At 34.1% G+C, this 122,150-nt stretch overlaps 6 protein-coding genes across 6 annotated transcripts; 4 read left to right on the top strand and 2 right to left on the bottom strand.

The window, feature by feature from the left end:
* Positions 1 to 6,180: 6,180 nt before the first annotated feature.
* On the bottom strand, positions 6,181 to 67,578 carry LOC131851333 (sialin). Its single transcript, XM_059201822.1, has 12 exons — positions 67,389 to 67,578; positions 59,726 to 59,794; positions 51,614 to 51,780; positions 51,221 to 51,354; positions 45,414 to 45,616; positions 34,014 to 34,100; positions 33,093 to 33,226; positions 27,306 to 27,455; positions 9,621 to 9,768; positions 7,906 to 8,046; positions 7,374 to 7,459; positions 6,181 to 6,826 (listed from the first exon to the last, which is right to left on the bottom strand). The coding sequence occupies exons 2-12, from the start codon at positions 59,763 to 59,765 to the stop codon at positions 6,653 to 6,655; spliced, it is 1,464 nt and encodes a 487-aa protein (XP_059057805.1). The 5' UTR covers positions 59,766 to 59,794; positions 67,389 to 67,578; the 3' UTR covers positions 6,181 to 6,652.
* A 1,405-nt stretch (positions 67,579 to 68,983) lies between these two features.
* Positions 68,984 to 87,092, top strand: LOC131851414 (protein bicaudal C homolog 1). Its single transcript, XM_059201919.1, has 19 exons — positions 68,984 to 69,094; positions 69,572 to 69,615; positions 69,715 to 69,784; positions 70,398 to 70,477; positions 71,042 to 71,104; positions 74,106 to 74,255; positions 74,620 to 74,733; positions 75,277 to 75,402; positions 76,515 to 76,733; positions 77,533 to 77,701; positions 78,011 to 78,436; positions 79,019 to 79,101; positions 79,535 to 79,637; positions 82,472 to 82,585; positions 82,893 to 83,035; positions 83,917 to 84,036; positions 84,655 to 84,793; positions 85,453 to 85,572; positions 86,022 to 87,092. Exons 1-19 carry the CDS (start codon positions 69,085 to 69,087, stop codon positions 86,120 to 86,122), a joined length of 2,394 nt encoding a protein of 797 aa, XP_059057902.1. The 5' UTR covers positions 68,984 to 69,084; the 3' UTR covers positions 86,123 to 87,092.
* Positions 87,093 to 88,593: 1,501 nt separating this feature from the next.
* On the top strand, positions 88,594 to 89,705 carry LOC131851411 (uncharacterized). Its single transcript, XM_059201915.1, has 2 exons — positions 88,594 to 88,991; positions 89,212 to 89,705. Exons 1-2 carry the CDS (start codon positions 88,647 to 88,649, stop codon positions 89,617 to 89,619), a joined length of 753 nt encoding a protein of 250 aa, XP_059057898.1. The 5' UTR covers positions 88,594 to 88,646; the 3' UTR covers positions 89,620 to 89,705.
* Positions 89,706 to 90,567: 862 nt separating this feature from the next.
* On the top strand, positions 90,568 to 92,958 carry LOC131851410 (uncharacterized). Its single transcript, XM_059201914.1, has 2 exons — positions 90,568 to 91,064; positions 92,276 to 92,958. Exons 1-2 carry the CDS (start codon positions 90,723 to 90,725, stop codon positions 92,693 to 92,695), a joined length of 762 nt encoding a protein of 253 aa, XP_059057897.1. The 5' UTR covers positions 90,568 to 90,722; the 3' UTR covers positions 92,696 to 92,958.
* An 8,148-nt stretch (positions 92,959 to 101,106) lies between these two features.
* LOC131851334 (macoilin) lies at positions 101,107 to 112,076 on the bottom strand. The gene is made up of 12 exons (XM_059201824.1): positions 111,870 to 112,076; positions 108,641 to 108,782; positions 107,969 to 108,095; positions 106,904 to 107,169; positions 105,279 to 106,343; positions 104,988 to 105,081; positions 104,504 to 104,626; positions 104,273 to 104,421; positions 103,713 to 103,885; positions 103,008 to 103,284; positions 102,141 to 102,312; positions 101,107 to 101,279 (listed from the first exon to the last, which is right to left on the bottom strand). Exons 1-12 carry the CDS (start codon positions 111,947 to 111,949, stop codon positions 101,107 to 101,109), a joined length of 2,841 nt encoding a protein of 946 aa, XP_059057807.1. The 5' UTR covers positions 111,950 to 112,076.
* A 656-nt stretch (positions 112,077 to 112,732) lies between these two features.
* Positions 112,733 to 119,167, top strand: LOC131851415 (recQ-mediated genome instability protein 1-like). Its single transcript, XM_059201921.1, has 7 exons — positions 112,733 to 112,953; positions 113,846 to 114,033; positions 114,541 to 114,637; positions 115,246 to 115,358; positions 116,761 to 116,901; positions 117,537 to 118,201; positions 118,852 to 119,167. The coding sequence occupies exons 1-7, from the start codon at positions 112,874 to 112,876 to the stop codon at positions 118,999 to 119,001; spliced, it is 1,434 nt and encodes a 477-aa protein (XP_059057904.1). The 5' UTR covers positions 112,733 to 112,873; the 3' UTR covers positions 119,002 to 119,167.
* The last annotated feature ends 2,983 nt before the right edge of the window (positions 119,168 to 122,150 follow it).

The raw sequence follows: 122,150 nt of genomic DNA on the forward strand, positions 1-122,150 counted from the left end.
AGGACTTGTATACAGAGCCGTAAAACAAATTAATAAAAAAAATCTCCAAATTTGTCTCGCAATCGGCCAATTTCAGGTTTAAAGAAAAAACACATACACACGATATATGATTTTATCATAAAAGTGTCAAAAAACAATATTTTCGCTAAACGTCAACGTCATGTTTCCGGCAAGATCTTTCGTTTTACATTATGTTATCTATGGTTTTGTTCTCTGTGGTGGATACCTTATTGGCGCAAACGCACGCGATGTGTTGATTGGTAACAACCAATCAACACATCGCGAAATGAAAAGATGGCGAATGGCGCAAACGCACGTGTTGTGTTGATTGGTTGTTAGCTAGTGAAATGAAAAGATGACGAATAAGTATTCAACCGCATAAAGATAACCTTGTATTTCCATTTTGAACCCCTTACAACCCTTTTTACGCATTAAAAAGTAGCCTATGTCCTTCCTCGGCGTCTAGACAATTTGCGTACTAAATTTCATTTAAATCGGTTCAGTAGTATTGGCGTGAAAGCGAGACAGACAGACAGACAGACAGACAGACAGACAGAGTTACTTTCGCATTTATAATATTAGTAAGGATTAAAAATATAACGGGATATTAGCGGTTTTATTGATCATATAAATTGATATTTTAAAAATCATGGCAGTTGTAAGTGCCGAAATATCGGGAACTAAATAAAAATAAATCAAACGTGGTGAGAGATCCTGTGATTTTCTTTGTATTCATTATCTAAAAAAATGCAATAAAAAACAAGGAATACTGTAAAAACTTTATTTTCAATAATAATTCACAAACGAAGAGAAATAAATGTCTCTACATTAACAATTTGTTACTTACATATGGATCGATCATTATAATTAACGGTATGCCATAAACAATACTGCCATAAATACACACATCATACACACATTCTGCATAATCGTCATTCGCAAAATTGTTTATGGTTTCTTGATTTATTGCCAATCCCACATGAACATTGTAAGAATTGAAATTAGTGACATTTACACGTACAATACAATTGGGAGATATTACTTTTAGTTAAAAAAGTATCGACAAATTTATATTTAAATTAATGCATAAAATATATAGTGCTGCATCTTATTTTATATTAAGTAGTATACCTAATGTAGTATTTGATACTGATCTCTGATACTCACTGTACTGGTAGGAGAATAAAGACACTATTTTCCATTTGGTTTATAATTTCTACACATTGAGTTAGATATTGGAATAAAAATCTCGCAACTCCCCAAAGTATTTCGTATAAATGAAGGATCTAAAACTTTTAATACAATCGCTACACTAATTTGGCAATTTAATGACAATATTTAATGCTAAGAAATTAAATAATCAAATCAACTAGTATTATAAATTAATGATGCTAAGAATATTTGTTCATAGACAACCGTTTTAGTTAATTATATTTTCTACTTAAAATATCTATATCAAAAGAGATTTTTAATGGTAAATAAAATCTATTTTGATAGCGATTAAAAAGAGAATTGTGTTGACTATACGGGGCACAATCCCTTCTTATTAAATAAAAATACTATCCATTATTTAAGATTCCCACAGACAATCTTGCTTAAACAATGTTATTTATTCATATTCTGAATGTACTCTGTGGACTCTTACCCTGCTGTTCAAACATATTGTCTATGGAAATAAAACATTTTAAAAAAAGAACGTCAATAAATACTGATCGTAATTTAGGAACTACTGTTAGCCGTTGCAAAATGTTATCATTCCGAAAATACAAATTGAGAGTAATTTATGCACTAACCAAGTATAGGTAGGGGGCCATAGACAAACCTCTTTATCACAGCTGTCGAAATGCACATTAAACAATGCATTGTCCCTTGTAATAAAGCTAATTGCAACATGGCATAATCTTAATATCTATTTCTTATGGTAAAAATTACAGAGAATTGCCTATGGTCATGTTTTTCAGTTCCACTGGTAAACAACTAGAATGGCTTTATATTTCCTAAACACGCGACGTTATAGAAAAATAAATATTAGATACTAATAAAATTACTTAATAAATTGTAAATAATCAAGAAATCTATGTAGTTTTATTGTACACACCTATAACTGAGTATTTTTAGGTTATAAATACATGTATATATAAAACGGTCGTGCCGATACATATATAAATATATATGTACACAAGTCTATTCCATCACAATTTTATCATTAATAAGAAATCTTAATACCATTAGATGGGTATAAGGGTCTATCAAAAAGTTCCTGATCATAGAATATTCCGATTACTATGTCATCATTAATTATAAAATATTTTATTAATCAATTCGTCTTCTATTTAATTGGGAAATTAATGAGATTTTCAAGAAAATTACTACAAAATGTTGTCATGCAACTTTAACCAAGTATTTTTTGTGAGTTTTAGAGTACTTACAAAAACAGTTTGAGCCTTAATATATGAATATAATATATTTTAGAAATAAATTCTATATAATTATATCCTGCTTATTTATTTTCATTACATTTTTTGTTTGTAATAGAAATTATAATATAATAGAAATTTATTTCTAATAGAAAAGTATAGTATATATGGTATATACTGATTATTTAATATTGATATTTTTTACAATAGCCACGTTGTAATCATGTTAAAATTGTGACGGAATACTAATATTAATTACTTATAATAAATATTTATTATAATCATGACAAATATGAAAAATATATTTAATAAAAATAAAATAAACTGCGTATAGCATTTTAAAATCTTAAATATAACTTAAATAATATCTACTTAGTATACAACGAATATGTATTAGTTATATGTATGTCCAATAAATTTTGTTGCCCTCAAGTTTGGTCCCCGTTAACTAAATCACAATCAACAATCAGTACGATTCCCAACGTTAACTATTTTTATAATATCAATAATATTAACGTGACCCAATGAAATTACAATCAACTAAGAAACTTATTGAATATTTTCCATTAAATATTACACTACGGCAGATTATTAGAAATTTTAATGTTGCAAGAAGACAAAATAATATACACATATGTATATGTATGTATTGTATGTACATATGTATAGGTATGTATTACATTAATTTATTTTGAGTGATTCTAACATCTTTTCTAGAGTTGTATATGTTTTAATGTATAAGTTTTTCAAAAAACAATATACACCTATTTCAATTAGTACATACACTATTTTGTCGTATTCTTTCGAGATATGTTTTTAATTTGAAAAATACAAATAATTGTAATATTTTAAACAGATATGTGGGAAATTTTATTAATAGTCTTTTTATATAGGTACACACTTTGTAAAAGTGTTAAACAGATTTGTATGAACATTGATTAATGGAGTTTTTTAAATACTTACTCCATGGGAAAATTTTGAGCTAACTTTTAAGTTCGCACATTACATTCAACCCTATGGTAGTGTTGTTGTAGAAAAATAACAAAACATGAGAATATATTCATCATCCACATATGTTTTAACCGACTTTAAAAAAGGAGAACATTTGATAAATTATATATTAATTCGATTTTATGTATATTATTCGATTTAGGAATTATTTTCGATCAATGATCCTTTTTTTCTTTTCTGCATGTCATTTTACAAAAATGTAATGTTGCTAAAACTTATGAACGTATTATATATCACACATTATTCAATAGTTGTAACAACTCGCACATAATTAGATCTTAGATCTTAGATCTACAAGACCTTTTAACTATTCTACATCTTGACCTCTTGAATACAAAGTGTGCTGGTTCAGGAAGAATTTAAAAATATTTAATCGAAAAAGGTGATAATATAATAGTATAATTTTAAATTTCATTGAGCCATGAACCTACGCCTACTGTTACCTACACATTGTATACCATAAGTGCTTTTTAACCAAAAGCATAGTAAGGCCAACAAAACTACTTATAAAGATTTCTTGTGCTTTATTTATACCTACCTAGATATACTCTTAGAGCGAGTCGGGTTTCCATATGAACCACCATTACAGTTCGGGTTGCCAACTGCCAAATTTCATTATCTCCACAGATACCACAAATGTGGGATATGCTTTAATAATATAACAAAAAAAACTCAATCAATCATGTAGGTGACTGTATACAAACCCTTCCCTTTGCTTTTATACCTGTTGTACAATGACGCTGCCAATTTAGGTTGCTGATATACAGTAACCTGATTTGATATATAGTATTTCGTAAACATACGGAAAATTAACTACTAATATTTAAAAATTTAGTTTTTATCAAAGATTGCTTTTATTATTATAATATTATTAACCACTTAAAATATCTGTAAAGATAGTTTATCAGAAAATTTGTATCAAAATACATAACGCAATAAAAAAAACCCACGTTATTTTTTAATCCAATCTAATCCAGTTATAAACAGAGATATATTAGGCAGCGATAACTTTATTTATTAATTTTTAAATTCGAAGTTGAAACAACAAATGCGAATCCTCTAGTTTGACACTAGCCAATAATTTACAGTAAAATAGAACTTTGTTCAAAAAGACACAAACAGGCACATTAATAAATAAGAAAACGAGACAATATGAATATACAAACAAAATTAATAGTAAATTTTAATAACAAGGTAATATTGGTATGACACTAAGAACATTATCGGTGCTAGGTCCTACCTAGCACCCTGGATCGCTTCATGGATCGAAATAGGAAACCATTTCATATCAGTGGGCCCATCGATCTATTTCACCCAACCATATTAAATTCTAGCCTAGATTAGCCGTAAATTTTAGTATCGTATGTTAACTGAGTCTCATTTATGTAATAGTTAGCACCTCAGTCCATTGTTCACTTAAGTATCAAATCACTGACTTTCTGGTACTGCCAAAGGAAAACGTGAGGAAGCGATTGTCAGTTATTAAATTTATTATCATAATTTGTTACTCACCCATGTTTATTTATATCATTGGATATGCTCATATAGATTGTATATAGGTAAGTGAACAGCTACATGATTGATTAAATTAAATATAATATAATCCTGAATCATATTTTCACTGGCAACTTTTTTTAGCAAATATATTTGCAGTAATGTTGGCAACCCTGAGTTCATAAGCCGTGTCCATTGCGCATGCCGGCACGTTGCATTACAAATCACATTCGTTATAAATAACAGCCTTTTTTTGAAAGTTTTTATTTATTTTTACATACAATATTAAAGTAAACAATTATTATTAAATTTCTTGAAACATATAACCTACGGATAAATTGTGAAGTTACCGAGTTACTATCAATTCTGAATTGTAACAATAGAACTTTACATTTCTCTGATTATGTATGAATCATATGACAGTTTCAGTTGCAATATTTACAACTGAGCTACAAATCCAACTGGTAAATATATCATACATCGCTAAACTGTTAAGTTACCCTGTCTGTCAGTTGTTAGCAACTGCATTAGGTAATCTAGGATTTTAAAGTGATTGTAACAATTATTTATTTCATATAAGTTTAGTCGCTGAAATGTTTTGTTTACTTTAATATTCATTATATTTGAATTTAACATAACAAATATCTTTATCAAATGGTGTTGCTATAAACAATCTGTTTTATAAACAAATATATAAAATTCATAAATTATTAACGGTAATTTTCCCGAATTTTGATTATATTATTAGAACCAATATATATTTGTTATGTTAAATTAATTAAAATAACTAAGATCTCGACGCAATGATCAAAATCTATAAGCCTACAAAAATTTAAGTTTTGTAAAATACTTTTTGTAAATTTAAGTAATTAGACAAAACGAAAATTCCATATGTCAGTTGTAAATAAGAATGAACCTAAGGACAATTGGATTAGAAAACAAAATCAAAATACACCAAGTGTCTTTACTTACGACCTATAACATCTAGATATAGATATACGAATACAAAACACCTAATATTATATCAGCCTAATATGACACAGTATCACAGTGGAGTTCGTGGAACGAAATCAGTGACACAAAATTAAAGAATTTAATATTTACAAACAGGAATATCTAAAACACGAATTGGTATATTTTTATATTTCACAGATTATAATATAATTGACCAATGGACAAAGATAATGTAGCTTAAAAAATCCAGTAGGCATATAGAAATGCATATGATATATAATTTATCAATAAATATATAATAATTTATCAATATACTATTTTAAGTTTGACGCGGTCATTATTTATAAGTAAATCACGGGATCTTACCACGTTTTATTTTTATTGAGTTCCAAGATCCCGTGATTTACTAATTATACTTATAAATTTATCAATACACAAAAATATTAGGATACAATCGCATTATATCCTTTGAAGAAGAATATTTTTGATGAATTAAAAAAAAACTATATAAATAAAAAGAATCACGTGAATTCGTGGGGGCATTAAAAAGAATTTGAGCCCATGTTTAGATTGAAAATTTAACCACGTGACCTCATAATTAGATTGAAATGGATCCGATCACGTGACCTCGTGATTAGATTGAAAAGTATCTGAAAGCATCTCATCTAAGGATGTGAATTTAAATTTATTTTTTATAATAATTTAACAGTCTTAACATTTCCCTGTTCAATATTATTTACAACTGACATGCCTGTCTTTAAATCCTCATAAGATCCTCACGCCTTCTCCTCGTTCAGCGGCTCCACCTCATGTTCATCCCTGGCCACTTCCTCCTCTGGCGAATTCCATGGCTGAAGTTCTCCAGATCCGAAGGTGACGAAGGTCACCGCCCCAAAGATGTATGTTCCAGCAAGAATGAAGAACACTATTCTCCATTGTTCCACGGTGTTCTAGAAATTAAATATTTTTTGTAGTAATCGGAATGACAAAGCTGACGTTCCACCTGATGGTAAGTGGTAACCGTCGTCAATATAATAATAATAATAACCCAGAACTAATAGTAGGATGAAACCCATTGGAAAAAGAAGAGAATATAACAAAAATGATAGAAAAATAATTTACCGGCGATCTGAGGTCAGGAAATGGATGGGGTTGAGTTTTAAGAGTAAAAAACGGTTTATCATGATTATCGTAAAACTATGAGTCTTATGGGAAACAGTTAAATGGCAAAGTTTTATCACATGTCCTCAAAATTTATGTGAAAAATTCAAAATTAAATAACTAAGTATTTTTTACTTATCTCGATACACCGTCTATACTTTTTATACTATAATGGTGACAATCAAGCATACGGCCCATCTGATGGTAAACATTTAACATACCCATCTGATAGTAGACAGATATCTGGACTCCAGGGTGTCACACATTGTCGAATCGCTCACCAACAGACTGGACGTATGCTACCTAGATAGTTTATAATATAAAACATTGTCTTACATTTTCCTTGGTAAGTTCCCCGACCATAAATGTCGACAGCCATCCGCCAAATGATGAGAGCGTGTTCGCCAAGCCGAATATTGTTCCTGGTAAATTATAAATTCATGTTATACAAATACATACATATTCTCAAGAACATTATCCTGTATGGGGTAGACAGAGGCGTAATCGACTGTTCAATAACAATAATAATAATATCAGGACAATTCACACAGTGCCTTCTTGGCCCAAGTTAAGCTAGCTTGGGTTATAAATATTACATAACAAATACATAGATATTTTTTTTCGTAAATACATAAATACTATACACAAAAAACACCTAGATCGATACAAACGATCACATTTATGAATACAAATGTTTGTGCCGTGCGAAGAATCGAAACCCCCACCATCGAAAGTAAAGCGGTATGCTAAATCGCTACACCACCGAGGTCGTCAAGGTAGTTACAATTGGTTTTAAAATAAAATAATAAATATCATAATAATATAATTTATCATAAATTAAAAATAATATTACATTAATTAAACTCACCACTAAAGTTGGGCGCGATGTCGAGTCCGTTCCCGAGGTACCCTGCTGTCACCATACCGTTGATGGTCAGCGCCAGAGTGAAGATCGCGATAGACCATACGCGGTCCTCGCCGAAGTACGCTTGAGCCAACATCATTATTCCTGAAAATATAATATGTGAAAGAGTTTTTGAGTTATGAGGGGGTCAAATGTGGCTCCAAATGGTTCGTGTAAAACGGTGCTGCTCGTCAGTTCTCTTACTTGAACTCGGCTTTGACACGCTCCCGCGTGTCGATGTAGACATGTAAGTTGCATGAATTAAAAAAATGTTAGATAGATAGATAAAACATTTGTCTTTATGGTTCTTCGTGTATTTACGAGTACATACTTGCACATGAAATACTACACTATCATTGTCTAAGTCTCATCGCATTAGAGATTTTGTTAAAATTGTTCTAAAAATGGTACGTAAAACCGTGTCATCGGGAGAGCTTAGATGTGATTACATACCGAATGTATTTTTATAATCACTAGAGGCCAGATTATATGCATTTGCATATTCGCATATGCATTTGCATATTTTAGCCATTCTCAGAGGTAATAGCATATTTTACCTAAGATCTAGTTATGATTCATATTATCGGTATATTTACAATATTTTTCACTCACCCTGCGTTCCGAAATGCGACCAAATTTAATATAATAGCAGTCACAAAATATAAGAGCTATTGAGTAATAATTGTGACTTTTTACTGAATGCGGAACGCAGTCAGTAGCCACGCGCTTCTTTTGTTTTGACAGTTACGATTATAAAATGAAAGAGACAGAAGAACGTCGCACTCGCCTACTACAAAGTCGTTCCACCTATTACGCATATAAATTGTTACATATTCAAATTTTAATTATTTTGAATGTCATATAATGTTACTGTACCTATTATAGCCTATCAAAAAATAATTTACTAATTTTATGCTGATTTTGAAATAAAAAAAATACAATTTTTTTGGGTTTCCTAAAATTTATCATTTAATTTTGCATGTTCTGCCAATTTTCGTGCATATTTCAATCATTTTTCATGCATATAACAAGCTTTTTATGTTGCATAACGTCAACTTTCACCTTACACTTGACTAATCCGGGATCATGTACCGCTACCATAAACTTTACCAAATAAGTCGAAGGAATGTGTTATCTTATGAAGGAATATGTTATCTATACTTTCATAGTACCTATAAAACAACTACTCATGCAGCCAGACTCGGATCAATTTCAGATTTATTTACTCGTCCTACATCTGACGGTCCTGATACAGTTCAATTGACGTTTGTTACCTCTATCAAGTAGGTTGCAGTATGTGCAATCCAGTTACATTTTTTGTACTATGATGGTTTTTTTATACACGTTTACCATCAGATGGGCCGTATGCTTTTTCCCATAAGTATCTGATTGTAAACGGTTACTGGAGCCTATGGACGCCTGAGACACCAGAGTGTCACGTGCGCGTTGTCAACCCTTAAGAAACCTTAGAGACTTCATGTACAATGTACCCTAAGGTACATTGTACATAAAGTCGCTAAAAAAAACCTCGACAAGTAGTTCATTCCACAATCTAAGTGTACGCGGGAGAAAGCTCCACTAAAACCGCATTGTTCTATACCACTTAGATTCCAGCATGTAGGGATGAATTTCCTGTCGATAGCGCATCATTCGCTATCTATGGTAAAAAGACATTATACCTGGGAAGCCAACAGCGAAGCCGGTGAACAGCTTCCTAGTGGCGGTGGTGGAGAGTTTCTCAGTGCGGCGCAGCGAGTCCGCCAGCACCGACGACGCTAATGCGCACAAGTACTTGCCCAAGTACGGCAGAGAGGATAGGAGGCCATTCTGTGAAAACAAAATAGTCTTTATTGCACTAGATACAGAAATTAAATTTAAATAAACTGATACAAAAGGCAATCTTATTTCTAAAAACCTTTGGGTAGAAAAAGTAATTCAAAGTAATTCATTTTCTTATCAAGAAAGGTCAGGTTTGTGCACTCACATACATTTACATTTATTCATTACTAAACATAAATATATGTGTTCACATATATACGTAAACACACACTACCCGCTTGAAACTAAAATACCATCCTGATTATTTTAATGAATGGTAATCCTCGACAGTGTCTTTTTCAATAAAATTTTGCCACGCCCAACCACATTCTGGAATCAGCTTCTGAAGTGACGATATTTAAACCTTCAAGTAATGAATTTATATGTGTTTATTTTAATAAAATTGTTAACTAGAATATAGAGTGGAATAAAGTTTCTATAGTCCCCTATTGTAATCGGTATCAGTCCCCTATTGTCTGTGGTTCAGTGGTGTAGCACACTTCTTCAACTATCGATGGTGGGCATATTCAATCCCCGCTCATTACAAATGTTTGTAGTCATTATTGTCTGTTATTGATCGATGATTCAGTCCCAGCACAATACGAACTGATGACAACGATATATTGCACTCCACCTACGCTAAAGGTACACCTGGCGGGGATCGATCCCCCGTCTAATTTAAACGCAGATAGAAATTACTGGCCTGAGCCTAGGTTCGAGCCCCTAGCGGTGCCCTCAAACTAAAAACGTATCCGTAAAGTAGGAATTGTGCTTCAGCCACTCCATTAGTTCTTCCGCTGGTTTGGAGTGCCATTTGCACACGCCTATCGTTCGGCAAAGCTGTAAAGGCCAGGTGCGGCCAACAGCATTAGATGAGTTCGAAAAAAATACACCTATTCATACAATATCATAAAGAGTACTATCGACTATTTTTAATCCCGGAGACTAAATTGACAGGTGTAAATTAATGTTACTATGTGTAGTAGCGGGGTAGTGCTGTACCTGCGATGTCGATTTGTTTAATCGTATTTTTTTAGACGATTAGTTTTAACGCTTCCTACTTACTTTCTACAACATATTGAACTAATATCTGTATCTAAGTACAAAGATAGATATTAGATATTAGTTGAACCATGTCGACCAGCATATAATGACGTATGTTATTTACATACAAATTTATTACAATGTGTCTGTACCTATATACCAAGGTTGCATTAATAATTGCACATATATTAATAGTAATTAACACATTCCTAGCGCACATACAATGGGACTGACATGTCTTTTAAAAACAAAGGCTACCCGCCATATTAAATTTATAAATAGGTCTTTGTTTGTACATAGGAGGCAATCCACGAAAGTTTTCATCTAATTTCGAATATTTCATTGGATTTTTATTTGGAAACTACCTTCAGGGACATAAGTATATTACAGACCCATGCGGGCCGGCTGTGGGGACAACTATTTTATTTATTTAAGCTTTGCATTCTATAATCAAAGTAGATCAATTATGGACCCTGAAAACAGAAAAAAACTAAATAATTCCTGCTATTAAAACAACAGTTTCGACTCAAGACGTGAATCGAACGCGCTATCATGATATAAGGTTTTATACTAAACTGATAGACCACCGGTGTTTAAGGATATATATTTTTTACTTATTTACTACCTGTCTGTTCGTTTAATTACTCACTCCTCGCTACAAAAGATATGTTATTTGTGCCATAAAACATGCGAGTTTACGACCACCCATAATATTATACCAACCTATAAGTATATATACTTATAAACTCAGGTCACAGTATATAAACAGGTTCTTATTTAACTGTGGGCTGCGTATTTCAAATACCCAATACGAACGTATCCTATAGGGTTTTCGCTCGAGATTTCTTGAGTCGAGACCGAGAAATCAAGTCCAGAAAAATAAGTGGAGAATTCGTGGAAATGAGATTTTTATTATTTTAAAATCCATTATTTTAAAATTTATTATTATTTTAATATCTATTATTTAAAAAAAATATATGTGTAAAATTTAATAAAAAGCGCACTCTTTTTATGCCAGTACACATTATAGTAATGTGTGTAGGCGGAGAAGCGAGGCGAGGGATATTTAGTACTCTGTGCCTTGCTATTAAAACCTCAAATTGCGCTGCAACATGCGTACTAAGTAAAGTGAAGAAAAATAAAACACCCTGTATTTAAGCATTTCAACTGTTGAATCAAGAATTTTAAAATTTCGTCGCGGTCGATGTTGCAAGAAGCGCCTACGTTCTCACCTCCAGTCATCCAGACTATGCATTTCGCAGTAACCTTTCACAGAATCCATGTGAAAGGTTCCTGGTTATAAACTGAGAAGAATGAGAGGGCGACACTGTGACTAGATTATCAAGCTCTGAACTTTTTATTGTATTTAAATAAATTTATATGCTAAATTAAAATAGTTTCAAACGAAAGATTACAGTGTTTTAAAATATAAATTTAATCTAAATTTGTGAAAAACTGACATGAAATACAACATAACACACATTGAATATCCACAATGTATGTACGTTAAAATCAGAATAAATCGTCGCAAATATATATGTCTTACATGAACATTACCGCAACAAGATAGTTCTACGTAAGAATCTTAAAGAAATAAATAGGATTTTTTATGGATGATAATGGAATAGTGCACCCGCCTGCGCTAACGGTTTACGCTGGCGGGGCACCAGTGGAGGATGATAAGATGAGCATGAGGTCACGTCATCAGTTCAGTCCCATCGTGACATATTCACCAAAAAAAGTAGGATTAAGAATCGAAAAAAAATATGAATGATATATATTAGGTCATCAATACCACAATATTTATTATTCAACGAATCAAAACATAAGCTTAGTTTTAAAGTCAATATGCCAAGGCAATCTCGTTCTACAGTATAATATAAATAACTATTATAATTTAAAATTAAACTCGTAAAAATCAAAGTAATTACCTTCCAATGCGAATTTTAAATGCAACATTATATAACCAATAAAGATGCTAAAAAATTCGTAGCGTGTATAAACTAGAGATGTGACATAAAAATCGATTATAACAATAATGGATTCACCAAAAAATCGATTTATCGATTTATAATAATCATGAAGAAAAAATATTTTCATCTGGTTTTTTAAAATCTAAAAATAAAAAACAAGAAAATACATACGTATACAAATCCCAATAATTAGGATTGTATAATATAATAGAAAAATACTCAAGGGAATTTAATAAAACTTTACAATAATATATTATTGTAAAGTTTTATTAAATAATAAATAAATATATAAATTTTATGCGGGTCAAATCGTAAGCACAACTAGTACCTATACCTATACAATAAAAAATATATTATTATGCGAACAAAAATATTTCATTAATTTGGCGCTTCCTCCCTCTACATTTACATAGAACGAGGTATTTTCGAGAGACTACAGCATGGAGTTTTTCAAGGGGGGTATATCAGAATTTGTTAAGGTTTGGCAACGCTCACATGACACTCCTTACACAGGCGTCCATAGGTTACGGTAACCGTTTACCATCAGATCGGCCGTAAGCTTTTTTGCCGACGTCGTAATATAAAAAAATCTATATTTTATACAGTATATCACATCCCTAGTGTAAGCTAGTCGCAACTAGGGCGCCGCGTGGGTTTACCGACTTTTGCTGCCTGCCACGGTACTTATAGAATGACTCATGGTACTCAGAATGGCAAATTAAAGGCCACTGACACAAAGGGCTCTTGACGACTACATAACGACAAGAATTACATACAACCAGGGTTGTCATCACACCTTAGATTAGTAGAATAAAACAAATGAGTTCAAAAGTGCTTATATTAATTTAATTCGATGATTGATGAAAAATTCTTTTTATTTATTTCATATTAATTTATGTATCATTTTTATATAATTGAATTTCACTGAAGACAGTGTGACAACTTATAATATAACATACTGGTGTTTTCTTTTCCAGTCCGGAAATAGTGACAATCGACAAAATATAAGAAACTTATTAAAAAATTAAAATACCGTTACAGTTATTTAATTTGATTTATCTATAAATTACAAGTATCGTAAGGGTATAAATTTAAGATGATATTTCAATAAAATAAAGACAGTAATTTTTTTTTCATTCATAATTAATGAATAATTTTTAATTCGGACAACGTTATGTTATTTATATATATTATATATATTGGACCATAATATATATACCTTAAGGACTACCATATATAGAAAATAGTAAAATAGGTCTTTGTGGTCACCACACTCACTATGGCCAGTTATTTTCCTTCATAGAAAGAAAGTATAAATTAGTAGTATTGAAACTAGAAAATTTATAACGACTGTAATTTTCAGGGAGCCCAGCTATGCAATTTCTTATAGTACATTCCTCAGCATCATTAGTCTACAAAAATAATTACCCGTACAACTGCCGCCATTGCAGATTACTGGCTATTGAAAAAGATATTAAAGACGCTCATATTTATAGGCTGCCAGTTACAATTTTGTTTTTATTTAGATTTGTATAGTAAGATTAACTCTTCAATCAACGTTTACTATACTAGGGCAGGTGAGAGACAAAAATCAAGAAATATCACAAGAGAAGATATTTGTATTTATATACTCGGCAAACGCACGATTTTTAAACTGAAAACGGTGTGTAATGTGATCTTGACTTTTCCAGAATAACCTTAGATTAAATTTTATCTCTATTAAAATATAATATTCTAAAAATTATAAGATTCTTAATGTAATTAATTATAAGTATAAAAAAAGTATATATGTATTTATATAAGTTGTCTAGTAACCATATCAAAAGCTCTGCTTAGGTACCTGCTGCCCAGAATACGCAGTATGAGGTACTACTGTTGCTATTTTTATGTGTACGAACAATGTACGAACTCAAATGTATATCTATCTTTTGATCTAATATTCTTATTATATTAAAGTAAAATTCCCTAATATAAAATTTACATGTAATACATATTTTAATTACATATTATAATTAAAAAAGCCTGTTCTTTTGTCGATTACCAGTCGAGGACTTAACAGAAGATCTGGTTACGGCTAATACCTATTGTGGGGGGAAGGGTATTGCTAACAATGTGGACTCATGACCCCATTACTAGCAATGTACCATTTTAGGTTGACCTCCATGTGGTTCCTCCTGGAAACTATAGTGCTAAATTTGGTGAATTTGTCACGATGGCTAACCGACCTGAGTTCATTTTCATGTTATCATCCTCCACTGGTGCCCCGCCAGTGTAAACCGTTAGCGCAGGCGGGTGCACCAATCCATTACCATCCATAAAAGAATACCTATTGTGTGATTTGTCAATGGTAAAAACATGTACTTATGCAACCCTATGAAGAGTACATATTCCATTTGACCCCTTTAATGCTATAAAAAACTTGTCTCATCGAGTATGTACTGTACATCCGGCCGATTGCTATTGGCGCATTCACCTTCAGTGAATCGGCACGTACTCCAGCCGAAGGATTAACCTCTCATTATAATTTTATGGCGGACCTTGCCGTTTGTGATGAATACATTTACATACATTTCCATATAGTGTGCCAAGATTCGCATAGCCCGAACAGCTGAGAGACCGATTTAAAACCGGCGCCAAGCATTGAAGAAGTTAAGTATGTTTGATAAGTTTCGTGTACATGTACGATAGTTTTTATATTGTACTAGGGCCTACACACCGGCTTTGCTCGGATGCATTACAAATGTTTGAATTTCTCAGCCTTTTCTACACTATAACACGCATGTATTATACATACAAACTTTCCTCTTGAATCACTCTATCTATCGTACCTAAACAATTGCATTAAAATCCGTTGCGTAATCCAAAGATATAAGCGATCAGACTACGGAGGCGACTTTGATTTATACTATGTAACGAATTGAAGAACTGAATCTCTAATTGTCTAATGTTAGGTCAGCTATCCTGCGTTACCAGATATTAAAGAATAAACTAAAGAAGAAGAAAAATAAAGAACAAACAACGAGAATAAATATTAAAAAAGTACCAGTTAAGCAGTTAAGTTTTCTGCCAGTTGTTCTCAACTGAAGTAGCTGGACGAACTAGGGTTAGTGATAAGAAAATGTTGATGAGCAAAGCTGACAGTCGGGGAGAAAGGGAATTGTTAGTAATGTGGACTAATAACCATATTGCTACCAATGTACCAGGTTGACCTCCACGTGATTCCCCCTGGAAACCATCGTGATAAATTCATGATGAATTTACCACGATGGGCTAGCTAACCTGATCTCATGCTCATCTTATCATCCTCCACTGGTGCCCGCCAGCGTAAACCGCTCGCGCAAGCGGGTGCACTATTCCATAAACACCCATGAAAAAAACCTTGCCGTCGTTAGACGTTCATTAATCGCGTGATGTTTTTTTTTGGAATATTTACAATAATTCGGCAATTAGAGAGAGATTAAGATGTGATGCGACATCATAACAATCATGACATAATGACAAATATCTTATCCCAGCTATCATTGATGACATAATCATTTTACATGATAATAATGGACTTGTGAATTTCACGTCTCAAGAGGACGGCGATATAGACGCAAAGACTTATGTTCCCATTTCACATAATGTCACCATATTAAATGTACATTCCATTTAAGGCATATATGATGAAATAAAAAAAATACTCGCATTACAAAACCTGTGAGGACCTCGATCAACTCCTTTTTAAATGAAATGACATTATTTAATTATTGTTTCCAAGAAAGCAAATGTAATTCCACTTCTTTATTTTCTCTATTTGGTCCCCAAATTACCTGATTTTTTTCATTTAATTTTTTTCTTCCAAAAGGTTATGGTATCAGTACGCTTCCAATAACAAGTGGGCTTATAATCTTTTGAAAGTAAAGTGTTGATGCAATCATATTAACATGATCAATATAAGGTACTTACATCAAAAAATTACCTAATTTGAACATTTTTGTATGTCTATCTGTCTGTTTGCTCTTGTCAGTTTATGAAAAGGCTGAATAGAACTCGAAGATAGGTAATATTTTAAGGAGTAACTTAGGCTGCTATTATTTTAGAAATTTATTAATTTAATAACAAAAGAAGTCCACAAAAACGAAGTAAAAGAGGTTACAGTTAGTTAAAAATATATTATTTAGTTAGAAACAAGATAACGTCTTCCAAAAAACATCTCTTGTATATCGCATATATGTATTTAATTTCTTTCTATGGCACAATATATCTATTCCTAGATTCCAATTCTACACGCAAAATGCCTATTATATATGTTATTAGCATAAATACGCCTTTTATACCTATTTATATTTATCGTACTTTCCATCTGTACGTTATGTATTTTGCATAAACAATTACCGATATAAATCTATATCTATAAGTAAAATTGGAGTGTCTGTTTGTAACTTTGAAATAACCATTTTTACTACATGCATATTAATATAAATGCGGTACATACACCAAAGTAACATTTTTTACAATTTTTGTCTGTCTGTTTGTTCCGGCTGACCTCTGAAATGGTTGGACCGATTTTGACGGGCCTTATATTGGCAGCTAGTTGATGTAATAAGGCGTAACTTGGGCTACTTTTATTTTAGAAAAATATAGTTAAATTCCACGTGGACGAAGTCGCGAGTACAGCTAGTAAAATAATATAATTACAACTTGACAGTCCATTTACGAGCCCACCCAGGTGAAAACTTGTTTAATAGCAATTTTTGCTACCTACCTATGCATTACTATGCGTTTTGCTCAGGAGGAAGGCAATGGTTAATAAATGGTCCCATTGCAAGGAATGTTAGATTGACCAAAACGCGGTTCGACCGGAAACCGTGATTAATTCTTAGTGAATTCGTCACGATGGGCAACGTTTTAATAAAGTTATAGCATCTTTTATGGGAATGGGCATTCTGCAATATGGTGACAAAAGATTTAATGTTTAACCCTTTTTATAAGATACTAGCTGTCCCGGCAAACGTCGTTTTGCCTTAAAATAAAAAAAAAATAGGGGTGGACTACATTTTCCCTAACATTTTGGGGGATGAAAAATAGATGTTGGCCGATTCTCAGACCTACTCAATACGCTCACAAAATTTCATGAGAATCGGTCAAGCCGTTTCGGAGGAGTATGGGAAAGAAAACTATAACATAAGAATTTTATATATAAGATAAATATAAATGTAATAATAAATATTATCTATAATAAAAAAAAAATCTAAAAATATTACACTGTAAACTAGTATTTAGGAGACGATCATACTCGTATATGGCGTTAGTTTATTCAGACATGGGATTTTCAATATTTTAAATGTTAGATATATAAGTGCTCTGTGAGAAATGATATTAGATATTATAAAAAGAGCAACACCCAAGTTTTTTGCTCATTCTTCTAGTGATGCGTCTGCGTTCCTAATTAATAGTATAATACAAAAATGACTTATTTCAATAAAGAATATATTTATTTCTATTTAAAAATAGAAATACAGTCCTTAAATAAGTTTGTCTTGTTCTAAAAGATTCATAAAACAGGCAATAATCATTAGTTTATATTGTGAACATTTGTGTGGAACATTTACTGTTCAAATATTCATAATTCGCGGAGAATGTAATTGTAGCCATTGCTATGATTCTCAGACAGCAATTTACAATTGAATAATGTTTACCAAGTTTAGTTGTGATTGCTTGTAATAATCCTAATCTAACACGTGGCCTTGCTTACGTTGTAATTTAATTATATGGACAAATATCAGTGTCAGAGGGATTAAAAGATATCAAACATTCTCCGCAGCTAGATTATAATAATAATAATAATATTAATCTCAAAACAAATCACACGGCGCCATCTAGACCCAAGTTAAGCTAACTAAAGCTTGTGTTATGGGTACTAGACAGCTGATATACATAGACATTTTTTTTTGTAAATACATACATATTATACATAGAAAACACCCAGACCGATACAAACAATCATACTCGTGAATACAAATGTTTGTGCCGTGTGAGGAATCGAACCCGCGACCATCGGTCGTAAAGCGGTGTGCTAGAGCGCTAGACCACCGAGGTCGTCGTTGATTAACTTTCTAAGACTCGTTTAGGTGATTTTTCTTCTCTCAATTCTGTCATTATGGGAATACATTTCTTTAAATAACGTGTAAAAACAATAAAATGTAAATTGATCTCGCAAACCGAGGGTTCTGAACAATTTTGAGATTTGATCTACTATAAATTTCAAAATATTCAGTGTATTGAATTAAAATTCTCAGAAACTGTATAATTTTGCTTTAATTGCACCAATATAATTTAAATCTATTTCATATTAACAGCTTTAGTAATTAAACAAAATGTTTGGTACATACATATACTTAATCAGCAGCCAAGCAACTTGCTTTTATTTTTTTATTTGATTCAGGCAACTTAATATTATTTACTAGCTGTGCCTGCGGCTCCGCCCACTTGACATTTTCAACCTATGTGTTATTCTGATATATAAGCTATTTAACTGTAGAGTTTCATCAAAATCCGTACAGTACTTTTTGTGTGAGAGAGTAACAAACATTCAGCCATACTCACAAACTTTCGCGTTTATAATATTAATAAAATATAACAATATTGGCCCATATACATATATACCTCACGGACTAACATATACATATAATAATAAAATAAGATAATCATTTTTATAAGCTGTGTTTCATTTGAAGGTTGATATAAGGCAGTGAAATTACAGGGTAAGAGACAGGACATCTTAGCCCTCCGGAATGACAATGCACGAGTATCACGGGCGTGACATGATAATGTGGTAAGCGCTGTTCATGTACATAAGCGACGGTTACCGCTTACCAACAGGTGGGCGGTACCATTCCAACTACATAAAGAAAGAGGTGAACAAGTTCAAAGCCCCAATTTTAATATTTACGTGTGCACGACGCACCTCTTTATATATTATTTATGTTTTTTACCTATTATTTAAGATACAAAAATATATATGTCATTCTTATTCTGTTTTACTTAACTACTATTTTAATTGTAAGCTAACATTTGTTGTGCTGTCCTTATTTTTTGCATTCTCAGCCAAATGAAGGCGTTTTTTTTATGAACACAGTCAAGAAAACCGCAAACCACACCACTGTGTCACGCTAACCACGACGTTGGCAAAATCACCGGCGTCACTTCGTGGAATTACTAGTATTAATTATTTGTATTAATTTAAATTAAAAGAAGAGGAAGAACTTTTTTACTTTTTTACATAAAATTATATTATTTCTTCCTAAAAACCGTCATTCTATATATCTTCGTTCACAAAATGCATAAGTACTTTATAATTTTTATATCGAGATTTTAATATCGTGTATCCGCTTAGTAATTGAATAGCAACGTTATATTGATAGACAATGGACTTGTACATAACTATGTAGAGTTATGTTAACAACACAGTTTTTGAAATTGAATACAATAAACTACTCTGTCGACAGTGCATTGACCCTAATTGTAGCTCGATTGAAGTATTTTGTCAAATAAAAGAAATTAGAGGTCGCCCAATGGACGAAATTCGATCATAATTAATTTAAGTTATATGCTTGAACATTATTAAGGTTCTATTGTAAAAGACTATATGGTAGTGTGTGTAAGTTTCATTGATTTATGTAATTTTTTGCATAGTTAAAAAAAAATATCTTCTCTATATAAACAACTAGCTGAACCTGGTTTCACTCGAGTGAAATTTATAGCCTATATGAATAAGCTATATTACTGTAAAGTTTCATCAAAATCCCTTTAGTAGTTTTTGCGTTGAAGGGAGAGAAAATACATTCATCCATACTCACAATCCTTTCGCTAAGATAGGGAGCGAAATTTCATACTCCTCCTTGTTTTTTTCGTAAAAACGAGTACTAAATTTTTGCATCACGTATAATATATATATATAGTTCGTGAATATTATTAATATGAAGATGATGACGACCCGTCATCATCTTCATATTAATAATAACTAGAATTTCAATAGTCTCTATTATTAAAACTTCCCTCTTCCTTTTGAATATCCACTACAAACAAAATGTCACAAACAAAACTTTCGTCTGCGTGTATTTCAACTTGGCATAGGTTAATATTATTAAATTACGATAGTATTACATGTAATATTATCTAATCTGTGGTATTACACATACATAATTTTCATAATGTTTTCACATACAAGCATTACCCAATACCATTAAGTATTAATACAAATTGTATGACATACAATACAAATTGTCGCATATTGCCGCATCCTCTGACCCTAATCACTTTACGAGTTACTTCCTCCGCAGAAGAATACACAAGAAAGTCATTATAGACGTTATTGTCAACTTATCATGAAGATAATCTACTGAGCTACGATTTATTTCTACATGGCAATTTTATTTTATTGAATACTAGGTGAGACCACGACATCGTCCGCATGGAATAGACGAGGAATGAGGAATTTCCATTTCATCCCCTATTTTATTTTGTCCCCTTAAGTGTGAAATTTATACAAATTTCTGAATATAATATTTATTTACATTTAGTCAGGAATCTAAAAAATTAATTTCAAGCTTCTAGCTTTAAAAATGAAGATACTTCCATACAACTTTGCATCTCCCCTTTCAACCCCTTACAACCCTTTTTTCGTCTTAAAAAGTAGCCTATGTCTTTTCTCAGGATCTAGACTATCTGTACACTAAATTTCATCTGAATCGGTTCAGTAGTTTTGGCGTGAAAACCAGACAGACAGAGTTACTTTCGCATTTATAATACTAGTAGGGATTGATAAAAAAAAACTAAAAAGAAGGCGATTATTAATAATGTGGATTAATAACTCCATTGCTAGCAATGTACCAAGGTTGACTCTACGTGGTTCCCCCTGTAAATCATCATGATAAATTTATGGTGAATTTACCACGATGGGCTAACGGACCTGACCTCATGCTCATCTTATCCTCCACTGGTGCCCCGCCTGCGTTAACGCTTTACGCTGGCATAGGAGGTATTATCATCCATAAGAAAACCACATAAAGGCTATTTTACAATAACTTTACAAATCCAACTTACTTGACAACGTTCGTGGACTAAATGACATCATCATATGACCTGACGTCATGAGAAATTTATTGTTTACACGTTACACATTAAACGATAATTTTATGTGGAAATCTTAAAATTATCACTAGTACCTATTCTTTGATATGTGTAGAATCTCTTTGTTACTCAAACATCATATTATGTATGAAAAAAATGTATAAGAAGGAAATTATTTAAATATTTTGTTTGTTGTTTTTATTGTTTTTGTTCGGTAGCAGATTTTCTAACTAACTTTAATTTATGAGAATTTAAGATATTTATCTATATATTAAATTAAACATGTATGTATATTATAGTTTTATGGTTTTAAATGTAAGATAAATTACACATCTTGAATGATAAATATTGCTGAATATCTTATTAATTGTTATGTAAGATCTGCTTAAAAAATGCTCTCATCCTAAACATTCATTTCATTCCATTTCAAAAATTATATTGCAATTGAAATTAATGTCAAATTCAGTAATTTTAAATATGGAGATACGGATCTGATGTCCGTTGTTCTGAGATAAGAAGACAATCCCATTTAGGCCTAAAGTTAGATGACAGGTTAGTCTAAGTTTACTTTCTACATGTAAATATTTATAACGCTATTGTAATAAATTTCATTCCACACTCCTGTTTTATTTTTACTCAAATACCTGTCCCCCTAACTCTCTATATGTTCGAATAGTATTTTTAAATTAGTAGTATTATATTGGTTGAGAAATTATTAAAGCATAAATCACGCCAATAAATGTCCTACTGCTCGGGCAATGCATCTCTTCAACTCATTTTTGAGTAGTACTGTAATAAATAAAAATAGAATGTACCTGTCTTCATATATTTAAATAATAATTTTAATATTTGAACTTACATTTTACTATCGTGACATTAAACAAATATATCAATGAGTAATTCAAATATAAAGAACGTACTTTTTAAAATTCAAACATGTATAGATTTCAATAGAATAAACACGGATTATAAAAAAAAATAACACACACAGTCACATTATGAAAGAGAGTAGTGTGACCAACTCGATAAAGTTTTGGAGACATTCCTGATAAATGCCTACGATTCGTATCGTTGTATAAATTATAAAACACACAGATCAATCACAATTACGAGGGCTTTTATTGGTCTCGTGCCGTTCTTAGGAAAATCCTATTCGTAAAAGTTTATTATTTTGCAATTTGGTACAATTACAATTTACACCATCGAACAAATAATATACAGCACCAATTATATAGTGGTTTTCAGTGGTAGTTGGTAGTAATTCAATTGCAGTTCACTAAATGAATGTTCTTTCAAAACGTTAAAACAGTTGCAAGCTTCCTAGTAATCTAGTAGTAGTATTGTAAATTATACCATACATGCAACAATCAACAATTTTAATTGGAGACTATTTTAATGACGTAAAGAATATTTTTGTACGTTTGCGATATCGGTTAATCCTAGTTAAACTTCAAAATAATATAAAAAATCTTTTATATTATACCGACTAATAATCAATACACAACTTTTTAAGTAGCTTCTATAATAACAAAATATAGGTTATATTTTTATTGTTATGTCAAGCGTTTCTTGTGTTCTTTAATAAAAGTATGCAGAAATTCAGCTGGTAAATATAAAAATGGACTCAACTTTTATATAACAGTTATTTAAAATAAATGTTTATAGCAAATCATCAAAACCTATTTAGACAACATTTTTATACGATGTGTGACTAATATAACCGCTGATAAGGGTCACTGGAAGTTCACAAATTGCACCGACAGCATATAAAGGGATAGAGGCAAGGCAATGAAGATGATGTAATTACTTGATAGTGTGACGAATATTTTGATTATACATATACCGTTGATAATAATGAACTAACATACTTTCATCTTTCATCCTGATAGTTTTATTTTTAGCTAAGTATTGAACAAGCTAACAATCTAATCTTTCCTCTTTATAATATTAATCACTTATTATAATACACAATATAATCTTAACAACGCTTAAACTTGAAACATTTAAATAATTACAATGCAATGCAATATACTATGCATACTACACAATGAACATGAACGTTGAAATGACTTTAACGTTACTGATTTTGGGAACTAAAACAAAATTTAACATTGAATCTTAGATTTATATAGTCAGACTAAGATGCAAAACACATCCAATGAATATAATTGCTTAAAATACATTTAGACTAGATTTTTCTGTCCGATATTAAATAATACTCCTCTGTTCATGTTCAACAACTGAAAACTAGTTGTTACTTATAATTTAGAATAGTTAAGGCTTTGCAATCACATCTAACAGGCATAGGAAGAGTAATCGGATTTAACAAAAAATCTTATCATTTCATAAGATTTTTGTTCCTCAATTAACTTCTAAAGCAAAAAATCTAAGTTTCTCACTAAATTTACTGTATAAATAACCCTATTTTTCATTTTTTTAAATATATTTGTGAGAAAAGAGTAAATGAAAATTTACCTTACGAAATTTTATGTAGATAAAGTTTTTCTAGTCTTTTCATTAACATTCACTACACATCACATCACATTCAAAAATGGCATTTTTTATATTTTTAAATGACTGCCAATTACCGTAAAACTATATTTAGTTTTCGTTTGTACATACATTATATTATTTTTTATACAATCCAGTTCATTTTTTTATTAAGGAATTTATTAGCGATAGTTTTGTTACGTTTGCGAGATTGTTTGAGGTGTGGCAACCTGCTATTGCCATAAAACCTGAGGCTGTCCACTTCTCGGCTGATGCAATAGGGTGAGTGGCTTGCGTGAGTCTTGTTTATCCTTAGTGACTTTGTAAGTTACAAAACGAGATAAAATCGAAAGCACTGGGACAAAAAATCATAACGAAATCAAAATCTGGGTTAACTGTTCCGTCGTTTTTTTCTTTGCATATTTGAAGCAATAAAACGCTTTTCATCTAACAAGAAACAAATTATAAGTTTTGTCGTAGTAGCAATGTCCATTTTTGTTCCTTTTTGACTTGAATCTACTCCATTTAATGTTATTCTAAGTGCCTATAATTAAATACTTTTTACAATAACAATAACATTATTGGATAAATAAAAATATTTAAATGTTTGTGCACAATTGCCTTCATAATGTAAATGTGTGTGTACGTTTCAATTTTGGATATTATTATCGAAAATTACTCTATGCCTACGCTACTTTATCCACTTGTATAAATACATATACTAGCAGTTATAAATCCTAGTTCAAATTAATAAAAAAGTTGATACAGTACTCTTTAGTATTTAAACTTCACTGAACGACTAAAATTGTACAGATCATTAGTTGTTTCAAATCGAATCAAAGCAAAATATATTTATTCATCTAGGTCTGTTAAAGACTCTTATGATATGTCGAATCTACCGCCAGTTCGGAGTGCTTTCGAGATGAGAAGAACTAAAAAGAAATACAGTTCGTATTTTTTTCAAATATGGTTGTACATATTTACAGTAATACGGATTTATTTTTTGTTTTAAGCTAAACTGTTTTTAATCCAGCAGACTAACATTGAAACTTGACCAAAACCGTTCCGTAATACAGACATGATCATATATAAAACCAGAACTGTTTAATATTTCCAAAATAGCTAATAATTCAAAATATTACGCTTTTAATATAAAATATTTCAATAGTTATTTTTTTCTATTAATTTATTATAAAACGTTGGTCACTCTGATCAAATCTTGCAATCTAAATTATTCATATTATAATGTCATACACAAATAATGTACAAGGTTATCCAGATTTAACTGGTTTCCCGTTATTTTATATTAATATATGAATCTGGTTTTAGCACCACAACGATATTCATAAATACATTTAAATATATATACTTGATATAAAAAACGCGATTTAAAATTAGTCTCCTAGACAATAATACTGCAATTAAATGTTAAACAATAAAATCTCACGGGAAACAAAGAAATCATTAAATTGAATCTGTTTATTCTCTTGGTAATATTTCGCTAAATAATACATTTGCAGCATTACTCAAGTACACGTGTAGCGCTTTAGTAAATGTGCAATAGTTGCAACGCTGTTGAAATATGATATACCTATTGTATGGGCATCGAAGTGTAAACATTGTCAACAGCATTACACATCGTAAATGTATAGGTCGTAATGAGTAATCCTACATTTGACGCTTCAACGTCATACGAGATACTACTAAACTATGAAATATTTAAATGATATAACCATACAACTTGAATAAATATACTATACCGTGCAAGGTATATGAAATAGAAAGGGTACAGTTTATAAAGTTCCATTAAATGTTATAGTAACTATATTCATATGTACTGGACTCTGCCTATGCGGTATTTATAACCCAATTCAATTATTTTCACAAAAGTACTCGCAAAGAATAATAAATTTAATTACAAAAAGAATTAAACATTGTGCGCTGGTGGTGCCCTCTATAACTCACACGTAATTCCTACAACTCGATCTACTTTCACTAAAGTAACTAATCGTTACGATAATGTTACGTTACACTCTAATATATATACAGTTATATATAATTTAAATCAAATATAAATAAAATACGCAACTTGAATTTGGTCACTTTAATTCTGTTATAATTGTATTTAAATCAATGCATTCATTTATATGAGAGATAACCTGTTTTTATGCAATAAACACGGTACAACATAAATATACCGGTTGGTACATTCCACCTTTCGCTCCACATTGGATGGTCACCCTACAAAATGGCTCAAGTCAACAAGGAGTGGCAGGTACAACTTAACAGATAAAATAAACCTTATCTATAGCAACTTTAAGGTTCACGTTCACGGTTTATACAATATATATACATCTCGTTGAGCATGCCAAGGACAAGTTTAGCATTTCCGGTCTGGCTGATAGATTTTTTTGACGAACCTAGTTTTTTTTCGTCTGACTAGGAGTACAGACGCTATATTATGTTCGAAAGGGTTAACGGTAACAATTTTTTGTTTGAAAATCTATTATGGTTATAGGACATTTTTTGACGCAACACGAATGAGCAACTATATATGCTGCTAGCTGTTCCAGCGACATCGACCGCGTGGAATTTAACTTTATTTTTCTAAAATAAAAGTAGCCTAAGTTACTCCTCCTCGACGGGACATTTTTTGGCAGATAGCTGATGTACAGCTATCTGCCAAAAAATGTCCCGGCGATATCGGTCGAGCCATTTCAGAGATTAGCCGGAACAAACAGACAGACAGACAAACATATAAAAATTGTAAAAAATGTAATTTTGGTGTATTGTATTTATATTCATATACGTGTAGTAAAAACGGTTATTTCAATATTACAAACAGATACTCCAATTTTATTAATATTTATAGATGTACTGGTTTTTAGCTATTACTACTACTTACTGGTACAATTAAATACTTACATGTTTAATGTTATAATGGAGGATGCTCTCGATGTAGGTAGGCAGCTGGTTGACTACAGTGAAGTATCCGAAGACCGAGGCTCCGTGCGTGAAGATGATGGCCCACACCGGCGGCGAGGTCAGCATGCTCCGCCATGGAACTGGTAAATGCTGTAAATTATATTAATATTATTTATATTATAGACGTGAAAGCTTGTGAGTATGGATAGATAGATGCATGGATGGGTGTTTGTTAGTCTTTCAAGCAAAAACTACTGAACGATATAACGATAAATTCCGTGGCTATAAATTTCATGCGGGTGAAGTCGCGGCAACAGCTATATATATTATAATTAGAATTTACAAATTTAAACCAAATTATTATAAACTGATTAAAAAAAAATAACATAATCCTGGGACAATTGACACAGCGTCATCTAGTCACAAGCTAAGCTTGTGTTATAGGTACTAGACTGTGATACATATAGTTAGACACATTGTTTTTGTAAATACATACAAACAATCCTTTTCATACAGTTTTCCCTCGATTTAGAACAAAAAAAAATCGTCGTTTTGAGGTCTAAATTTAAGAATATTATATAAGTACACAGCACACTAAACATGAAGTAGCCTACATCTACATTTAGATCTATTTACCCGACTACGAAGCAAAAAGTAGGATTATATTTGTACGTATGGTCAACCGTTCCCACATAGACTACGAAATAAAAAATATGGTCATCATTTTGACCGGTACATGGTCACCTGTTACCACAAACTTCTAAACTATGGATCTATATTCTTACTATCTTAACGGGTATCGTACAGGCTATGTACATCACATTAAATGGCGTCCTTCTAAGAACATTAGTAAGTTTATTATTAGCTAGTAATGCTACATGGCTTATTAGTAACGCGGAGTCGGGACGTAGACCGACATTACACTCTACTTAAATCTATGTTATCTTGAGAGGTAAACAATAAATTACCGAGAACAGTATTTCCTTTTTTAAAGTCGGTTAATAAAATTCCATTTACTGTGCGTAAAAAGACTATTGAAGTAATGGGTGCGGCCGTATCTACTACCCACTTGATCATTGCTATCGCCAATAATCACTTTACACGAGTGTCGTCTCGAGAGCAATATTATCAGCATTCGCATTGTTCATTGTTTCCTTCTAATATTATACATAGTATATAACTATGGTATATGCTATCTAAAAGACAGAACTATGTAATTATTTACAGAAGCATAACTAATATAAAATTTTGCATGTCTTCATCATATAAGGCAAACCGTATGTACAACATCTGCACACCACATTCCTAGCAAAATTAAAATCATTTTATTTCATTTCATAACTGTCATTTATATTAATACTTAGATTTACTACTTAATTCTTTATTTGTATTGTTTTTTTTTTATATTATGGCTTTGAACTCAATTTATTATTTTTATGACATTTAATATAATAGTATAAAATTTGAACTTAATATTGACGACCTCGGTGGTTTAGCACACCGCTTTGCGACCGATGGTCGCGGGTTCGATTCCTCGCATGGCACAAACATTTGTATTCATGAGTATGGTTGTTTGTATCGGTCTGGTTGTTTTCTATGTACATATAATATGTATGTATTTACGACAAAAAAAATATCTATGTATATATGTATCAGTTATCTAGTATTCATAACACAAGCTTTAGCTAGATTAACTTGGGTCTAGATGGCGATGTGTTAATTGTCCTGAGATTATTATTATTATTATTATAAATGCCTCTGATCTCTTTTACCGTTTAGAGACAAAACGACTGAACGGTTCTTAATAAAATATGACTTTTCTTTTAAACTATTGTAATGTATTCTAATTTAAGCTATTCTAATTTAGTTTCATTACAGTAATTTATCTATTTAAACTATTCTAATTTACAGCTTCACCGAAAGCAGGTTGAATCGCGATTTATAAGTACCATCTGCAGTCACCCCTGACGAGTGTATATGTTACTACAAACGCGTGGAAGGACTTATTGGGCGGCTGAAATCCAACTCCTGTCTGAAGGATACGATTTTAGTCTGAGGGCACCGCTAGGGGATCACACGGCTGAGGCCGTCGTAATTTAGATCCCTGTTTAAATTGGACAGAATGGGGGATCTATCGGACGTGAAGAGAGGTTGTATCACGAAGCTAACTACTATTAATAAAAAAGAAAACAGATTAAGTCGATCTGTCGATAAATTCACCAGGAATTTAAGACGATAGCTTCCAGGGGAAACCCTGTGGAGGTCAACCTGACATGGGTATTAGCAATGGTATCCCCATCCCCCCCCCCCCCCCCCGACTTGAGAGTGTTAGTAGTGAATGTTGTAAATGTCATGACAGGACAAACATATAAACGTTATTCTAAAATCTGCCATAGCAATGCTCACTTCCTGCTTAGATATTAATATCTCATATTGTTGATACAATCAACGCATATCCATCATTCGCAGGCCACTCGGTCGCCGTATGTAGCTCATTCAGCTGTGACGTCATAGTTACGTAAATTTCTATAGCCCACGCAACGGAAAATATGTTGAATATAATCTTTTGGCGAAACCGTAAACAAGATGCGTTTGCTTTTAGTCAATGTTTGGAAAATTTTGCAATAAAGTGGCAGATTTAGACATCCTTACTATAATATTATAAATGCGAAAGTAACTCTGTCTGTCTGTCTGTCTGTCTCGATTTCACGCAAAAACTACGGAACCGATTTAATTGAAATTTGGTACGCAGATAGTCTAGACGGCGAGGAAGGACATAGGCTAGGACATAGACATAGGCTACTTTTTAATGCAAAAAAAGGGGTTGGAAGGGGTTGAAAATGTAAATGCAAGGTTATCTTTATGCGGTTGAATACACATTTATTATAACTATATACATGTATGTATACTGGCTTAACTCAAAAATTTTAAATTTTAGAAAGTCTACTTTATAACTGTGGTATTAAGTCTAACTTCAAAAAATTCTGAATTACACCATGTACTGTACTAGATATGCGACATATAAACGCTCATATGTCATAAATAAACATATATGTCATTTGTATAAGCATTGCGCATGCGAAGTTGCGCGCGCAACTGATTATTGGCAATCCGTATAATCCTTATAAACTATATTTAAATATATAAGGCCATACCACAACAGAAAAAAAAAATTATAAGGAGACACCTTATAAATTTAAATATCGTTTATAAGTGTTTAAAATTAGAATGCATGAACATTATTTACTGTGCCATAGCACCCACTGGGCCCAGCTTCTTGTTGCTTGCTGCAACACCGATCATAGATCAATCTACGTAACCCGCCAACACTATGTCACGATCACAGCAATGTCCGCCTACACTACGCCACCAAGGAGCAGGACATTGTCAACTATATACGGACCAGTGATCTGATATTGAGGGTGACGCAGTTGGAGTTGAGTTTCAAGGCGTTTGTAGCCCGGCCCACCAATATGCTGCCCACCTTCATGAAGGAGGCCTACTGGCCGAAGGGGATGGTGTATCGACGCTACTGTGGCAGATTGCCGTTGTCAGTGCCGTGACCACAGAGACGATTTTTTTATTTATTTTGTTACTAGCTGCTCCCGCGAATTCGTCCGCGTGGAATTAACTTTATTTTTCTAAAATATGAGAATTTTTCTAAAACAAATGTAGCCTAAGTTACTCCTTATTACATCAGCTACCTGCCAAACAAAGTCGCGTCAAAATCGGTCCAGCCTTTTCAGATTAGCCGGATCGAACAGACAGACAGACAAAAATTGTAAAAATGTTATCTTGGTGTAGGTACTGTATTCATATGCATGTAGTAAAAAACGTTTATTTTAGTGTTACAAACAGACACTCCAATTTTATTTATATGTATAGATGTATAGTTGTATAGATTATTATTTCATATGTATGTTAGTCTATAAGGTAGGTATTTATAATATAAGCAATTAGTAGCCTGAAATTAATAAATAAAAAGCATATTTTTTTCTTATTATAACGAAGAATATGCGGAAAAATCTTAACTATACTGTAATAAATCTTAGAGTATTCCATTCTGTAATTACAGAGACACTCTAGTAAGGATATGTCGTGCTTATGAATAATATTATAATCGTTGCTTCCTTCCTTCTCGGTATTATTATAATTGTATAGTTATAGCACGATAGATGCCAGTCTCCCTGCTCTATAGTCGAGTCGTGACCTGTTCAAATAGTCTAGCTAGTTCGAACACAAGTCTAATGACGGAACCACAAATGAACAAAGCTTTGGTTGTGTAATCCTGCTTGGATATAAATGACAGTCTCGAATAACTTTATGTTTTTTGGAAAACATGGAAAGGAAAATATTAGTCAGTGTTTATAAAGAATTTGGCAACCTCGGTGGTCTAGCGGTTTAACACACCGCCTTATCTCCGATGGTTGCGAGTTCAATTCCTCGTACGGTACAATTGTATTAATGAGCGTGATTGTTTGTATCGGTCTGGGTGTTTTCTATGTATATTAAATACGTATTTACAAAAAAACATCTATGTTATATTGATATCGGTTGTCTAGTACCCATAACACTAGCTTTGCTTAGCTCGGGACTAGATAACGTTGTGTGAATTGGCCTGGAATATTATTATTATAATTAAAAAAAAAGGATAATAATAAAAAAATTATGCAATTCGCCAAAAAAAATTTTTATATGGCCCATATGTTCGAGGCTAGTTTTCATTTTTACTTATATTGGAAACCATACTAACATGTAAAGTCTGTTTTAGCGCAAGATTGGAATTTCGTTGTTGAAACTCGATGTTTTACGTTTATTTAATATTCTACAGGGCATCAAAGTACTGATGAAAACGGCCGAATCACATGTGTTGATATATTATTCTGCCACTCGCATTTAACTGTTATATTTCCGTAGGCACAATTAAGAGCACAATTAGGAATTAGGAGTTAAATAAAAATACTATTTTTGAGGCTCTTACCATTAATATAAATATTACCAATGTATTGAGTAAAATATTATACTTAATGCTTGTATTATTACAGATGGCGTCTAGTTATTATATAAACAGATAGGATCCTAAACAATGTTGTTGAGTTTTATAGTCGCATACATATTAATAGAATAACGACAAGACAGTTCACGACACTGACTCATGGTATCTCCACTGGCACGTGTACAGTTTACGAGCGGGATTTTTAAGGTGGGCTTCCCAACTCCTCCTCTAGGGTTGCCAACTTTTCACATCTGCTATCGACATAATAGGAGCCTATATGGGGGAGAGGCGCATCCCTTATTCCGATGCGTGCTCATGATGGGCAAAAGCTGGGGAACTGGGAAGAGTTCCCCCCACGCGTTGAGACCTCCTCAACGCGTGAACTTTTCGGCTGCGGCTCGTAGGTACCCCATGAGGTTTTTAGTGAGTAAGAATAGTTAGAATAAAAAAATATTAAATAAAATTTCGAAATATTCTAAAGTTGTTAAGTTTAAAGCCTTTACAGCTTCACCAGACGAGAATACTTTAATCTGAGGGCGCTGTTAGACGTTTGAACCTGTAGTCAGACTGTAGTAATTTTGACTCAAGGTTTACAGCAGATATTCTATACAAACAATCTACATACAAATCAGAAACCAAAATCTAATTTAAACCATCAACCCTTTTAATAATAACAACTCTAAAGGTGGTGAAGATGTAATACGTTCTCGCAAAACTACAGAGAATTAATAATATCATTATTTATTTAATTGATACAGAAAGGTAGTAATAAAACAGGTATAGACACTCACTCCCTTCTTTGTGTTGTCTTTAGGCAGAACTTCCATGAGGTAGTTTTTTTCTTCTTCGGTGATCCGAGGGTGATCTGCTGGTGTATCGTACACCACTGCGAACCAGGCCAGCGACCATATAGCGCCAATGAGACCTGCATCAGTCATTATCAAGTGTATCATTTAGCCATACTCACACATTTTACAATTCAGATAGATTGGAAAAACCTTTATTACCAATATTAACAGATTACCAAGCAATACAAAATAAGAAAAAACATACAAAGTTGGCAATAGGAGCTGTCTCAACTGTTGCTATAAGCACAACCTCAATGAAGCGCACCTATACAGTGCTGGTTTTCAGGCAACCCTCTTTACTCTTTAAAACTATTGGCAATAGGAGCTGCCTCAGCTGTTGCTAACATAAGCACAACCTCAAGGAGGTGTATCTATAATACAGCGGTGGTTTTCAGGCAGACCCCATTACTGATTATAATTCTACAGACACTTTTACAAATCCATCAGTTAACAATACATATAAATAGTAAAATGTATATCAAAATTATAGCAAGAAAAAAAATATGAATATCCAAAAATTCTATTCTGTTACTAACAGAAAACTAAAGTCATCTGCATAAGTTCATTTCATGAAACCTTACCTAGTATTTCCACTGCCATATCTTACCCACTTAACTAAGTCAAGCAAGCTTAGCAGCTGGAGTTATTAAAACAAAAGCAAATAAAGTAATATAAAAAGAGATTTTAACAACTGTATAAAAGTTAGTAAAACTTAGTAAAAACTTAGTAATAGAACTTAGTAAAAAACCTAAGTAAAGAATTTTGAAGTTTGATTTTTTTTCCTATGTCAATAGTATCGTGGCAGACAACTTTATATTCAAAACATGGGTAATAATGAATATTTGCGTAAACTATTATAATTACCAGTGAAGTAGAAAGCCGACTCCCATCCAAAGTGTGCAATGAGGAAACCGCAGATCGGCATCGTGATGGCAGCACCCAGTGACGACGCTGCAACAGAATTCCACTGAGTGACAGCTTCCGGACAGTTTGTAGCGAAAGTTGTACCACAATAAATAAAAACGTTATAATATTAGTAATATTATTATTTTAGTGTAGATTACTGTTTAAACTTATTTCGGTGTATATCTGTACACCTAATTTTAATTTATTTACATAAGTGTATATATTTATTTTTTAATGTTTTTTATTTTAATTTTGTTATCGTATTTTCACTCATGTGCCGCCTACTTTATTTTTAGTAACTGTAAATATGAACAGCCTTGTTCCGTTTTTATGAGTGCGTAATACAAATACGCAAATTCCATCAATCTTGTCCGTACACCAATGATGGATGAGAAAGCTATTATTACATCCATTAACCGACCCTAAATGTCTCTGAACGATTAATTTAATGTGGTATTCACAAATCGGATAAGGGTCTTAAATTGACAGCCGTAGTATAGCAGGGTCGAACAGTAGAGGATTACATCCATTGAGCGCTAAAACCCGGTCGTAAACTTGTTGACATTTACTTTAAATCCCTGTATAATGTTATGGAGGGAATAGGGATGAAATGGAAGAGAAAACATTACTCTGACCCAAAATTAATGGGATAAAGAAGAAGCAGATGATGATAATGTAGCAGGAGGGGTTATACAAATTCAAAAATGTGGACAACCGTTTTTTAAGTTATCGGATTGGCAAATTGATTGACCACTTGATGGTAAATGGTAACCATCGCCTTCAATATAAGTTTATTTAGATAAATGATTTTCTATTCTATTCTATTCTTTATCTTTGCGACACATAAAGCCACCTCCATTTCTTAATTTGTATATTTTATTTTTTCTTTATCTCATGTAATGTTATATTTATAATTGATGAATAACGAATTTCTATATCTATTTATTTGTTATTGTACTAAAACAGTACAATACTAAAAACGTCATCTGGTGTTTGTTTTGATCGTGAACTTGGCACCAGATATATCACAGAAGGCAATACGTTGCCAATACTTCTTGTAAATAACTATTATGTTGCCCGCCATAATACGGAAATGAGAGCATACTGTTACATCAATAATCTTATTTTTAATGTATTTCAATAGCTGTTTAATAGTAAATATGATGTACTTTTTGCGGTTTGTGTACTAACATTGTGACACAAGAATTTTATATCTTAATCTTAATACAATATTATAAACGCGAAAGTTTGTAAGTATGGATATTTGTTACTCTTTCACACAAAAACTACTGAACGGATTTTGATGAAACTTTACAGTAATATAGCTTATACATCAGAATAACATATAGGCTATATTTTTTATTGAAATTCAACGCGGGTGAAACCGCGGGCACAGCTAGTATAAAATAAAACTGAATGTTTTTATGGATTATTTAAGATAATTATTTAAGATGCAATTTACGAATGGTCCTCTTCCATCAGGTGAGCTGTCAGTTTGTATAAAATTTATTCCAAATATAATGAATAAACGGCCGTTGTACGAGAGAAGAGCATGTGTTAATATTAATTAACACTGGCGGGCGATGTTGCAAAGCCGGCTTCTTGGGAAAATTACTACCACGTTCCAGGTCAACGCATTGGACACAATTGTTGTGGTTGTGACGCAAATTGTAGTGTAGGGTTGCCCACCCCAATCATATATGTTTAAATATGTTATTTTTTGTACGTGTACATACGTACAGACATTTGCTTTTATTATAAATATAAATACACAGATATTGATGTTGTATTTATAAATAACAATATAAATATCTAAATTAACTAGTTACATGTTTAAATTTAATGCGTATGTATGTACATACGCATTAAATTTAAACATGTAACTATTAGTTATATTTAATTATAAAATCCAATAAATAATTGAACACAATGTAAATTGTTATGAATATATCAAATTAAATAAAATGTACTCCATGTAATAAATAGTATAAAAATATTGCCTAAGGCAATAAACAAGCAGTATTCATTTGCCTGTAGAGTTCTACCCTTATAGAATATTGCAATAAGAGCTTTCCGTAAAACTGGATAAATCACTTCCTCTGTCCATAAGTCAAGAGAATGAAGGAAAGTTGGAGAAGAATCTACGATTTGAAGAAGGTCTAGATAACGTATTTATAATAAATTCCTTTTTTTTTAACAGACACCAAAGAAGTGTATTAATTAGTAATGTTTTTAACGGATGTTAATAAGACAGAAACAGAAATAAGACAAGAAAGGTGCACCCGCCTTCGCTAACGGTATACGCTTGCAGGATATTAGCGGAAGATGCCAGATCACTTAGATTTGACAATTTTAATAGAAATTTATAACATAGTAATACTATAGAACAATAACATAATGGAAAAATATGTGCAAAAACAGAGTAAAGTAGTAAAGACTATGAAAAATAATTACAGATTATAATATATTATCAACAGACGAATGTCCGATAAGATAAAAATGGAAGGGAACCTGCGACCCCTTGACAAATAGAGTCACGTCATATTACGAATAACATTTTTACGACCTCAATTAATGCATCAAATGTAGTAAAACGTTTTAATACCAACAAACGTCAAGGAAGCTATCCGGTCAATAAAAACCTAAATTTCCTTGAAAATGCCTAGACCCAATTGCAAATTTTAATTTGTCCTTTATTGGACGATACGTGAAGGGCGTTTAAATTGCATGACTTGATAACTAAACATACGAAATCGTTACAGAATTGCGTCGTTAGACAATCCCGAGAGGTTCAAATAGCTATTTCACATGTCATGTTTTCATTTAATTTTTGGCAAACAAGCTGCCGGCCCACCTAATGGTATTTCCGTGAACATCACCACGTTACGATATGACGGCTGTAATGCCACTCATGTATTGCCATTCCGAGCTAAGATGCCATGTCTCTTATTGAGATGAATTTCTGTAATTTCACTGCCTCACCCGACAATCCACTATACTAGTTGGTTTGTATTCACACATTTCAACTTAAAATATAAAGTTACAACAATTTATCTGAAAGAACAACACACATGTTTCTTGGTCATTCTTCTTGTGATGAGACAGCTTTCCGAATGAGAGGTAGATTAAAAAAAAGTATGACTATTTGAAGGGACTTAAGGATAAATTTATTTGAATAGAGAATTTTCAATTCTATTCTAAAAATACGAAATACAGATTACAAAGCAAGCTGTTTGGCGAAATAGGTGAGACTGAGGTAGCCATGATATAAAAAAATTACGATTTATCGGTAATATGTTATGACTATTATTGTTTAAGCGAGTTGAGAATTCACTGCACTACATTAACACAAGTTCGCAGATATCGTTTCATCGGCGTCATCGACCGGATTTAGCTAAATTACCGACAAATACTCTAATAATTGAACTATCTGTGAAGAAATAATTTATGTAAATAATTAGTTTAATGCAATCGAAATCTCTTCATTGGTTGTTGCAAACATTGAGTGGTAGTCAAGCATACGATCTGCCTGATGGTAACTGGTTACCGTAATCTATGCATATCAGTATCATTAGTAAAGAAGCTCATCCAAATATACTTATAAAAAATAGAACTGAACGCTGTCTGTACATGAAAGATATATGACAAAACATATTTTTGGGGGGACTTTACAAACGTAATGGAATCCAAAACATTATCAGAATTTTATAAGTTTGTCTGATGCTCTTGCTCGCGTTAATCTCAAATACGGCTCAACTGATTTCGGTGCGATTGTCACTAATGTCTGTGATAAGCTGTATAATATGTGTATGTTTTATTATGTTAATAGATTTACAAAGAAAAATGTTATACGGGTACGAAATCGCTACATTAGCTGAATGTACTATCTAAATATTTGGACATTAGCACAATAATAAATCACACTCGTTGTCGCGATGCCACCGACAGTACGATAGTAGATTAGGTATATACTACATTAGGTAGATAAGATACGCGGCTGAACTTTCGAACTCTCAATGAATAATCTAAATTTCAAGAAACACCATTCAAATAAAACTGGACTCTCTATAGTAACACATAGAAGTCAATAAACTTCCAATATATAGATAAGATACTACCTTATATATACAAAAAAAATAATCAGATCGCGATAAAGTATGTGAACTGTTACACAACAAAGAACTACTATAGTAGTTATTGAAATGAAACAGGTACAACCAGTTGATCTTTCGAACTCTTCGAGTGATTAAAATGTTACCTTAATTTTGAATGAAAACATTTAAATTCAAATAGCCGTGAATATAAATTTCTTAATACACATAATAAGTGAATCTTATTACGTTCGCGAGAAAGTTCAAAATAAATATACATGCTGATAGGATACGATAGTAGTAAATTGAACTTTCGAACTGTCATTATAATGCATATGGTGCATGTTGGCCCGATTGCATTCCATTCATCATTAATCAGTCGTTAAGTAACGCAACAGGGGTGACACAACGACATTTTTTTATATACACTTTATATCGAAATAAAAAATATATAATCGAATTGTTATTATTCCGCTGCTACAGATTATTGCATCTGGCTTTTTAAAAATAATATATTCCAACCCCTTTTTATAAATAGACACTATGGGCTCCTGCCCATTGCTACACAATTGATGAGACCCTATAGTCCCTACATCTTTTGAATATTGCAGACACAAATTGAGACATTTAGTAATGAGAATAATTTAGTCTACTTTAATCTTGTACTGAGAGAATAAAACATTTTAAAAATGTTAATTTAAAAAAATATATATAATATATATTAAAACATTATAGATAAATGAACATGGTCAACAAGCCAATGTTCTAACATTATCACTGAGCCAAAACGGGAAATACTTTATGATAAAACACCCAGTGCCTCTAATAGATAAAATTCCTTTACCCATCAAGAGGCCCTGGCTCTATTCCATTTATAGCGCTCCAATATTGATGATTTTTTTAAATTGGCTAGACTTCATCTTTTTTAGTTCTTCATCCCCCCTCTTATTTAGATCAGGAGCTGGTAACTTTGAGGCCGGGTAAGCCCTATCCAAGTAAAAGGAAACAGATACCGTAAAAACCGATACAGTTAAAACATAAACATGTTTATATGCATATCATTGACATCTTTAATTATAAGAAAACAAAGTTCATTTTTATTTTAAGTTGACTATATTTGTCAGCGTCGTGTTTCTAAGCATCTACCGAAATAATCCATTTCATTTCATGTAACAATCGTAACGAGGCAAAAATTGACGATTTGCGTATTAAGGTTTCACATAATAAAATCAGGAGGAATAGAGGTCGAAATTTTAAGAGAATATTTATTATTTAACTAAATATTCTATCTATGGATCAATACAGACTAAATAATGCTGAGAAAAAACCGCCCGAAGGAATGAAATAACGCCTAAAATGACGTCTGCAAATAAAACATACGATGTCGCGTGCACTACTAGTACCTAAATATCAAAGACGCGTGGAGATCGTAACATGATATACGGACAGTACAAGCAATAAAGGAGAACATTGCGCCCCTGTACTCTACACGCGGCTGGCCTCTGACCCGTATCTTTCCAATGCAACTGCAAATTGCGCACGATGATGCACATTTTCAATTACAGATTGGAATGAGAACAATTAACATTCATAATTCATATTCACAGTTACAAAGGACGCTTGTCATACATACTATTAAGATAAACAAGACTGAACATTAGCTTATACCCGCTGGTTCGCTCGTTAATGTTCAGTTTGTAAACAATAATTCTGCAAACTTTGAAACAAATCATAGTCCGTTTTGCTTTAAACTCTGCAGAATTATTGTACAGAAAATTTAAAGTAAAAATTACTCCTTTCCTCACAGTTTTATATCTTTTTCCGGAGAAGCTAAACCTACAATCTCGTCATCTGCTTCTTCCTTATTTTTTCCCTGTTCGCAGTCATCTCATCGCTCGTTAATGTTGAGTTTGTAAACAATAAGTCTGCAAACTTTGAAACAAACGTGCGTAGTCCGATTTGCTTTAAACTTTGCAGAATTACATAAAGTTACGAGCAAAAATTACTCCTTTCCTCACAGTTTTATATCTTTTTCCGGAGAAGCTAAAGCTACAATCTCATCATCTGCTTCTTCCTTATTTTTCCCCTGTTCGCATCCCGTTCTCCATCTCGTTTCCATCTCGTCATTCACTCCATTTCTTGACATATCTTTCATACAGTCCATCCTTCTGTTTTTCGGCCTTCCTCTGCCCTTATAAACATCTATATTCATATATAAGACTTTCTTTAAAATATTCTCTCATTCCTATACATTACATGCCTATACCATGACAGACGCTCTTTAACTTCTCCAATACAGGAGCTACTTTCATACCTTCTCTAATGTATTCAAAAAAGCCTATAACCATCTGTCAATTAAATATATTCCTAAAGAACATTAACTATAATCGATTCAGCAGTTTATGAGTAAAATCCGTAACGAACAAACAATTTTCACAGTTATAAAACTAGCTATTGTCCGTTATTTCGCGCGTTTCTAGAATACCATAAAAGACAGTCTATGTCCGTCCTCCATATATATACAGAGATACATATTGATGTCAAATAACATTAAGATCCGTTCATTGGTTTAATCGTAAAAATGTAACAATTATACAAACATACTTTCGCATAGATAATATTAGTATGGATGGACTAGTACTAGAATTAATACACCAATGTTTAGTCGATTTGAATAAGCAAAGTCCACTGGCTGTATACGGTCGGTTGTTGGGAAAGTTACTGGGATATTATTTATCAGAATGTCGGGAATCACGGACGAAATAAATAATACCGCTTTATCTTTGGAAATGTACTTAGGTCAACCACCTATTTCTTGTACATTTCCTAATACTAGTCACCCAGTAGTTGAAACCATATATTAATACTAGCTGACCCAGCAAACGTTATTTTGTTGATGCCATGTAAATTGAAGTGCTAATGTCGCTATAAAAAAACAGGGGTTGATCGTAAAAGATTAAAAATTTGAAGTTGTCTGTATATCATAATATTTTTGTTTGTCAAAATAAAAGAAAATATTTAAGGATTATTTTTCTTAGCCCTAAGTGATAAACTTAGGTGCATAAAAAATAAATAGTAGCCGATTTTCAGACTTACTAAACAGTCATATACAATTTCATAAAAATCATTTCTGTATAAACTATAAGTGTGCTAAAATTTCATACCCTTCCGTCCGCGTAATTTTCGTAAAAACGGGTACAAAGTGTTAGCTTCGTGTATTACTATAATGATTACAGCTCCTTAATATTCTATAATAGTTTCTCCTCGCGAATTTATAATCAACTAGGTCTGCGTTTCAAAAACTTGCTCCCCTTATTAATGTCGTATATGTAGGTTCTTATTGGGAAAATATAACACTATAATATTATTATTAATTTATGTAGCAAAAAATTTTCAGTGACAACGAGGTCACTGAAAATTTTGTAAAAATAAATTAAAACCCTATAATGCAGCGCGCGCATCACACAGATAAGCACTAATAATATTACACATGTCGCTGATTAAATTCCAAAGGGCCACAACGCAAAAAAAAAAACAGAAACTATTTTTTTTTCGAAACATGTTTTGTCAACAAATCGTTGGTAGATACCATTTTCGGAAACAAAATAGTTTCAGTTTTTTTGCGTTGTTTCCCTTTGGCATTTAATCAGTGATGTGTCCCCTTTTACAGATGGTTCAGCTGCTAATTTTAGTTAATTAGTTTTTTAATTTTTGTGGCTAAACAACAGCAGATAATGAAAAGATGAAGAGGGTAAAAAAATACATTACTTTATCTTAGACGATGTTAAGCAGTAAAATAGTTATTTTTTCCTAACAACTCTCAATATTCCTTTTATAGCCTACGAGCAGTCAATCAATAGAAGGTAAGTAAGTAATTAAACGGTATAAATAAATGTACATAACACTTTTCCTAATGAATTAATAGGTTTCGTTCAGCAGGAAACCATTATTACAACATTTGCACGAGTTAGTACTTATTTATAAATAAGGAAATGACGGTACATATGTGCACGTATGCCAAGTTCTAGCGCCTTGAATCAATTCCCACATTTATTATATTACAGTTTTTTAATGACATTTTTTTTAATGTTACTGCTATTGTCATTACTATGTTGGTACACTGCCACCACATGGTAATTTGAAGTAGCTATGACGTGGTCGAGTGTCTTGTAAAGTCATGCTCAGTAAAATGTCCAGACATGTGGCGGCGTGGTGGGCCGGGAAATTGGGCTCCCTAAGGTAAGGTACAGCGAAGTAAGAGCTGGCACATTCGTCATACTCGTGAAAGAGTGCTGCTTGTGAGGACGGGTCTAGTCTAATCATTACGACTGATTTAATCTGATTGTGTATTTAATATTTTGAATGAACTCTAGTAAAGTGGTGCTAGTTTGTAGTTTGTATTCAGACATTTCAACTTCAAAATGTAAAGTTACAACAATTATTTAAAAGAGCAACACGCAAATTTCTTGCACACCACAACACAAGAAGAACCAGATGAGACAGCTTTCCGAATAAGCGGTAGATTACAAAAATATACTATGATTGTTCAAAACTGCTTTATTTGAATAAAGGACTTTCTACTCTGTTCTCAAATGACAAATAAGCGTATGGTCCACCTGATCGTAAGAGGTAACCTAAATACCTACAAGAACAGCTCTACGGTCATGAAGACATCGTGTGATACCTTTTTTTATAATACAGGGGACAAACGAGCATGCGGTTCACCTGATGGTAAGTGTGGTAATCACTTACCATCAGGTGAACCGCCACTGAGTACCCGCAGAAGAGGAATTGCAAGTACGTTATCGGCCTTTTAAAAAGGAATAAGCTCTTTTATTGAAGGTTTCAATATAGTATCGGTTCGGAAATACCATTGCTGTATTGCTGTACCTATAGTACTATTCATGCTATTCTAGAGGACTAAAGTACCATGTCTCCTTAATTCTAAATAAATGTAACAAACCAAGTTACTTGGGGACTGAATTAATTATAATGCCACTCAGATGTCTTTGTAGAGAGTCTATCTCGGTAAAATGAATATTGAATTACTGAGGGGAAGGTATTGTTAGCAAAGCAAACTTTTTGTGTAACTTGGCAACCGGCAATAGGGGGGGAAGGGGATTGTCAGTAATTTAAACTGATGACTCCATTGCTAGCAATATACCGTGTCTGGTCTCCACGCTCGTGACAAATTCATGGTTAATTTGTTACGATGGCCTAACTAAGCGGATGTTATGCTCATCTTAGCGTCCACTGGGCACCAGTGCCAGCGTAAACCGTTAGCGCAGAGCTGCTCAGGCAGGTACGAGTACATCATTACATTATCATCCATTAAAAATTCAAATTACTGAATGTATGATATATTAGTGACCATATGTTTTATACTTTCATTTATTCACGCGTTTTAACTTCTAAAATAAAGATAAATATTGGGTTACACCACCTACACAGTTCCATTCAAAAGACACGACGACATTTTAGCACGGTAACCTTGTGCGACCGTATACTATTCACCATCACATTACCACGTGTCGGGTCCGGCATGAAAATAACACTATACCTAACATGACCATATATTCTTTGACTCAAAACGGGACATTAGTTTATTTATGTCAATTAATAGACAGGCAATGAAAATTTTTCTTAAAGCTAAGTATTACTTGAAGAATGTTGTTTAATATTAAAAGTTAAGTATTATCGGTTGAACAAATTTGCTTGCAAAATTAGCTAAATTAATAGCTAGTGAAGCTTTTAAGTAATACCACAGATAAGATAATATTACACAGTTAGACTGAAACTCTTGGCACGTTTTTTATACCTATTCACTTTAATTATCAACAATAATCAACATCTCAACCAGGCCGCTCGACTACGGAAATTTTTGCAGAGTTCCCAAAACCGGGACAATTTTGCATTCCAGAGTTGATTTTGGGGACACAGGGACTCGTAATTATAAAAAGGGACAGTCCTGTTAAAAACGGGACGTCTGGTCACGTTAATTATACCACATTTCTCAGAACTGGTTGAGCACAGTCCGCGGTGCATAGCAACTGTTGCGCAAGGTTAAAACGCGCGAACGATTATAACCTCCAATCGGAGAGCGCGAATCGCGTGACGTCAGCGACCACGCCTGCACGCGCCTCCATCGTTATTACACATCGAACTCCCGACTGGCACGACTACGAAACGCATTCGATAACAAATAACAATCGTATCATGTTTTTTGTTTCGCAGAATTTTTTATATATGCATATATTTATATCATCCGCCATACTCGTGAACGGGTGCTGCTTGTGGGCACTATTCGAGTTACGAATATTTAGATTAGACTATTTGCTTTTGACAAAATTACAATAGCATGTACTGGTAGTCACTCTGTCATTCCAAATTTGAATTTAAAAATTAATCTGTATTATAGTAAACATGTGCAATACTTATTTGAAAAGAATACGAACAACACAAATCGCCGGAATCATAAGAAAAAAAAAAGAATACGAGCTGAGTTTCTTGTTAGTTCTTCTCATCTCGAAATCATTCCGAACTGACGGTAGATTTGATATATTATAAGAATTTATAATAATAGACCTACGTGAATAAACAGTATTTCTTTATTCACGTAGGTCTATTATTATAAATTCTTATAATATTTTTTTATATTTGGATTTATAACTTCTTAGACTCCCACTGTGATTCGATACAGCGTAAGTTTTTAACAGAAGTTTTCACTCTATGATATATAAATATACATATATATATATATATATATTATATTATACATATTTTCATAAATACATATATATTATATATTATAAACAAAATAATATATTAATGTTTATAATAGACAAATATTTAAGAGTTTACGCATGTATGCAGTGTACACTCATGTATTATTGATATATCATGTATTAAGATACGACATATCTTATAAACAATATCGTATCATGTTTGCTAGCGACCAAATGATGACAAATGATTCGATTAATCAAACGATTGCACTCCAAAACGATGTAAGACAATAATGGGTCAAGGAGGCAACATTATTGTTAATTATTGCGTTCTACTTGTGAGAGTTGAATTGATCAAATTGCAAGCTAACGTCATAGCCTATTACTTATGTTTTATGCTGGTATACGCCGCGGGGGGTCTATTGTTCTGTACTTCCGATGGTCGCTGGTTCGATTCCACGCACGGTACAAATACATGAGTATAATTGTTTATATAGTAACAATGTCAATATCTGTGTAGACTAGAAATAAAAATTACTCACCCATCATGTTGGACATGAATTTAGATCTGTCATTTGGAGGGATCCATTTCGAGGCCATCGGCAGGATCGCTGGCCATGTGACACCGAGGAAGAAGCCGAGGAGAACTCTAACCGCTACGGCCCAACCGAAGCCTATCGCAGCAGCACCAGGAGTCACGAGTGTTAGGGCGCTGGCAAAGAGCGTGCTGTAGCCAAACACCCTCCTGGTAAAAAAAAAATATTTCAAGGTATTATATTATATACGTAATCATAATCTTAATAATATTATAAACACGATAGTTTGTGAAGTTAGAAGTTTAATTCAATACTAAATTCAGAAGGATCATTACAATATTATTTATACAATAGGTACACTTTCTAGACAATATCAAGTGAGTATGGAAGTTTGTTACTCTTTCACGCAAAAACTACTGTACGGATTTTGATGAAACTTTACAGTAATATACCTTATACATCATAATAACATATAGGCTATAAATTTCACGCGGGTGAATCCTAGCTAGTAACTCATAATTGCCGGTAAACCAGTTGACCATGACCGTTTCATACACCGCCATGATTGGTTAATAGTCCGCAGGTCACGGTTTGGTCATCTACGGAATCGTGGAGTCACTTTTACGTGCAAACAATTTACATCAGTTAGCACAATCAAAAATGAATTAACATTAACGAAATCTGATATCGGGAATGATGATCGGGAAGATAGTCGATAATTTGATCGAAGAATAAATATATAAAATTCTCGTGTCACAATGTTACATACTCTCCTCATCGTCCGAAACGGCTTGACCGATTTTTATGGAATTATATACGCATAAAGAATATATATAATATTCTCATTTAATAATGTTAGTTACCATACTCCTCCAAAACTTATTAATCGATATTTTTGATATTTCATATGCACATTCAATAGGTCTGAGAATCGTCTACTATCATATCATACCCCCAAGTGATAATGGTTGTCCGCTCATAACATTTTTTTTATTTTTTTATAATATGACATTAAAAAATACATACAACCCTAATTTTCACCCTTCTATCATCTATTTTTAGTAGCGATTTTAATGTATGTAGCAAAAATACGTTTGTCGGGACAGCTAGCATTATATAGCTAGAATTAGTGCTAGTTGGTAGTTTGTATTCACACGTTTCGACTTAGAAAATGTGAACTTACAAGGATTGTTGAAAAGAGAAACACACAAGTTTCTTGCTTATTCTTCTTGTGATGAGACAGCTTTCCGAATAAGCGGTAGATTTAAAAAAAAAATGTTGACTATCAAAAGTGCTCAAATTAAGTTTATTTGAATAAATGATTTTCTATTTCTATATGTATAAAACAAATCACGGGAAAGGACATGGGCTTTCTTTGTCACGACATATCTTTACATATACATACATTTAGTATAAAATGAAGTCGCTTCCGGTGTCTGTTCGCTTAGATCTTTTAAACTACGCAAAGGATTTCAATGCAGTTTTTAGCAATAAAGAGTGAATCAAGAGGAAGGCTTATGTCTATCTATATATATAAAAATGAATTGCTGTTCGTTAGTCTTGCTAAAACGGCTGAATCGATTTAGCTAATTTTAGTCTTGAAATATTCTTGGAAGTCCAGGGAAGGTTTAAACGGTGAAAAAATATGAAAAAATTGCAAGGAGTAATAAAATCAAGAATTTTATTTTCCCATACAAACTGTCAAACAGTTCAGAATTTTATTCTCAGGCACAACAGAGTTCGCGAGATCGGTTAGTGTATAATACATATAAACCTACATATACCCGTGTGAAGCAGGGCATAGCAAGCTATTGTATAACATAATCTAATTTCCAAGAAATAGATTGTAATACTCAGTTTTTTGAGATAAGAAGTAATTAATAATACTAATAATAAACGGGCCAATGATTCTGCGCTCGCGCATGCAACCGTAACCAAATCCCGATAATGTTCCGCATGAATCATCAGCCTACACACTACGCTGCACTGCACACAGCGTTACATTAATATATAATTACTAGCTGTGCCCGCGGTTTCACTCGTGTGAAATTTATAGACTACTAGCTATTACCTGCGGCTTCGCTCGCATAACTTCGTTACTCACTGCTAAATAGCGTTGAAGTAAGGAGCAAAATATTGATATTATATTTTTTGTTTTTTATTACTTTTTTTTAATAAAAAGACTTATGTAAATTCTAGTACCTCCAAGAACATGTGTACAAAATTTCGTTCAGTAGTATTTGCGTGAAAGAGTAACAAACATCCATCCACACTCACAAACTTTCGCGTCTATAATATTAATAAGATATTCAATAATGTAATATATAGCCACTAAATATTACGTTACATTTTCACTTTATATACTTTTCTAGCAGAGCCGGCCACGCGTTGCTGTGGCTAAGGTTCTTGAATGAAATAATATTGTGACTATAAATTAAGATGTAAACTATCCTATCTTTCAAGTTGGATCAAATTGTACATAATGTGCAAGTCAAATTTGCAATCGGTTAAGTTTAGAAGTCTATCGCGGACAAACAACTTGACACGTATTTTTATATATACAGATGTTTAATATCCTTTTCTTTTTGTTAGTTATACAAATAAAACCAAATCAAAAATTTAGTCATGTAAAACATATTAGCCGCTTATGAACAATATTTATTAATGTATCGCTAAGTGAATTCGATACCTATGTCCTCATTCCATTGGGAGGCGTTAACTTAGTCATCTATCTGCGCAACCTCACAAAACAAGATACACTATGACTAATTTTAATCATTAACTAGCTGTACCCGCGACTTCGCCCGCGTGGAATTGAACTTTATTTTCTAAAATAAAAGTAGCTTCATTTACTCCTTATATCAGCTACCTGCCAAAAATAGGTCAAAATAGGTCCAGCCATTTCAGAGATTAGTCGGAACAAACAGACAGACAAAAATTGAAAAAATTGTTATTTTTGTGTATGTACCGTATTAATATTCATATGCATGTAGTAAAAGTCGGTTATTTCAATATTATAAACAGATACTCCAATTATTTATATGTATAGATTACATATAATAGGTAAAGTTGGCTAGTTTGGGAGGTTGTAGGAAGTAATAACTAAAATCTACTGAACAGATTTTGAAAATCTTTGACCAATAGTAAGCCACGTCATTTCTGAGTATAATAGGCTTATAGGGTTCTTCAGGCCGAGTGAAAACAAGCCCGTATCACAAACCAACAAACCCGTCAATATATTTGAAATTAATAAAATTACTTATACCTAATTACTATTTACAAAGTTTTGTATAGAGAGCCGGTATCTTATCGGCTTGTTATAGAGTAACAAAACTTCGGCACAGATTAACTACTAAAACAGAAAACAATTAATCATCGGACAGAGTACAAATGACAACAATACCGAGCACGTACGTGGAAAACGTGAAGTCTTGGGTTGCCAGATGCTATAGGTGATACAAACCCGAAAACTAACGTGTGGTAATATAAAATGATATAAAAATTTCAACCTCTCAACGAAACTAATATTATACAGGGGAAAAATAAAAGCCCTTCCTCATTCTTGGATAAACTCAAACAATATCTACTACATTTTAAACATTATTGGATCTATAGCAAAGTATACAGTAACATAGACTGTATTGGGGGAAGGGACAGGATTGTTAGTAATGTGGACTGATGACACCATTGCTAGCAATGTACGATGTCAGTTTGACCTACACGCGGTTCCCCTGGAAACCATCGAGATAAATTCCTGGGGAACTAGTCACAACTCACAATGGGCTAACTGACCTGACCTCGTGCTTTTTTTATCACTCTCCACTTGTACCACGCCAGCGTAAACCGTTAAAACATGCAGGTGCACCATTATCAACCATTAAAATAAAATACTACTAGTAACAATTCATTAATAAATGAACAAAATAAATACCTTCCACTGATCCCTATCATCCGTCATGTCTGAGTTTACTCTCCTTTTATACATATATTAGGACCCCGCTTAACGCTGTTTTGGTTTAGCGCTCCTCTATTTCAACCCGGGGATTCAGAAGATAACGGAAAGACGTCGAGGAAATAGTTCAAGAAACAGCAGCTAGTCTTTCTAATAATGAGGTCAAGAAATTGAGCAAGAAGAAATCAAAAATAGTAGTGATTCCGAAGAAAAGAAAGAAAGATAGCGTTTAACAAAATTTCGTATAGCGCTGAAACTTATTGGAACGTATCCCCAGCGTTAAGGGATAGGGTCTTGCTTACCTTTCACACAATCCATTCATCTTTTTTATCGTCCACTCCCTTTCCATCCATTCACGTTCATTTTAAATACTTTCTTTAAGACATGGTACTTGCTCGTCCGCATAACATGCCCATAACAAGTCAATACAGAACTTATTAATAAAAAACATGTTACTGTGTTTGCTGATTAAAACGATTTAAATATAATGTACTGGCTGTGCTCGCGGTTTCATCCGCGAGAAATAAATAGCCTATGTGTTATTCAACTATATTACATTAAAATTCATTCAATAGTTTTTGCGTGAAAGAGTTCTTGCTTGATCATCCATTCATCCACAGTTCCACACTCACAATCTTCCGCATTTATAATATTAATAAAATTTAATTAAGTAATTTACATTCTACGCACTGTTTGTTGATGCAAATCTAAATTTAAATACATATAATAAAAATTAATAAATTAAAAAAAAACAATAGATTAATCTTCATAAATTAACACTAATAACATGACACCAATTCAAATATTCAGTATTGAAGGTCTTTTCAATTATAATTTGTGACATGTGTAAATCTACTACAATTATTAAGACTAATTATTTCAATTTCAAGACGGTGACAAAGTCTGAAATAAGCAATGTGTCTTGTTAACTCATTCTGACCTCTGTATTAGCGTCTAGAAAGTTCGACGCAAAATTACAACTCGCAGAATACTTGTCCTAAATATGTATACTCTAGAATTACTTGCGATTTACGATTTTTTATGTATTCCTATTTTCCCACTATATGTAAAAGACAACAGTCAGTTATATACATGGACATTATATTTGTAGGTTACTCTATAAGGTATTTATAATATAGGTTGTTACTGGCAGCTTGTCTACCATTCTTTTTATAAACTTTATATTTTTATATCTATTTTTTATACGTCACTTTTGACTAACCATATATTGTTTTGTTACTTCTCGCTGAATACACATTTTTACTAGTATTTGGTTTTTATCAAAATAGTAGTCGTGTTCCCGCTCCAGTAACATAGGCCATTGTTACCTCATCGTGTGGTATTGGTGTGTATGGATAGATGGAGGGATATTTGTTTAGTTTAATAGTTTGCAGATACTACTAAACGGTTATTGATGAAACCACAATAACATAGCATCTACATCGGAATAACACATAGGCTATAAATTGCATGGGGATGAATCCGCGGGCACAGCTAGTACATATATAATTAAGGTATCGTTATTTTTACTATCACTTGTGGTGTGGTGGCTTTGATAGTATACTATATATTATCGTAGCCGTGTTTAAATCAGTAGTCATACCCTCATAAGCCCCCTATATTTGGTTGTCTTGTCTACAACCATTGATGTAATGTGTACAAATAAAAAAATAAAATCCTTAATAAACAGAGTTACATTGGAATTTCTACGTCCACCATTCTCTTGCTATCGAATGTTAATATGTTATAAAAAATTGACACTTTCTATACATATATAGCACAACCTGAACAAGAAAAAACCTGTTTTGGTAAATATTGAACTTAAAAAAAATATACTGTAAGGAGAAAAGAATCATCTTACCTGCCACCAATGAGCTCCGCCAATCTACCACCTGGTAGTTCTGTGAGTACATAACCCCAGAAGAAACAGCCCAACAGAAGATTCTTCTGTTTTGTATCCCAATGATACCGCGTCTGTTCGATGTGCTCTGGATGCTGAAAGAAATATAGTCGTCAGAAAATAGTTTTCCAAACATAATGAAGCTTATTCCCTTTTATCAAATAAAAAAAATTGCTCAATACGTTGTAGCGACGCACTCATGTAATTGCTTAATGCAAAATTTTGTCCAAAGCCCTAATCATGAACACCGTGAGATATCTGTAGTATAATGAAGTAGTCTCTTATTCTAATGGGGGAGATAACTTCGTTGATAAGAAGAATAACTAAAACACTAAAGAAACCAGTAATACATACCTCTGTGACATTAAGTGAATCTGTAACATTCAAAATAGCTGTACGGTTGTCGTTGTCGTCGTATACCATCTCGACGATGGCGATTGTGAGGTTCACGCGGAGTGCGTAGTTCAGCATGAAGCCCAACAGCACCATGATGTTTAGTACTTGCACACATGTTAGCCAACCTGCCAACAAAATACAACATTGTAACATAAATATATTCTAGAATATAACATAAATACTTTGTAGAATAATTGCATTATTCATATAAACGATCAACGTCATAAAATTCTGTTTTAGTCCTTTTCTTACAATGTATTTCATTAGTTTAAAAGATTGTGACAAAACAATCAATATTTAAAATTTATTTGATTAAACGAATAATATTAATGTAATAAACCCAGGACAATTCTCGCGGCCTCATCTAGTCCCAAATAAGAACTTGTGTTATGGGTACTAGACTCCGATATATATATTTAAATACCTTTTTTTGTAAATACAGGCATAATAAAAAAAAAACCAGACCGATGAGGTGATAAAAGTTAGCAAGCTGACCACACAGAAATTGTCAAACACGCGACAATTAAATATTCGAAAATTTTCTACTCAATCTTCATAAACCTATGGTTCCGGAATAATTTTGTACACAGTATTAAAAAAGAAAAAAAAAACAATAATATCGACTTAGTCATTCTCACGTTTTATTTGGATATTGTATTATATATTTGATTAGATTTGTTTTTCTGATTGCTGCAAAAGATTCCATGATAGAGGACTTGATTATCTCGCTGCAGGTACTGATTATTTGTCCAGTGCTCTGTTCAATACCTAAGTTATCAATTTGATATCATATAGAACAGATGACACTGACCCAATTAGATCGTATCTCCTCTTCGATGGTATTATTGAAGGTTCATGTGTTTGTATACCATTACACCACAGACGGATTAGTCTAAAGAAACGTAGAAACTTGCATTCTGCAATATGCTCATGTGGTGGACTATATATTATTCAAAAACAACTATAATTAAAATTATGTTACTGTGTGCTAAAAAGCAGGACAGCAGGATACAGGGCCGTATATAATACATATAACAAATAATATAATAAAATTTTCTAAAATATTTAAACCTACCAGCAGGGTACAGAGCCGTATATAATACATATAACAAATAATATAATAAAATTTTCTAAAATATTTTAACCAACAAATATATTTATGATTATCCGACAATTAACAAATTTAACAATTGTGAGTAATTGAGTAGGTATGTGTCGAGCTCAATTAAGGCGAAGTATTAAATAATTGAGGGTAGGAAATAGTACCCGTTATGTACGCCAGAATTCACAGCGCCGCTATTTATTGTATATAGGATGATCTTCTTCTAAATGCATTTAGAAGTAGGTCGTAATGCTAGGCTCTACATGCCATGTCAGTATTTGGGCGCCTTAGTAAGTCCTTGTTCTTTCGAGTTGAGGTCCAAGTCACTACTCGTGTCTCATAGTGATCTTGTTACTGAGATGAAATTAGGTCGATTAGCCAAATCGGAAATTAGTCAGGAGGATTCCAGGTGGAGTTTGCTTTGAGATAGTATACTCGTAGTGATTATGTGGCGACATTTGGGAGCATTTGTGTGGAGAAGAAAATTGAGGTTATGGAGTAGTGGTGCATCTTTGGTGCATTAATGTAAAACGCAAACAAGGACACAAAGTCGAACGCTGCGATAAAATAAAAACAACTATAATATATTGTTACATGGCGATAATTATATTGTATGCTAGTAGCAATAATAAACATTTCTTTACTGGTTAAGTTTTTCCAAAACCCAAATTTTGGAGGATGTTGGGCAAAGTAAATCTTGTGGTAAAACTGTTTCTATTACGACAATGGCGGAGCGAGTGGCTCTTTAGAAATGTATACATACTGCCCTATTATTATCTGTATAGATGTTATTCATGTTTTTGACACAGATTTTAAAATTGAGACTGAATACGGCAGGGTGAAAATTATTATGAATACCTCAATGAATCTCACGCAATCTTATTATTTGCTTCATTATAGCACGACTGCTATTGTAACGTGATCGCTAAACCAGTTTTTTATCAACAAACCACCTAGTTTCTTTTTAAATACAAATACGATAGCTCTGGGAATATCCTGTTTGATATTTTCAACCGACTTTAAAAAAGGAAGTGTCCTGTCATTTTTTTTTATATACGTGACGCATTTATCGATTCTGAAACTTTTAATAGTCTTATATCCAAAGAGACTCATAACTCTCAGGACTGTAAAGGGTTGTTATAAGGATGAGTATGAAATATCGTCGAAGACTTAGAAATGAATACTTAATATTAAAAAAAAATATTGAAATAAGTGTCTATATGATATTTGTCATTATACATAAAACATAAAATACAATTTATGAACTGTTCGCATCTGGATCATGGCCGAGGATAAATGACGATAAACACTATGTTATTTCTTAATATACAATTATATTCTTTATTCGAAACGGCGTTTGTTTATTAGCTTTTCACGGGATGTACAGATCTAAATGAAATTTGGCTTGAAGAAAAATTATATCACGAAGACGGGCATAGCCTAATGCTCATCTTATCCCGCTGCCTCGCCAGCGTATACCATCAGCATAAGTGCATTATTCCATTACAAACTAGTTAAAAAAAGTATAGATTATGAACAACCAATATTTCATGATAGAATGTGTACAATTCTATTTACGTGAACAGAAAGTTGAAGCTGCATAATTATTCTTGTATTAACAAAACAGATCTCCACACGCCTGCCAGTCCATTCTGGTTTAAAAAAGTTGGCACCAACTATAAAAACTATGTGCGCAGTAAACTAAAATAAGACAAAGTATGCGCCTCGGCGAGTTATAAATTTTTTGCTGAGCAATAATTGACGTCAAGCGAGGGCATAGACTTCTCGACACTACAAGTACTAAAGAAAAATCCGGAGGATCACATTGTTATCCAATTATAGACAAGTTGTGAAGTAACAGATTGGTATGGGAAATGATATAGGGAGGACTTTCATGTTAAATACGTTTTTTAAGACATGGACCATGTCTTAAAAAAAGTATTTAACATGAAAGTGGATTGATGGAAAGGGAAAAGACGACCGAAAAAAAAATGAAATGATTGTGTCAAAGATGATATGCATAGAAGATAGCCTCGAGACACATCTCAGATTTGACGGCCGCAAGGGTTCAGTGGAAGGAGGCAAGGCAATGAGATGAGATGAATAAGATCAAATTGTTATCTGCGAGATTTTTTTCGAAATTTTGTAATGCTGTTGGCTGCAGATGGTATTTACAGGTTCACCGGACGAAAACAGGGAGTAATTGTAGAGGGTGCTTCAAACCCACGGAAGGCATAAGCCTTCCGTGAATGCAATCCTTTGGATCGGATTGTAAAAGTATATGACTTTAGTAATATGACTCGTAATAATCCAAAATCCGATCTTAGTTGGATCCTCTAGTATCTTGTTAGAGTATTTTTAGGACTTCACAAAGCCAAATCTACAAACCGTTTTTTGTCAAACAGTATGCATTCACGGATTATGCTATTAAAAAAGAGTAATTAAAATCGGATCATCATAATCAGTTTACGTAAATTACAATTAAGATTTATTTAAAAAAATGTCATTGGGAACCTCATCCTTGAAGTCGGCTAACTACTAATCCTCATCGCCAGACCAGACAACATTTATGACCATCGCAAAAGTTAAGACTGAAGAGAATTGTGTCATGGTCAGTATTAGAATTCAAATTATCTGACATTTTCTTAAATAGCATACACCCACGTGGGTGTGAAACGATTGGAATAGTAGGTCACAAACCACATGGTTATAAAATATATTTTTAAATAAAAAAAACCTCAGAATCAAACCTTTAATATATTTACTATACGATGAACTTAAGTATGTCAGCTTAATAGGTATGGATAATGAGATTCTATTAAATTTGCATGATGCCTATCACACCTCGGATAATTAAAATGAAACAATAATACAGTAATTCTATATATGGTTGCCTTGAAAAATTTGTTACTGCAATAAGACCGCCTTTTTACATTTATACACATACATATCTCTCTAATCTCAGCACTGCAGTGACACGCTGCGGCACCAGCTGAGTGGAGACCCTTTCAGCTCATAGATTACTAGCTACTCGCCTCGGCTTCGCACGGGTTGTACATGTATTATATACATAAACCTTTCTCTAGAATCAGTCTATCTATTAAAAGAAGCCGATTTAAAATCCGTTGCGTAGTTTTAAAGATTTAAGCACACATAGGGACGGAAAGACAGCGATAGCGACTTTGTTTTATACTATGTAATGAAGATATACCAATTACACCCCTGCGAAACCACATTATCATCGGGACACAAATGGAGCTACGGTATGGTCATATCTATATTTTTTTATGTGTATATTTATTATTTTTAGTTTTTATTGTATCTTTTTAAGGAATAACTTTTATTGGAGAACTTTATATACATATCAGGAATTAATATAATGAATGTTAGATTTTTTGTCAGTTTGTCTGATTGTTCGCGATGATCATATAGACAAGGCTTATCCTCTATGATTATTTAAAATTACGTCCTTGTTTTATTGCAATCGGTTTACAAAATATTATGATCTATTGGTGTTCCGATATAAAGAGTCGCGGTTTTATCTAATAAATAAAAAAATCGTTTACCCATAAAAAATAAAATTCTGGATACACGCTCATATAACATCCCGTTATTCATTATCCGTTTCTCACGGGGCACAATCCAACTGCCATTAGCATGCACTTTACCTAACCGTTCTGCATACATTTGTTCATCCACAGACCGGATCAAGGATGCCAACCGTACGAGGGTTCCGTACAAATACTATGGTCCCTTCGATACGAGGACATTTCAAAAGTGCTACAAAAATATGCTCATTAAAAAAAACACATACAAGTATGTACGATTTTGACCTTAATCCTGTCAAAATTGACGACCTGGGTCTAGCGGTTTAGTCAAGCGCCTTACTCCCGCTGATTGTGAGTTCTATTCCTAGCACGACACCAACATTTCTATCGGTCGGTGTATGTATGTACAATAAAATGTATCTATGTAGGTATTTATATACATTATTTAGTACCCATAATGAAGTTCTATAATCAACATAGAAACCGCTACGGACTTATGCAATCAGATAATATTGTCAGCGCTATGAATTTTCAATTTTTCTACAAAAACAATGTATTATATTATATTTGACTTCTACGAAACTAAATGTTTTAATGTTGGCAACCATGGACTGTATTGACGGTAGTTTCATATGTTTACTCATTCATACACATGCCGTTTAGACAAGTTAATGTTTGATGAACGGCGTTGCAGTATTAATGTACATTTATACAAGTCGGCAAGTTGAATACATATTATGACCTAATATAATAAAGTTGCAACTTTATGGAAACTGGGTACATTCAATGGAAATTGCAATTATGTAATACGTATTTTTATATTTGTTATCTGTATCAAAAGGAACATTAAAATAACGTAACAAGTATAAAAGTAACTGTAGTACAAAGCAATTGATGATTTCTTATTATTTTTTAATTTAGAACTATGAAATTCACCGTTACCGTCACTTGGATTAAGTTTATTTATTATTTTGATTACAGCTAGTAATATCAAATAAACCCGCGCAAGTTTGCCTGCGACACACTACTATACTACTATATATTTCACTCAATTTACATATATGTATTTTTAAATTATAGCCTATGTGTTATTCTGATGTATAAGCTACATTACTGTAAAGTTTCATCAAAATCCGATCCGTTCGTTCAAGAGACCAACATCCATCCATCCATCCATCAATCCACACAAACTTTCGCGTTTATAAAATTAGTAATAATGCCCATTACCAGCCATAAATACTGGAAGTTCAACTCCTTTTTGAAATATGATGGTAATTCTATATATTCTTCTCATCCGGCTTTACACGTTCATTGTCGCTGTCTTATCCTAATTGAGCACGCTAACAAATCACACATTTGACGCCTCACACCATTAACCTACTGTTACAATTACATAGATGGCATTGACCATGTGTGACCATGACTGTAATTAAGGTTGTAATCTAGCTGCCAGCGACTTATCCCATAACAGCATCGGTAGTCTAGTGGTTTAGCACACCACTTTACTATCTGATGATCGCGGGTTCGATTCCTCGCACGGTACAATTTATATTTGTAATCAGACTGATTGTTTGTATCGGTCTGGGTGTTTTCTATGTATAATATGTATTTATTTCCAAAAAAAATGTATCCACATATTTATAGCACTTTTCTAGTACCCATAACACAAGCTCTGCTTAGCTTGGGACTAGATTAGGATATTGCCTACATTGTCCTGATATATTACTATAACATTTCTCTATTGAATTTAATTCAATAGAAAAACAAAGAAAAGAAAAATAAACAGGTTTAATATGAAACTAAAATAGATCCACTGGACCTGGGTTGCGATTTCCCCAAGATGTCGGCTTTGATATTCATTACTTGCAATTTGTATAGGTAGTCCGCAAGTATTGAAATTCTATATTTTATTGTTTCCTTTGTCTCCTATCGTACACGTGTTCCAATATACAATACGTGATGTACTATATGTTGCAAAGAACACTTACGTAAATAGAAATCATAGCAATATTATTTACAATATGTTTTTATTATTATTTATCGTTTAGGTAAACAACTATTATACTGTTCATTACACAGTACCCGAAGCAGCTGCGCGAAAGCGGGGACCGTCCAGAAAGCACCGACAAGCCCCGAACGCTGCCGACCAGCACTTGTCTATAGTACGCCGGCAAAATCAGCCACAATTTTGTTTTTGTAAAGAATCAGCCAATAAAATAACTATTAATATCAAGATTTGTATTATTGGAGCTCCGATAATACAAATCTAGTTCCAAAACTTCCAGTTTCAATCCTTATCCTATAAATTAATATTAATATTAATTAACAAAGTAATATTATAAATGCAAAAGTAAGTCTGACTGCCTGTCTGTCTTTCAACAGACAAAGCGAATAACAGAAAAATAACAGACAAATTTCATTTAAATCGGTTCGAGTTTAAATGAAATTTGGAACACAGATAGTCTAGACCCTGAGAAAGGACACAGGCTACTGTTTAATGCTATAAAAGGGTTGTAAGGGGCTGAATGGGGAGATGAAAGGTTGTACGATTGTAAGTCTTGTCATTTTTAAAGCTAGGCGCTTGAATTTTAATAAATATGACATTCAAAATTAGGGGGTAAAATAAAATAGGGGATGTCTATTCCATGCAGACGAAATCGCGGGCACAGCTAGTTGTAAATAAAACTCAGCACCGCGACATCGAATTGTTTCCAGATCAAATTGCTAATGACAAATAGAAAAGCCTTGGTATAAATTCACAATAAAATGTATTTAAAGACGTTATCTGTCAGAAAAGCGGAAGAGCGATTGCGCTGAATTTCAACGCGTTTATTTTCACAATGGCTGCATGCCAATGAACGCACCAATAAGGCAACGAAGCGATGTGACGGTCTCTGTTTTCCAGTTATAATGCTTTAGTCCCTTCGATTGATCCTCTATCCCATTCTGAAATTACTACTATCTGAGGCTAAGTTGAATCCTCGAGTGGTGCCCTCAGACTAAACTGTATATTTAATATTTTCTCTATTTGAGTATTTAATTAAATTAATACCAGTTGCTAGTTTGTTATATTTTGTATTACGCAACTTTCTGCCATTGATTACCTAGCTTACTAACTTCCAACTATTATGTACTCTCCTTTTCAATTTTGAGGTTTTTTCAGTGCTCAGTTTCAGTTTCATTATTTTGCTCAGTGCAGAGTGTACTAGAATGTGTCATAAATTTGTGTACTTCTGATTTCATTATTTTTATTACAAATACATACATATACCATGGTACAAAAAAGCCTTTTTTATTAGGGAGTATTGGACTATTGTCTCACCACCTGCTAAAACCTGTGACACTATGAACTATCACCAAAAAAAGGCTTGCAAATCGCAATATTTAAATCAATTATAAATTATACAAAAGTAATCTTACCTAAGAAATTTCTCGGAAACGATTTCTCTGACTTATCCATGGTGCACGCCTTTGGAATGACTTTAGAAACTGCAAAAAAAGAAAGAGAAATTTATATTTTTTTTACCACGCAATGCAATTTTTTTCTCGAGACTTGCTTACAAAAAATATCACGGTAACCTCGAAGCCAGTAATAAAACTCATTTGGCCTACTCGTTACTTGGTGGCCCCTATGCTAACTTGCCAATAATTACATTTCGGGTTTTTTTTGTCTACAGTCCACAACAAGATGGCGGCAAATCTGTGAAATGTCATTCACAAATCCACATTACTTTCACACAGCTGAAACTGACAGCCACGTGAGAAAGTCACATATCTATACTAATATATAAAACTACGTTGTTTGTTTGTTTATACCCGCTATTCTGTGGAACTACTGGTTGGATTTGAATAACTTTTTTGCATGTAATAGTTAAGTATATTCTTGAAGAACGTTATGGGCTACCAAACTAGTGATCTTGAGAAATAATTTACGTAATATAACAACCCTTTACATGCAAATCACTATATCTCTACTAATACTATAAATGCAAAAGTATGTCTGTCTATCTGTATGTAAGTTACCTTTTCACGACTAAACGGCTGAACTGCTTAATAAAATCAGACGAGTAAATAGATTCTACGAGGAGGACGAGGATGTGTATAGACATATACTTTAATCTAAAAAAACAGCAGACGTTCTCGAGAGCAAAGCTAGTCACGTATAAATATAAAATACTGATGTATTATTATTTAGAAATACATATTTAGATTGTAACCATATTGTTGCTGATTTTATATATCTTTTTTAATTGAACGTTATAATTAAAAATACATTTCATTATGGAATATCGCATAAAGAAAATTGTAATGATTAATTTTGTACATTGAATAGGTATATGTAAGTACAAAAAGAAAAAAGAAGGCAAAAATACGGACAAATAAAAAGATAATTCATTACATATACTTATTATTAAGGACATCTAATTTATTGTGAAATTGAATGTATTTGTTGTAGACACCGTTAACAGGCGTCGAGACGTAGCGCCGTACGCCGGTCAGCTGGCGCCACACTGCTATTAGGGTTGCCACCTAATTCCAATGAGTAAATCATTAAATTATTTATAATAATCTATTGAAATGTTGTTATTTTTTGGTGTTATATAATATATTAACAGTATATTATTTTCTTTATTTTTATAAATGGTTGCTTTTATAAGACTTAATAGTTTTTATATCCTTCATACAAACTGCGCGATCACATGGTCAATTTAGTATAAAAATTATTTTCAGATTTTCAATTCAACTTACCTAAACAATTATAGATTTATAAGAATTACAATGTTTTTATAAATGAATTTTTATCTTTCAAAACAAATGATCATTTATTTCCATACATACATTCCATATATTAGTGTACTTTTCAATATACTTAAGGCAACTTCATCCAAAGAATAGAATAGAATAGAATAGAAATCATTTATTCAAATAAACTTACATTGAAGCACTTTTGAATAGTCATTACATTTTTTAATCTACCGCCAAACGATCACTTCGTTCATGATCACGTGATCAATTTGGTCTAAAATGTATTTGTGATTTTCACTTCAATATAAACAATCATATTTATAATAATTTACATTTTTATAAACAAAATTAAATCTTACGAATCAGATGTTCATTTATTTCTATACATTATACTATATACAATATACTACAATTTACTTAAAACATTACAGCGTAATATCCTTATTTTCTCATATGAAAGGTGGTTACCCTAAAGGTAACGGATTGTGAATGATGCCTTGTACGGTACGCAGAAAAAATACGGGTTCATAAAAAAAACAGGACCCACTGCATTTTAGTACATTTAGACCTCATATTGCAGGGTAATTGAGACGTATCAGTTATTCTTAACAATGATGGGACACTAATAACCGTTACTCGGTTATTGTAAAACCATAACTGTTAATGGAATAAACAATGATATAGCAGCAAGACCGGATAATTCAGCATGATCAATCAATTATATTGATCATGCTGAACTCTCAGATTAAGTTGGTTTAACTGAATGACCGTTTCGGTGGTTTAGTGGTTTAACATGCCCGCTTTACTACCCGATGGTCGCGGGTTCGATTCCTCGCACGGTACAAACATTTATATTCATGAGTATGATTGTTTGTATCAGTCTGGGTGTTTTCTATGTATAATATATTTTTATATACAAAAAAACGCATCCATTTATTTATATCAGTTGTCTAGTACCCCTAACACAAGCTCTGCTTAGCTTGGGACTAGATGGCGTTGTGTGAATTGTCCTTAGAAAAAAAAACTCTAGTCTCCGATATTTGAGGTTATATAAGACTGAGCAAATCTGTTCTGTGGTGCTATCACGTAGAGTGGCTTCCCGTTGGAAACTCGTCTGCATCCTAGAGCTATTGCCGTATTTCTAGCTCCGGGATATGATGGTGACACACTGTTCCATTTTGAGTTGTCGAGCAAGTTCGTTAGGGTGATGAATCAACCGTTCCTTGTATTTCGCTGCCAAATTCCAAATTTCTTCTTTCAAGGTGCTGCTCCTATTTTAAGGTGCTCGTGGACTTCATTGTTAGTTATATACCATGGTACTTATACTATAGTTTGTAAATACTTCATTAATATACATATTGTAAATAGCCATCACTGGACTCATCACTTCACCTCCTCCTTTCCTGCTGCTGCTACAATACAAGGAAGCCGCTAAAGGTTCTTAAAATCTGTTTTGTTGGCGCTGGAGTATATTTATGTTGGCATCACTTGCCGACCATAGGTGCAGACCATACGTCCAAATAAGTTCCAGGATAACTTTATAAATGAGAAATTTGTTTTCCGTAGAGAGTCTAGAGTTCTTCCTAGCATCCTAAAGGCTATTGTATTTTAACTGTAGCTTTTGCTAAACTGGTTTAACTAAAGTTAGTAATTTTAGCATTATGGTAATTGCGTAAGGTTCTATAACAAACTGCCAGTCTATTCTAAATCTGACTGAAAAAGATTCAGGTGTGTGTAAAACACTTTCTTTGTCTAAAAGGTTATTATAAAAATGAAGAGTTTGTAAACTATAATAATATTTTTGTAGAAAAAGTAAAAGTGCTGAAAATGTTATCTGATTGCACAAGGAATGAGTGCCTTCCGAAGGTCGCGGGTTCAATTCCTCTGTTTGATGTATGAGTATTGCTATAGATGGTTTCTATGTATATTATGCATGTATGTTATAGTTGTTGTTATAGTAGTTAGAACTAGATGGCGCTGATATTTGTCCTAGTTATATTATTATATTGTTTAGTAATTTTATCACCCATAGGATCTGAGAGCACTTTCGATAGAAACATGTTAAAAACACATGTTCATGTAATCTATTTCATATATACCAAGGTCACAACACACGTCACACTGTCCATGTGAACTCTGATATGTGTACAGTTACAAGAGCAAGGTTATTTGTACAAATCTATTCACACAGCGTCATTGTATTAGACACGAAACTCATTTCTTTATGTTCTTCTACAGTTGAGATGAATCTATTTTGTAATATGTGAAACAAATACTTTGTACACCCTTTTACGAGAATTAAAACGAGCAGTATGAAATATCGCGTGTTTTTTTTTTATTAACATTAAAAAAAATGTGAATATGCTATTTTTTAATATTCATAAAAAAGTACAATAAATCTATAAAAAACATTACATGTTACGCACAACCATGTAATTGACACACACGCATATATACTCTTTTGTTGTTAGTTCAAAGATATTTTTGTACTTTTTATTATGGTCGAATTTCGACCACTAGTTATTATAAAAATTTACAATGAATGTGGGCACTGGGCATGTCAAGTGTTTTTATGGATGATAATGGTATGGTGCACCCGCCTGCTCTAACGGTTTACGCTGGCGGGGCACCAGTGGATGATGATAACATGAACATGAGATCAGGTCAGTTAGCCCATAGTGTTAAATTCACCATGCAATTAGGTATGTTTTTAGGGGTTCAACCTGATATGGTATATTGCATTGTTCACCATAATTGACAACAACTTTTTTGAAATGATATTATTACTTATATTATATAAATATTATTTCTGAGTGTTCAATAAATCACAACCTACCATACGTATACATATGCCAGAAGTTACTGAATAGTAACTTCTGGCATGGATATACAAACAAAACGATCTGAAGTTCCGGATAGTCTCAACTTTTTTGCCCATTCCATTGTTATATAGAGCAGGACAAAAAAAACAATGAGATGGTGCATTTTACATCCAACTTCCTCTTAGATATCTTCCGCTAAACATTCAATGCAACATCTGTCTCTTTCATTCCAGCATTTAGTTATTCGGATCGATAATAATCGATATTTAGTATGGAATAGATTGTTGTATTTTTCGGGTCACATCAGATTGTTTTTTTTTAATACAAGATGAATAATATTTAGTATGGAAGAATAAATTTTTGTACTATTTTCGGGTCACAGTCAAATTATTAACACAGCGCCATCTAGTTCTACGGTAAGCAGAGCTTGTGTTATAAGTACTAGACAACTGATATAAATACTTAGATTTTATTGTAATTACATACATATTATACATAGAAAACACCAGACCGATACAAACAATCATATTCATGAATACAAATGTTTGCACCGTGCGAGGAATCAAACCCGCGACTATCGGAAGTAAAGCGGCGTGCTAAACCGCTGGACCACCGAGGTCGTCATATGAATGAAATCATTGAAATGATGTCATGAAATGATTGTATTGTCGAACAGGTTAGTAAATGATATGTAAATAAGGAAAAAACTGTTTATACATGATATAGGTAAATGCTCGATATAACTTTTTAATATACTCTTATCTATGATATAAGTAACATGTACTACCTACCTACTTTTAATTTCGATAGTTATATATTATAACCTAGAGTCGGTATATGATAAAATGAATGAATGTCAGAAAAACCCTTTGGTGTTCCTCTCATAGAAGTAAAATAAAATAAATATACAAAAAAACAACAACATAATTTTTATTCTATTCTGAATAGAATAGAATAAAAATTATGTTGTTTTTTTTTCTATTCTTATATTTCGTTATTCGTATATGAGAGGGACTGACTGAAAATCAGCGCTGTGCAGCGTACGTGTAAACGTTACGCTCACAGCATCAGCTGAGTCAGCCCCTTTTGCCCAGTATACAGTATGAGGTACTACTGTTGCCATTTTATACGTAGTTTGAGAGGTTCTTTTTTTTATATAGTTTTTGTTCAACAAACAGTGTACGAATTCAAATGTATATCTATCTTTTGTTCTGGCAATAAATAAATATTATTATTACATATCAATGAAATATCAATCACGTCTGCACTAATGGTTATTGCGTGTTTGTGTTTTATATTCTTTATTACCTACAATAAAATTGATAAGTTAAGTAAGATAAGTAAATTAAGAAGTTATTTAAAAGAGCAACACGTAAGCTTCTTGCTCGTCCTTGTTAGGCTTTCCGAATGAGCGGTAGATTAATATAACTATGACTATTTAAAAATGCCTATATTAAGTTTATTTTAATAAAGTATGTTCTAATGTATGCTACAAATAGAATAATAGTAACAATAATAAATTTATTAAACCAAAATCATATATGTATGTATGTATATACATATATACAGGCCTTCCATTATTTTCGTAATCAATTTGTGATTGTATGAGCCTGGGAACTAAACTAGATTTAATTGCTATAGATATTAAACGTATAACAATAAGAGATAAGTTTATGGTATCTTTTTTATTTTCTATGTTTTTAGCAATAATTTTTTCACACACACACACCATCGTGCGACTACAGTTATCTATTTAAAATGTAAAAATATCCTCATTAATTAATTCACTCATAAGTACACCACAGTATGGAAGGACACCGACTTCTAAAACACAGGTATTTTCAATATTTCAGAATTCAGGGACTTCATATATTATTTTTACAAAATATGTGATATAAATAATTTATAATTTTTTTTTTTATATGGACGTCATAAAGAAAGTATGTAAATTTCAGGAGTCCGGGACTTCGTATATTATTTGTACAAAATATGTGATATAAATAAATTATAAAAATAATATTTTTTTTATATGGACATTATAAGGAAAATCAGTAAAACAGGTGTTTTATTTTGCTCTCGTGTCATTATATTCGCCTCTATTCTCTCTACCGTACAATTATTCTTTTAAAAAAGACCCCATTACTACCATTCGATTACTTAATTTATTAATGAAACACGAAACTTTACGATTGTTTATCAATTCCAAGGGACAGAGATGAAAAAATAATAAAAATAACAATAGACTGTCCCCACAGTTCCATCCAGTCCAAAGCTACATAATGTACCTACCTACATAGCAACACACCCAGACTATACAAACTCATATTTATTAATTCAAAATTTTGTATAGTGCGATTATTCGAACACGCGACCCTCGGAAGCAAGGCGATTTACTAAACCACTAGACCACCCGGAACTCCTCACCACTTGTCGAGTTCCGGGAATTACAAGGGGTGCCGTTAATTTGGGCACAAATGCACAGAATATTCGATAGTCTGTAGTACCTACCAAAATAATAATACTAAGAACAGGTAAATTAAAAAATAACAAATTCTTTTGAACGGATATACATACCTACCTAGTAAAATTTTACGAGCGCAACGAGTTATGTATACTAATATTATAAAGAGTTAAGTTTGTGAGGTTGTAGGGTTGTAGGTAATCTCTGGATCTACTGAATCGATTTTGAATTTCTTTTTATTAGATAGCCCATTTATCGAGAAAGGCTATATAATATCACGCTACGACCAATAGGAACGGAGCTACACTGAAAAATGTAAAAAAACTTGAGAAATGTGACGCAGACGAAGTTACGAGAGTCAGATATTAATCATTTATATCTCGGGATATACCTATTTTGGGTAGCTAGATGGCCAACTTTAAACTATATTATGCAGTCACAAATTAACTATTGGTACCTACTATTAATAAATCCGTAGAACGTAGGTATTATGTAAATTTATTACTTATGCTACCTACGTAGTACCCTATAAGTCAGTCATTTATTCATATTGAACATATTTCCTATTTATGCAGTTCAATTAGGTAGTTGAATACAATTGAGAAAAATTTGGAAGAAACTAAACTAAACTGATATATTTTTAAATGTACCAGTTGATAGGAATTACCGACCTACGTAATTCACATTTAAGTAATTTATTATTAAAACGAAAATAAATGTTATTTATTAACAACCTGGAAGACATCATTCATAATCCTTTGTAGAATATATAGCCAAAATAGTCTATTTTCTATACGTTAAACACTCGATATGCGAAAACGTGTTTTTTTTGTTCTCATTTTGTAATACTGTCGCGTCGTCCGGTGAGGCATTCGCCTAGGAAACAGACCAGCTGTTACTAATAAAAGGAATATTTGACGTTAATTTCTATTTTACAGAGAAATAATAAACATAAGGGTAGTAAAATTTATACTTAAAATAAAGGATTTGAAAGAGCAGTTAAAGAAAGCAGAATATATAATTTTTAACTAGAAATTAACTATTTATTACTCACCGTCTTATTATTAAACACTACAATATTTAACAGATACTTCACACTAAACTTATACAAACTAAAACACAAAGAAATTTTACACTAATATTTAGTAACTATCACCTTTAAAAATCGTTATTTTCGTTAATTAACTAACTAGTGATACGAAAGTTCTGCCTGCAATCGAACAGTGTACACCCGTCACGGGCAAGCGCAGAAACCCGACTAATACGACCTCATGCGGTGAATCTCAAAATAAATTTCGAATCGTTCGAAATCGGACGTTCGCCGTTCCGTTTCTGCTATTTAATATCTCATTTTAAAATTTTACTATAGAACTGACATGTAAAAAAATCTTGATTCCAAAAAATATGTCAAGTAAAAACATATATAAACTATGTTTCATATAAATATTTAAGTCGAATTAACTTCATGATCTCTCAACTTTCAATTTTTGGTATTTATTTAATTATTTGGTACCATTCTAATTTATATAATTATACATATATATACGCTTTTATCTTTTCTTAGTACCTAAATATTGAAGAAAAGGAGTGATGTAAGTTCATCACTCGGTGTGATATTTTTTTTAATTTAGTTAACTATGTGAGTTACGTGTCATTGAAACATTGTCAGATTGGCTGCAAAATGAAATACTCGTACTTACACTAAAAAGTCCTTAGCATTTAAAGGGTTGGCGCCGCCGCCGCCGTCTCGACGGGAACGTCCTATGGCGGGCTGAATTCTCATTGGCTAAGAAATAACAGAGCTCCATAATGTGCGTTTCGTTCTTGCTTTCAACGATATAATTTTGATCATAGAATACAATCATACAATAATATTTCATATACGGAACGTCAACTGGAATTCGGCTAATTATGAAAACAGTGTCGAAGTCGCTGCTTTTTATTGTATAAAAAATAATAAAATGGGTTGTAGTAAATGTAAAACCAATTCACCAAAATATTTTTTCTTTGGGTATTTATATATATTTCTTAGTCAATTTAATAAAGATGCACAATACCTACCCTCATTTTTTTTACTTTACGTGACCGTTTTACACTCTTGTTCAATTTATTCGGATTCGGTAAATCTCTAGGTGAAGTTGTTCCGGTACCACCACCACTTATTAGATTTAGTTTTATTGTAAAATTATGTACAATATATTTTTATTTATTAATTTATTATAAATGTTATTGACTATAATATTAAATTAAATTGTTATATATTATAATGTCTTCTACAAACTTTCTAACAGTGAAGACTCATTTATCGGAGTTCAAAAATAATTCGGATAAAGATACACTTAGTGAGGTAATATTTTAAAATTATTTCTTTAACAAATGGGCTAGATATTTCTAAATATAATTAATAAAATAATGTTATTTATATTGTGAACAATTGGAAAACTATCCGCCATTTTGAAACAAATCAATATAACTAGGCAGCGTGGTGATGATAATTTTAGATGAATAAAATATTCATTTTACTTTTTCACTTTACCCTAATATGTAATAGCTATAATTTCTGCCTGACTTGACTACTATTATTCCAAATGTAGTCTATTGTTTTATTGTTACAGGCATCCGAAAGTGGAACTAGCAACTCTGTGACGTCAGCAGAAGATCTCCAAAAATTAGCGGTTATTCTTGGTCTAAATAGCGCCGAAGATGTATATCAGGAGAGATTTCGAGTTGATCGTCGCCGTTTGGAGACTATGCTCGCAGGTATTATCATCAATATATTGTAGGTCACATCCAAAAATAATACCATATTATCACCATTTCCTTATTTATTTTATTTTATTTAGCCCAGTTACTAGCAGTGTTAAAAACATTATAATTATCTGTTTCATAATAATACTATGAAAATTGCAAACTATTCATCTTTTTATGTTAAACACAAATTAAGTTAATATTGAGAGATTTTTTATATAATAAATCGTAATTATGTCCCACGAATAAAGATTATTGATTTAACTGAATTCAATTCTAAACTGCCTACCTAGTATGATCTTAAACAAAATATTTTTCTTTGAAAAATTAGAACATGTCCATCGTATTTCTTATACTTTGAAACATTATTGTGAATTTCATATCCTTTACCGATTTTTATATTCTATACTACAAATATATTTATAATTAATATTCTTAAACAAAGGCAACCTTTACAAATTCTGAAAATAAAAGTAAATATTTTTTTAGAAAACTTGGAAGAGTCACAAACGGCTCAGGCGTTCTTTCACAGAGTAAGTATAAAAAACATATATCCATTTGTACATTAATCTATTAAATTAAATTAATTGATTTTAACTTACAAGTACCTATGCATTTTATTTTTATTTTAGGTCATGACTGAGACTAATACACTTGTGAATTGGCCTGCTCGCTTGAAAATTGGCGCCCGTTCGAAAAAAGGTATACCTACAAATCTACCATAACATTATAAAATTGAAGCATATGTATGTCATCTACGTATCAGTATATAACCAATTTTTACCCAGCGTGCCTACGCGCTGAATCGAGCCTACAGTTTATTTGAATCTCAAATAAATAAAAGTATTCAAATTTCTATGAATATAATTTCTAATAATGTGGGGAAAGAATTGTAAGAATCAATTTGATTTTTTAATATCTCAATTTACTACTAAAATTAAAATTTAGATAGATAATAATATAGATTATAGGCACGTGCATGTAGCATATTCAGGGTTAAGTTTTGGCGGGTTGGCGCCAACGAGACTGCGTTCGTCGGCGCCAGTTTGGCGCTCTTTCCAAATTTCATATTTTGTAGTGGCATGTCCGTTACAAAAATTACACGTTTGCTCTATATTTTTATACTTCATGTTTATATTATCGATTTACAATGGTTTTTACAGAGATTAATGATGATCTAGTGTACGACTTAATAAAAAAAATCAGATCTAATAAACTAGTTCAAATCACTAATCCATTAGGTGAGTTTGTGAATGATTTTTGTGTAAATCTTATAAAAAATGTTAGAGTTTAATTAATTGCGTAATTGTGCTAGATCCCCACGTGAGAATTGCTGGACGGCCTGACGATGTTAAGCTGGCACGAGAGAAGATTATGCAGTTACTGGATACCAGGGTAGGTAACCATTTTTTTTTTAATAAAAATAAAAGTCATTTTTTGAATGCTTACTTGAAAAATTAATAAATGACAATCAGTAGTAGTTACAAAGTTACTTTGTTTTTGTTGTCGTTTAGTTAGATTTTTTTTTTAAATACAGATTGTATTTGTTTGTGTAATAGATGATTTGTTTTTGTTTTTTAATTGTTGGTTAATAGGCGACATCTTGATATATCCATTTTTGGAACTTTAGCAATGGGTTGCGAACTCAATAGGTAAAATAGACAGGGCTTTTAGCATCATGTTTAGATATATATTAAGTATTATTTATATACACAAATTAAGTATGATATATAAATAAAAGCCTTAATTATACATCATACACCTAAATTATTTACTCAGAACTATTTATATGCATTATTAGTGTTTGTAGATACTTTATTATGAATGTGTATGCTTTTTAGGAATGGTTTTACGGGCGTCATTTGATGTCCGTAGTGCTGTTCATGTATATAGGCGACAGTTACCACTTACCGTCAGCTTGACCATTCCAATTACGTAAAAAAATGTGTATATTTTCAGAGTAACCGCGTTACGATGAAGATCGATGTCAGTTACACTGATCACTCCCACATCATTGGAAAGGTAAGTTTCATTTTTTTATAATTTTATTGTATTTATATAGGTATTGGACAATTTTAGGCTTTGATTATTAAAATAGCATAGAATAGAAAGTCCTTTATTCTAATAAACTTAACTTAATCTACCCCTCATTCGGAAAGCTGACTCATCACAAGAAGGACCGATACCAATATGACCATAGATGTACCTAGAATTCTCAATTGTCGTTACTAGATCCGAAATAACAAATTATTTGAAATTCTAATGCAAATATAGAAAATAAAGATAATTATTATAATTCTAATCATATAACGCCCCTATATAATTATAATTTATGGAATCTTATATGCGATACGATATGCGGGTAAGGGCAAAGTTATAAAATCCATGTATCACAGTTGATACGTATAAGGTTATTTATTTTATTTATATATTATTAATAGTATGTAATATTATTTAATCTGTAATAATAGCTATTACCCGTGACTTCGTTCGCTTGGAATAAAACTTAAATTTTATTAGTCTAATAAAATTTATAAAATTTAAGTAGCTTAAGTTACTCCTTATAACATTAGCTATCTGCGAGTGAAAGTCACGTCAAAATCTTTCCGGCCGTTTCAGAGATTAGTAAAAACAGACAGACAAAATACATTTTTGCATATATGCCATATATATTTGAATATGCAATTTGTGAAATGCTGTTAATTTTAAATTACAAATAGCCACTTCAATTTTATTTATTTCTATAGATGATAATGTCATTGTTATAATAATTTTATTATTTAAATTACTTTTAAATTTGTTAAGTATTCACCTGAAGTAAACTCAAAATGTGGTTTTGTTTTTGTACGAAATACGAAACGAAACACGAAATAGCTCTCCGTTTTGAAGTCCAAAAATCAAATCAAATAAGTTGTCTGGTTGAAAACCGAGTATGTCATTTATAGGCACGTTTACGTTTACGTTTCATGTTTTACGGTTTAGCACACTACTTTACTGCCTATGATTGCAGGTTCGATTCCTTACACAGCAGAAACATTTCTATTCATGAGTATGTTTGTATTGGTCTGGATGTTTCTATGTATATAATATACATAGTATATATAATACATTGTATGTATTTACAAAAAAAATGTCTAAGATTTTCTGTCAGTTGTCTAGTATCCTAGAACAAGCTCTGCTTAGCCTAAGACTAGATGGCGCTATGTGAATTGTCCAGAGATATTATATTATTATTAGGTACTCTATTTTTTATTATTTATATTACTAGTACGTATGTACAGCTACACCTCATTGGTAATGTAAATTGAGTTCTGCGTGCCTAATAATTGCTAACTACTCGTATGTAGGCGTTATGTTTAGACTTTTTAAATATTAGTCTTGTTGTCTATATTTTATCAGTTTAACAGAGGAAATCTTAAAAAATATAGAAATGCCTACAACGGGTGAATTACCGTTTTAAACCGGATCGGGTCGTTAATGTTCTAATACTTATTATTATAGCTTTATCCCTCCACTTAGGAGGATATTGCATTGCTTACAGTCTATATCACCCTAGTACATATACCATGTTAGGTCGACCTCCACGCGGAGGATTCGTAATAATTTCTGGTAAATTCTCCACGATGGACAAACTGACTTCGTCATTTTTTCATCCTCCATTTGTGCCCTGCCAGCGTATACCGTTAGCATACGTATGCACCGATCCATTATCATCAATTAAAAAAGAAAGCCCAGAACAATTCACACAACGCCGTAGGACTGATATACTTACATAAATATAACTGTACGTATATACATAATATACATAGAAAACACTCAGATCAATACAAACAATCATGAATGTAAATGATTGTACCGTGCAAGGAATCCAACCCACGACCATCGGAAGTAAAGCGATATGCTATACCGCTAGACCACCGAGGCCCTCAAAATTTATATATTTTTTCCTCTTATGTAGCCGTCATAGGTAAAAGCTCCTCATCCTTCACCATTCCTCTGTATCCATGGCAGTCTGCATCCAATCCTTTCCTGCAATATTCTTTACTAGCGACCATCCATTATCCATCCACGGATGCATTACAAATTTGCGAATTTCTCGGTTTATTCTATATTTATTTTTTATTTTTATTTAAATAACTTTAATGCACGTCATACACAGGTAAAAAGTACATATGGCGGACTTAACACCTAGTGGCATTTTCTACCAATCAACCATGAGTTGTGCGGAGATAAGTTGTTGGCGGTGCAAACAATATTATAATATTTTATAGAATATACATGAATAAATATATATGTATATATATATATATACAAAAATATAGCATACACATAAATATATGACCAATAATCTGACAATGAAATAGTGATTACAGCCGACAGTGTAAGCATATTACAATAGGTACAAAAATATATATACGATTCGCCTTGTAGTAAAAATGAAGAAACTTAATGCTAAAGAGAAAAATATATAAAAGATAGTATATGATAGTATACAAAATTATATGTTAAGATAATGGTTCCGCAATCTTCGCTTGAAAGAAATTTTACTCGTAGCAGTCCTGATGTCAAGGGGTATCTATACTATGTATAATACATGCGTATTATGCATGTATTATACATATAAACCTTCCTCTTGAATCACTATTTATTCCTGAAAATCGCATTAAAATCCGTTGCTTAGTTTATAAGATATAAGCGAACAGCGCAGCGATTTCATTTTATACTATGTAAAAATCACCAACCCATCTTTTCTTTATCCATATGTACTATATTTATCTCATCTATCTAGTGTTATTTATACTTGTATAAAAATTACGTGTCACGTTGTTTGTCCGCGATGGACACCTAAACTACTGAACCGATTGCAAATTTGATTTGCACATTGTGTGCAATTTGATCCAACTTGAAAGATAGGATAGCTTACATCTCTATTTATAGTCGCAATATTATTTTATTAAGAACCTTAGCCACAGCAACGCGTGGCCGGGTCTGCTAGTTACTTAATAAAAAAACATGTCTGCAGGGTGGTCTTACAATCAAGCGCGTGATGGAGGAGACGGGCTGCCACATCCACTTCCCAGACTCGAACAGGACCAGCACTGTGGAGAAGAGCAACCAGGTGTCGATAGCTGGTGATATGGAGCGCGTGGAACGAGCCAGGGCGCGCGTTCGGGTATGAATCTTACTAATATAAACACGAAAGTTTGTGAATATGGATGGATGGATCTTTCACGCAAAAACTATTAAACGAATTTTGATGAAACTTTACAGTAATATAGCTTATACATCAGAATAACAGGCTATACTTCAAAAATATTACGTAAATTAGGAGATATATAATGATAAATGTCAAGTAAGATGATGAAGTTGTGTGGGTGAATGTGTCGTACTAGCTGGCTAGTTATAACTTTGTTTGTAAAATATTAATGAATAAAATAAAAATAATAAATATCTAATGATATTGTCAAAGAATGTCCCGTAAAAATAAAAATATAGATAGGTATGTGTTATAGAAGTAATTTGTTAATTATGTTCAGGCGCTGACTCCCCTGGTGTTCTGCTTCGAGCTGCCTATAGTGGCACCTTCCCAGTCGCAGCCAGATATCAGCTCGCCATATGTGCAGCAGATTCAGGAACAGTATAATGTACAGGTGATTATCAATAAATCATATAATAATTTTTATGGTCGGCAACGCGATGTTTCAGACATCTATATGCTAAGGTAATCGTTTACCATCAGATGGGCCGTATGCTTGATTTCCACCAAAATAATGTTAAAAAAAAACTCCATTTTATCCTATCAAAAAAAAATATAAACAGACAGACGTGCGAACTTATACATCTACAATATTATGCATGAATTAAATTTAAAAGTTTTATAAATATTAAAAAAAACTTTATTAAATTCTTATATCTTTATAAAACTACATTATCAGTAGTAGGTTATCAACGCGAGCAGCGCCGCAGGATATAGCTAATCAATACTAATGTTATAAAGACAAACTTTTAGATTTTTTGTGTATTTCTTTAATGGATTAAACTGAAGTATAATGGAATAAAAACATAATAAATTTTGATATTGCTAGAGTTGACAACTTGTGCAAATCACGTGAAATCAAAATAAAATTTATGTAATTGTGTTTGTTTTTTAAATCAAATATAAAAGGGATGCCTAACTATGTAATTTAACGCAGGTGATGCTGCGTAACCGTCCGAAGCTGCACGCGAACCTGATGGTGGTGAAGGGTGTCCAGTGGGAGGTCCAGGCCACCATGGAAGCGACCACTCTCCTCATAAACTACATGTGCGGTCCGGTTGCTGTAAGACAACACCACTAATATTTATTACACTGTCTGCCTATTTTTGTCACCCAGTATCATTATATTAACACTGTTCGGGTTGTACCGCAACTACATATAAAGATTCTGATAGGTAAATCTGATAAGTGATGATTATGGATACTTGATTAAAACCGTATTCATTCATTCATAATTTAAGAGCTGTGCTCTTGTCGGAGCTCCGCCACCTCCACGATCTTCTATCAGTCCTTTTAGCTGTTGATACGACACGACTCCAATTTTTTCTTTAAATTGTTTGATATAGCTGTGTCTTGGTCTTCCCCTTTTAATTAATTAGTTCGTCGTGTCGTATCAAGTGCCCAACATTCCCCCCCCCCTCCCCCCCCCTCTCCCCCGGCTATTCTCAATAATATCTATGATTTGTCTCTTTTCTTTAACCCCCCTTACAAGCACTTCTTTAATGTATATTAAGCTCAAAATGTAACTGATTAATGATAAAATGTGTACGCGCGACGCTCTTGAAGACAAAATGCGAAATTTTTTAGGTGAAATATGAAATGTTAGTTTTGCGATGTACGATGCTAGCTCGTAAAAACACATTATCATATAATAAATTAATAATAAAAAAAACAATACATACACTACCATATTTAACACATACACGCATATATACCCTTTTGTTTATTGTTAATTCTGGTTCATAGATCTTTTTGTATTTCGAATTTTCACTACTGGTCAACAACTAGTATATAAATAAATTAAATTGAAATATCTCTGTTTGTAATTTCAAATTAATAGCTTTTTACTAAATGCCTACGAAATTCTGAAAATACATATAAAATTAATACAATTATATATATTTGAATTTTCTGTAATTTCAAATTTACAGCTTTTCACTAAATGCATATGATGATATACAAGGTAGTTATATATAAAAAATATTTTAAAAAACTGTCTGTAGGTTGCTGGTTAGCACAGAACAATCTGTGGTAACCTACATTACATGATAAAAGGCATCTTAGTCCGATAGGTCTCTACCTTATCTCGCCTATCGTTGTTTACCGAAACAAATTTTACAAAGCATGCTGAAGGCTGAATATATTTTCTGAAACATTTATCCCCATTATCACCAGAATCAGACCAAAGTCCTAATGTCCCTGGAGATATCGCCGATGCATCATAGCGTAGTGGTGGGACGTGGTGCGGACCAGCTGAAGATCATCATGAAGGGCACCGGCACCCAGATCATGTTCCCTGACGCTGACGATCCCAACATACCCGTGATCAAGAAGAGCTGCGTCACCATTACCGGGCAGATTAAGGATGTGTATGCAGCTAGGCAGCAGTTGGTTGTGAGTTCACCAATATATAAACAATAGACATAATCACACGAACTTCTAGCATTCCATGGATTCATCGTGCGGGTGCCACATCCATCGTGTGGCAGAGAAGGAAACTCCAAACAGTTCCCGGGACTTGTGACTCGGGTGTAGGTTTAAGGGATTGGTATCAACCCACTTCAACACTCACCTACACCGCTCGTTGTATCTTTACGTCTCCACATAACTTATTTCTAAGTTCAATGTAAAGTTCACGTTACAACTCCGCGTTACAAATAAGTCATGTAGCATACTATCAAATAAACTTACTAAAGTAATTCAACTATTACACTTGTATACTCACTACATAGATACTACAGGAAATAAATAAATTAAGTAGCGACACCTCATCACTTCGTATATAACGCTACAGTGGGAGATGACAACAATCGTGCAACAACTTCATGAAGGAAGCGTTTCAAATTCACTTACACTCCCTCTGTACCCGAACTCGTTTATAGTCAGTATCATTGTCTGTGCATCTAGTAGACATATCTCGACTCAACCCGAGACACGTTCTTATTGATGCCGACGACCCCATAACGGCAGCTAACCTTTACGAGTCCACCCGTTCCATCCCTACCACGTTACAATACTAACACACGACACCGTCCTCGCCGGTGAAGGAATTGATCTTTAGCTACTCCATAAATCTCTCAGCAGGTTTAGAGCAGCTCCGCAGATTGCCATCTGCAATCGCTTCCTATTATTAGGTCAAGCATTAAATGCCTGCGACCAACTGTATTAGAATAATTCGAAAAAATTATTACAGGGCAGCCTACCTCTTGTGGTGATATTCGATGTCCCCGAAGACTCTTGCCGTATAGACAGTGACGCCGTCTGCAAACTGATGCACAAACACAACGTGTACATCAACATTAGACGTAAACCCAAGCAGGGCATCGCTTCCATCGTTATTAAGGGCATTGAGAGATGTGCCGGTGAGTTTATCTATTTTTTTTAATTTCTTCTATATATGCTGTTTTAAACTTGACACGGTCATTATTTATACGTATAATTAGTAAAAATCACGGTATCTTACCACGTTTTATATTTATTTGCTGAGTTCCCGATATTTCGGTAGTATTTGAGTTTCATGCGCATTCTTCTTGTGATGAGTTTGCGTTCCGAATGAGTGGTAGAACTTACTTACTTACGTAGAACAAACACAATGTATCATTAAAAGTGCTTTTATTAAGTTTATTTGAATAAAGATTATATCTATTTCTATACATCTATCATTTGATCAGGGGACATCTACGAGGCGCGCCGTGAACTCCTCGGCGGCAAGGAATCCTCGATCACAGCCGAAATACCAGAGTCGTACAACGTACCGGCCATATCCAACAACACGATGCCCAACTTTGGCGTGTTCAATCCATTCTCGCCAACTCACGCCACCAACATGACCAACTCGCCGTGTTCTCCATACAACATTCAGTTATCAGATTTGGGGAGTTACGCCAACATTGGCAGTCCAATGTTTGGCCACAATCCACCAACGCCGGGCGGGTACCCGAGTCCGTTGTCGCCGGTGGCGATGACTCCCCCGGTGTTCCCCACAAGTTGGATGATGCCGTCCCCACAGCCGAGGTCCGGGCAATTTCACTACCCGAGTATGGGTGTGCCGAATCCGAGTAACGTTATGTACAAGAACCAGGGTGGATCCTGGAACCGTAAGTATATCTTTTTTTTTTAATTACGATGGTGTCAAACAAGCGTGTGGTCTTGATGGAAAATAATTACTGGCTTATAGACGTATTGACAACTGGTCTCCTCGGATTACTATTACTGATTTAGTTTGTTACTCAAGTACCTATTATATTTATTTACTTTTGACAATATTTGGCAGTTTGTATTAACACAACATTTTAAATATGTAATGCTGAACAACATTATTAAAAGAGCAACGCACGTAGATGTAAAATAAATAGAATTACTCATCTCTTATTTCTATTAAGCACTAGTCTTGTTTGTAATGTACTTACGTTCTTTTATTAGAGTTTAAGGAATGGTAAATGAACTGACAGACCATCTGGTGGTAAATTTTTAAATTCAAAGTCCACCTTTGCTGACATTGTGTCTATATTATATATATAGATGTATTATCTGATCAATAGAGAATAAGGTAACCTTTATCTAGCACTACTCCCCTGCATGACGGCGTTGACGCCTGTACTCTTCATACGTTACTATTCCAGATGACTAAGGTGTCGTGTATTATATATACTGTAATTTAACTGTCATATAATTTTCAGCTATGGGTAGTGCAGAAATCGGTGGCATGCCACAGCCGATGATGATGCAACCGCCCTATCAAATGCCAGCAGATGGCAGACCTGTGAGTGTCATTACAATAATTCTTTCATTTCCTTCTTAACTTTTCTCGTAAGTTATCTTTCAGTATCTAAAATAGTAATTACTACAATAATAATTATTAGCAATATTTATTTCGTAATAATTTTATCCTGTTGCTCCTGGAAGCACCATGTTAAATTCCTAGTGAATTTGTCACGACCTGACCTCATCTTCATCATTCATTTCGTAATAATTTTATTCCATTGCTCCTGAAACCACCATGATAAATTCCTAGTGAATTTATTACGCTGGGCTAACTGACCTTACCTCGTGTTCATCTCATCATCCTCCACTTGTGCTTCCAACGTCTACCGTTGGCGCAGGTGCACCATTCCATACTCATATTTAAAAAAATTGTCCAAACGCGTTTATGCAAAAGATTCTTGATGAAGAACACCCTATTCCATGTTTGGCAGACAACCCTGAATCAGTTGCTGAACTGCAGCTCGCAGGCGAGCAGTGGATACCAGAGCAACTTCACAGGCAGCTCCGTCTCGTTAGACGCGCAGAATATCTCCGGTCAGTATTACAGCCAATATATAACTTACCTAGGGTTGCCAACTTTTTTTGACAGAAAATACGTATAATCTTGTTTGGATAGGAAAAATATGAAGTATTAGGAAAAAAAAGTATTTTTCAAATGTTATGTTTTTATTGCTTTAAAAACGTATTTTTGTTTGCTTTTAACACTAGAGCTATGACAAATGTCACAATTGACATCTAACATTTTGTTCAGTAATTATAAATGGTTAAGTACCTACCCATAATGAGTATTTTGTTTTACGCATCACAGTAAAAGTTGAAAATAAAGTATTTTGCATATTTTATTTGTATGTAAAAGTATAATTACCAAAACTAAAGTTGGAGACGTTATTATAAAGTATGGTTGGCAACCCTGAACTTACCGCAATTTACTAATTTACTTAATTTATGAACCGAAAATCAATGCAATTAAAAAAGGGTTGTACCCTTTTCGCATTAAATAGGGTTGAAAAGGGAGATAAAAGTATGTATGGAAGCAGTTACCGCTGCTAGAAAATTTGTTGGCAATTCAAGTATATCTGTGATCTAAGTTGCACCTCTTTATATTTCGCAATGACTTCTGGCAGCAAGGTTTATCGCAAACCACATCATCACACCATGTTGTGCCATTACTGACATTATACAATTAAGTAAATTATTATTTACAAAGATAAAATTTGTAAGATCACACTAATTATAGTAGTCGCATCCATAGGGCGTAAAAGTAATAATAGTAATAATTATAGTGCACAGATAAAAACTTACAAACAAAAGCTAACAAAAGGCGACCATATCGCTTAAATCAGTCTATTACAGACAAACTGAGAGATCGAAGATTTGAGCAAAAGAAAGCAAATTAATTTTAACTTACATTAAATTACTAACTAGCTTTAAAAACGGGTGACACGGCTCGATGCTAGAACGAATGTGTCTCAGAAAATCGTAAAGCAAACCACAGTTGCTACTACAACATAGCTGTTTATAGATTTAATATGAAATTTACAATAATCCAATTAAAACTGTCGTGTGTAAGTTTACATTCAGCATTTTGTTATAGGTCGATGCACTACATATGTAACATAATAATAATCACAGGATAATTCACACAGCGCCATCTAGGCCCAAGTTTATCTAGCTACCGCTTGTGTTATGGGTACTAGATAACTGATACGAATACATAAATGCATATATATGCATATTATATTATATACATAGAAAACACTCAGATCAATATAAACAATCATACTTATGAATACAAATGTTTGTGCCGTGCAAGGAATCGAAGCCGCGACTAGTAGTATACCACTAGACAACTGAGGCCGTCGAAATATACGCTCTATGTGTATATCTTTGTGAATAGCAATGTAATTGAATAATACCACAATGCGTCCACTCGTACAATTGTAAATACTGGTTACGATCAGTTTATTTTATTAGTGATCGCCCACCGTTCCGCTCCACCATTGGGTACAATGTCAATTGTGTGGTGATTCAAGATCAGGGACACTAACCTTGAACTTGGCTCGTTAGTTCTTATGTTGATTTAGCTATATACCTAACGATCCTCCCTGATTTCGCAGGGATGCAATTCTTGTAATGGTTATTTTTTTTTGTACCTAACGTATTAGGTATTCTTAGTTACTATTCCTTGTCATAGATCTAATTTTAAATTATGGGTGAATTATTAAAGTTACATATAAAGTTGTACATTATTATTTGTTATTATATAAAAAATGTGTTTCGATAAAAGTTTACTTCTGTTGTCAGAGAAAAAATCTGCTTTTTTTTTTTGAGAAATAGTGTTCGATTTCACGCAGGCAAACTTTCATGAGTGTTATTATTTATATCGGTCTGGGTCTGGTACTAGTTGTGTAATACCTATAACAGAAGCTCTGTTTTCCTTGGGACTGAATAAATAATTTTATTCAGTCTATTCTGATATGATTTGACGACCTCGGTGGTCTAGTGGTTTAGCACACCGCTTTAAGTCCGATGGTCGCGGGTTCGATTCCTCGTACGGCACAAACATTTGTATTCATGAGTATGATTGTTTGTGTCGGTCTGGGTGTTTTCTATGTATAATATGTATGTATTTACGAAAAAAAATCTATGTATTTGTTTTTTTTTCGAAGTACTCTAATGCTGTTGGCCGCAGCTGGCCTTTACAGCTTCATCGGACGTTAGGGGGCGTGTGCACATGGCACTCCAAACCCGCGGACTTATGGAGCGGCTGAAGGCCAACTCCTGCCTGACGGATACGACTTTAGTCTGAGGGCACCGCTCGAGGTTCGAACCTCGGCTCAGGCCGTCGTAATTTCGATCCCCGTTTGAATTGGACGGGGGATCGATCGGAGGGGGATGTATTTGTATCAGTTGTCTAGTAACCCATAACACAAGCTTTAGCTAGCTTAACTTGGGTCTAGATTGAATTGTCTTGAGATTATTATTATTATGTCTTGAGATTATTATTCATTAAAACTTTAATGCATAAATACAAAACTAAAGGTGCATATGTATATGTAGGAAATATATATCCGTGTTCGTAACATAGTATATCTCACGTCAAATTTCTACTAACCAATAACCCCATTGCTAGCAATGTACTGTCAGGTTGACTCCACGCGCTTCTCCTGGAAAGGTATTGTGATAAATTTCTGGTAAATTTGTCAATATGGGTTAATTGACCTGATCTCATGTTCTTCTTATCATCTTCCACTCGTGTCCCACCAACGTAAACCGCCCAGGCGGGAGCGCCGTTCCTTTATCATCAATTAATACATAAACAGACAGGCACAATTTTACATTTATAATAAGATGAATTTGTTGTGCAGGCGGCGACGGCAGCAGTGTGGCGAGCGTGGCGAGCGTGGCGGCCAGTGTGGCGAGTCCATCCGTGTCGCCCATCAGCATCGGCCGCAGCCCCGCGCCCGATGACCACCACCACGGTACGTCAGCAAATGCTGGAATGTGGTACTGGTAGTCCCACAGATCTAAAGAAGTAATATTTAGTATGGGAGTGACCTTCGCCCTGGAAACCATTATCTAATTTCCTGATGTATTTGCCACGATGGGCCGACTGATCTGACCTTATGTTCATCCTCCATCCACCAGACGCCACCACACTTAGCGCAGGCTGGACCTGACCTCATGATCATTTTAACATCGTGCACTGATGCCCCGCCAGCGTAAACAGTTAGCTCAGGCGAGAGCACCATATCATTATCCTCCATTAAAAAACAAACATTCTTATAGAAATAACGGAGCTGGCGAACATAATCTCAGACTTGCCTCTATCGGAGCGCCGCGCTGTGGGCTGCGAGAAGAAAACCCTGGAGACACTCAACAAGCTATCACCACTCACAGAGTACAGGAAGATGAGAGCCGAGGCCAGTAAGGTACGGTATCCAATGTTTGCCAGATGAAGAACTGAAATTGACTATGTATTTATTTGAGGAACTCTGTGGTCCAGCGATTTAGCACACCGTCTTACTTCCGATGGTCGCGAGTTCGATTCCTCGCACGGTACACTCAGAAGTAATGATTGTTTGTATCGGTCTGCGTGTTTTCTATGTATATAGCGTATGTATTTACAAAAACAATATCCATGTATTTTATCAGTTGTCTAGTACTTATAACACAAGCCCCAGACAGCTTAATTTGGGTCTAGATGGCTTGTATGCTTGATGGTTGTGTAAATCATCCTGTCCAGCGGTGTCCTAAACCGCTAGACTACCGAGGCCGTAAAATACATTGGAAATACAGGTCAGCAACTTATGGTAAGGTTAGGTGATATATAATAATACTTGTACGCCCTTGGCCTTAATTACAGGCCCATTTTTCCTCGAATACACACTTGTTTACCAATTACGTTAATTTTCCTTTACAGTTTATATGTTACTAGCGACTCGTCCCGGTTTCGCACGGAAGCACTACAAATCTTTGAATTTCTTACTTTGTTCTATCCTATACACTAACCGTAGATCCATCTTCGAAAGTAACTTTTTCAAATTTTTTTTTATGACATAACCTTAATTTAAGTATTTAATTGTCTACTAAACTCAGTTTATTTCATTAACAATGCTAGATTCTTAGATTTTGAGATATATAGGTTTTTTAAGTGACTCGGATTCATTGCTCTCGAGTATATATAAACCTTCTTCTTAAATCTCACAAGTTTATTAAATAATGCATTGTGAAACAGCTGCGTCCTGTCTTCGAGACTAAATGAATTTAAAATAATTTAAACAGTATTACAGTGTTTTATTGTACGGTGCAGGCGATGCGTGAGCCGGTGGGTAGCGGGTTCCGCGTGCCCACGCAGCGCTGGTCCGGATACTACTTCAGCCACACCTCGCCCGGGCCCATCAACATCAACGACACCGACCCACCAACCACCGTAAGTTACATTAACACTTTATATAAAGTCGCCAGTATGGGGAGAGGAGTAAACATCAACGACTCCGACCCACCCACCACCGTAAGTGACTTGGATCATTTCTATCGTACTTCTTATTAGCAACCAACACGTCTCCATATTCTGGAGACGTGTTGGTTGCCAATTTTTACCGCTTTATTTAGTCCCCAGAACATGGAGACGTGATGGTTGACCCCACTGCTAGCGATGTACCATGTCAAGTTGATCTCCACACGGTTCCCCCTGGAAACCATCACGATAAATTCCTTTTAAATTTGCCACGATGGGCTAACTGAACCTGACCTCTTATTTATCCTATCATCCTCCACTGGTACCCGGCCAGCGTAAACTTTTAGCGCAGGCGGGTGCACCATGTTTTTATCATTACATAGTATTAAATTAACTCGCTTCCGTTGTCTGTTCGCTTACATTTTTTAAATTGTGCAACTTAGGAGATAGAGAGATTCAAGAGCAGGGTTTATATGTATAATACATATACATCCGTCACAAGCCGGGGTGGGTAACTAGTCATCAATAAAACAAATACTCTGGTTTTTTCATTTTTGTTGTCCACCTTTAGTTTCAATATTTTATTTTCAGCCTGAAAAAGGTTGGAATAGATCAGAACTGGTACGCCCTAATATAGCGGAGCCAGTAAAAACTCCGCCCAGCAGCAAACCGTGCCGATATCAACAATTGTACGATCTCTTGCGAGACATTGGACTACAAAAGTATATTGGTAAGTCCTTTATATATGACATTGGACTACAAAAGAACTGTTCGATTTGTTTGGCGCAATTACCACTTATAGCTTCACCGGACGATAGGGGGCGAGTGCAGATAGCATTCCAAACCCGCAGAAGAACTTATGGAGCGGCTGAAGGCAAACTCCCGCCTGACGTATACGACTTTAGTCTGAGGGCGCTAGGGATTTGACTCTCGGCTCAGGCCGTCGTAATTTCGAACCCCGTATGAATTGGACAGGGATCGATCGGTAATATTTTACAAAAAACAAACAGGTCTACAATGCTACGACCTATTAACTGCCACTTTGCAAACTTTCATTTCTACAGATCACCTTCATCGAGTTATAGATTATTTTTTGTGATAGCCTATATGTAATGAAGCGTCATGCAATCATACTTATTATAGTTGTTTAGTCGTTCACATTTCGCTCGGTACGTTTAAATTCAAAAGAATTTTAAATCATAAGCTTGATGTTAAAAAAATGCGCAAATATATTAAGTGGTTTATTAACTCGACTTAAAATGTCAATTAATATCTCTAATTGACACTTTTCAGTTTTCCACTAAATAGTAATACTTGTGCCTTATTTTTATCCTTCATTTCCCCTTAATTCACCTGTAATGGATATCACGTTCATCATTGTTGCAACAGACCTGTTCGTGAAACACGAACTGGACATGTCAACGTTTGCTTCACTGAACGAGGCGGACCTAACCGAGATCGGAGTAGCTGCCTTCGGCGCTCGCAGGAAGATGCTGCTCGTCATCGCAGGTACCAACTGTTCACCATTATCTACCTTCTTTCTTTTGCCTGGCCTTAGTTCCACTTATTTGGGGTCTGCCCGTCCCGCAATCTGCGCCAGTACTATCTGTCCTGGGTCGTCTGAGGTGTTATTTTGACGTATTTTAAATCCCTATTAATGACAGATATTGCGGGGTTATAATAACATGTTGTCAGCTGCGACCATGTATATTACAGATGATAATGGACTGACAAAATGTACATAATATTGATCTTATATGTATTTTATTTATTTGGTCAACGTCCCTCTACCACGTGGACGAAGTCGCGGGTACAGCTAGTTATTATATATAATGCAATTAAATAAATTGTATAAATTATTTGACACTAAAAAAGAAGAATAAAGTAGACTACATTAACATGACAGCATCTACTAAGTTGTAAAGAATAGGCATAAAAATATTTTTTATTTATTACAGAGCTGCAAAAACAGTCGAACGCCTTTAAAAAGTCGACTGCGCCGGGCAAACTCATCAACTCTCCGCCGTACAACACTTCGCACGCTCAGGAAAAGTGGTAGACCTTTATTGCATTCCAACCAGCTTCACTTGAGTATTTGGTATTCGTAGGTATTATGTTACGTCCGGTTTACTTTATACAACACTTGCAAGTGTGTAAACGGTAGTTTTTAAACGGCTAGTACAACTCAAAGTGTGTAAATGGTAGTTTTTCTCAAACTGTGCAAATGGTAAACGCTTGAAAACTCAGGCGGCTAGGACAACTCAGAGTTTAGTAGGATTGCACGTGTATGATATTTAAATCCTACTAAATACTGGCGAGGCACTTGCAAGTGACTTGAGTCATGTAAACCGGGCTTAAAACTTAGGCAGAAAAGATATTAAAAATCAAAATTAGTTTTTTGTCTGAAATGAGTCAAGATATTAAACTTTTCTGTACTCATAATACATTTAGGACTTCAAAATTAATACTAAAATTATCTTCTATAAATCACACTTGACTCATAAAGTTTGGACTTGTAATAATTAACATATGCCTACATTGAAATGACCAATTCCAGTCTAAATAAATAATATACCTCAGTTCGTATTATAGATTCTAAACGTGGAGTTTAAAAGACTGATCATATCAAGCTCGTAAGACTGATTCAATGACTCGAATGAAGTATTCTATTAATGAGATGATAGACTTTGAATAGATTATTTAATAATTTAATAGCTATGTGTTCAGGCATCTAAAGACTGATACTTATAAAATATGTTCAGTCATATATTCTAACTTGTGATCTTTAGGATTAATTCACAGTGAATGGGACGCGGCGCGAATTGAATATTATTTTGAAATTCTTAATATTGTTGAATAATTTTTTATGTGTTTGGGGTTTGTTATATGACCGAGACGAGTGGGTTTACGCGTCGCGTTACCAATGCAGTGTGAACTGATCTTTAGAACAGAGTAATCAATTGTTTGTTATCCATTTCTTACACAGACTAATAAGATTATGTGAATTGTTGAGAGCTGTGACTGCAACGAATGAGCTTGTTAATGTTGTCGCTTATTTTCTATGAGATTTTTATATAATGTAGTTATTAAGATATTTTGTTTATGTTTTTGAAACTTTTATAATATAGCTGAAAGCGTTACGACGATTAGATCTATCACAGACAATTGTTGAAGTAAACTGGCCGAGCGCCGTTAAAATTATATTTTAAGTTATTTATCTTCATGGAATTTTAATCGTAGTTTATTATGGAGAGCATGTTTTATTTTTTGATTGTACAAAACTTAGCTTTTTAGTTGTAGGTATATTAACTCATCGTCCGACAATATTTGTATGATCATCATGGATATTTGGCATACCGTTTTATAATTTGATAATCGAGTTTATTACATTATCAGTTAATTTTATATCTACATTTATAATTTTAAATATACATATTCGGCCAACCGACGTGTTCCTTTTCGTGGCATATTTTTAGTAATATGATTTATAAGGAGACATTCAGGTATTGGCGATTGACCCGTGAAAATCAGCACATCAAATATAAAATCTAAACGTTCGGACCATAATTTGAACTTGAAATTTTGACTTGATTTTAAATACGACGAATTTATATTTTAGTTAATCAGATATTGGTAACATATCTACTTAGTGACGGTTAGAACGTAGTCACATTACCAATATTTGAGTTATTTTAATCAGTTAACATTTTTATTATATATATATATATCAGTGATCATTTATGTTTTTGCGCTTATTTGATTATGAATTTAAGGTTTTTACTGCGTGTGCATTTTTGATTTTAACCCTATTAACATGCTAATTTATGAATGCCCAATTGTATTGTTTTAGTATAATTATTTTCTATAATTCGAACTGTAAACTTTTGGTACATAATGTTTGTGATCGTTTTTTTAAATAAATTTAGATATTTTAATGAACATCTTATATCAAAACCATAGAATTATGTATCACTTCGTTTACTTTTTATTTCTTCTAAGATCAGAAATGTAGTTATTTTAATCATGAACTAGTGATTTTGGTAGATCTTTTTAAAGTATGATTATGAGTTACTCAGACTTTTTAGTGATTATTAAATATTATCTACCTATAAGTTAAAATTAATTTGATGAGTTGGTTTAAGTAACAATAATGAGCTTTTTAAAGTATTTGTACTACATGCTTATTTTGCTTTTATTTTCTATAATGTTACGGGAGTTTTTGCACGTTTTAAGTTGTTCTTGTGTGTAACGATTAAAGTTTGAGATTTTCAACGTATGTTTTATTTATGAGTTTCTAATAATAATGTGTCTTTGACTATCCAATCAATACTGATGATTACTGTTTTCATCAACAAATAAAATCTGTTTACACCATAACGTAAACGTAGTATACTTAGGTTCTACTTGTAAAGAAAGTAATCACTAAGCCTATTATGTGAGTAATGGTGAATAGAAAATAAAACGCTAACATCAAGTTCAAGCAACTGTCAGTGTCAATGTCAAAAAAAATTGTTTAGAATTAATAAAATTTTACAATCGAATACACTTTAATTTCTGTAAATAGATAATATTCAAAATAAATAATGCGGTGGAGTGAAGCAGTTACTTTAGAATTTGTTAAGATTTACTTAAAACACGAATGCCTATGGAATCCAGCTCATCCGGGATACAAACTGAAAAGCCAAAGAGATAAAGCCTACGTCGATATATGCACCCAATTTAAGGCTTCCACAAATAAAGTACTATCGGTTCCGGAGGTTAAAATGAAAATTAAAAATTTAAGAACAACATACGTCCAACAAGTACACAAAATACTACAGAAATCAAGTCCGAACTCTATATACGAACCGTCATTAATCTGGTTTCACGATATGGATCGATGTTTGAAAAACATAACAACAAACAGACATCCGATTTTATGTGACAACGTAAGTATATATAAAATACAGAAAAAATATTCAGTAATAGATAATTTCTTCACATTTTAGTAATTTTGTAATATTCAAATTTCAAATTGATTATTTAAGAAAGAGAAACCATCAACCAACCAAACAACCACCAGAGTTTTGATGCAACTATGAACGCATCCTAGAATATGTTTGTTCAATTATTTCTTTCTGAAACTAATTAAAATAAAAATATTTTCAGCCCCAAGAATCGGCTGAAGTGGATTCTTCTTGTCAAATATGGGTGGATCAAGAACTGCAAAATGGTGTTACAGAGGAAGTAAATCCTGATCCTCTAATACCACAAACTGATGAAGAGTATGATTCTACAAGAGCAGATGATACTGTCTCGAAAATAAAAAAAGAAAGGAACACACTGTCAAGCTACAAAAAAATTAAAAAGAAAAAATTAAAGCACAGGAGTCCGGTGCAAGATTATTCAACAGATTCAAATTCAGAATGCTTGGCGAATGAAGATGAATTTGATATCTATGGCAAATTTATTGCTGTTCAACTAAGGAAAATGGACTTGCATAAAGCTCTGAGACTCCAGCTCGAAATACAGAATCTTGTAAGTGAGGCTAGAATCGCTGATATGTGTAATAATTAATTACTTCTTAAGTATAACTATCTTTAATGTTATAAACAAAATATTTTTATTATTATTTATCATCGCACAATATGTAATATTATAGGCCAAAGATTTTTAAAATTATTTATAAATTATTTAGATAACAAAATTAAATGTTTTTTGTAACCTAATATAGCATTTTTAATTATTGACAGTAGTATTTAAAATGCTGTATTTAGTATGTGATGTCCCATGATCTATGTGTACCATTTTCACTGTACACTGTGCACTGTAGTAAGTTATGGTTTATTAAATTATTATGGTATACGATCTCCATATTGTTATTATCTCCATTTGGCTTGTTGCCAAACCTTCCGATTAGGTAGATCTAATTTTCATCTGATTATTACATAGTCTGAAAAATCATCATCATCATCATCTCAGCTTGGACGACGTCCACTGCTGGAGAAAGGCCTCCCCCAAAGATCCCCACGACAATCGGTCCTGCGCTGCTCGCATCCATCGCGTTCCAGCGATCTTGACCAGATCGTCGGTCCACCTTGCTGGAAGCCTTCCCACACTGCCTCTTCCGGTCCGTGGTCGACAATTGAGGACTTTATTGCCCCAACAGCCATCTATCCTACGAGCTATGTGCCCTGCCCATTGCTACTTCAGTTTCGTAATTCTTCGGGCTATGTCGTTTCTTCTGCGGATCTACTCATTTCTACTTCGATCACACTGAGAAACTCCGAGCATGGCCCTCTATTTTGCCATCTGCGTGATTCTCAGCTTTAAAAATAATTATACATTAATATGCAATGTTTAAAGTAAATAAAATAAAAGGTAATTATAACGTAACCCAATCCTATAAAAAATATGGAGCGGGTGATAAACAGCAGAATATTGTGTATGTAGAAAAATTATTAATTAAAACATGGCAACATTCTATGTCAGTCAAATGGCATCAGTCTGCGTCAGTCTATCAAATCCATTGTCATTTATGGGAGTAAATTCTAATCTTTAATTATGTTTATATAAATGCTTATTCCTTGTTGTTAAAATATTAATAACTCTATTTCTTGATTCGTTCTGTTTATTTTAAGTAAAAAAGAACATTATAATATTGAAGAATAAATTGTACAATGAGGTGGAGTGAAAATGAGACATACCACTTCGTTAAAATATATTTAAGTCATGAGTATTTGTGGAACCCTGATCATCCCAGTTACAGAATGAAGAATAAAAGACAGAAGGCGTATAAAGATATCAGTTCAGAATTTAACGCCGTTACAGGTCTAGTACTTCATGAAGTTGAAGTGAAGATGAAGATAAAAAATCTTAGATCCACTTACGTGCAAGAACTGGCAAAAATAAAACATCGGTCTTGTCCAGATTCAGTATACACGCCGGCTATGAAATGGTTTCCCGATTGGCATAAACACTTTAGTTCTATGAGAAGAAGTAAATACGATGTCACACTTAATGTAAGTAGTTAGACAATTTCAGAAACTGTTAAGAAAATGTATTAGAAACTCATATATGACCTCTCGTCAGCCTGACATGTGGCATTAAACCTGACAATAAAGACACAGCGCCTGAACCGCAGTAATGTCTGCGTGAATTGACCAATAGCTTACCCCAGCCTATAAGACTGGCTCCCAACGAGGTGGGGATGTGAGATTTAGAACAGCTTCCTTCTCCTCACAACTGCTCCCCTGTGTAGAAACGGACTCCCCAAAGAAGATTAGGTTGTATGCTGTTGGTCTTTGTCTTCCTATTTGTGAATAAAATATACTGTAACATATATTATTTGTTTATATATACAGTTCTTAACATAATTCTTAGTACTTATATAAACTTAAAAAAAAACTATAATTATCAAAGTATCAATCAATGATTTATATACAAGATATAATAAGCAGAAAGTAGATACCTATTTCTTTTACATATATTTTATAAAAATAATTCTCATGATTACATCATTCCCACACAATACAATTAGTAAAATTCAGATTATTGCACATGTTCCTGATTTATATAATTTCATAAAAATATATATATATATATAACTGGTGTTTATCAGTTGTTCTAAATTTAAATAGAAATTTTCCATCATACCTTTTCTAGCTTCAGCCCTCAATTCTCAGATTTTATTTTTTACAATGAGTGATGTAAAGTTCATTGCACCCTGTAAACAAAGTATATAACATAATTTGATTTTTATAATTGTAGCGAGTTTATTTTTTGTTATGGATGATAATGGAATGGAGCACCAGCCTGCTCTAACGGTTTACGTTGGCGGGGCACCAATGGAGGATGATAAGATGAACATGAGGTTAGGTCAGTTAACCCATCGTGTGACAAATTCACCAGGAATTTATCACTATGGTTTCCAGGGAGAACCACGTGGAGGTCAACCTGACATGGGACATTGCTAGTAATGGGGTCATGAGACCACATTACTAACAATCCCTTTCCCGCCAATTGCAGGGAGTTAGAAATCAGTGACATACTACACAGTATTTATGCTTTATCCCCTTATTTGGTGTTGACACACTCCAAATAAAGGGATAAAAACTAGCCAATTTAATGAACTCACTATGTTTTCATCTTTCATATACACAGTCCCATACATAGTTAAATTTTAATGCATAAATAAATATAAGTTTTAAAAATCATATAATTTTCTTTACAGGATGATGATGAAGTACAAGAAGATGACTTGTCACAAAAAGTATGGGTGTCTACTGATGATAATGATGATGAAACTGATACAGACCCATTCTTATCACACAACAACGATGATTATGTGATCTTATTAAAATCTGAACCAAAGGAAGATTCTCCAAAGAATGATACGGACATTATAAATAATGGTAAAAGTAAAAATAGGAAGTATCTCAGGTATCCTAGTGTGGAGAATTCAGATAGGACCTGTAGAGGAAGTCTGGATTCTATCTCCGAATCACACATCAGAGAAGATGAATTTGATATTTATGGAAAATATATAGCTACACAATTAAGAAAGATGGATTTACAAAAAGCATTGAAGGTACAGTTGGAGATACAGAATATTGTCAGTGAAGCCAGATTGTCTAGTTTAGCCAATGATTAAAACAATTATACTAATTCCGTTTTCTTATTTAGCAAGTAATGTGACTATTTACATTTAGATAATCACAGACATCACAAAATACGTGATTCTTGTGATACATTTCATCTTAACAATGACTAAGATGAAACCACCTACGGAATCCACTTGTTTTTAAATCATCCACTAACCCAATGAAATGTATGCACAATAAAGTCAACTTTTAAATGAGAAAAGTATAGAAAACAGAAATAACATTTTTTTTAAAACAACAAGGAGTTGTATATTATGAACAATGCTAACAGTCATAAATTATATAGAAATAACAAACATGTAACTCACAAAATTATTCACAGATTACATAAGATCTGTTAGTTTTAGAATGACTAACTAGATGTCGCCACAATGGACGTAAAAGTAGGTAAAATAAAAATAACCGAAAACCTTAACCATACATTTTCATCCAAACTAAACGTAAACCTTCGTAGCAATAATTCAGAATCGTTAAAGATATCTGCTTCTAAATTATGTTGCAAGATTTTAGGCAAACAAACAGCTATTTGCTTAAATTGCAAATTAAAAACATGCTTGTAAAATTTCATCCAATTCGGTCCAACTGTTTAGAACTTAAATAATACACATACAGAACAATTATATATTTTAAGGTGTAAACATATATAATAAAACGACAGAATACAAGTCTGATTTTTTATTGCTGTTACAGCATCTGTTATAATACAAACAAACATCGCTTACATTTCACTAATGAAAATTCAGATCGCTCTGCTTGTACCAATTGTTCCTTCGACATAGAGTCACATCTATCTGTTCGAGATATAATTCCACGTGAAAAAATATATCTCTGTGCTGCCGACACATCAATTCTATTCCGAGAAATAAACACTTATTACGAAAATCACATCGAGATCTACAGCTAAAATTAAGTACTTCAATTGTTTTGGATTTAAAAAAAGGCAATGTGATTCGGAAGGCAGGAGGCTGCTTGTATATGAAACAATCTTTATATAAAACATGAAACAGCCTGTTTGTACTACTGCCGCAGGTGGATCTGCCTAAAAAGTTACTACTATTAGAGTCGACGTTTCACGACTTGTCTCTGGCTAGAGGACGTATATGACACGTAAATTTTCATTGATAAAATATGTATAATGAATTAAAGATATGTTTATAGAGTCAAATTCACTATCTTTGCTGACAAGCGACAGATCTATCGATAGGAAACTGCTGCCGTGTGTGATAGAGACAGAAACGTCCAGCGTCTTGGTCTTTCCTATACGTGACACAACAGTCTATTACCGATAGTTCGCCATTTACAAAGCTAGAGAGGTATTACATTATCCGCACGTGTGAAAGAGTCATAAACTTTCAGTCAATCGTCTCTTCTAATAGCAACTCTTTATATATTTAAAATCTCTTACAATCCTTGCGTATCTCGTTACAATTAAATTAATGCTGGCACAAAACAAACTTATTATAAAAAAACAATACAACAACCATAATAGAAGGCCGAGTTCTACCACGCAACATGCGCTTGAACCGACCTAGTTAAGATTAAGACTAGAGTGAACGACAGCCAGTCGCAATCTCAAAATAATACGAATTGTTCACACAATTTCAAATTAATTCTGTACTTCGTTTTATTAATAAATGTAAAGTTAGGGAACTCGTAGCGGGGTGACGCTACGCGGTTATATGCTGTCTTAGTGAATTACATACTAGTTGCAAATTTAGTTGACCCGTAAGCCACTGTTTTCACTCAGACCTATATAGTCTTAGACATATATTTGGAGTAATTTTGACAGTAAATAGATTCTTTTATACATTTAGCATTTAGAACTGCATCGCAGTACAGATTTCAATTAACAAATAAAAATCACCGTCACACCCGTCGCTGCGTAGGCCTAACTCATTCCTTTTGAGCGATATAGCAACATAAAATATTTGCTTTTTAAGGCAGATAACCTTGTAAAATGACATTTTTGTACGTTTTGTTACACCTTATTAGAACTTAAGTTATGCATATTCAATAGTTACCATATTGTTATATACTTGGAAAATGCAGTCTATTTAATAAATAATGCAATTAGGATTTTAGTCGCTTACCTTTAATACGTCTTTATGTATTCCCATTAAAACTGTAACTATACAAATATCGTTATTAATGCTAATTAAAGGATTCAATTGTTTAGTTTGTTACAATATTGTAATATTATTATATTAAATTACTTTAAATTTTATTCAGCCTGGCACATCCATTATCTATAGATATAATTAAAATCGGAGTGTCTGTTTGTAATATTGAAATAACCGTTTTTTACTAAGTACATGTGAATATAAATATGGTACATACACCAAAAAACCACTTTTTACAATTATTGTCTGTCTGTCTGTCTGTCGGTGTGTTTGTTCTGGCTAATCTCTGAAATGGCTGGACCGATTTTAACGGGACTTTTATTGGCAGGTAGCTGATGTAATACGGATTAACTTAGACGACCTTTATTTTAGAAAAAATCTTCTATTTTAGAAAAAGTTAAGTTCCACGCGGACAAAGTCGCGGGTCCGGCTAGTTTTAAATAAATTTGGTACTTTGTTATTAAAAAAGTATGTAATATATAATTTTAATTTGAAATAGATGATCTAATAGTAGTTAAATATAAATACAACATAACCACACTGTGATAATTGTTAAATATGCATAAAATAAGACGTTTATCTATCGATTAATTTATATATTACGCACACAAAACTTATACAAGTGAAGATGAACGTGTTACATTGAAAAAAAACAATTAAAAATCCTACTAAACAACATACCCCCTTCCTATCATACCATACTTAATCACTACACACTCGAATGGCAAACCAACATTTCTGATCTACATTGTACACATTAAATGCAATATTTAATTTTATATGACTTGTACACCACCCACATCTGCTTATAGTCCACGTGACTAAAGGTGTGCAAGGGAAAAAAATATGACTTGTAAAATAAATTAAAATAAAAAGTCGAGCAAGGCGAGGAGTGTTGTAGTTTTATTATTACTTGTTAATACTACCCCGTTTGGGGTCGACCGTAAAGATATGCTAATATAACATATTCCAAAACCGAAGAGATTCTTAATTTCATGGTATTGTATTTTGTTTCTCCACAAGTGCTCGTCTAGTTAACCTGAGGTTTATGCTTTTTTTTATTTCTTTTTAAATTTAGAGACTTTGGACCATCTAAGTGCATGTCAGTCCCATTGTACCCTAAAACCAATCACTCCATTACCTCACCAGTGAACAAATTGCCTTAGCTGCACCGCCCGAGGTTTATGCTCATAAAATTATCTAATATTGTAGTAAATAAATACAGTTATTAATTAGACCATATCAATGATTTAGATTATATTACAGAATGTTATTTTGCAGCTATATGTAAATTTAACTCACGAAACAATAAATTAAGAAATATTAATACATTAATTAATATTGTGAAAAATAACGTACATACAATAAAAGTACTGACTTTCTCTCCGCAACGTGCGTTTACATTCAACCCTTTGTTTATTCAGCAGATGATTACAACCTTGGAAACAACTACATAATAAAAGTGTGAAATTTTCGTAAATTAAGTCATTTACTTAAAAATTATTCAAAATGGACGATATGGTATGGCGTAATATCAATCAAATCACACTTTACTACCATAGACTACATTTTACTGTACAAAAAATAGTCTCTGCCCACACCAACCATTGCGAATATAATTACAAAATCAATAGTCATGAATTCACAACTGTTAGGGTACGTCCAGATATGAACATGTCAGAAAGTCGTTGCATTGCAACGCGATACACGAAATATAAGTAATAATAAATATAACTATATAACTCTGAACTATTAACACAGCGCCATCTAGTCCCACAGTAAGCAGAGCTTTTGTTATGGGTACTAGACACCTGCTATAAATACTTAGATATATATTTTTTTTTAAATACACATATGACTTGTAAAATAAATTATATAAAATATACTTAGAAAACACACAGATCTCTACAAACAATCATGTGTACCGTGCGAGGAATCAAAACCGTAACCTTCGGAAATAAATGAGTTAATAATTAAATAAACGCGAATTTTCGATTGGCCGCAGATGCGGTAAGACCACGCTTTGAGGCTGTGTTCAGTGATATTTTTTTATCTGCGATCAGCCCTACCAACTATAATCAAATTATGTTATTTAGTATTCAGTAATAATATTATTTCTTTTTTAACAATGTATATTACTGAATTACTGAAGTAACTATCTGTAAAACATACTACGGACTGTATACTGAAACGTAAGTCTTCATTTTTCGGACTACTCTGATGCTGTTTGCCGGAACTGGCCTTTACAGCTTCACCGGATGATAGGGGGAGTGAGTGTGCAGTGCAGATGGCACTCCAAACCAGCAAAAGGACTTACAGAGCGGCTGAAGACCAACTCCTGCCTGAGGGCACCTATAGAGGTTCGAACCTCTGCTCAGACCGTAGTAATGGAACCTCTTTTGAATTGGGCGGAAGATCGATCGTAGGGGAAACGTCTTTGTTGATTTACCTGTACAAATATTTATTCTATTCGTGAAGTTATAATGAGGTCTAAAACAGTTTGCTGCTATTAGGGTCACGATAAAATGTTCATATGTGGACATATTCTTTAGTTGTACGTCATATTAATATTTTTTAACAATTAGGCCAGCGCCAGACTGGAATAGATAGAAATATTGATAATGTATTTTGAAAACTGTTTTCACAATTGTACACATTATATAAACGCAACTTAATATTTATACCACCGACCGAATATTTCGACACGGCTAAAAACATTTTGTAAACGGATCGACTAGCCCGAATACTCTTAAATAATATTACAGTAAGATCCAGCTTAACGCGGATACGTTCCAATAAGTTCCAGCGCTAAGCGAAACAGGGTTAAACAACGCTATCTTTCTTTCTTTTCTTCGGAATGACTATTTTATTATATATCAATATTTTTGTTTTCTTCTTGCTCAGTTAATTCCTTGAGCTCATTATTAGAGAGGTTAGGTGCTGTTTCTTAAACTATTTCCTCGACGTTTTCTGTTATTATCCAAATGCAGGTTGAGAGTTGAAAGAGCGCTAAACCGGAACAGTGTTAAGTGGGCTCTTACTGTATTATGGTAAATTATTTCGTTTATAAGGTGTACAAATATCCTTGTTTATATACTTTGCGTTGAAACATCAGAAAAAAGAGCGACTTATAGTTTTATTAATTAATACTCAGTACGATAGCCGCACAGCAGTTTTCTTCAGAAAGGCATGGGATTCACACATTTTTAATATAAGGTAATGCCCATTTTGTACTACAGTTGGAGACAGTGGATATGTTATAAAAAGCTAATAAACTAGCTTTAAAAAGCTTTAACAAAAATATATATAGTTATAAAGAGGAAACCCATGCAATCCGGAGGGAAAACGGTCGCTTGAACCAAAACGATTTACGAAAAAATAATGATAGACGTCGCAAACGAATAGAACGCGACATCCCTAGTTTCATCGAGAAGGGTATAGCCAAGCCGGAAGCCAGTATTGAGACATGAAAATCGATTTTATACTCTTCTTACGATGTGATAGATTAAAAAATAAAATGAAAAGTAAAGGAAACGGCTAACGGGTTATATATATATAGAGACTAGGAGGGCCGACCTGGCTCAACCCGGATGCATAGAACTTTCTAAGCTATTTAACGGACGCCTTTGATTGATAGATATTTTTTTAATGTTTGTTATCTAATTTATTTGGAATCTTTCATTATTGAAAACGTTCTTAAAAATCACTTTTGATAAAAATAGTTAATAAAATTATGAACTTTTATCAAAAGGAATATTTTTACTTTTGTTCTTTACTTTCTCTATCCACCCAAAGGTAGACTATCTTTGAAAAAAGAAATGAATAGATTGCTTATCAATAAATCTGTTCTGTATTTGGTGCAATAAACAGTATACATAAAATATATATATTCTCTGATAATTACCCTCAAAAATATTTCCATATCGTCTTTAAGGCTCTATACCCGCATATCCTCTCCAATGAATAAAAAAAAGTCTTATTAAAGATTATTTTGAAAATCACATGTTATTTTTTTAATTGTCCATATTTCTGATGCATATTAACCACTGGCTTTCTGCTTGTTGTATATTTTACTATACCTGTTATATTTACATGGAAGACTAACAAAAACTAAAGTGAGAACTACAGAAGTGACACTAGAAATATTTGAATGTATCAATAACATTGTTAGGGCGCCTTCAAATTTGCCGCAGAGTGCCGCGCGGTGGCAGCACGTCTGCACCGCTGCGGGTACGCACTTTTCTTCGATCGACTAGTGACTGCACGCACGTATTTTTTTGTACAAGTCAGGTGAAGAATCCATCGATGAGTCCATCGTGAAACTATGTACTACACTACAATTCTCAAACCTAGCGACAGCAGTGCGGCTGCAGCGCTGCAAACGCGCTACCATCGTGCGGCTCTTTGCGACAAATTTGAAGGCGCCCTTAGGGTCTCGATTATGCGACGTAGTTTATTATATTGATTGAAAATGACAGATTTGTAACAGCGTAACTCAATACGTCTTCTTTATATAGATTTCGACCCTAACATTGTAGCGTCGCAGCTTTTTATATAGTTGAATATTCGTTACAAAAATATTTTCTGTTCTATCTTATTAGATTCTCATCTCCAAATAAAGAGCACTGCTAGCACAAATTATTAATATAGGTAAATAGGTTTTAACACGAATAATTTTATGGTAAATAAAGGTATTTACCTCTCGACGTTTCAAGTAGGTTTCACTACCCGTGTCTTTTTAATAGGTTTACCTGTCTCGACGTTTCGACTAGTGTTGGTGACATTTGATTTTTTTTATATACAACTTTTAACATTATATTTATTTTCTGTATTGTTTTTCCATTGCTATGGTAATTATACTGAAATATTCTACAAAGAATTGGTAAGTCAGTTATATTATTTACTTTACCTACAAAAATACATTAACCAACCGTATTAACCTATTATTATTATTATTAACTAGGTTGGACTGCTCGTGGTCACGAGCTAAGTCGAGTAACAGCGAATGTTGATAGGTGCCGGCAATTTAATAATAATAATAATAAATACCTTAATTTACCATCAAATTATTCGTGTTAAAACTTGTTCGACTATATTAATAATAGGACTGCGGGCATTGAATAATGAAATGAATTTGCCTAAGCCAACATTTTCATCATGAATAGACGCTATAAGGTCTAGTATCGTTTGAATCACATTATATGCAAAAAAACTTTCTTAACACCATAATACTGACAGTTCCACAATTGGTACGGTAGTTAATTTGCACATTTATTTATTATATTATTCGGACACATCTTGGAATCACAGTATGTACATAAGCACGGAGAAACAGACACTACTAAACACCTTGTCAATGATAATGGCTGTAGTAATACAGCCATTAAGTAAGTACTCCCAGATATTTAGATACAAATATAGTATTTATTTATCAGAGTCTCTAAAAATAAACACCGAAAGACTGTACTGTTTGTATGACCATTAACAATTACGTACATATCCGTAAGGATATTCTTACGAACACGGCCGAACGTGGCCGAGCGTGACGTCACGACACATACCGACAAATTTCGACTAAAACGTCAATAGAACTACAATTACTTAAGGAAGAAGACTCGATTCAGATCTTATTTTGTACAATTTATCACATAAATTTAAAAGAACACTCATAGTACTGTAGTAGCGATTCTTTACCCTCCAAAGACAAGAAATAAGTTTATTGATTCATCAATTTTCGTGCAAGAAATAACGGCAGGTACATGCGTAGTTTTTAAAGTTCGTTAGCGAATTTTTGAAAAAGGAACTATTTAATATATGGAAAAATGTATTGGATTTTTCAAATATCTGTAATATTTTTTGCATGTCATAATAGCATTTTGCAATGAGTCTCTAACAACATTGTCATCATTCAGTACAAATCCGAGTAGCTCTCAAGTACGGAACAAGTAGCTATATGATATATTTCATATATGAAAAAATAAACGCTCTGCTTGTACGTACACGGTTACAAAACTAATTCTCATATATCTCGTGTGCAGTCATCCTGCCGACGTTTGTATGGACTCCCCACATCGGGCTTCAACAAGCGTAACGACAAAGTCACTAAAAATAAATAAATTAAGACAAAACGGGAACACTGTCAGCTTGCGTGTTTAGAAAATAAATGAGATCAGAAGAACGGCCATACAAAGACCGGCAGGGAGCGACGGTCGTCCGGCGTCCGGCGTCCGGCGCGGGTCGTCCGGCGTCCGGCGCGGGCTGTCCGGCGTCCGGCGGCCGGCTCAGGCGTCCGAACAGAGCTGTTTGGGAGTGTACACGGAGGCGTTGGGGTCGAGCTGCGTCTCCAGCCGCAGCTTGGACGTGCCGCTGCCCACCGTCACGTACTCGGTCGGCATCACGGCCAACATTTGAGCTTTTAGTTCCTCTATTTCTTTTTCTTGCCTCGATATTGTGCCTGAAATAATATATATCTTATAGGCATTTCTCCAATATTTGTATAAATTTCTAAGTAAAGTATGCACTTTTAAAGGTGTAAAAGAACGGCGAGTGATTCTGATGCGCGTCTCTGCGGACAGCTCACGCTGCAGGTGCGCAGTGTGCGGCGAGCACTCACCGTCCTGTATGAGGATGTGCCGCTTGGCGCCGCCGAGCGCGGAGAGCAGGTCGAGCTTGACGCGCGTCTCTGCGGACAGCTCACGCTGCAGGTGCGCAGTGTGCGGCGAGCACTCACCGTCCTGTATGAGGATGTGCCGCTTGGCGCCGCCGAGCGCGGAGAGCAGGTCGAGCTTGACGCGCGTCTCTGCGGACAGCTCACGCTGCAGGTGCGCAGTGTGCGGCGAGCACTCACCGTCCTGTATGAGGATGTGCCGCTTGGCGCCGCCGAGCGCGGAGAGCAGGTCGAGCTTGACGCGCGTCTCTGCGGACAGCGAGCGCTGCAGGTGCGCAGTGTGCGGCGAGCACTCACCGTCCTGTATGAGGATGTGCCGCTTGGCGCCGCCGAGCGCGGAGAGCAGGTCGAGCTTGACGCGCGTCTCTGCGGACAGCGAGCGCTGCAGGTGCGCAGTGTGCGGCGAGCACTCACCGTCCTGTATGAGGATGTGCCGCTTGGCGCCGCCGAGCGCGGAGAGCAGGTCGAGCTTGACGCGCGTCTCTGCGGACAGCGAGCGCTGCAGGTGCGCAGTGTGCGGCGAGCACTCACCGTCCTGTATGAGGATGTGCCGCTTGGCGCCGCCGAGCGCGGAGAGCAGGTCGAGCTTGACGCGCGTCTCTGCGGACAGCGAGCGCTGCAGGTGCGCAGTGTGCGGCGAGCACTCACCGTCCTGTATGAGGATGTGCCGCTTGGCGCCGCCGAGCGCGGAGAGCAGGTCGAGCTTGACGCGCGTCTCTGCGGACAGCGAGCGCTGCAGGTGCGCGGCTCTGTCCTGCAGCGCCGCCAGCCGCGCGCTGCCAGCGCTTTCTTCCGCCGCAGACGCCTTAGCCGCCTCCAGCTGCACACGCAATCATAACGTCAATTTTCTCAAAATTTTTGGCGGAATATTAGTGAAAAAGAATGAGGTTAAAGTCACTTATTCCATCGTAACGACTTCCCCAGGAATTAACCGTGATATTTTTAATGAACACTTCGTTAAAGTATATCTAACTCGTCCTTGTATAAGCAAACAAAACAAGAGTAAATTTTATTTTTTGGACTAATGGTGTTGGCCACAATTGGTGTTTACAAGTTCACGGGACGACACAGGGCGAGTGCAGATGGCACTTTAAACCCATAGAACGACTTATGGAGTGGTTGAAGACTATCTCCTGTTTGCCAGATACGACTTTAGTTTGAGAGCATTGCTAGAGATTAGTCCGAGGGCACTGACCGAGAGTGTTTGCATAAAAGTAGACCTAACTATTTCCTTCGAAGCAGAACAAGACGTATCGGTACACCTGATTGTTAGCAGGAGCTACCATCTGCATCGAAGTCAAACTAATTTGTCCCTACAATGGAATAGAGAACGGCGATGGATGTATCTGCGCACCTGTACGTCGACGTTCGCGAAACGTCGCACGAACGCGAGCGTCTGCGTGAAATATATCGGCGCATCTGTTCTTTAGCGTACGCGAGCGTCGAAAGTATCGCCGTCGAACTAACTCGTCCCTAGACGAGTAGAACAAGAGAGAGAGGGGTGTATGGTCGCACCTGCTCGTTGGCGTGCGCGAGGTCTCGCTGCACGACTGCGAGCGTGTCCCGCACGCGCTGCAGCTCCACGCGCAGCCCGGCCGCGTCCGCGTCCAGCGCCGCGCGCCGCGCCGCGCACCGCGCCGAGTCGCAGTCGCCGCTCATGGTGCGCGCCTGCCGCGCGCCCGCCGCCGCCGCCGCAGCAGCCGCCGCCGCCTCGCGCGACGCGCGCGACCCGCGCCGCTCGTCGCCCGCCCGCCGCTCCGACGTCGAGTTGGTGCCGCGCCACGTTGATACCCTGCCGCGCAACAGTCAGTTTGAGAACATCATACGCTTACTTAGCGAGAGTTAATTAGATGCTACCAATTAGTGGAGTTCCGCAAGGCTATATGCTTGGCCCACATTTATTTGGTATTTTTTAGCAATTTGTAATTTTTACAAAATCGTACATAGGATAATCGATTGCCTCGACATCGATAAGAACATATTGGCATTTTATAAAAAAAAAACATATGTTAAAAAAAAACACAACTTCAGACATATCTTGCCCATAAGAAGCATTGCGAAATTGAAATCATTTCATACTGAATGAATTTTCTCCGGTGCTTGAGCCGCGGTCGCCGTAGTCACTAGTGGTGCAGCGCGTGGTGCGCGTGCCGTAGTCACTAGTGGTGCAGCGCGTGGTGCGCGTGCCGTACTCACTAGTGGTGCGCGTGCCGTACTCACTTGTGCTGCAGCGCGTGGTGCGCGTGCCGCAGCTGCGCGAGGTCCGCGCGGCGCTGGCGGTCGTTGGCGGCGGCGGCTGCGAGCGCCCGCCTGGCGTCCTGTTCGCTGCGCAGCGCGGCCGCCAGCTCTGCTCGCACCCGCTTCAGCTCCTCCGAGCACGACCGCGCTTCGCGCTGTTTACGCACACGGACACATATATGTGAGTCGATCGACTAAATCTACTTGAATTTTATTCCGTCCAAAGACAAAACTATCTCACTAGAGGTAGCCTGGCGAATTCGACTGCACGGGTACCTCAGTCTCAACGAAATCGGGAGACGAGCAACTTGTTTTGTGAGCATTTGATTATGCAGTGCTTAATCTGATCATATATATTATAAAATAAAATAACAGATGTGGCATCTTAGTCCTCTGGAATTGGAATGTTTGAGTCATATCATAGGAATCAATGTATCAATGGCACTATTCTTGTACAATAATTATCAGTTTTCTTTGGCTTATAATTGCTTGTTAGTCTATACAATGATATAAAAAATCTTAATTTAAATTTTGTATCTTACCAATTCGCGCTCCCGTTCCTTTTCGCGTTCTCTTTCCCGCTCTTTTGCTTCTCGTTCTCTTTCCTTTTCTTTGTCTTTCTCTTTATAACCATTACATTCTTTATTTTTTACACTTTCTTTTGTACTTTCTACTTCTTTAACTACTTGTGCTGAAACAAAATTCAAATTATTTAATCAATATTGTATAATTAATATTCTAATAAAATTATTAAAACTTTGATATTGACTCACTTTGTTCTGTACTCTTATGACTATCGGAACTTTCCTTATCTTTATCCTTATTTTTACTTCTCCTTTTCTCTTCTTTTAATGTACTAGCCTCTTTTTTATCACACCTAGAAGATTTAATAACCCCTGCAAAAATAAAGGTTTAAACAAGTTATACTCCTATAAACATAATTTTTTATATAATACTAACGCCATCTAGAGACCACTAGAACATTAACTTGTGTAATTTTCTTTTTCCTTATTTTATACTTTAAAGTTATAAAGCATAAGGTCTATTTTTATTATATTTTTTTACATGTTTTAAAGGTGTTGTTCCTCAACCCACCCACAAAACTGCAGATGACATTCACTAGACTTCTAGTTTAATCATTTTCGAAGTTATCGGTCAATAGACGAAAATTGTCGCTGCTCTCGGAGATTGAAAGTGTGTTTGATGAGACTGAAGTTTAGAAACTTAATAATAATAAGAGACAGAGAGAGAACCAACCTCTGACCGCATCACTTCGCTCGTCGTCGACGGACGTCGCGACGCTGTGTGCGTGCGTGTGTGTCGCGCTCTTGTCTCGCGACTGCTTCTCTAACTGTAAAAAAAACATACATTAACAATAACTGATTGAAGAATTCGTAGCAAAGCCGGCTATGATAACCTATACCTTATGTGTTTCGAGCATTCACGAATTCTGTACCAATTATCGTTCCGATTTATTTTTTTGATGTCTAAATGCAACTTCTTTGACATAAGTGTAATTGCGTACTGTGCGTGGTGGCCGAGACTCACCTTGACAATGTCGGGCACGCAGTGTCCGTTGAGCTCGGGCTTCCCGCAGCGGCGGCGGCCGGCGGACCCGTTCATGTACTGTGCGTGGTGGCCGAGACTCACCTTGACAATGTCGGGCACGCAGTGTCCGTTGAGCTCGGGCTTCCCGCAGCGGCGGCGGCCGGCGGACCCGTTCATGTACTGTGCGTGGTGGCCGAGACTCACCTTGACAATGTCGGGCACGCAGTGTCCGTTGAGCTCGGGCTTCCCGCAGCGGCGGCGGCCGGCGGACCCGTTCATGTACTGTGCGTGGTGGCCGAGACTCACCTTGACAATGTCGGGCACGCAGTGTCCGTTGAGCTCGGGCTTCCCGCAGCGGCGGCGGCCGGCGGACCCGTTCATGTACTGTGCGTGGTGGCCGAGACTCACCTTGACAATGTCGGGCACGCAGTGTCCGTTGAGCTCGGGCTTCCCGCAGCGGCGGCGGCCGGCGGACCCGTTCATGTACTGTGCGTGGTGGCCGAGACTCACCTTGACAATGTCGGGCACGCAGTGTCCGTTGAGCTCGGGCTTCCCGCAGCGGCGGCGGCCGGCGGACCCGTTCATGTACTGTGCGTGGTGGCCGAGACTCACCTTGACAATGTCGGGCACGCAGTGTCCGTTGAGCTCGGGCTTCCCGCAGCGGCGGCGGCCGGCGGACCCGTTCATGTACTGTGCGTGGTGGCCGAGACTCACCTTGACAATGTCGGGCACGCAGTGTCCGTTGAGCTCGGGCTTCCCGCAGCGGCGGCGGCCGGCGGACCCGTTCATGTACTGTGCGTGGTGGCCGAGACTCACCTTGACAATGTCGGGCACGCAGTGTCCGTTGAGCTCGGGCTTCCCGCAGCGGCGGCGGCCGGCGGACCCGTTCATGTACTGTGCGTGGTGGCCGAGACTCACCTTGACAATGTCGGGCACGCAGTGTCCGTTGAGCTCGGGCTTCCCGCAGCGGCGGCGGCCGGCGGACCCGTTCATATTGGCGTGCGCCGGACTCTCCGCCGCTTGTGACCAGCTGCGCTCCGCCTCCTTAGGCGGCTGTTGTTGGCTCTGTAAAGTTACAGCGCTTTTTAAAATCCCGCGCAAGACATCAATTCAAATGTGTATACTGTATCAAGGTAGGTACTTTGTACTTTGGTTACTTTCATCTCACCTATTTTAGTGGCCAATGGTTAGAGGATGAGATTTACCAGTAAACTTTTAAGACACAGTTACGACAAGTTTCGGCTACAAGTTTAAGCAACTTGCAACGCAGGCTCTTTGCAAATTGTTTCGGATTGATGGTAGTACTACGTACATAGGCATAATATTCTAAATCTTCAGAGTGGCAACACATCAGAGGGAAGTACTGGTTTTGAATATAAAGGGATAATTACTGCTTACTACTGTGGACGCAGAACTTTATGTACCTCACCATTCATCTAAATATATATCTTACAAATCAAGCGTCTTGGCGAGTGAAATAGGTGAGACCCAGACGACTTTTTCAAAGTTTACTTCGGTAAAGCGATTTTTTTGTCCGTGTTAATCGGTGATCATGTGTCGAGTGCTACTTGATTATGCTATCGGAAATTTTTTTATTGCAATTTAATCTCGAAGAGCGGGTGTACCTGGTCGAGCGCGGACTCGGGCAGCGCGTCGCGCATGAGCTGGAAGTAGAAGTCGTTCTGTCGGCGCACGTGGCGCTGCGTGCGCAGGCGCAGGCGGCGGCCCACGTAGGACTTGACGGAGAACCCGAGCGTGACGGCCGGGTACCCCACGCAGTGCGCCGCCAGCGGACGCCACGGCTGCAGCCGCTCGCCGCGCAGCGCGCCCTCCGCGTACACCACCAGGCAGCACAGCGCCGCCGTCGGCACGCACACGCCCTTGTCCGCGACTGCTCACACCGCACACCGAACACATATTACTCTCTGTCCTTAGCGCACAAACTTATCTGCCACTGTGACTCTGCATCACTCTATGCAGTTAACGCGCAGTATTGTCTGTGACTGCAACCACACATTACTCTATGCAGCTAGTGAGAAAACTTGTCCACGCTGTCACCACACACATATTTTTTTGATGGATGAATATGGAGTGGTGCACCCGTTTGTGCTAACGGTTTACGCTGGCAGGGCACCAGTGGAAGTTAATAACATAAGCTTGAGCTCTGGTTATTTGGCCCATCGTGGCAAGTTTACCAAGAATTTGGTACGATGTTTTCCAGGGGGAACCGCGTGGAATTAAAACGCTCCACGTAAATAAGAGAACGTCAAATACAGTTTTAGCTGGGAGGCAACGATAACATCAATGTGGGATATCTTATTAAAATTCTTTCTCAATTATAATACCCCGAGTGTATATAGGACCTTCCACAAATTACGAAACATTAATTTCAACCACTTTTATCCACCACAACTGATCACATTTTAATTGTAAAAATTACATATTTTAATGGTAAAATTGATATGTGACAATGGTTACATTTTTTTACACGTTTGCGACTCCTGCCACCCACACACAATGTCATACTCTTTAAACCTCCTTCTAACGTGTAACCTAATTTATGGACGATTCCTTACTACTAGAAAACATTAAGGATCTAAATTTTCAATAAAGTAACCCAAGATGTAAAAGTGTCCGTATGTGCGAAGCCTTAACTTATACAAATATAATTAAAAAATATATATACTCACATGTGTACCACACATATTGTACCCATACATAAGTACTGGCGGCGAAGAATATATATTGCACGGGAATAAAGAAGAAACATATCATGTCGGACGTCAACGCTATGCAAATGAAGAACATGGAGAATGCCTGAAACAATTTAATACTGAATAGACTCCATCTATATTATACCATTGGTCTTATGTTAATATTTTTATAACTATCTACGAATGCGAGGCGAGACGAGACGCTGTAACGGACGCGCCGCACTCACCCTAGTGGTTTCCAGATGAAGTCGAAACAATTGTCGCAAAAGACGAAAACATATTAAGCTCATAAAATTTCCATATATTTATACACTTGTTATTTCTCGCAGCATTGTCCTTACAAATTAGGTTAAAAATATCACAGGTAATCTAAAGGTTAATGTCTTTTGCAGGTTGTAGTTTGGGGCCTCGGGGTTACTGAGTCGCAGCATGTTCTCCGGGTGCAACTACACCGGAATCATGGGTTTGAAACCTTTTGGTGTTTTGGTTAATGTTCTACTTATGTAGTAAACTTAACTTAAACTCATCTATATGACTATTGTGGGGGTTTATAATTTTTTTAATGTTATATTTGTATAGAAAGAAAGAAAGAAAGAAAGAAAGAAAATAAATAGTTCTATAACATTAACAAATATGTAGGGTACTTACAAGACCCTGATATTTGAATGAGTCATATACTGATCTCAACATCATCCAGAACGGCCAGAGGAACTCGAATCTGAACTCGAGCATATAGTCTGCCAGCACTACAGTTGCCCACAACAACACGAACTTCAGGTACAGCAAGGAACTGAAAGTAATTTGAATGATATAATAATACTAGCTGGCCCACGTAACTTCATCTGCATCACACAAGAGAGAATGTGTCAAAAAAATATTGGGAATATTAACTAACTATGAGAAGCCCTCAAAAGAAATAAAATTTCCCCATTTTTGTAACATTTTCATTGTCACTCCGCTCCTACAGGTTGTAGAGTGACGTTAGATCCATCAGGGACTAGGATTAAAGGATATTCTTAGGAGTGATAGTTTTTATCTCCTCAACATAGAGTGGACTTTCCAAAGAAGTACACCAGATACAATCTATGTGTATGTTAAACAGCATTAAAATCCGTTCAGCTGCTTAGTAGTGAACACTTTATCATTAATTATATAGCATTGATTGCTATAAACAATAAGTAGTATGCATAATAGTAAATAGACACCTGAGCCAATGTCAGTGATGATGATCAAATGTCAAAGTCATAAGCGTTACTCAGGGCCGCGACGTCTACATGTACTCATATATCATGATTATGAACATATTTTTATAAAAAAATAAAATCATAATATAAATTAAATTCTTAATAAGGTACTTTAATGATTTATGTAATTTTCACAAAATATAATTAAGTTATTGTAAAAAGAATATATTGATGTCAGTTGATAAGTGTGAAGAGTGCCAGAAGACACTATTAGTTTTAAGTGAGTAAAAAAATATAAAGATGGGCTTCGATATATAATTAAATGAAATATAATTGTATAAATACATTGATTTATAGTGTAGTATGCCTCTATTACTTTCGTGTAAAGTTAGTGATATAGTAATAAACTTATTATAAACTGCAAGACCATTTCATTTTGGGGTGAAACACAAATTTTAATAAACTTTCTATGTTGTCTTGTGATTCCAGAGATTAATGGTAACTTTACAACACAAAAAATTGCAAAATACCATTGAACTACAGATGGCTTAAAAGACATCAAGCATGGGACTTTATTCACTAATAACTAAAAAAATAAAGTAAAATGTAACAGTTTTCTTCACTAGATATCGCCAGTGAAGAAAAATTTCTCAATTTACAATACAGTTCTCTCTACAAAGGCTTGGGTGAGCTGATTATAAGATATGGATTGGAATTACCCTTAAATAAATTCAAAACATCTGTTAAATCATATTTACTGAGCAAGGCCTATTACTCACTAAACAATTACTTAAATGATGAACATGCATGGCAATAGTTTTCATGTTCGGGATTTTCATAGACACCTATATAAATACCTATGCATTGTAAATAATCTGGTTTTAAAAAAAAAAAGTTCAATTTAGTTTCTTGCCAGTTCTTCTCAATTGGATCTATATACCGAATTGGATGGTAGGAAAAAAAAATTATAATGTAAAAACTTGACTTTCATAAGCGGCTAAAATGTCCTACATGGATAAATGATTTTTGAATTAGAATTTGGAAATGAAATAAATAATTGTAAAATACCGTAAGTATTAAGGGGGACAGAATTTGTTTAAATGGATGACGATGGTGCACTCCTAGTGGCGGAGCATCACTGGAAGTGGATAATATGAATATGGGATTGGGTCAACTGACAAATTCACTAGGAATTTATCATGATGTTGTCCAGAGAGACTGTGTGGATGTCAACATAACACTAACTAACCACAGTTCCAATAAAAAATATCTAGTCTTCTTTACTGACAATTCCCCTCTGGGGTAGTGGATTGTTTATATTTCTAGTGGAACTAACCAGAGAAGTTGATTTGATATAGTAAATTTCTTGTATTGTTGTCATGCCAGAATGACAATGCATGAGAGGTAATATCATGGGTCTTTTTTTTAATGGATGATAATGGAATGTGCACTCGTCTGTGCTAACAGTTTACACTAGTAAAGCACCAGTGGAGGATGATAAAATGAGTATGAAGTCAGGCCAGTTAGCCCATCATTGTAGTCACCAGGAATTAACACAACGGTTTCCAGGGGGAAACATGACATGGTAGATTGCAAGCGATGTGTTTTCACATTACTAACAATCCCCTACTCCCCAGTATCACTGAGTGTCATTGGTGGCATGGTGATTATCATGTACTATAGGAGATAATCAGTACGATTATCATTCAAGTTACATAAAAAAACTAGACAGAAATTGTTATATTAACAGTTTCATTCAGAGTCACTTGTTTTTCTATGCAGCAAGTACAATATCACTCTATATTCTGCATATATGCTATACTCTGTGGTTATATAAACAAAATCTATTATTTTTAATACTCAATAGGTTTTATACAAATATACAACATTTTAAGTATTAAATCATTTAATAATATTAATTTTTTTCAATACAATGAGTTTCCTGCTGCTACCATATTTGTTTGTTTATAACAGTGTTTTTCTTTATTAATTTGACATAGTCTGACTCACTGGTTTATAATATCTTTCTGAATTCTGAAGTATACCTATGTTTTACAACATTTTTAAACAAATAATAAAAAACAAAAGTAATAATAACAATACCACCTAATACATTCTACAGGTAGAATCCTCTAGAAAATTTTGTGTTATACTTAAACATACTTATAACTCATATTTCTCTAAGTTGTCTTTGATTGATTTAATATGTAAAGATAATTCTATAAACATCATCAAAAGGGGACCAATAAAAAATATATAAATAAATAATATAAATCTATAATAAGGTTACTCTCTCTAACTCTCAGTTGTTTAGAATTTATATAGGCACCCAAGTTATAAATTTAATATTTTAAAAATGTGTCAATTTTCATAGTATTATGAACTATCAGAACCATCAAATAGATTTGAAATTGGAATGATTTAATAACAAGAACTTGAGGTAACTATGGCATTGTGTGAGGCAGAAATATGCACAGTAAAGATGTGAGCAGAGAACATGTGTTAACCGACTTTTTTTACTTATTGTGTGTACAATACAAATACAAGAATGGACATTCAGAACAGATGGTTCACACTGCCTACACATTTTTTTAGCAGACCATTAGACCACCCTCAGAAGGCATTTGATCTGCTTATTATATAAAAAGTAATGATATAATCTGTAATTTGGATAATACGCTGAAATTACTTACTTTCCATACATTCCTTCTGTGATTTTTGTGCGCTTCACGGGGCGCCGCATCTTGCCACTCTCGGCATTTCGTCTCTTCATATTTTTTCCTCCACTGTGTAAATTTCGATTACAGTTTCTCTGTACTGAATAGATATTTGCAAAGTTTCATTTAGAACAACAAAATTGCTTGAAATAAATAGTGTCTTTTGTTGTCAATCAACCTATCGAAGATTTACGAGGGAGATGGATAAATTTATAAATGTGAAGGTGATGTACGCTTTCCTCTTCTACATTCACTTTACCACAGAGTAGTTTTTTATTCTGGAATGGAAACACTTTACTTTTAAGGATAGTGTTGCCAAAAATAAAAGTTCTAATGTCAGTAAAAATAAAAAATCCAAAACACTAAAACGAAGACTTGAAGTGTATGATAAAAAACTTAAATACTTTTTTACTACATAAAGTTTACCTAGAACGTAGAAATAACAAACGGGATAATAAATTAGATAATGTGATGTGACACAATCCAAACCTTCTATCAATAACGGAGCGCGGTGGTTATCCTGGTCACTGTAGCGTTATATACGCTACATAATATATTATTTATTATAGTATGTAGGTAGTGAGTATACCGGTAAAATGATTGCACGATTTATTGTACATTATTAAGTTTATTGGTAGTATGCTACAGGGCTTATTAATAACAGGCACAGTCGACCTGGAGTCGGGACGCAGCTGTACGTGTGATCTTCTTGGGGGAGTAGCCTTTGGTATATATAATTTACAATTTTGGGAACATTATAGTTAGAAGGTAGAAAGTTTGAAGCGGGCAACTCAAATGCGAAATATCTGGAAATATTGGCAGTAAAGGAATTTGTATCCAAAGCCGTAAAACGTAATCAATAAAAAAGTAATTAATCCGCTTTAAAAAATAAACATAAATATTACAATCTGAATATACGATATAAAATGATTAAAACTACGACGTATTAAGGACACAAACACAATACAAAATTTTATAAAATGACTACAACGTTAGTGAACTCAGTGCGCGATTATTTATCATCACTTTTTATGTTCGTTGATAATGAATGGTTAACCGGGTGAGCACTATTTTTTTATAAATAAAAATGCATTTAACTTCTATAACAGAAAGGTGAACAGAAGGTGTTATTAATTCTGTAACAGAAATATTATTATGGACATAGTTCTTCGTGTGTTACCGACCCCAAAAATGTACTTAGAATAAGTAACCATGTCTTCCGAAGTTACTGAATATCATAGGAATTCAATGATTATTCCCTCTATAATTATAGTGTCTGCTATTTTAAAAAAAAATTCCACATATTGAATGCTTGTATTTACATACTTTTATAATTGTAGGTTTTAATCACCAACACAAACATTCCTAGGAATAGCATCTGGCATTCTACTGGTGATAAACTATAGACCGAACCTTAATGTTATGTAAATGAAACTAAATTATAACCAGTCATTTTATATATTTGCCTTATTTTAATACTAGCTACTCACCCCAACCCCATTATATGAAACCTAATTATAACAAATCTTAAATATACTAAACAAAAATTATTATATATTTATTTAATTTTTGTTTACTGACCCAGAGGTATATATACTTTTATCAGCACATATAAAAACAGTGCAATTTCTCAAGAAGGAGATTACATATTGGATTGTGGCTTATAATTGAATGTAGAAATTATTTAAAATTAAATGTATACTGATTCCATAGATTTCGGCATAAAGCAGGAAGATCATGTTTAATGTCTGTGACCATTTTACTGTATAACTATTCTAAATAAGTCTCACATGGGTGCTCATAACTTTATTAGTTCTAGAGTTATGTACCTGTCAAACAATAAAAGTGTTTGACAAACCAAAACATAAATTAGTGTGGTAATTCATCATAGTTTACTTTCATCATTAAATCCACTCGTTTTATAATATTAATTGATAATTATTTGATTGCAGGTGTGTCGAGTTTTTGTCCGAAAATAATTACAATGAACTAGAGATATTACACTCGGCAAAAGAACAGTGGCTGCTCAATGACCTTAAAGATATCTGCCCTGGTTCTCTGCCTGCTAACTTGAGGAACATTAAAAAGACACAGCTTAATGGAAAATATGCACTCCAAATTAACTATGTTGTTGATATAGGCAAGGATATTAATATTTACAAATTTATACTTTGGGTACTTTAATTAGTTTAAGGGTACAATGGGACTTGCATGTACAAAAGTCCCTAAATTTTATTGTATAAAAATATTGTAAAAAAATTTAGGGATTTTTATATATATATATATTATAGGGGTTGAACATGTTTGCAATTTTGTTCACATTTTAATTTATTTTTATTGACAGCCTGTGTGGTCTAGCAGGTTAGCACACTATTTTATGTATGATTGTCACAGGTTCGATTCCTCGCAGGGTACAAAATTTGTAATCATGAGCATGATTTTTTGTATCAGTCTAGGCATTGTCTATCTATGTATTTGCAAAACAAATCTAAGTATTTATATCAGTTGTCTAGTACCCATAACATGAGCTCTGCTTACCATGGGACTAGATGGCACTGTGATAATTATCCAGGGGATTTATTTTTATTCCAGTAATAAAAATACTTATGGGTAGCTATTAATATATATTTATAATTTCATATTACAGGAACCCCAGCCTATCAACAATATTTGAAACTACAAAAAGTTAACATGGAGAATATTGAAGCAACTACAAATAAGGAGGATAAAATTCCTAGTAATAGGTAAAAATTATGAATTTCCATAAAATTAATAGAATAATGGCAATACTGTCTGTCTTTCTCTTTTTTTATGTCACATATGTCTTGTTCTAATTCTCTTAGGAATTATACACAGCTGTACTATTATTACAGTTTTTTTTAAATAAATAGTTTTGTTGCCTGGAACATTTATGGGGTGAAATAGGAAATGAAAGTTTGTGGGTAACTGGCTGGTTTAACGTTATATTTATATATATATATATGTTTTTTTGTATCTTGCAATCGGCTCACCAAGACTTTGACAGATTTGTTGTGGGGCTGTTGACGGGAGAGACTGTACCTCCAATGTGAAAACTGTCTCATCATTGAATAAAATCCCATGCATGGAGGCTCTTAAGCCTTCTGCATTGCAATGGGTCTTGTAGTGCAGTTACAAGGATATTAGTATGCACCTCTATACAATCTCTGTATACTTTTGTTCTGTGCTCTATTTCTTCTCTGACTATTCTCATTCCTGTGTACTCATGCAATGCTGCTGTTCTGATGAATAGAAGTGCAGTTATGGTTTTGAGTGCTTTATTCTGAAATCGTTACTTAACATGATATAAATATAAAATATTTCCAACTTACAGAATGATAAAATTATATCTAACAGATGGTGTGCAAGATATATCGGCAATCGAATACAAACCGATGAGGAATTTGACTTGCGATATTACACCCGGTTGTAAAATTTATGTGAAGGGTAAGTACATAGTTTTTATATTTAAATCTTTTTTTAAACTAATTATTAAGGGAAAGATAGAAAGAAAGAGGGGGACAGGAAGACCAAGGCACAGTTACATCAAACAAATTAAAGACAGAATTGGAGTCGTGCCGTATCAAGGTTTAGAGTATGATGGAAGATTGTAGAAAGTGGCAAGGGCTCATCAAAAAGAGTGTTGCTCTTAGTTTATGAATGAATGAATCTAAGCTACAGGCAGGGAAGGAATTTGTTAGTAATGTGGACTAATAACGCAGATTGCTAGCAATGTGACAGCTGTGACAGCCTCGGTGGTCTAGTGGTTTAGCACACCGCTTTACTATCTGATGGTCGTGGGTTCGATTCCTCGCACGGTACAAACATTTGTATTCATGAGTATGTTTGTATCAGTCTGGGTGTTTTCTATTATATTATTCTATGTATAATAAGTATTTATTTACAAAAAAAAAATGTATCCATGTATTTATATCAGTTGTCTAGTACCCATAACACAAGCTCTGCTTAGCTTGGGACTAGATGGCGTTGTGTGAATTGTCAAAAAGAAAAAAAAAATGTACAATGTTTGTCAACACTAACTTGTCCAGTGGTAAGGACAGTAAATACACCGATAACTAACATTGCTCGAACGATCAAACATTGGTATTCATGTGTATGATTGTTTGTATCGGTATGGGTATTTTCTATGTATATTATGTATGTATTTACAACAAAAAAATATTTATTTATTTATTTATAATTGCACATGCATATACATAAATTTACACACAATAATAATAATAATAATCTCAGGACAATTCACACAGCGCCATCTAGACCCCAGTTAAGCTAGCTAGAGCTTGTGTTATGGGTACTAGATAACTGATACATATACATAGATATTTTTTTTTGTAAATACATACATATTATACATAGAAAACACCCAGACCGATACAAACAATCATACTCATGGATACAAATGTTTGTGCCGTGCGAGGAATCGAACCCGCGACACTCGGTCGTGAAGCGGTGTGCTTGACCGCTAGACCACCGAGGTCGTCATATACACAATAAATCAACAATACACATGGACTGACACACATCTGTTTAAAGAGTATGGCAATTTCGTAGATGACTCATTCACAAATTGAAATTTAAAATTTAAATCTGTTGTAGTGTCCACTGAGCTCCTATAGTACGTCGGTTAAAAAATATTTTACTGTATAGTAAGCTTTTTCGGTCTCTCGGTCAAATATCTCAGTATTCGTCTATATCAGTTATCTAGTAACACTAGCTCTGCTTAGCTTGTGACTAGTCACAAGTCATCTAGATGACGCTGTGTGAATCGTCCAAGATTATTTTATAAGCAAGTGAAGTCATGAAGGTAAGTGAGGTTTTATAATTTCAGGCCCAGTTGAATGTCGCCGAGGCGTGTTGTTATTGTCTGAATGCAATGTTGAAGTTCTCGGTGGGGAGGTAGACAGCATGGCTATCACCAACTCAGCGGCAGTTGTCATAGCAAATAAGTTGGGTCTGCCTATGACTGATGGTATGTTTAAAAATTAAATTGGCACTATATTTAGCTACAGATACGGGTCTATTCATAAATTTCGTCCAAAGTTAAGTGTTTTTTAAAAAATTAAACCATCATCAGTTTCTTGACTTTATCCCATTATTTGGGGTCCGCGCAGTTTTGTTTCTCTATCTGTTAGTTCTTGTTAATCTCTGAAATGGCTGGACTGATTTCGACGGGACTTTCATTCGCAGTGCAACTATCTGCGAGTAAAAGTCCCGTCAAAATCGGTCAACGGTCGGTTGGCTACTGTTGTAAGGAGTAACTTAGGCTATATTTATTTTAGAAGTAATATTTTGATAAAAAAGAGGGTTAAATTCTACGCGGACTAATTCGCGACTAACAGCTAGAGTCACATGATAAATATCAGGTTTTAAAGTGGACTGAGAACCGAGGAGGCGATAGGGGAGTTAGGAGAATAGGGTATTAATATTATTATATTTCTGTTACTTGATTGAAACACAAAAAAAAGTAATAGATAAAATGGAATTTGCAATTTTTAGCAATACTAAACGTTAAATTGTAAATAACGGTCTAAATCGATACCTTTGTTTTTATTATCTATCTTTCAAAAAAAAAAATAATGTTTTCAATTTGTTGTATTTTTTTAGATACTGCACATAATACAAGAAATAGTACACAATTGCACCATACAGAAATGCCACCAACCGTTACAATTACTCATGAAAACGAAACCAGACAAACCAATTTCATTGATGACATAGAAACTGATTTATTGTTAGCAAAAATAGACGCACAGATTTCAGAACACTCCGGGAAGAGACAGTTGAATGTAGAAGATCATAACATAAATCCGGAAAAGAAATTTAAGGTGGATTCTATATCAGATGCACATAATGATGAATTTCCAGATGACAATGATATGTTTTTCGAGGAAGATCTAGACTACTTGAGGGATATGGAGGAACAATTGGATGCAAGAGATAATGAGATTAAAGATAATATACATAAAGAACCTATTACTGTATCTTCGGATCCTTTCGTATATATAAAGCAAATAAATGAGTTGGATGAGACAGAGAAAGCTGGTAGAGTGTTTAGGATAAAAGCGCAAATCATAAAGCTACTATCGAAATTGTCAGTTGGGAAAGATGGCTGGAGTTTACGTTGTACAATAGTAGATGGAACTGGTTCTCTAGATGTGGACTTCACTAGTGACATCCTGTCAACATTAGTCGGCTTCACGCCTGACGAAATGCATTTGATTAAAAAACAAATTGCTACGAATCCTGAAATGAAGGAGAAAGCGGTTTCGGTGAGTTTCGTAATAATACTGTACTTTCAAAATGGTAATTTCAGATGTAGACCGAGGGCATTGTAAGTATTTAATATATTGAACGTGAGACTTGATGTAGCAAAATTAGCAGGTTTTTTACTCGTGATTTTTCGCAGGAAAGACAGCGCACGCAATCTTGAGGGATTTCGTTTTACAATTTTTTTGTGTTCACTCTGAAGAGCTGATTTTTTATTTTTATCACACTATAGTTCTCCGGAACTACATTGGGATATACCACAGGTTTCTCGTTACGATGTGATGTGAGTGGTGCTGTTCATGTACATAGGCGACGAGTGCTGAGGCCACCCCAGATCGTCATTTTCCATCAGCTTCAGCTTAGCTTCTTTGGCATTCAAATTATATACGACCTCAGTGGTTAAGCGGTTTAATACACTGCTTTAATTTTGATCTTCGCGGGTTCAATTATTTGCATGGTACAGACATTTGTTGAGTTTGATTGCTTGTATCGGTCTCGGTGTTTTCTATGTATTATGTAAGGATTTACAAAAAAGTATGTATTAATTTATATAACTTGACTAATACCAATAGCACAAGCTCTGCTTAGCTTGGAACTAGATAGCGCTGTGTAAATTGTCTTGAGATATTATTGTTATAACATTTTTTTGCAGGCTCTTCAAAAAGCGAAGAATACTCTGCAAGTCCTCTACTGCATTATAGAAGTAACGATGCAGGAAGTCCCCAAGATCACAGCACTAGTGCCATTCGAAAGTAGCCATGTAGATCTATTAAATAAAAGATTGCAAGGCAGTGGATTATAACATCAGTTACTTTTACTTTCATTTCTTTGTTGTGAATCTCGTTGTTGAAATACAATATATTCTGGAGTTGAAGGTTATATTTTTAATTAATTTAACATCGAACAAGTCATTTACGACTTTATTCCACAATAATAAGATTTCTTTTGTCAAAGTAACTAAAATAGAGGTAGTAAATAACATAATAAAGCTAAAAAAGAAATATCAAAATTGGTTATACAAATCTTTAAGTTGAATTTAAAACCTTTATGCGAACGATATTTTTTTATAAGGTTTACGTTCCTTATAAAAATAATTAGTATAAATACAAGTTGCATAGACAATTGCATAGGCAATTTAAGTGCAATCTAGTGTCATAAAAGGAAAGTTGTAGTTGGGTGCATATTTGTAGTCGTTAGACTACAAATATGTATCTACACATTTCTAGAAATGTGTACATAAATAATATAGGTATAGAGACAACACTCAGAGCAATACAAACAATCGTACTCATGAATATTGATATACCGTGCGAGAATCAAATCCGTGACCATCGGAAGTAAGACAATGTCCGAAATCGTTAAACACCAAGGCCAAATAAAAGGTGTCCACAAATAAGATTAATATGTGGTTTTATTATTACCTACACCAGCTACTACAAGATAAATATTGATTATTCATGTATAAACTTCAATAAAAAAAAACAAATAAAACACTATAGACGTTTTAAGACTATATTTTATTTAATACACCTGTTCATAATACAATAATTGTTTTGAGTTCAATGTACAAAAGTTATCAAATAATAATTAACACAGACTAACGATACAATAATATGACAAATGCAATGTTAAAAGAAACATTCTCTATAACGAAATGCTTAACAACATCGGCCGTAACTGAAATTTATAAAACGTTTGCATTATTTCAAAAGATGAAAAAAAAACCAACATCGTTTATAAAATAATATCTTTACAAGTTCGATATTTTTTTTAAAACTCCTGCGGGATTAAAATTGCCGCTTTATTCCAATAAAAATTATAATTAAATTCGTAATTGTAACTGCACTATGTTAATATTTTGATGTTGAATGCTGATTTTGAACTGGCAACTAATGTTTTTATTAAAAATATAGTTCAAAGGAAGAGGGCAGGTCTACTCTGGAGTCTTGATCTCTATATTAAAATTAAACTCAATAAAAAAAATGGAATAACTTTTGGCGCCAAAAACAAATATATTTTTTATAGTAGGTAAAATAATAACGGTAAGTACAGAAGTAACCATTTTAAAATAGGAAATAAAAGAATTAGTCAATTTGAGTAAAAGTTTAAAATATCCTGTTTTTTTTTTTCAGTTTATCTATTCTGATTTTACATTGCTATTATACGTACAGCACATTTAACATAGTGCGGTATTCGGCATTAACTCAAAATATTCTGTTTTTGAAACTAGACTATAGAGTCCTTTGCTCACAATATGTATTTATTTAATTAATACAGTATTGTATTGTATTAATTGTGTGATATGTCTCAGAATCGTCAGCGCAAGATGTCTCTTAAATTGGACGCTATATATACGAGTATATATAATGAAAATAGGTAAAGCGATTATTTTAACCCCCAGCTATATCCGACTAATGAAGTCAGCGTTATAATACACAACATAATTAGTTACACGCGGGTAAAGCAACTAAATTGAGCACTCATCATATATAAAAAATACAATACACAAATTTATATAATTAAAACTTAATAATTGAAAACTATAAAATTCGATATACGCCTATATTTGTGATTACATTGTAATTTGAGTTTCATAAATAAGCATATATTTTGTGTATTAAACTTGGAGCCTTATTACCTTATCCGTAAAAACTACAATAAGTTAACAAACACTTTTCAACTGTTGCAATGTTTTGTCACTTTCTTCTAAATTAGGAAAATATATAAGAAGACAAGGACAAAACATTAGCTAAAATAGATTTGTTAGATGTTTGAAGCTTTAGGAATAAGGAGGATGGTTGTGTTACAATATTTTATTTAGGTTGACCGCACATCCGATACTATCAAGATTCAATTTATTGCGAGTGTAAACTGTCACTCTACGACTTTTAGTTTACACTCGCACATACATACAGATCAGCAAGATAATTGCATGTGATAGAATTATAGTTTCACAATTTTTGGATAGTTTGCGGTCAGCCTTATATACAAAATTCCCATTTGCAGTAATACATGGGTTCATGTTATATATCATGATCGTACTATCGTAGGTACACCATATTTATGCAAATATTAATAAATACTAGTTCCATATTTATCAAAAAAGTAATAAATATATAATATGTACAATTATATGATGAATTTATAGATATACCTACACGACATCAGATGCAGTGTTACGTTCATTACTCGTACAGAACTGTACTAGATATATCAGAATTAGTACTCGGGGCAATAAGGGGTCATCCATAAATGATTAATTACAGTAGCTTTACACGCCCCCCCCCCCCCCCTTCCTCCCCACTTTATCAGAATGTCACATTGAAAATTTCTTGTTTTATATAATAATAACATTGAAATTTCGCAAAATCCAAGACTCCACGCCTGCAATGGCGTGAGTACCAAATTTCATATTTTTACACGGATTTTCATGTTTTTTTTATACAATGTCACATTTTGTCGTCCCCCTCTTTTAAAGTGTGATATAATTTATGGATGCCCTATAAGGTATCCTACATCTTTGAGTTGTATAGCGGGTTCAATAGGAACTTTTTAATGTTAATATTCGCTCGCTTCGGACAGTGCGATGCGCATGTAATACTTTGTAATAAAGATTAAATTGCTTTGTTACTCTGTCGAAAGGTAATTCTATGTGGGTAGATACGGTTCGTCTATCTATTAAGGCGATGTACATAGTTGTTAAATGGAAGCGTAGTAGTTAACGTTATGGGGAAGTAAATGGTACTTTGTGGGCATATGTGGAAGTAAATGGTACTTTGTGGGCATATGTGGAAGTAAATGGTACTTAATGGGCATATTTTCAAGTTACTACTCCTGGCATGCATATAGTGTTGGTTTTGCACCCTCCTGTCAACTTCCCTCATTTGTTTAAACCACAGTAGTGGCAATGAAGCATAAAGCTCATCTGATTCGAAACAGTTACCGTATCCT

The sequence above is a fragment of the Achroia grisella genome, unplaced genomic scaffold, assembly GCF_030625045.1.
Source record: "Achroia grisella isolate CSIRO2021 unplaced genomic scaffold, CSIRO_AGI_Agris_v1 utg782, whole genome shotgun sequence".
Classification (NCBI taxonomy): Eukaryota; Metazoa; Arthropoda; class Insecta; order Lepidoptera; family Pyralidae; genus Achroia; species Achroia grisella.

Bases quoted from the DNA above. Each gene is read 5' to 3' on its own strand.
- LOC131851333 (XM_059201822.1), bottom strand. From the start codon at position 59,765: ATGGATAAGTCAGAGAAATCGTTTCCGAGAAATTTCTTAG. The intron at 33,227-34,013 runs GTAATTATAATA...TGACTGATGCAG, and splicing joins GTCGGCTTTCTACTTCACTG to GTCTCATTGGCGCTATATGG. The intron at 7,460-7,905 runs GTGAGTTTAATT...ATAATTTACCAG, and splicing joins CATCGCGCCCAACTTTAGTG to GAACAATATTCGGCTTGGCG.
- LOC131851414 (XM_059201919.1), top strand. The intron at 83,036-83,916 runs GTACGGTATCCA...TGTACGGTGCAG, and splicing joins TGAGAGCCGAGGCCAGTAAG to GCGATGCGTGAGCCGGTGGG. The intron at 84,794-85,452 runs GTAAGTCCTTTA...TTGTTGCAACAG, and splicing joins TGGACTACAAAAGTATATTG to ACCTGTTCGTGAAACACGAA.
- LOC131851411 (XM_059201915.1), top strand. From the start codon at position 88,647: ATGCGGTGGAGTGAAGCAGTTACTTTAGAATTTGTTAAGATTTACTTA. The intron at 88,992-89,211 runs GTAAGTATATAT...AAATATTTTCAG, and splicing joins ATCCGATTTTATGTGACAAC to CCCCAAGAATCGGCTGAAGT.
- LOC131851410 (XM_059201914.1), top strand. From the start codon at position 90,723: ATGAGGTGGAGTGAAAATGAGACATACCACTTCGTTAAAATATATTTA. The intron at 91,065-92,275 runs GTAAGTAGTTAG...TTTTCTTTACAG, and splicing joins AATACGATGTCACACTTAAT to GATGATGATGAAGTACAAGA.
- LOC131851334 (XM_059201824.1), bottom strand. From the start codon at position 111,949: ATGAAGAGACGAAATGCCGAGAGTGGCAAGATGCGGCGCCCCGTGAAG. The intron at 104,422-104,503 runs GTGAGTCAATAT...ATTTTGTTTCAG, and splicing joins TCATAAGAGTACAGAACAAA to CACAAGTAGTTAAAGAAGTA. The intron at 101,280-102,140 runs GTGAGTGCTCGC...ATATTATTTCAG, and splicing joins GCACATCCTCATACAGGACG to GCACAATATCGAGGCAAGAA.
- LOC131851415 (XM_059201921.1), top strand. From the start codon at position 112,874: ATGACTACAACGTTAGTGAACTCAGTGCGCGATTATTTATCATCACTT. The intron at 114,638-115,245 runs GTAAAAATTATG...TCCAACTTACAG, and splicing joins GATAAAATTCCTAGTAATAG to AATGATAAAATTATATCTAA. The intron at 118,202-118,851 runs GTGAGTTTCGTA...ATTTTTTTGCAG, and splicing joins TGAAGGAGAAAGCGGTTTCG to GCTCTTCAAAAAGCGAAGAA.